Genomic DNA, 144,179 nt, shown 5'->3' with positions numbered 1-144,179 from the left:
ACAAATCTATTCATCATGTGATTCCCCTAATATGTACTTAAATCTGGTTCACAGACCAGAGCAGTGATGGTTGGACAGGACCTACAGATGTCACATTATCCAGCATCCCAAGATGCTGAAAGCAAGAACACCACAAGCACTGGATCAGCTTTGGCCAGCCCAGTATTAGAGGTCACAGAGTCTTTTTAAGTAACATGTTCCAACACTGCACTTACGGCAAAAACTTTTCCCTAATGACCAACCAAAATTTAATCCTCCTAACATCCTCCACATCCAAGGGCCTCCCTTCCAATGAGGGCGTACTGTCAGCTCCTTTGGAAACTCCAGTTTGGCAGCCACCTGGTCCTTTTTTAGCAGAGCTGCCAAGATTACGGGTGTGTGAGTTTATTTTAGGCAGAGTACCACAGATAGAATAAAAACCAAAACAAACGAACAAAAAAACCCAACCCAAAGCAACAAAAACACTGCATAGAAGCTTAAAAGAAACATAATTCATTCCCACTATCCCCTTAGTTTCCCCTTCTCTACTCAGTTTGAATGCTAAGATCTGCCTCATCTTATTAAATTTGGCTGTTGGAACAGCCAGTACAGGAACATCCACAGTTGATTTTAAAATCAGGATTAAAAACATCACTTTCCCAGATGTAATTAGGACAATTGCAATTGGCTTGGTCAATATATATAAATGCTGGATGACAGCATACATGTAGAGCAGAAGAATGAGTTCCTAGGATATTTCACCTGCTATGTTCATGCAAGCAAGAAGTGTGGTCCAACAGAAGTCCATTTGCTGAATGAAATAGTCAGTGCTGAGATCTCAGTATACACTTTATAAGAATTCCAGTGCATTTTGCTTCTAACTCCAGTCTATTCTTACAGAGCTGATCAGAAACAAATAAAGTGCATCAAGTGCAAGCTGGGATCACACCTTTCCATTTACTTTAATCCATTTCAACACTGCTCTACAATGTGAATCCTAGTATTCTAAACCAGAAAGATCAAGATTTGTGCTTCAGCAATACCTCCCAATTTGAAGCAAAATGCTAATGCTAATGCAGAGGTACCTGTAGAGCTACCTTTTCGTGCATTTTCTGACCTTAGATCTTTTCAGCACCATTTAACACACCTTACTCTGAGACCCTAACAACAAACATATCCCCATGATTACGAGCAAAGTTCAGGTGTTCAGTAACATTTCTCTTTGTCTCATGCTTTCTGTTCAAGAACCATTTTTGTTTTCTCCTCTGTCTCATGTCTCTCATTGCCTCCTTTTTATGCCTATGTTCTTTCTGAGGCATTTGAAGGTTGCTCAGTTTATTTACATTTAGTAGCACATTAATATTTTCCACTACAGCACATTAATACTTCCTGGTATGCAAAATGAGCTCTTAGTTATTCCTTGGACATTAATTCAGTTGAATATGATAGTCAGAACTCTCTGACATTGTTAAAGTTAATGATCTGATACTTTACAAGACAAGAGACATTTCAAATCAAATTGATCGTATTAATACTTTTATTGAGCAACATTAACAGAAGTGTGTTGTTCCACAGTGTCCTCAAGCAAAGCCTTTATTGGCACTTTAATGGTGACAGAATGTCCAAATCTAAAGTAAGAGACTCTTTTTATTTCTGTTACATACAATTACAGACAGGCTAAATTTTTAGATTAGAAACTGATAACCATTCATCTCTGAAAGCCCTAACTTCTGCTGAAATGTATGGATTTGCTGCATGCTAATCACTCCATTTTATTGAAAGATTCTCTGTGTTTCCAGCTGCCTGCACCAGGCATGAGGAATATCTAGTAGAAAGGAGATGAATGAATTTGCTCCTGAAGTACAGAAGTATCTGGGAGCCCACTTGATGCTAGAGAGCGAGGAAGATACCAAGCATCTTGGAAAATGAGACAGTTTCTAAGCAGTAAGACATTAGAGTATTTTAGGTCTATGTGGCAGATGCTAAAAAAAATGGGAAGAGAGCTGGGAGGAGCAGTTATACTATATATGAGTCAAAATAAGCCAGTTTTACACTGTACTTACTATCCCAGTTTACTGGACCTAAAAGGACTTATTCAAGCCAAAGGTTTTCTCAGCCAGAGGACTACTGCACTGGCCCTAACACAGATAATCAAGTGAGCATTTTCTCAAACAGATCACAGGCCAGATTCAACAAACTTTTCTTCTCATGATGCACATGGAACTTAAGCCAAGCAAAAGGCCAGGTATCATTACAATATTGCAGAACTTTCGATTTTTTAAACTTTCTCCATGTCATACTGTTCCATGTTGTCTCCACCACAGATATGCAGACACCCCCTCTAAAGCAGCATATTTATATAAATAACCATGATCAATCAACTAATGCCACATACCTTGGAACAGCTGTGACAGGATTATCTGACACACTTGAAGGTGTTTTGATGAAAATAGAGTATCTTCTGCTACATTACTTGGAGCATACAAAGAACAGAAAGCTGAAAAAAGCACAGTTCAACAAAGTCCTCTACCCCCATCCTTCCTGTCATCACTTGTATCTACTTAACATCACACATACAGAGAAGAAAACTGTTATGCTAAATAACAGGGGCCACATAGAATGCAATATAACAGTGAGTTCAGTTGCTAAGTGTTGTGTTCAGACCACCAAGAACAACCCAGCTTGGATGCTCTGGATGCTTCTCTCTGCTGCTGGCACTGGGCACTAAGTAACCTGACTTGTACATTGCTCCCTCAGTGTTAGACACCAGAGGAGCCATTAGGTTTACGTTAGTCAAATATACTAAACAGTCTGATTACCATGTCAAAAGGATGTTTTGGATAAGCTTTGAACCCTGTAGCAGTGCTCAAAAACCATGGGTTGCAAAGGTTTGCAGTTTTCAGCAAGACTCTTCTATAGCATTTTCAATTAAGAGTTCAAGGCAAGCTGTGAGAAGTAGCTAGGAAGCCCATAATCCATTGAAGCAAAAAAGTTGGGAGCACCTGCCTTAGATGAGGAAGATCCCATCAAATCATCTACACAGCTTTTAGTCACATAGAGTTTTGGCACCCTGCTAGATCAACAAATAGAAAAGGCAATAGCACCATCCCAACTAATAGGGTAAAGAAGTCTGCATGGCAAACCCTTCTGCCACTTCTACGCTCTGCTGCTTTCTCCCCAGGTACAAATAATTTCCTGTACCTACAATTTTCAGGAGAGAGCCTTTGAAACTGTGCATGATCCAACAAAGTTTGACAATGATCCGGCAAGGTCTGCAGCTGAAAAAGAAGGCAGTGGCAATCAGAAGAGAACTGCAGTCAATTGTTCCACAGCCGCTGCTGCTGAATTGTAAGCCTGTGCTTGTGAACTAAAAAAATCTATCTCAGATAATTGACATTTATTTGATTGAAACAGCAGGGTGCCCTCCATCAGATAAGGAGGAGACCATATGGAATAACAGTGTGAGTGGAGATAATGTTTGTCTGCTGAGTGTGTCAATGTGCTTAGAGATTATTCATAGGGCTCTAGGGATTCCAGTATGGTAATGTTTCAGCTAAATTAGAATCAGATTAATTGCTCTAATCTAATGGAAAGACAATGTTTATCAAATTATTGCTCCTTCACCACATGATATTGCAGTGTCATTACTCTTTGAGTTAAAAAAAAAAATAAAAATCAAAAAGCTCTCTTGTATCACATCTGCTCAAGAGCGCCGTAACAGTGCTGTTTTCTGCACAGGAGAATCAATGCAGTTTATAACTCAATGAAGGAACTAATGAATTAGAGTGAAAGTTTTGTAGAACATAAATCCTTAGTATTGTGGGTAGGCCTTAAACTGTATTCATTAGAATGACTTTGCCTTGTTTTGGCCTTGGTCGTTTTTTTGGAGGAAGCACTTTATTTGAACTTAAATTTGTATACTTTTTTACTTGTTTTTAATGTTGTTTTAGTGTAAGATGGGCTTTTTCATACCAAGTAGCACTAAAACTGAGCAATAGAGCAACAAATGAATGATTTCCTTGTTTATTCTCACCTTCTTTAATTTTCTTCTCACCTGATATTTGCAATCAAATGACCACAAGCTGAATCAGAGATGAGGTGCCTAAAACCCTTCAGATATACTTTACTTTATTTAATACTTAGGATCATTTTAGATGTCAAATGCCAATGCTGAGGAAACACAGAGCTCTTCATCTCCTTTAAAACGAAGTGCAAATCTGCAGTTCTGGTAGCACTGAGCTGCTGTCAGAGTGGTTCCAAAGAATGTTTATCAATATGGTGATAGGCTATATATATATGTACATATATATGTATATATATTCTGACCTCAGAGAGTCAGAAACTCTTTTAATAGTTCAGGGGCTCGAATGGTGAAAGAATGGGCTCCAAAGATGCCTTTCAAAAGCTGATCCAGGGTTTTTTACCCTTGGTATTAAATAATATTTTCAATATATGCTATTCATAACAAAGCACAACTTTAAAATATCAGACCTTTCAAAACAGATTCTTGTAAGGCCCTCAAAAGGGGGAGAAGCACAATCTGTTTTCAAAAGTGCTGAGAAACCAACCGGGAATACTCTTCCAATCTGGTTTTCCACTGTGTTACACTGACTTGATGCTACTGAAAAGCCCTGGAGTTTACAAGACTTTGTGTATCAAACTGGAACGATCAAAGATAGTCAGGCGCTTTGTCTCTGCTTAATTTATAATGGTGACACTGTGGTTTTGAGGCATTCAGGCTGCATGCTTAAGAGAGCAGCGAACAAATATTTTCTAGGCTTCTATAGTAACTAACAGTGGCTCCTGCCTTAAAAGGGTCATATATCCTCTCAAGACATATTTCACTGAAATTCTGTTTAAGAAAAGTGAATACCTTTGTTAGTGGAGTGTCCATAAAGCATATTAAAACATATACTTTACAAAAGGGAGCCAAGCAACCATGAGAGTGATTCAATGCTGAGCAGAAAGCAGTGCTTACACCTTCTGTCCCCAGTAGCTTTCTCTTCCAGGTGCAAACAGGCACAAAGATGCCAAGTCTTAAAGGATACAGCCCTGTGGTGGCAGGGTATTTGTTGTGCTGGTATTTTAAGATTCACTGTTTCCACAACCCACTGCCCCAACATTTTCCTCAAACACATACAATGGGTTTTCTGGCATTTCTGGAGTGGCAAACCCTCCCTCAATTCTGTTTGGGAGTTTTTTTGAGATGTTAAAAGTTCATGAATAATTCTCCCAACTAAGGCTTTGAGTGTTAAGCCTTTTTGTAATGCATAGACCAAAGTCAAAGTGTTAAACACAATACAAATTGGGCTGCATAAGCCAGATGACCTCTGAAGCCATGGTGACCAAGACCTACCCACTTGCTCTTTTCAGAATTTCATTACAACACTGCTGTTAAAATCTTTCGGGCTACCCAGCTTTTTAGCTTTTTACATATCACTTTGAAACTAACAGGAACGTTTACCCTCTTTCCTGGAGTTTTCCCACTGCTTTTCAAGTAAGGCACCAGAAAGAGCTGTAGTCTATCATGGAGAGACACTTAACTCTGTCATCCTCCATGCTTGGATCTAACCTCATCGCTTTTGTATTGAGAGCTTCAGCAATAGCTTCACAGTTGTTTCCTTTGCCACAGGAGCTGTGAACTGCCAGCCCAGCCACTCCCCACTGGGCTTCTGAGGTCTTTACAGCACAAAAATCCCCAGCCATCTCATGCCAGGGATGGGAAGACACTTCTTGCAGATATATATAACCTGTGGATGATGTGACCTTCTGAGGAATACTGTGATGCACTGAATAACCTACACTATGAAAACACTACTCAGGAAAAATATACTGGCTTAGAATGAATCTATAAGCTTTGAAATACAGATGGCTAATCTAAATGCTTCATTTAAATAAATGACTTATTCATGATCTTTAGGCTATCCACCACCATTATTTGGAAATGATTTAAAGTAGCTGTAGTCCCACACAGAAGAAATGGTAACATGCTGTCAGGGAACCTTTGTAGGTAAAATATACAGCTTTATCTGTTCTGAAGTTAAAAAAAAGTCATGCACATAGGACGCTCCATGTGGCAATGAATTAGAAGATTTGCAAACTAGCAGCAGGAGATAGTGTTTCTGAAGGAAAGTCCTTTACTAGAATCTGCAGGGTACTTCAAAATTGCTATTATTACTATCTATTAAAAATCACAGTGTTAAAAATGCATAGAAAGCTCTACAAAAAGATTAATGTTATGGTTTATTCCTTGCTCCAAAGAATTTAAAACACAGTTCTGCCTCCAGAGATGTTGTTGCTATGCTCCTGTAAGCCTGAAGGACCCAACAAAGTCGACAGAAGTTGTGGTATAGGAAAAAGAGCACAGCTGGGCACTGATTTTATATAGGCAAAGCAAGCAAAGAAATGCAAGAAAAGCAAGATATTCAGGTCTGAGATTTCTGACCCTTACTCCTCTTACAGTTTGGTTTAATTGCACTGCATGAAATCCCAGTCTCATTGGGAGTCGACAGAAGTTTTATTGTCTATTTAAATGCAAATTCAGTTGACCTCAAGAAAGTTTCCCGAGTTTAGTTGTATGTGATACTTCCAACCATCATAACTGGAGCCTGTACACATGTAGCACAGAAAAAAATATATCCCTTCAAATGCTCTACAGGTTATTAACAAGGCAGTAGAGCTCTGAATGCAGCTTTCATTACTTTTGTAAACGTGTGGCATACACACCTATATATATGTATGTGGGTATGAATTCCTGTATTTGAAAGAAAGTATATGAGTAAATTCTGGAAAATAAAACTGTTTACTTTTTTAATTTTGGCCGTACAGTGTTCTGGCACCTGATCATTGTCCACACTGGTATGTGCTAAGCAATAAAAAAAAGGACTTTGGTTTATACCTCTTTGGTTTATATACCCAAGTAATGGGATAAGAGGAAGATTCCCAGGTCATTAATTTTAATTAGAGGTTTGTTCCAATTTCACATTCACACATGTATACAAAATTCATAAATACATGTGGTCTCCTCTATAGAAAGTCAAAGGCAGCTTTAGATCCAGGGACAACTGCAGTGAGAGGAGAATAAAAAGTGTCACCCTACTTACTTTACTGTAGTATTTCTACATTATTTTGGAGCTGTACCAGCAGAGCAGAAGCCTGTGCTGACATGACTTGGTAAATACCTTACTCTTTCAGTACTCAATCGTGACATTTTCAGGGCCATCACAAACTGTTGCATTAATAGGTATGGACAAATTTAGTTACATTTTTAACTACATAGAACCTTTTTGATCTCCATTGTAAATCTGCAATGTACTAAAGGCTCGGGTTATACATATACCATACAAGCAGAAGAGGAGGGTACTGCAGCACAATGGCAGCTTTCCACTGTTCAACAGCTCAATTTTTATCTAATTATCGCAAATTATAACATAATTTCAGAGCCAACAACATTGTTGTAACTGATTTTCTGCTTGAGCTGTACAAACACTAAAAACCACCGGAAACTGGCAAGCTCCTGTGTGTAATTGAAAAAAAACCCAACAGTTTGTGGTAAACAAAACGTGCCAAGGTTTTTCACCTGGAGCAAATTATTACAGCTGTTAATAAAACCTAAATAGCTTTCACAATACATGAGAAACTGTTCAAATAGCTCTGGATGCAGCTCTTTAGCTTTGCCTCTGGGGAGTAGCCCAGTGATTGCAGGAGAAATAAAGTGACCACAGAATTCAGTACTGCAGGACTGGTGGCTCCTGTAAGAGGATAAACATATTGCTGTTTTTCACAGTTGCAGGCTTTTGAAAGACACACGTGTACTTTTTATGTCTTAAAAAAAAAAAAAAAAAAAGGGAAAAAAGAGCCCACAACACTTCTTCAATTGATTTGCCCTTTGTCACTGTCACAGATACGTTTTCCCTATTTTGACAGGTAGTTGTAATTCTATTAGCAGCCCATCGACTTCCTGATGAAATCGATCTGTGTTGGGCTAGCTGAGTCTTCTTAAACCAGCTGATTTATTGCTTCTGCCTGCTAAAAAATAATAATAATAATAATAATAAAATAATAAAAAAAGAAAGGTCTTTTGACTCCATGGTGAACAAAGTGCCTAAACAATGACTGAAAATTAATAATTTTTAGCCTGTCTGCTGGTCGTCAGTGGCAGATAAGCTGTGACCTCTCATTGGCAATTTTGCTGAGATACTTGCTGATGCTGACAGATATAAATGATTGTCAGTTTCCCACATTAATTTACCTGGCTCCCTCATGTATAAACTAGATCTTATTCACCCAAAATGTCCTTAGCATCACTCTATTGTGTTTACTTAATTTTGTGATTGCACGGTGGACTGGATGATGGTCTGAAACAGGAGAACTGCTTGAAACACATTGGATGCCTATTTGCTCATGCAGAAAGAAAATGGGGGCAGATGGGTGAATTTACAGTTGTTGCCCTTCTACTTTAGGTCAGAGAAACAAGTTATCATCATATTGTTCTTATTTAGTGGCATCTGAAGAACTCTGATGATTCACCAGGGTCTAAAATGAAGTCCTGGAATTTTAACTGGTGTCCTGGTATCTGTCTTGCTTACCTTAATTCTTGCATCTTTCCTCTAGGTCAGAAAAATAAATTACTTTTCTACTAGGCAAAAAGCAAGTTTATCTTGTTGCAGGTTGTTGTGTGGAGCTTTTCTATTATCTGTAAATATGAATTTTTGACTGTGAATACAAGAAGAATTTTTGTGTACTTGGCTATCTTAACCAGAAGTTAGCTTCTCACTCTTTTTTCTAAAAGGCTGAGGAATCAAAGTAGAGATTTAAAGAGGAATAACTATCATCTGCAAAATTCTGTACTTCTTTTTATAGAGTGGTGGGGTTAATCCAATTTTTTCATTCAGCATATGCAATTGGTTAGTCAGTCCTGATCTATTCCTCCATGCACTAGGATGATGCTGCACTGCAGGTGGTCATCATGAAGAAAGATGGCTACCCAAAATGTTGCAGTAGTGAGTTATTTTCCTTCCAGTCTCCTTTCCTTCTGACTCCTTTCAAGACACATTAGGGATCTTAAAGAGGGCCTTAATGCTGAATCAAAAAGTCCAAGAGAGAAAAGGAAAACAATCCAGCAGTTTGACTCTAAATAAGGAGGAAGATGTGTAGAAGAAACTACACTCATCTGTTCTGTAGAAAAAGGAAGGAAATTCAATAATGTCCACTTACAAATAGAATTAAATAGTACTGCTTGAGGCGGATATAAAGGCTGATACACTGTGCTTAGTGAAGAGAAAAAAACACCAAATCAAAGCGAGACTGATAGTAGCAGGGGAAAATTAATTATTATGCAATATCTACAGCAGGAAAAGAATACAGAATATCTGGGGCTCAACTTAATTCTCTCAAATATTCAAGCCAAAAAAAAAACCCGTGCCAGACCACAGCTAAAGCCAATAGCTATTAGGAAGAAACTCAAAACAAACTGGAAGAAATTTATCAGGTAGAATTCCAGTAAAACACCTCAAACTACAGTGCTCAGATACACATAAAAAAACAAACATCAGAGAAAAAAGCACAGACTGAAAAAAAGGCAGTAGGCAGAAAGAAGGGATAATTTCAATGCAGCTTGAGGTCAGGATGACAGCACCAGTCTTCATTCCACAAACAGCCCTCTGATGGCCAGGCACCCTCAAAGACCTAAAACTGACTTGTAGAAAAACATCCTGCAGAGACAACAATGGAATCTGGACCTGATGACCTCCCACTTTCTCGTCTGTCTACCTCCATCACATTTTTTTCTCTATGAATGTGATGCAGAATAAGGTTTTCTTAAAAGATAGGAAGAGATTTCCCACCAGGGACTTGGGGTTGGAGTGGGCAGGGTGGAGGAGAGAGTGTTCAAATCCCTGCACATTTTAAAACAAAGCATTCATCTCACTTGACTTTTTTTGGGAGGGGGGTTGTTTTTTGGTTGTTTGGTTGGTTGTTTTTTTTGTTAGATGTGACAGCAGTTTTATTAAAAAGCATAAGGAGTACCAGAGAACAGCCACTGGGATCTTCTGGATAAAAATTAATTGTGTTACTCATTACTGCAAGAGGAGCTGTCCTTTTGAGAATCTTCAAAATCCAACATTGCTTGCAGAGGAAGCATTTGGGAATTCTGATAAATGATGACCGTACATGGCACTCTCCACAGAAAACAAGAACTTGCCAACCCTGGCAGTTGCCAAACTACATCATTTGACACTGACTTCAGCTGAGTATAAATACAGAATGGTTCATAATGGACATTTGGCTTCTAATAGCACAGAGACCTTTTGTTGAATTCAGTTACAGAAAAATAGGTTCCAGGGAGATTTATTGCTGCTGGAAGCTCACAATTGTTCTGCTTTCCCCAAAGCAAAACCTTGGTACTCCTCATCTGGGAGATATGTACATGTAAGACTGGAGAAATATAGCGAAGAAAACGTCAAGATGGCAGCAGGGCTTGCTGGTCCTAGAGATGGAAGGAAACCATAACCCACCAACTTTACAGAATTCTAAAAGGTAGCATGTTCTAACTGAGTAAAAGTGTATGTGATAACATCAGAAAACTCCACCAACACCTGAGACACATCTTTACCACATGAGGTATTCATCAAATACTCCTGAACAAAAGGCTACCTCTTATAAGGGTGAGGTTTAGAGATCAAGTTTACCTAATTTGCTTATCTGTCTTTCATCTACATTTTAGGCACCAAAAGTGTTCATGTTATATTTAGGACTATATTGTACAGATGGCTACATCTGAGTTTAACAGTGAAAGAGTCCTCTTAAAGAAAGTGCCCAAGATGAATACTGTCCTCTTGAGGATTTTAGACTTAATGTAAAAGTCCCAAAGGGGAAAAAAAAAAAACAATAGAAAAAGCCACATACACAAAATAAACCCAAAAAAAACCCACAAAAACAAACAAACACAACCAAATCTGTTAGGACTGGTAAAAAAAAAAGTGATTAATGAGTAGCTATAATCACAGTGTGCTTGATTTGTTTTGCAACACAGAAGAAATCCTCAAGTTAAGGCTGCAGTAACATTCATCCAGCTTTTGAGGGGAATACAGCCTGTTTGCCTTCACTGAACTGAATCCTCAACATGCAACAACTAATTAAAGACTCCAAAGTCTGTAAATACTTTGACAAATATTGATGTATTAGCCTGAGATCCTCACTTGGCTAGTTTGCTAAGTCTTGTCTCATTTACTTCACTGAAGCTGAGAATGACTCTGGTGATTTCGTCATCTTCAGCTCCTAATAGGAGAGCAAGCCCAAGTAAAAGGATTTAAGTAAAAGGATTTATAAAGTAATATATCTAATATATAAACCAAATAAATTATTCCTAACAAAAGAAGGCAAATAGAATCTCTCACTGTACATGTCTACAGTTGCAAGATATCTGGGAAGAATACTTTCCAAAGTAATTTTCATTAAAATGAACAACAAAACCAAGAACCAAATTCAGAGCTCAGAGTAGAGTAATATTGTGAAGGATTTGTTTCTCTTAGAGTCAAACTGTTTACAACCACTTAGACCAAGATGGCCTAAAATATTTAAAACACGGCCAGTCAGATTAGGGTCTCATTCCTCACATTATCATGCAAAATTTACATGCTGAGGAGTATTTTTACTACCTATCTTCCTAATTCATGGTGCCACTGGTAGCAAAGATCTAGATACCAGCAATTTTTCAAATTACAACTAGTCTTCCTGTGGTATCAGCTTTTATTATTTTCCTCTCCACCTGATGCTAAACCTACCCAAAGGTTATAAACATAATACAAGCTGGCAAGCAAAAGTACATAATTAAGATGCATACAAAATACCCAGTGCAGCAAGTAAATATTTTCTTTTTAATTATATTATTACCTGGGTTTATGTCACCAAATTGCTACACAATTTCATATATAATTGATTTTCCAAGAAAAATATTACCAAAGTGATTTTGTAGTTCAAAACAGCTTGAACTTAATAATATACAAACAATTTTTATCTCACAACCCATAGTGCTGCATGGGACTTAATACACAGAAAAAAACATTATTTCATATTAACAGCAATTTTGAATGTAACATATGAAACCCAATGACTTTTTTCTCTGTATTTGTTAAGGAGAATACTAACAGTGCTTCCTGTGAGGATATATTTTGTAGGTGCTTTTGCAGATTATGAAAATAGTTGTGAGGAAACATTTAGATAAAGGAAGACAAAGCTCCAGGTAGCAATAGGTTTCATACTGAGTTGATAAATGCAATTAGGGATCAGAAGGATGAACAATTACTTCAGGGGAGGTTTGATACCGGAATGCAATATCAAATGATTAGAAAACTAGAAAAATATCATCTTTTTCCAATTGCAGAAGCACCCAGCAGCCTCAGCACAAGTGAGAAAACCATTGTGCTGGGGCAATGGATATTACATGCCCTGAAGTGTTCACGGAATCAGTAATCAAATATGAGAAGGGAATACCTCTCTGGACTTGAGAAATTATAAAGCATTAGTTCAGCACAATGCAAGGAGTACCGTGAAGAGTTAAAACAAAGGAGATGTAAGGAAGATCCTTTTTTGGCCCAGAGCATTTCAGATGAGTGGAAACTATTCCCACCTTTCCAGAAGGGGGAGCAACCCAGAACCCACCACGACACTTCTGCTGAAGAGACAGAAGCACGACACAGCCACTTTTCCTGAATGACCTACAAATTTGCCAGTATTAATATCTTGCCAAACCAATTATAACAACATCATAGGGTTTGTGTTACTAATTGCCAGAAGTTCTTGTATAACTGATTCTCAGAGAACAATACTGCCGGCAGTGTTCCAGATGCTGAGCACCTCAGCGCGCTACCGACTGCATGGAGCTCCCACCAACTCCAGGGGCTGGGCAGCCTCCCTCAGGCCCAAGAGCTATGGGATGTCTCTTCCCAGTCCTTCAGAGGTGAAAATTTTCCTGTAGAAAAACTGAACTGAACTTGGTGACTTCTGATTTGGGCTTTTGGAGCTTGCAGGAAAAAGCAACAGAATAATAAAGCTTGCTGATTAGCTGAGCAATTCTAACTCAGTTATTGTTTTCATTATGTGGCTAATAGCCTCTTCTGAACAGGGTTGGGTTTTGTATCTGTTTGTATTAAAGTCAATTTGTGGTATGAGATTGGTATTATTTATTGAATGCTACACCCAGCTGCAAAGTCTAAAGTATGAAAAGCATCTATGAATTTAATTACACTACAGTGAGACATAGGATTGTATAGATGCTATAAATTAAGTTTAATAAATGTGCCTGGTGTGGTGAATGTTCAAATGGAGGTCATCAGCTCTACGAAGATGTTTTAGTGATTTAAAAAGTTTTATGGACTGTTGTTTTGACTTCAGTTGACAAGACTTCTGTGACTTGCTTATTTTGTGCAGGTAAACATTTAAAATCAAGCAAACTTTACCTAAAATGGAAGGCTAACCGAAGTCCAAATAGGCTTAGGATTCAGTAGCTACAATTCAGCATCATTGAGCAATGTGACTGTGCACTAGTGATTCTTTAATATATTTAAAGCTGGAGAATTTTCTTCATTACCAAAAATACTTACTATTCTGAAAGAATAAATCTGATAGCCATAAACATTAGTGCTTTTTTTCTATTTTGTCTAAATCCTTCTGCTGTAAGCACTACAGACACTTTCTCTCTTTTCTTGTTCCAATATGTAATTGACAGCTCTGCCCAATGTCCTTTTCTACCTTTTGATTTTTCCCCTGGCTGCTAATAGCATACACCATTTTATACAGCTCCAGTCTATTAACCAAGTGCCTGACCTTGTGGGATGCTGAACACCTGCTGGAATACACTCAGTGTCTGTAATTCTCATTGATTTCATTAAGAGGAGAGAGAACTTGCTTCGTCCCAAGTTATTTGGGCTGACAAACAAAGCTTCAGTAGTAAAGACAAAGATCTTGGTGGACCCTTTCAGTTCCAGAAAGTTGGGCCAACATCAGAGGTAGCTGCTTTTAGAGCCCCCAGCCTGGGACTGATGCCAGGCAGTATCAAGAAATATAAATTAGGAGCACAGCTACTCTTCATTTCTTACACAGACAGTGGAGGAAAACATTAAGATGTGGCCCACTGGGTCTCACCAGCAATCCATCTAGTCCAGTACAATGCCTCAGCCTTGCACAGGAAGAGAGACCCTACTAAGGACGGCTCATGAGCCAGACTGCTTTCTTCAATCACTTCTTTGTGTACTTCTCAGCACCCATAGATGTTGCTATAGTTTGTTGGAACCTATAGCAACCTACCTGTTAGAAGGATTGTTCCTGCTTCTGATACTATCCTCTAGATCCAACCATGCAGGGTTCAGCAAGCAGCAGCCATTTTGTTTTTTCTCCTCACTTTAAGTGTCCCACATCTGTTGACTCCTCCTCATCAGGCAGCTGCCCCACCCTATTAATTACTCCTCTTGCCCTTCTCTGCATCTGCTCTAGCTCCCCTATATCCTTCTTGACATAAGCTCAGAACTGCTCACAGAGGTCAGAAATGGGGCACGGCAAATGGGTAAAAGCAAAATGGTGTCTTGTGCCTTGTTCTGAGTGATGGATGATCTGAGCCCCAGAGCTTTGTGTTTATACACCAACAACCTTGGGAGCTGATGCACCTTACAACAGCAACGCATGTTCAATTCCATCATTTCAACCTCCTATCAGTGAGAGGCTTCCCTTCACGAATAAATCAGCTGATTTTTTTTTTCACCTATTTTAAGATAAAATAAACAGCACCTTCTAGGTGCCTGCTCCTTCCCATTGCCTGTAAAAGTAGACTACACAGCTGCTGCTGTGCACAGCTGACCAGCAGAATGTCTTCTGGTGCATCCCTGATTTCCAAACCCACCCACTGCCTCGTTATGTTGGGATCTGGGGAGAAGAGGTCTTAGGGGGGGTAGGGGGAGTCCTGAAACATCATGAAGTGAATTAAATCTTGTTTTGACCAAGGAAGTGGTTAGGAAAGGAAGGGAGATGCTTTCAGCATCGGTATATCAAGACTGCAGGTTTTCTGGGAAGGTGTGGTTTGGGATAGGCTTGGTTAAAAGAGAATTCATTTGGAAAAAAACCCAAAAAACCCCAAGCATTTGAAGGATTAAGTTTGCACAGTGATGTGAGTGAGAACAAAAACTAGTGATAAAGGAATATTCAAATATGCTCTAGTGAAGAATGGGAGTAAGAAAGAACAATGAAGGGATGATAGGCAGATAAATACCACTTTCTTTTTCTTTGTCCTTTCCTGGAGAGTACATTTTTCATTTCAGGAATATGACTAGTTTATAATGAAGTGTGGGAAGTGACAGATAGAGAGAAGAAAAGATTGAGTGCTAACTGCTATCCCACCAATTATTTTGTGCCCCAGTCACTACTGCAAGAGTGACTCACTCTGGTTTTGTTTACATGCATAAATTTGGCACTGCTCAAGAAAACCATATTGAGGGTTCACTTCAAAACAAAATAGAAAAAAGGGCAAGTATACGAGGAGATAAAATATGACTGCTACACTCCAGTCCAGCCTTGTTTTGAGTATTCTCAAAGCTTGCACAGTGAATTAAACTCCAGTAAGACATTTCATGTGTGATTTATTAGGCACCTTGCTTTGTTTTCAGTGAACTTTTGTATCAGAAGGTGCTTTATAGTCAAAGCTGAAACACAGATTTAGACACAACCTTTAACTATGGAGACAACAATGATCTCTCCATAATATTTACTTACTGGCTTATTTATTTGCAATTCTCAGGGTAGTAAACTAATAATAAGCTTCCACAAAGTCACTGAAAGTGATAATACCCTTTCACTGACATTACTAAAACATATAATCATGAACCATAAAAGTTTAAAAACCTGAAAACTACAAAGATCAAAGGTGAACGCTAAGAACTATATATTAGAAATAACAACAGATGGCCCCAGAATGAAAACAAATGAACTCATTCCTGGAGCTCTGCTACCATTCACAAGCCATTTACATCGGGAGTTTATAATTTATGACTTAACTGGGACCTTCCAGAGAAATAAAATCTTGTACTCACTCTGGAGCTATAATTTGTATCAAATTCTTTACATAATTTGTATCAAATTCTAAATGTAACAAATATCTGAAGATTTTTATTGAATTTTTTTTTTAAGCTTAAGATGCCTTTACCAGCAGCCACTTGTCCTCATGTTGTTTGTTAAGTGAAAAACTGCAGAGCATCATTCACCTCATTATATGACAGCACATGTACTGACATTCAATCTCAAATACAGTGCTGACACTTCTCATAGGCTCCTCTGCTGTAGAGAGCTCCTGCTTATCAGGTCCAGCCAAGCCTGCTGCACCCTTCCCGGGAGATGTGAAATAAGCAATGAAGAATGAGGAACAGTATGTATTATGCCAACTGCTATCCCTTATGTTCTTTTCTCTCCCCATTTGTAACTGAATAAGTAAAACCAAAGGTCAACATAAGCAGTACAGCTGTCCACATGCACTGTTTAGTTTGCTGTTCCTTTGGTTTGGGGTTTTTTTTGGTTTTTTTGTTTTTTTCTTTTAATTCTACAGAGGGTTAGCTTGGAACATCCAGCCACTTGAGAGCTGAAATACAAAGACCTGTATGAAAATGCATATTACTACAAAAGCCTACAGGATTCACAATGTACATTTTCCATTTATTTTCTACTCTTCATATTCTCTTTCAGACTATTTAGCTAAAGCTGTGGACCTCCTCTCCTCTTCCACCTTCTTGCCATCAAGGGAACAGGAACAAGCAGCACAAATAATGGTCAATGCAAAACTCAGACCTGACAGATTTAGACAGCTGAAATATATTTACTTGGTCCTATCAGTCCTGGACCTTTGTTAGGATGGATGTTTTCCAACTTCCACTGTTGCCACTATCAGTGCATACGGAGTGTTTAATGCCTTGCAGGTGCATACAGTGCCTCATGAGAACAGTGTGACTGTAGCATAAATAAAACCTCCTAAAAAGTAATTTTAAATGAAGCACCACACACTTTGTGGCTCCTTAGGCCAAGTCCATGGTACATATGGGAGACTTCTTGCCCCCTCCTTTCCCTGCCTCTGTCAGGAGGTCCTGTATGCCCTCATCAAAACCACCTTTATTCAAATAAAATAAAATACACCATATACCATATTGGAAGCACAATTATCATCTAGCCCAACTGACTAATTCAGGGCTGATGAAAAATTAAAGCTTGTTGTTAAGGGTGTCTTCCCAGTGCCTCTTGACAGGCTTGGGACATCCACCACCTCCCTATTGAGTCTATAGCAGTGTTAGACCACCCTCTCAGCAGAATATAGAAGGATGATCATCTCTTCTGACCAGACAGTGATGCTGTTTGATGCACCCCAAGATGTAGTTTGCCCCCTTGGCTGGCCAGAGCACACAGCTATCTCACATTGATCATGATGTCCACCAGAAGCCCACCAAATGCCTTTCTCCAGGGCAGCTCTCCAGACAGTCCTCTCCCCATTTACCCAGCACTACTCCATCCCAGGTGCAGAATCTGGTATTTCACCTTACTTAATTTCATCTCATTAATCACTGTGCATTGCTCCAATCTATCTAGATCCCCCTACAAGGTCTATTGTCCCTCAAGAATGTTAACACCTCCTAGTTTCGTATCATCTGCAAACCTGCTAATGGTGCATTCAACTTCTGCATCCAAACTGTTGATAAATATATTGAACACAAATGGCCCTAAAGTTTAACCCTGAGGAACACTGCTGGTGACTGGTCACAAACCAGATGTAGTCCCATTCACTCCACTTTCTGAGCTCTGTCCTTCATCCAGTTCTTCAGCCAGTGCACCAGTCTTTATAAAGATTGAGGCAAAAAAACCCACTGAGTGGCTCTGCTTTTTCTTTGTTACTGATGACCATTCAACAAGCATTAGTCCAATGTTTCCTTTAGACATCCAGCTGCTATTAACATATTTTAAAGGCCATTTACATCACTCTTCTTGTTAACCAAAACGACACTGGCCAGTTTCAACTCTAACCAAGCTTTGGCCTTTCATATCTTCTTCCTTCACAAAGAACCACAGCTCTGTACTATTCACTGACCTTGCTTCCAGAGATCATACAATTTCTTTTTCCTCTTGAGCTCCATAAGGAGTTCCCTCTCAGTCAAGCTGAGTCTTCTGCCTCAGTTGCTTGATTTATGACCCAGTTGAATCACCTCCTTCTGTGCTTTGAAAAGGTGGTCTCTAAAAACCTACCAGCACTTGTGGTCTCTTGAGTCCTCAAAAGCAGATTCCCAGGGTACTCTCCTTGATAGGCACCTGAAGATCTTGAATTTAGCTCTGCTGAAGTCCAGGGTAACAATGCTACTGTCCTTTTTTTCTCATTGCACTGAAAATTTTTAACTCAGCCATTTAGGGATCACTGTGGCCAATTCAACCACCCCATGCACTCCACATGAGTCCTTTCCTGTTCAAAAAACAGCAAGTCTAGGAAGACATCTTCCCTGGTTGGCTCACTGAATAACTGTGAAGTTATATCCTACAAACTTCAAGAATTTCTAGGACCTGATTATCTCAGCAGTATGATATTCACAGCTGATGTCTGGGAAGCTGCAATCTTCTATAAGGACAAGGACTGCAGATCCAGAAATTTCTCCCAGTTGCCTGTATCATTACTCATTAGTGCTGACATCCTGGCTGGGTAATTTGTAGCTACATCATCTCCTTTGTTTTCCACCTTCCTAATCCTCACCACCTCACCTAATCCTCACCACCACATCATCACTAACTAAAATTAGAATTACCAATTGTAACTGCTGAGGAATCAAACCTCTCCCTTACATACAGTGCAACACCTCCTCCTCCTCTGCCCTGACTACCCCTCCTGAACAGCTTGTAGCCCTCCATCCTAGCACTCCAATGATGCCAGGGAGGGAATCCTTCCACCAAGTCTCACTAATACCAACGACATCGTAGCTCTGAGAGCTGACCAAGGGTTCCAGTTCAGTTTCTCAAATGCACTTCTGAAAACTCCTTCCTTGCTACCACAACTGTTTCTTCCTGTCTTTTGGAGGAATAAATGTTCCAGGGAGTCAGCTTTTCAAACAGTTTTGGGAGGATAAGCAAAGCTGACATGGACAGGATAATGATTTTGGAAGAAGTAAGTTATTGCTGTCAACCAGTCCTTCAGTTTATAAACATTTTGAGTAAAGTGAGTGAAGCTGCTGAATCTGCTTACCATATGCCAGGTATTATAATTTTCTCTTGTTTCCTTCCTTTTTTTTCCCTCCAACTGTCACCTGAAATCAATAGGGTTTTTCAACCACCAAGTGAGAATATGCCTTGAAATGCCCTGATCTGCTATGCAAAAATTTATTACAGAGAAAGTAAAGAAATGTCAGGCTGAGTAAAGAAGCTTATTTTGTTGAGACAAGGAAAGAAAGTAAACTTCTTCCTTCCCTAAACAAAGCACTTTTGAGAGCAGAATGGAGGACGCTTAAATCAATAATCACTAAGAAGCACAAAGATGCTAAAAGAATACATCTTTGGAGGAAGAAATTATCATCCTTGATGTAGAAATTACTGGGTGAAATTCTATTTATGGTGGACAGGTCCAGATTAGATAATTCTAATAGGCATTGCAGTCTGAGAAACTGTGAAACCTGAGAACAAATAAAACAAATATTGCTCATCCCTGTCATAGCTTTTACAGAACACTTCCTCAGTGACACAAAACTCCACTCATTCACTTACTGAATTGAATTTACTTTTGTTCTGCATACAGTTTATTAGATTAAGGCTTTCATATTGCCAAAATCATGGGTCTGATGACTTAAATTCCCAAGACCTTCTCTTCATTTCAAAGGGAAATACAGAAGAGAGTAAATACAACAGTTACATCAGCTAACAGCACTGTCAAAGAAAATGTAGGAGCAGGAAGGGTAAGTAACTGTCCAGAAGTGGGAGATGCTCAGTAACCATTCAGGTAATGGTTAGAGCCTGGAAGCTGCCTCACAGGACAGTAAGAGCCAGATTTGATGGGGAGCACTCAAGGAATAGGAGGCACTGACTTGATCCTACAGACACCCATGAGAATTTTGCCATTCCTTGAAGTGAGCTTTATGCAATCAAATACTAAATAACTATTTGAATTGACAAAAGTGTTACAAATGTGGAATTGTATCCTGCTTGGATCAAAACTATAGGATATTTATACAGACAAGAAAATCTCACAGTCTCAAACACCTGGAGACCTCACTCTCCATCCATCAACAACTGGATTTCCAAGATCCTGGGGAAAATCCTATTTCTCTGTAAAAGATGGAGGCACTATCCCTCCACAGCCAGGTAACATTACCTTTCCTGCTTGGCCAGTGTGCTCTAGAGCTGCTCCAAGGAAAATGGGTGTGACACCCTACAGAAGAAAAAGTAGGTAACACATAAAGAAGAAGAAGGTAACACATAAAATGGGCATGTAGAAATGTACACAGCTATCAGTTCATCTTCTCTAGGTAGCTGTACATCTTAGGGATGAGAGCAGTATGGCATATGCCTCACATTTCTTCTTAAATACCATAAATGATATCTAAATATGCGTAATCCCTCTGTAACAGGATGTCACAGGAGATACCACTGTGCTCCAGGTGTAACAAGGTGTTGCTGCTCTTCACTGGTGATATTTCAAAGCATTTAGAATTAGAAGTACCCCCATTTTTATTCCATTTTTCCTTCTCATTTAAGGCAACATATTACTTGCAAGTTAAAAATCACGTATTAGCCATTTGAAAAGGAGGAGTGCAGAGTTTTAGACTGTAGCATTTTCATGCCATAAATTGCATTCTACATCAAAATGATGCTGAGATTTCCACACAAACCAGAGTACTGTGATGTGAATGCATTCATCACAGATGAAGGCTGGTTCAAAATCTTGCAAGCATAATTTTTGTGTGTAAAATTGATTATTGGAATTTCATTAAGCTTAAAATTAACACAATTTATTTCCAAACAGTATAAATCATAATTACTAGTGTTCAGCTTCTGATTACTCTGGGAGTTTACATTCATCACGTATTTGCAGCCTAAATAGAAACTTTACTCACCACAGGTTTTTGCCAATTGACAAAGATATTACTGAAACAAAATAAAAAATAAGAGGCAGCTTGAAGCGACAAAAACAATATTATAATCAATATTTCAACCATGGCTGAAAAACATGAGTGATTACATAAAGGTATATTATCCGAGTGGAAAGTAGAGGCACATGGAGACAAATAGCATCAAATCCCACTGTGGAGTTACTTCAATAAACTCCACTGTAGTTATACCACTGCCAGGATTAGCCTACAAACTTTGAATTAAAGTATGATTCATGCTCTGACAACATGATTGTAATTTTTTCATTATTTTAATCCTCGATGAGAGAAAGAAATTGTGCAGACACAGGAGCAGAGAATTGTTACATTTATGATTCTCCAATTGCAGCTTATGGGAACTATTTCTCAACCATCTCTTCACTCCCATGAAGGTTTTATAACCAGGCCTTTGAATAAAGAAGTGTTTCCAATACCATCAGCAACATAATGGCATACTTCTGCAAAGGAGGTATTTTCACTTTGCTTTGATTCATGTCTCAACTCATGGAAAATCAGCCCTCTATTTGTTCAGATTGCTTAATCCTCACTTATGTTCTTGGTTTAAGTGGATACAAAAAAAAAGCCTTTCTAAGATTGGTCTTTTCTATTTCCACTCCTCCCTTATAGTACTGTTTGAAAGAGGACATACTTTAAAAGGAATAAAGTGTTAAATAGAGAAGAAAAGCAAATCCTCTTGTACATTCTGCTTAGCCTGAACTACTCTCGTAGGGCTCCAGGCTGAGCAAAAATATCTTCTGTGCATCTCTGTGTAGGCTGAGACAGTGGGAACTGAGCCCAGCCACATTACCATATGCCAGCTGATGACTTTGTCAGGTCAGCAGGAAGGGATTACTAAGGGTTCCAAGGTCCATTTGCTTTATGGTTAATGTTCACTGCTTTGGAAAAGCAGAAAAAATAGCAGTTCACAGGTTTTCCCAAATTATGCTGACCCTTTCCCTGATTTTATACACTATCGTGCACAAAGCTTCTATACTCGAACTTAAGTTAGATAAAAACAGGAATCAAAATGTAGAGATGGCCAAGATGACATAATCGGCTTATAAATCACAAGGGTAGATGCTGTGATACATGATCAGTTAGCCTGACCATTCCTTTCCCCACAGAACTTTAGCATGTATCATCTCAGTAAGTTATAGTCTGTCTCTAAGAAAAATATCCACTATTGATTCAAAGACATCAGGTAACTGAAAAGCCATCACATCACAAGTTAAATTATTTTGTTGATTAATATGCTCAAGACTAAAAACACACATTTATTTGTCCATCTTATTTTCTAACTATTAGATCTCATTATGGCTCTTCCACTGCATTAAGGATCTACCTCCACAAATATCTTCCTTATGTAAATGTAAATCATAATCAGTTCACCTCTTAATCTCTTGGGTAATCAAAATATATCAAGTTTCTTCCATCTCTAAATTTATGGTATATTTGTAGACTTGAAACCATCTACATTAAATCTTGGTGAAAATTTTGTGAAAGGGGCAATAACATTTCTCTGGCTTTCAGTGTTCTTCTCAAAGATATTCTGGCCTGATTTATTATTATTTCAATAAATATCTCTCTAGCACTGAACAATGTAGAACACCAGTTTCTCATTCATACTTGATATTCCAAAACACCTGGAGACTGTGTTTCTCCTCTGTCCTTAACACTTTCCACTGAATCCCCTCAGTTGATGGCTTTTGCTTATCATGAACCCTGGCCTCTTCCAGTCACGTTGCATTTTAGGATATTACATTTGATTTTCCTTACCATAATTGGCCCAGTTTTGCTAACTTCACTCATAGAAAGCTGTGCAAATCCACATGAGTTGTTCTGATTCAGTGAATGAATCTCTGCTGCCTAAGGAGACAACTCAAAAAGCTGTGTCTCAACCAGCATCAATGAACAGCGTTCCCCTTGCCAGCTACAGTGTGACATTGGGTGACACCAATTCAAGTTCTGGCCTCATGTGTTCAGCATAAGCACAGCAAGGTATTTTATAGTCATTCATAATGGCCATTTCACCCTGAATCTTTCACATCCTTTTCTACCAGATAGGACAGAAGAGAGACAAAAGTTCAACTCTCTTTCCTCCAAACACAATGGAAAAGCAGGCAGATGATCTGCCTGGCAACATCTCTGATACCTGACCTGTTGACCTGAAGGCTTAGCCAAGTGCTAGGTAGGCAGGATATTGCACAGAGTTGATGCCCTTTAGTGGAGTAAAACTTAAATGCTTCTGCCTAGGGCTTCATCCCATCATAACAGAAAAAATCAGCTAATTTATGGCATACTTCTCTTTATCTCTGTGCAGCCCAGTGCAGCACCACAGCCTTTTCTTTCTTTAGCCTGATGGTTACTTTAAGTTCTAACAAAACCACATTTTTGTAATATGCCCCTTTCAAACGTGATAAGCTTTTCAGGTCTAGAAATCCTGCTGGTTAATAAGGGTCATCAGCAGGGACTAAGGAGGGACAAAGAGTGATTTTAATGTGAAATCAGAGACACCAGTGCAAAGCAAGACACTTGAGAAGTCTGCCAATGTTCATGCCATAGAAAATAATGGACCCACATTCCAAAATTATAGCCCTATTAAAGCACAGAGATATTGCAGTAAAGGTGTTAAAATAACCAATTAAACATGCCGTTTTACTGTTGCAAAAATACAGAGCATTTCTGTGGAAAAAAAATACCATTGACAAGAATTCACCATGACTGCTAGAAATCAAAATAAATAAATAGCTTTAATTGGAAAAGGAATACTTTAGACCACAGTGCACAGTTTTGTGGGCAAAGAGAATCTGTTAACCAGTCTTTTAATAAGCCCACATTGTACTGGATTCAATTTAGTTTTTCTGTGAACATGGACATAACCTGTTAATAATTTAGCACACCTCTGGTAAAGCAGGAATGCTGTAAATAAAATGTAAACAAATAAAACAAAAGCAGTGCTTTGTTTCTGAATCTAGATGGCAAATTAATGGAAAAGATCGATATCACAACACAAAGTCTGAAAATGCTAAACACACAGAAACCACAAGATCCAAAATCTTAGATTCCAAGAGATTAGTTTTATCATTTTGCAGAATACATACAATTTATTTTTCTTCTGGAATGATTTTTATGTTGTGTGCTCTCAGTCCTGCTCAGCAACATTGCTATGGTAATTTCATTTTATGACTTTATGGCAATTCTTTCTGCATTTCTATTTTTTCCATAGACAGAAGCAATGTATACGTGGCATATGTTCTGAACGCATGATCTAGGAACATTAATGCATGATCAAACCAGCTTTTACACAAGCAACTGTAGGTATTGTACCTTGGTGGGGAAAAAATAATGTATTTATTTCAATTAAGAACTAGCAATAGCTAGTTGCACCTGACTTGGAATCAGTTAATCTACTTCAATATGCTGTAGGTTTTACTCACTGAAAGTTTTGCCTTGAGAGAAGGTGATGGAGGCCACAGAGTATCAGCCCATGCAGGCGTGAAGAGCCAGCTGCTGGGATCAGTCACTGCTCTCCTGAATTTCACCATCTAAGTGGGCTCCTAAGGCTGACCCCAGCCATGTCACTGGCAATCCACTCTTATTAAATTTGCTGCATTTGCAAGAGCAGGGTAGCTATGCTAGGAGGGCATCCTGACCACCCAAGGGGTCCTGGCCCTGAGCCAGTCCATCCAGTGTCCACCACTTTTCCTCAAGGCAGAATATCCTCCCGGGGGGCTCCATCTATACACAGCACCAGCACCTAACATGCAGCAAGCCCAGGCACCCTCTTCATCTGAAATTACACCCCCCAAAACTTATTTCCTTTGCCCTTCCATCCCACTCTTCTCCAGCTAGAAGTGGTTCACAAGCCAGAGGAGACTGCAGCTGCCAGCATGTTTCTGGCTGCATTTGCCACAGTCCCACAGAGCTGGGGGATTGCAGAGCCCTTTTGAACAGCTCTGGAGGCTAGTGCTGCCCCGGCTCTGAGGAAGACAGTCTGAGGAGCATGAAGATCCTCCAGGGGAATAGTTCCCCAATTTGTCAAGCTCTCGTTACCTTCCTCCCATAAATCTTTCCCACTTCCTTTCCACACAGATGTGGCTCCCTGCCTCAGCCGTTAAAACTTCCATGGAAGGTAAAACCTCAAGTTTACTTTTATTCTGCCACTTGAAGAAAAGCAAAGATTTGATTACTAAGTAGAGCCCCATAATCCATAACCATGTAATTGTGTGTTACGCCAGCAACTTCTGGTAACAACTGAACTCAGGGAGAGGCGCCAGGCTGGCAGGGAGATGGGAGGCTGCTGCTGCTGCTGCTGCTGCTGCTGCTGCTGCTGCTGGGAAAATGGGGGGTTGAAAGGATGTTGAGGAGAGAAGGGAAGAAAGCAGTGCTGAGAAATATGTGAGTTCTGGAAAAGCAGTAACAGAGAGATGCTGGAAAAATGGGGGTGAAGACTGACTGGTGGAGAAGGCTTTGTGGCAGTGCTGTGACAGGAATCCTGGCAGAACTATGCTTGAGTAGGTGGCTAAATGTCAAGGCACCCAGAGTGACCACAGTAAGGAAATATAAGGGCTGAAGCACTGGTTTGGTAGCTCCCCTGAAAAAGTCTCAACTACTCTCAACTGCACTAGAAGGGAATCTAGGAAATTTTAAGAAGTCACTCAAGAGCATAATGGCCTTTTAGTGTGATGCAGATCTCTAGCAGATGTGGAAGAATTTTAGACAATAAGCAGTGCAGAGACACATAGTAGGAGAAAGGCAGATAAACCCTCTGTTGAGGTACTAGATCAGAGGCCCAAAGGAGCTCCAGAGCTGCTGCCTTCTGGCCTATCTGGTCATGGAGATGCCACACAGGCTTGTGATGGGTTCATCTGTACCAGGACGGAGGTGCTGTAAGAAGATGGAGGGACTAGATGTGAAAACCATGCAGGAAAGGCAATATTTGTCTGCAGTGTTCTGAACCTTTCTAGACATTTGGGCTGACCTTTGTTACAGGGTTAAAGATTTTGTCTTCCCTGCACGGTGATAACTCACAGAAGCAGCAGTGAAGGCACTGGAATATGTCTGCTCTTCCCACTTCCTTTATACTAAATGTCACTTCCCATTAGACATGAGAGGTTCCCATTTCCAGCTTAGGATGCATGAGTGAGAACAAGGACAGAACAATAAGAGAATTGTGCATAGCATCATCCCTCTGATTTTTATTACCCTTGTCATCTATCAAGAGACTGACTGCTTCTCTTGCTTTTGTTTGTTTGTTTTTTTTTTCCTCCCCACCAGCATATTTGTAAATGTTATTTACTTATTGTCACTAGCTCCTTTGGGCTGTCTACTTTAATTTTATATCACAAATTGTGACCGGCAGCATTTTGTTGCTGCTGCTTTCTTTATTAATTTGTATCTCACTGCTCCAGCAACAATAAACGGTCTTCAGCCCTCCCATTATTCGTGCTCTATTTTGGACCAAAATCTCTCAGGAATATTTATATCGTTTCAATCCCAACAGCATTAGAACTGTGGACATCACTAATGGCACACTCACACTTCTGTTTCTCATCTCGGTCCCTTTTACACAGAGGAAAAAATAATGCAAGAATATAATTATCAGCACTTCTACATTTCTTTTTGCACCACTAAACATCACCATCATTCCATTACTAAAAGCTACTTACATTTTCCTACCATTTAGAATCTCCATAGTTCAATATGTTATGTACACTTTAAAATTAAGCACTTTAGACCCCAAATTTTTTGCTGAGTCCTGAGCAGTTCGGTAACTCTTTCTTCACACAATTTTACATACTGAATTTCTGCCATTAGAATTTATATCCTGCTCATAAAAATGGCCTCACCAAGTTTCTCTAGAGTTAACATGTCAGTGTTTTATGTGCCCCTGAATACATTATTTTTTATTTGTGAATAATGTAATGAAACTAGAGGCTTGACTCATTCCCCATCTATTTAATGCTCCCTTTCTGACACTCATTCTCATTCTCTTAATCTGGATCATCACACTATCTCCAACAAGACTGTAAATCTGAATGTGATGGTCTGATTATTAAAAACTATTGAAATCGCCTTCTCTTTCCACACTTACTCTCCTTTAAATAACCATGACTCACCACAAATAAAACTTGTAAAAACAACTCCTACTCCAGTGTTTGTGCAATAATGTTAATAAAAGCAATAAAAAGTATTGTTTGCTGACATGATAAACTTGTTTGTGTGTGCAGAGTAGATACACTTAACTATGTTATGGGATATTTAATCATGTTTCTTATTAAGGATGATGCAGAAGCTATATCCTATGAAGGGAAGTTCTCCAGACACATTTGGCTACGGGGATCCCCAGAAGGCACATGGTATTGCAGTACTTCTGGGTTTCTATTCTTTTTCACCAGCATGAATTGAAACTACTGCCTCTACAGAGCAATATATTACATTAAAATGTAAACCAGATATAACTGAGGGGAATAAGAGGCATGAAGAAAGGCCAGAAATCTCTGATATTAACCAGGATGAATTAACTTGTTTTCAAGTGCATTTAATTCCTACAGGCTTAAGTTACCATTTTTTTAAAGCCCTACTCATTTTCTTAAAGGTATTAGTTGAGGCACAGGAGCTATGAGAGAAAAATAAGGCTGGATAAACCAGTGTCTGTGGCTCAGATCAACATCGGGTAAGCAAGAAGCTGCCTGTCATTGTGTCTGCTTTGTATGCCATCACTGTTGATCCCTGAGTGCAAGGATTCATGGCATTATCACAGCTTCCTTCTCTAGACCTAAATGCTGGCTTCAACACCATTTGTTTTTTTATTATTATATAGTAGAAAAATTGAATGACTCACACTGCCCACGTACGCTGGCTCAGGCATTTGTACACAGCAGTCAGAGCCAAGGGTTGTCTAAACTGTACACAGAGTGATGCTTGGAAAATTCACATTCAAATCAGAACCCCCTCTCATTTCTGAATTACTATTCTTCCCACTTGCAAATGCATGTGAGGCATCCACACCAGGAAATAAGCTTTTTTGCTATATCAGGGCTGATTGTTCAAAAGAGGACTTTTTTTCCTCTTCAAATCATCAGTTTGAAGAGAAATATATCCCTCTCTGTAGGTTTGTTCTTCTAGAAATATATAGTGAAAATTCCATTAAAATTCTATTAATTACTATTGTTCAATTCTTAGGGGTTTCAGAGTAATTTCTGTAAAATGCTATTACATTTTTATTGAACTTGTGCAGGTTTTTTTAATAGATTTTAAGTCTAGAAGGGACTACTGAATCATTGAATCTGACCTCCTCTATTGCTCATAAAACAGCATCCAGTTAGTCCTGACTTGAGCCCATTGCCTTTTGTTTGAGTAACACACATCTTTCAGTTTCAGCTCATTCATTCTAAAGGATCCCTGGGTAGAACAGCTTTTCAAAAAATATGGATGCAATTCACATTTGAATTGGAAAGAAAGGAATCCTGGCTCTCTTATCCTAAGGAGAAAGAAAAAAAAGAAAAAGAAAAAAAAAAAGGAATTGTGAGAAATAAAAAATACCTGTTAACTATGTCAAAATGGAGGAATATTGATTAATGAGATTCCTCTTAATAACAATAAATAAAGCTATAAATAGTCTTCTGTTGTGTCTGAACCTGGCCTGAACCAATTTTTCGTGACCTAATTAAGTCACAAATTTCAAAACTTCCAGGTTTCAACACCTCTTTTATGTTTGAGGGATCTACTTTCATATAAATAAATTCCATACCAGAAGTCCCTAGTTTTATTAATTAATTAATGAAGGTGATTAGCTCAGCTACAGCCAGCTGCATTTGGGAAGATGAGTCTCATTCACAATGAGCTGATATTTATCTGTCTGTCAAAAGCACAAAAATTAGAAGACCACTGTGTAGCATTTCTCTGCTTCACATGAAGCTCACAGGATCTTCAAGAGAGCAAATATGAGATCCTGGGGCAAGCTGCAAACATAACCTGTTAAAGGGTCTTACATGTATTGCTGTCCTGCCTAGAACAGAGTCACCATGAGGAACAGAACTGTGGAATGGATTTTGATGGAAGGGACCATGAAGATCATCGAGTTCCAACTCTCCCGCACAGTCAGGGACACTTCCCACTACACCAGGCTGCTCAAAGTCCCATCCAGCCTGGCTTTCAACACTTCTATGGAGGGAAGCCACAGTTTCTCTGGGCAACCTGTTTCAGTGTCTCACCACCCTCACAGTAAAGATGTTTTTTCCTAATATCTAATCTAAATCTATCCTCTTTCAGCTTGAACTAGTTTCCCTTTGTCCTGGCACTACATGCACCTGTAAAAAGTCCCTCCCCAGCTTTCCAGCAGGCTCCCTTCAGGTATGGGAAAACATCTATAAGCTTTTTCTTCTCCTGGCTGAACAAACCCAACTGTCTCAGACTGTCTTTACAGGAAATGTCCTCCAGCCTTCTGACTATCTTCATGGCCCTCCTCTGGACTTGCTGTAATAGGTCCACATCCAGGCTAAAATAGTTGCTTATTTCAGGGCACCTAATAAGTACCAATAAGAAAAATGCTTCCCTGTCAACAGATTTCTTAAGTAGCTAATATTATAAAATAAATCAAATTACTGGAAAATGTGGAACTTGAGACGCAGAGGTTTTGTTGGTGGCTGTGCATCAAGCTTCAAGAAATGTGTAGTCACTCTACAATATCCTTTTTTTGACACTGCATGCCCAGAGCACTACTTACATTTGGATTTCTCATTCACAGCAAGATCCCAAGGAGCCATATCCATCGATAATGCTTTCTTTTATCTCTGGCTGGTTAAAAGACTGCATTCTAAGCAAGTTCATCTTAGTTATACATGCTATCATTAACTCCCATCTGGATTGTAACTGCATTCTGTTTGAACATGAAGGAATCAGACCTTCAGAGACATCTATTAGCTGATTACAATGAACAAATCATATTACTTCCTCCACTGACTTCAAAAAATATTGACCTAAGCTCAAGATTGTAGTGTTTATATTCGAAGTACTCCCTGGACCACATAAAGTTCTGTCATAATAAAGCCTTAAAGGGTAAGAAGTTATCTGCCTAAGAAAGAACTGCACTGTGATCAAGCCTGAGGCTCTCTCAGTCCCACAGAGCATCCCACCACCTCCTCCAAAGACACTTTATGTCTATGTAAAAATGTAAAGATTCTACAAAAAACAAAGCTCATAAGCACTCACCCATCTTCCATAGAGAAGAACACTGTTCTTTTACTGGAAGAACAAACCCCAAGTGAGAAACGTTACTCATGGCAGTAAATATTTTAAGATTTCGATGGCATTAAAACTGCAACTACAGTGGACACATTCTAGATGTTGCCATCTCTGATCAAATTTGTGACATTCAGATGGATTAATAATCACAGAAAATAAAATCATCCTTCTGCCTTTGCTGCTTATTTTCCAGCTATTCTTTTCCTGACTTTTTGTGCAGTTCTAGCTATGGGATGGACCGGAGAAAGTATACATCAAGTAATCTCTTCTTCCCATAATGAAATAAAAAAGCAATATATACTGTGACTAACTTGCTTCCATCAGAAGTCATAATTCTTCAGGCAGACACACAAAGGGCAGATTTTGCCCAGTTTACCTCTGCTCACTTCTCTCCTTTCCCTGCCAGACGGCTCCTGAGGTTTATTACTAACTGAAAGATTACATCTGTAATAATATCATTTTTCTACAAGGTAGTGCCCACCAGGAATAACAGATTAAATAGTGTTCTAGCTTAGACAATTGTTAACGTGCACCACATGAATTCTTTCCTGCCACTTTCACAAAAGCACTTACTTGTTTTGCAAGCTTTTCACATATAAGAAACTGGAGGGGTGAAGCGAGGGAGAAAATATAATTTTCCTCACACAGAAGACTGAATAAAGACAAAAAATTTACTGTCTCTAAGGAACTGATGCTAATTCTGAAAAGTGACTTTTGGGAGATGTCAAGGATTTGCAGGATCCTCTCCCCCAAAGCAGATTCTATGCCCTCCTCTTGTATTTTGACAGCCTTCAGGAGTGTGCTAGCTCTGCAGGCTGGACACAAGAGTTAGGGAAGAGATGACTCAGTGAATCTTGGATGGGGAGGACTGTAGAAGGTGGACCTGATACCACTCAGAGCACAAGAGCCATTAACAGCACTTCCCAAGGAGCTGTGGCAGGGGAACTGCCAGTGCTGCTCCAGGAATCAAATACATCAATGTCAGTGTCGTCCTTGCTAGCCCAGATGCACAGCTTTCAGCTGGCGTATTTATTATTAATTATTATTAAATTTATTTATTTAAGTGTGCTTTGCATAGATAGACACATTGTCAGTCACCAAGGACTTAATATCTAAATTAGTTAGGACAAACAAACACAAGATGAAACAACACTGTAGCAAAGAGCATGTGAGGGGATTACTAATGAAGAGAGAGAAAAGAATTGTTTGAAATGGTGTATTAGCTAGGTGAACCTTTAAAAAGAACTCATGGGTTTTAAAAGCAGACAATAAAATCATTGTAATAATTTGGAAAACCATTTAGTATGACGCAAAAAGCAAGCTTTAATGTCAAAATGGACACTCACTGAAATATTTCAGTCTTGGTCTTGAACCCCCCTTACAGGCAGGATTCAAATTCAAGTCTTATCGCCCATTTCTCTGATTTTTTTTTATTTCCTGATGAATGGGGAAAAAACCCACCATAAAATTAGGACAAAGAGGTTTTCCTGATACAGGAGAAGAAGAGATGCAGCTAGTGAAGCACAAAAAGGAGAAGGCAAGGGAACAAACAGAGCAAAAAGGGGATGGTGCAAATGGGCCATTCAGAGGGAAATGGAGTGTGTGCACTTGGGTGAGGAGCCTGCAGGTGTTCCTAGGGTATGTGACCTTACAGGATGTGAGCTTACTATTAAAAGGGTGGAGGTAGAAAGCCAGTTACAGAATTAATAATAAATGTTTAGAGTGGCTGAAAATGATAAAATGTGTATCAGCAAGGCACAACTAGATAAAGAGAGGAGGCAAGAGTAGGGCATGAAGGCCAAATGAGATCTAAAATGTTGTTGGCTCTTTAATAAATAAAGGCTTTTATCTGAGGTGTTTTTCATTTCTTTTGTCCAGACAGAACAGACCAACAATTTATATCATTTATTAGATAAACCGGAATCCATCCTTGAGTGGGCGACTAGAATATATGTTTGAATTCTTCCAAAAATTATAAAGCAGGAGAGGAGGAAAGTACACAGACTCCCAACCTTTGAGGGTCAGCTACTTCACCCTGGAGCATCATGTAGACATACCTGGCAAAAACAGCTGACAAAGAAATTATTGGAAAATGAGAGACTTTCCAAAGGTCATTTTCTCAGCTCTGCTACCTCTTAAGTGCATTTTTAAAAGACCTTTTATAATCTTGATCCTGCAGTCCCCTTTGGTTGCCCTCTCATGTTGGTGACCCTCCTTTTTCTTTCAGTGATACCAAAGCTGTGCTTTAGCTGAGGCTCCTTAAAGCCCAAAATGGCTCGTAAAACACTGAGGTTTTTGGTTGCCTTACCAGATCTGAGTCTGCAGATGTTTCAGAGTGCACATGAGCTAAGCCTGGCCTGTGAAGGGCTGTGTCCAGCTTTACAGTTTTCTTAGTTTGCAGAGAAGGAGCATTTAGGAACAGAAACCAAAGCTGGAAGCCACAGGGCAAATATTTTCAGTGACTGCTCCTCTTCTTTGTGCAACATTCCTCTGCTTCCAGAACTATGATTCTTAAAATTGTCTTGAATGGCTTCAATTCAATCTCTGAAGCACATTTTTATAACATTACTGGGATCCAGTCTCAGGGGAAACAAGATACCCAGTTTATAGGGCATATGCACACCTCCCCCTCTTGCTTGTAGCTATGCAGCTCACTTCTCCGGATGGAAAGATGACTCGTGGCACCACCAGCAAATTTTGACATGGAAAAATGATGCTGGAGATGCATTTAATCTCTTTTCACCTGTTTTTTATGAACTTCTAGTCCTAGAAACAAGAACCATACCCATGTTATTATATATCCCTACCAGCAATCCTATCTATGTATTATTGGCAAACCACTTCAGTGTAATTCCTTCAAGCATATTTCTCCCATCCCAAAGTCTCAGAAGTCTTCCTAAGACACATGCTTATTCTTCTTTGTTAGATCTCATTCAAACATATTTGAGACATTGCTCCCAAGTTCAGAACACCTTCCCAGGGCATTGCATAGATTTTTCTCTCATACAGGATTAATGTCCTGAATTATCTCCATCAAGAAAAATCTGACATCTAAAAGAATCCACAGAGAAGTGTTATTTTAAGCATGAACATTTGCAGGACACTCCCAGGATCCAAAGGACTTTGTAATGGGACAAAATAGCAGGAAGAAAGAAGCTTTTATCAACAATAATAGATATTGTCCAAAAGCCAAGCCAAAAGCTGAAGATGCTATTAGGTCATTTTCCATGTAGGGTGTACAGGCATTTAATAGACTACAGCTTTATCCTTTTATAAGATATAGTTACATAGAAATTCTCTGTTTGAGATCTGATATCCAAAGAAGAAGCTTCCATTTTCAGAGTGCACAGAACTCTGAGCAGTAGTGCCTTGTGTAACTCTTCTTATTCTACTCCCATGTTACCTCCAGCATAAGCTGACCATAAAAATGACAACAGACCCCAGTGAGATCTGCTTTGCAGGCATCACTTCCCAGGGGACTAGTGGCCCTTCAGCTCTTCTTTTACCCTCTATCTGCTGTTCCCATGCCTCCCACTTTTTTATCTCCTCACTTCAGTGTTGGGAAGTCACATTTTCCTAAAAAGTGGAGTATCTTCTGTACCATTTTCACCTCAGCAGGACCAGCTTTAAACCTAGAGATGATGAAGGGCAGGCTGTGGACCTTGGCATACAAAACCTGATAGACTGCTTGTGGACTCAAGGCATCCACTCAAAAAAAAGATTGCATGCTGCTACATGGATGCAACCCTCTAATTCAGGACGTACCTGGGGTCTCTACCACTTGTCTGAAGCATGTTTTAGTTCCAGGTCCACAATGAAGCACAAAAACCTGGCCTGGAATGCTATTTGAAAGGACAGTTTGCAAGGTAATAGCCATGCTCAGCACTCAAATATATTTCTTTCACTCATAAAGAGGATATAGAAACCCTACAGAAAACTAAATAACTTCTTTTTGAGAAGGCTATCAGATATCACTAAATAAGGCACAGACCCCTGTTTTCTAATATATTTTTAAATAACATTCAAATGAGAGTCACCAAATACATTAAATAGTTTCATTTTATATAAATGGGCCCTGTTTTGCTATGTCCTCCCCCCTCACATTTTTTGATGCATAGTTTGTACATCACACTTCATACCTTGTATGACCAGCATCTGTAGAGTACCTGCTTTCTCAAGGTATCTATGACGTATCCATGCACATTAGGTGAAGAGAGACCACACACAGGGAAAAAAAATAGTTGCAAAAGCTAGATCATAAAAATATGAGTTCACATTTCTAAAACCAAGCAGCCCCAAACTACTGCATATGCTTAGCTGGAAGCCCAAGCATAACTCAGTGGGTCTTTGTGGCTATATAGATAAAATGGACCATGGCTTGTCGTGTGCTCTTGAGACCAATAATTACTGCATGGCACATATCAGTATAGCTTAACTCTCTTCCACACAAGCACAGACTATGGTCAAACCTGACAATCCCTAAGGAAGTACTGGGAATCCTGCACCAAAGCCCCACCAAGGATGACGCTGACCACACACCACCCTGCAGACCCCCAGACTCTTGCTCAGGCCTCTCCTTATTCTATTTCTTAAAATAAACCATAAACTACAGTAGTGTAATATCAACACAACCATGGGAATTATGCAAGTTCTCAAATGTGATGGTGGGTGTGCAAACACATGGTGCTATTTGCCACAGACCTTACAGACCTCCACCAGCAACAAGGACACCAGGTACTGCCATCAAGGTTGATTTAAACAATTAATTATGTTTTATTTCTGTGCTTCATAGAGGTTAGGTCTGTTTTCGGGGGGAAAATGCATTCTTGGGAATATTTAATGTTTTTAATTTATTTTCATTTCTGTAATTAATTGTAGGTGCTTCTTCACTTATATGTAACTAAGAGGGGGAGGGAAATATATTATTTTCTGAATAAACTTGCAAAAGCTATAGGTTTAGTTTCAAAAACAAGGGATTCTGACATAGGTTGATTAGGTTCAAAGAATACAACAAAAGGTAAAAAAGCCCAGTAAGCAATAATGAAGTTTTTCTGACAATCACAACTTGCAATAAAATCTATTTTTACTGAGAAGAAAAAGTTAGGAAAAGAAAGCACACCAAAAAAGTGTCCTAAGACAATTTGTCTAAGAAATTTGATTCTAATGCCAAAACTGTCTTGTTCACAGACAAAAATCTGTCTTTAAAATATCTACAGAAGTGTTACAGAAATAAATCAACTACAGCCAAAATCTAAAGTCAGTACCACAGTACCACCTTGTGGGGAAATAGAAGCAGCCTCAGTACTGACTTCTTCCACTGCACATTTTCATGAAATACCCAATCCTATAAACAAAATCCTAACGAAGAGAAATTAAAACAGACTCAGACACCAGTAACATATGCACTGCATGATTTCCCCCAGTGTGAAATTACTCTTTTTGAAGAATCCATGCACCAGTCAAAATCTTTCAGAAGTCTAGTATAGAAATTTCCTGGAAGAAAAATGTCTCCTTTTACATTTGCTTGCATTCCTCTCCTGACTTGTATTTGCTGCAAATGTATTTCTTTTGTAACACTGAATGAAGAGAAGAATGGCAGCAGGCATGTCAAATTCTACCCCCACAAAATGCTTCAAAAAGTTAAAGGCTCTGGCATGAACAAACTAATGCCAGGATCTTTGAGATTACTTTTTTTATTCCTTTTCTGCAACTGATGGAGTTATTAGAGGCAGTAATATTCCTGATTCAGACTTAAAAACATAAGGTAATCAAATCCTAAGATGCCCAAAGGGACCTATCACCTGCTTTTCTCCATTTATTTCATATTGTGAAATAAATGTGTATGATTAATTGGCTGTCAGAAGAAACAGTTGCCCAACCATCGTATTTTAAGAGCTCTATTAGATGTAATTTTCACACTTTCAAATATAAGTTCTCAGAGGCATCTCTAATTTAATGTCCTTAATGAAGCAGAGCAACTAGTTCTTTCTTTCCTGTGTGGTTTGAGTGTTGGCCAAACCACAGACAGGCTTCAGTCTGCATTTTAACAACGGGCAGCACTCAACATCAGCTCTTCCTGACATTTCACTTTGGGGTGTTCTTTGCTGGAGATCAACAGTTTGGTCAACTGTCTTTACTATAAATGTCTTTCATATAACATCAGGGGAGAGGGAAGTATTATTTGGGGGATTTTTGTTTAGTTTTAGTTGTTGTTTTAGTTCATTTTAGTTGCTTAGTTAGTTTTTATTATTTTCTGGTATAAAAATAAAGTTTAAACCTGGTTGAATTTATGCTTTGGAAAACCTCTCATTAATAGAAACAGTGCAGGATCCAACCCACAAGAAATAAAATGAAATTGTATTTAGGTTTATGCTTCACACAAAGCTAGGCTGTGAATTTACATACCTAGACTTTGGGGGCTGCTGCACTTGCAGCTACATTCTAATCAGAGATTGACATTGGCTTTAGCTGAGTAGGTGTCACATACCAATGGCAGGATTCCTCTCACCTCACTTTAAGTAACCAGAAATTAAGCAATTGGTCCAATTGCCCATACATACCTCTTTTGTCATTTCAGACTCCTCAGGAAATGCTTCCTGGACCTTCAGCTTGACCTACATCACATTTGTCAGCCCTATGTGGAGGTCTCAGAAATCTTTGGGGGTCCCAAAGTCACTAAATGTCTTTGGGTGAAAAGATGAATTAAGCCCTAACTCTTCTAACTGAAGTTGGTCATACAAGCTCAATCTACAGTCAGTAGAGAGACACATCTAAATAGCAATTCATCACATCCTAACATATATGTTTATGACAGATGGGAAGAAATACCCTTTAAAGATGCCTATCTGTTCTTACTGACTAAAGAAGATACTTGTAAACCAGACATTTATCTTTCAGGTGATCACATTCTGCACATAGTGATAGGAGAAAGAACAGTTTCAAGCTGAAACAGGGTACATTTAGATTAGATATTAGGAAGAAATTCTTTACTGTGAGGGTGGTAAGATGCTGGAACAGGTTGCTCAGAGATGTGGGTGCCCCCTCCATGAGTGTTTAAAGCCAGGTTGTATGGGGCTTTCAGCAACCTGGTTTAGTGGGAGATGTCCCTTCCTATGGCAGGGGGGTTGGAATTAGAGTATCAATAAAGTCTCTTCCAACTCAAACCATTCTCTGATTCCATGCTGAGATGAATCTGAAACGAAATGTACAGCAGACTTCCTTCCTATTTTTGCATCTACATAATACACCCCAGGTTGCAATTAGTTAATGTGATCTGAACCACAATGGATATATATATATATATATATATACATTGTGCCACAAACCTCCCAGGGTAAGGACACTAAACAGTCAGCTCAGGTCTCATCATTAGTGGTGGCAGTGAGCACAGCATTATTCAGGAGCAGTAGCAGCAGCTGCAGTCTGATTTCCAGGTAGAGTTGATAAGCAGCAGCAAAGCCTCTGCACCCACCTGCTCTTTTAGAATGCCATACTTTATAGATCCATTTTCCCTGCTCTCTTCCCAAAGCAGGCAAAGATTCTCTTCTCCAAACACATTTCAGCTAGCAGAAAGACTTTAAATCCAATGCCTGCTATGTGCCTCCCTCTCCCTGAGCTCTCCACTTCCACAAATCAGCACCTGAAATTCACAGCCTCCCCAGATCACACTGGTTCAATCCCCACATCCCCTGTTTCCATCAGGGTGGATGTGTCACATATCTCAGGAGTAGGTAGGTCTCAAGTTACAAAATGGAGAGCTATGGGTGCTGCCACCCCCAGCCAGTAAACACATGTGCCACACAGTCTGAGAAGGTCAAGAGAATCTCAGAGAAAAAAACGAAGTCTCTTCAGTCTGGCTGTGAATCTAGACATTACATATGTTTGGAGTTTTCCCCTGCAACCATAATATCTGGGTATTTAATTTTTTTAACAAAAATGCATATTCCTTCCTCTTCATAAGTAGGGAACAACTGACATAGATTTACATTTCCAAAATGGCATAGGCCTCCACGTCTCATCAAAGGAAATTAATTACATGTAAGGAAGAATTGTTTTATCCTGAAGGTGGTGTAACACCGGGACAGGTTGCCCAGAGAGGTGGTAGATGACCCATCCCTGGAAGCATTCAAGGCCAGGTTGGATGGGGCTTTGAGCAGCCTGTTGTAGTTGAAAATGTCCCTAATCTTGGCAGCAGAGTTGGACTAGAAGTCCTTTAAAGATCCCTTACAATTCAAACACTTCCATGATGATTCTATGACAATTCTATGAATTAGACAATTAAGTGTTGTTGAGAATTCCATCTACCTGAATCCAGACGGAAAAAAGTGTTGTGGGCACTAGTATTACTTTGCATTTCAGTGCAGACTCAAACTAGATGCAAGAGAACAGCTGCAGAGCACCATGTAGTCACAGCAGTGGTAAAGGAGCTTTCCAGCTGTGTCTCCATTTCTCCATCACACAACACGAAACAGTACAAGCTTTGCAATTTGACAAATTAGCCACTGATCTGAAACATTTGCATCCTGTGTTATTTTCAGCTTTTATTAATGTGCCTCTTCAAAATGGTGGTTTAGGACTTTTGCAAAAAAATCAAACCAAATTCTGTGTTGCACTGACCAACAGGAGAGGGGAGGAGCAAGTATCACTGCCACCAACCCTTCCTCTCTAAAAGTTCAGCTGCTGTGAAACAGACCAACATCCAAATACTTCCTCTAGCTGAGGGGGTTCAGACATTCAAAGATTCATTTCCCAAATACGTCCTTAAATACCATTTTTACAGCATTAAGAATTCAGTGTTCTTCATCCCCTCTTCTTTCACTTTGATTAAAAAAATACAAAAATCATTTTACTCAAGGAGGAACAATGCATTCTTTGGGCTGCTTCCCTTGTGCCTGTACACAGAATTACAGACTCACAGAATTTTCATGCTTGGAAAGGAACATCCAAAACCATGGAGTCCAACCTAACTCAACCATATACCTAAGTAGTATGATCATACAGCTCCTAGATACTTCCAGGGATGGTGACTCCACCTCTACCACGGGCAGCCGATTCCAATGCCTGATAACTCTTATTTCCATGAAGAAATTCTTCCTACCATCCAGCCCAAACAAGCCCTGGTGAAATTAGAGGCCATGATCTCTTCTACCATTTGTAACTTCATTGAACAGACCTACATCACCTCTTCAAAAGCTCCTTTACGGTAGTTAAAGCTGCCATCGGTGATGCTCTCCCCCGGGGCCGACATACCAGCCCGCCCTCATATTGCCAGTCGGCATAGCCGCTTTCCCGGCTTCAGAAAACCCTGAAAAGAGCCCTTTTCCCCCAAGATCCCCTTCCCCACTGTGGACTGAGACACGGGAGGTCTTCTCGCGGAAACCCCACGTCCATGTTTACTCTCCACTTGAAGCTGCCGCCAGGGATGCAGGCTCCGACCACGCCTGCACAGCAGCCCGCCCACAAACTTCCAGTCCCAGGGAACACCACAGCCGCTTTCCCGGCCTCAAAATGCCCTGAAAAAAGCCCTTTTTACCCACTCCACCCCTCTCTTCCCCACAGTCTTCTTCCCCCACTGCGGATTTACCGACACAGCTGTTGGTCTCCTCGACGAGTGACCACGGGGCCGTGTTTTATGCTGCTTTATAGCTGGCGCCGGTGACGCTGGCACATGACAGCAGTTTTCCCGGCTTCAAAAAGCCCTAAAAAGGAGGACGAGCCCTTTTCTCGCTCTTTTCCCGTAGATCCCCTTCCCCCACTGCGGATTTACCGACGTGGGAGTTGGCATTGAGAGGGACCACCATTCAGGATGTGTGAAACAACGCCAGGCAGTGGTGTGAGACGCCATTGTGAGGCAACAGGACTGCCAGACAAAGGACTGCCCAGTGCCCATGGAAAAGGCCGGTGCATGGCCTAGGGCCTGCATATGGAGACAAGGATAGGGATAACGATTGAGAAGTGGGCAGGGGTCTGCTCCTGTTGTTCAGTCTTCTGTGTGTTAAACCAGCTGACTCAGCAAAACTGGCCTAGAAGAAAGAGGAGCTGTGCTGGGGGGCTTTGGGAGCTTCACTGACACAAGTCCTTCCCGTCTGGCTGAACCCCCGGTGGGATTCAGGACCGGTGATTTTCTATTATCTACCTCTCTAACTTTTCTTCTCCTGTTCTCCTGCTTTCTCTTTCCTGAAATCATTAAGTAACACAGTGCTTACCACAATTTTTCCCAGGTTGCACAGATTGACCACAGATGTGAAGGGACTCGAGCACAGACCCTATGAGGAGAGGCTGAGGGAGCTGGGGTTGCTCAGCCTGGAGGAGAGGCAGCTCAGGGGAGACCTCATCACTCTCTACAACTCCCTGAAAGGAGGGTGTAGCCAGGTGGGGGTTGGTCTCTTTTGCCAGACGACTTTCAACAAGACAAGAGGGCATGGTCTTAAGTTGTGTCAGGGGAAGTTTAGGTTAGATATTAGAAAGAATTTCTTTACGGAGAGAGTGATCAAGCATTAGAATGGGCTGCCCACTGAAGTAGTGGATTCTCCTTCCCTGGAGATATTTAAAAAGAGACTGGATGTGGCACTCAGTGCCACAGTCTAGCAACTGCAACAGTGGTTCAAGGGTTGGACTCGATGATCTCTGAGGTCCCTTCCAACCCAGCTGATCCTATGATTCTATGTTTTGTGACTTTTGTGATCCAAATAATCAGCCTTTATGGTTGCACAATCAGAGCATATATAAAAAAACAGAGCATAATATATATAAATTGAACTACCAGCTTCAATGAGTTATTAATTCCATCTTAAAGTTTTTTAAATGTTATCTTAAATAAAGGTACGTAACTGCACCCGATATCGTGTTATCTTTACCTTGTGGGATCAAACAAGAACCTCCACATTTCCAACCTTTGGAATGTGACAGGTATCCTCAGCGAGTGACAAGGGACATATTTACACTTCACTGATAGCTGCTGCCTGTGGTTCTCTCTCTGCTCAGATCTGCACAAGGTCCCACACACAAGGTTCTGGTCCCAGGGCATATGACAGCCACTGTCCTGGCTTTAAAAACTCCTGAAAAGAGCTGTTTGCCCACCCTGTCCCTCAAGATCCCCTTTGCCACTGAGGACATTCTGAAACCAGAGTTGAAGATTACACGAAGGGTGTGACTGAGACCATCTCACACTCCAAACATTGTGTCTTTGGGCATGGTTTGTCCACCACTAGGCATCTGCTATAGGTTAAAATTATGTCATATTTTAAAGATCCAGAGCCTTGTTACAGTTAGTAAATTTGTGAATTAGTTGGTATAAAAAAGAAGAATGATTTTACATTCAGAAATCTGACCTATGCTGAGAATAAGTTCTCTGAAGTGTCATTAATTACCAAGCTACTGGTCTGATACCAAGAGTTAGGTATATTTATGCTCACTGAAAAACTTTATGCTTAGATACTAGAACTTGTTGATGTTATGTCAAACATTAGGCCATAGCAAGTTAATTGGGTCAGCACATCTATTACATTCATCTGTCTGATAGAGCTACAGTAATGGCCTGAAGAACATTTATGAAACACTCAGTTACTGAAAGTGGTCAAGTATCACCTGACTGGAAGCTTCTAGGGAGGACAAGAAATTTGCTGGTGATTTGCCACTCCCAGGTTTTTTGTGTCTTTTGCTCCTATCTGATCAAATTTAATTGGAAGCATCATGTATATTGTGCTCCCAGTAAATCAGCAGACAATATCCATATTTCATTACTAAACAAGTGATACAAACACTTGCAAAACTTTGGCTTTCAGCATATTAGTTATATAACATGTGAATTCAGAGATCAATTAGAAATATGACTATTTTCTAGAAATACAGAGCAGCCCAGGTTGGAATGGACCTGAAAAGATCATCTGGTCCAGCTTAGTGTGGGAAAGGGAGGCTATGCAAGATTATCTAGCACCCTGTTCAACTGCATCCTGAAAAGTCCTCCAGTGATGGGGACTCCACCATGCCCTGATGAGGTTGTTCCAGTCAATTAATGTTCTTACTGCAATTTTTTTTTGTCTTCTTTTAATATGAAACCTCTCACAGCACAACTCCATATCCACTGCCTCATATCCATTGCCTTCCCCATATTCCTCTTCATGAAAAGAAAGCCTTTATCCTATTTTTAGCTGCTCTTCAAGTACTGGAATACTGTGATGAGGTCCTCTCCTGAGCATTCTCTTCTCCAGAGAGAAAAAGACCTCATTCCTTCAGACTTTCCTCATAGGGAAGGTTCTCCTTTTGACATACAGCTCCACATTTTCCTTTTTTTTCTGTCAGTTCTGTTATGAAGCCAGAAACTAAGCATACAGAGCATCTACTCCTGTTTCTCATTTAAATATCAGAATAGATCCTCTATATTAGAAAGATTTTAAAGATGACTTCCCTCATCCACAGAATCCTTGGTGTACATCACATGAACTAAATTAGTCTTTATCCGCAGTAGATGATGGATGGTCATGAACTTCATGTCATGTCACCTCCCACTTCCAGGCCATTACTCCAGTGCTTTGTGATACTCCACCCACTTCTGAGTCTTATATAAAACATGCAAGCCTGTCATTTCCCTTTTCCAACATTGCTTAAAAATCCTAGCTGCAAGAATTCCTTCCTTTTGCTCTGATTCATTAGTGTAAAGCTTTAAAAGATGAAAAAGAGATTGATATTTCTTCTCCAAGAAATAAGAAACAAAACCCCCTTCCTTTCAAACTTCATCTAGTACTTCAGAATAAGGCCTTACTCACATACTTATATCAATAACATTTTAACTTCATTTGAGAAAATACTGGTTTATTTTCAATGTATACCATGATAAGACTTGATTATATTGATTGCACTTTCAACAGCATTTGTTTTGCCAACATATTATTGGTAAATAAGTCCTTAGTCAATGAATACAGTACTCTGCTCTCACAGATAGTTATAACAATTAAATGATTTCTGCAATCAGGCAACATCCAGTGAAGCAACTTTTGCCCTGATGACAAGAAACAGCCAATCTGCATGTATTAACAGGATCCTTGTGCCAAAAAAAGTTTCCTTTTGCTTGAACATCACTTTTCCATCTGTACCAATTACCTCCTTAATATCTTTCTCTCCAGTTCTTCAAAAATAAGCAACATACATCCTCTCTATTTTGCAGGACTCAAACATGCCAAGTTGTTTTATTTTCCCTTCTGTATTAAGCCCTCTCTTATCTTGATCAGCTCTTCTCTGCAACCAGTTAGGCCTCGATTTTTCTTGGAAAGCAGATAATCCCCACTGTTGAGTCTTTCAGATGAGGTCTGCATAACCTTGTATAGATTTATTTGGTATACAAGCTTGCACATTTCTCTAGGCACATTATCTACAAGATATATAGTCCTCCTAAAACCAGTTAAAACGTGCAAGCTGTATTCTTATTTCTTTCTTCCCTGCAAGCTCACTATAGGATAATAACATGTTATGAGTTCTCAAATTAATTAATGAACTTACTCTCTAATATTTTAAAAATTAATCACTTTATTTCTCTTGTCCTTGGAGTCATAATTTTCCCCATCTGGTATACTTATCCTCCTTTCCATTAACTATGATGTATAAATTTGTATCATCAGAATCAATGTCCATCTCCTAATTCTCTTAATAAAATCATTACAGAAATTAAGATTAACAACGTTACTTTCAAAATTGCATCTTAAAAAATCTTAGTAACTCCATTCCAACACTTCCCTTTTGATAGTTTCCACTGTCTTCTGACTACTCCCCAACTCTCCTTATCCACTTTCAATTCTTTTAATGATTCTTACAATGTCCAGCTTAATTAATAATTTCACAGAAGGCAATATATCAAATATAATCAAGATAGAATAGTTCTATCCATTCCCTTTGCCTAAAAATATCACAGAATTTATCAAAAATGATTGTGTTAATCTGATATAATCTACCTTTGATTAAAAAGATGTGACATTTCATTCCTTTTACCTCCATGCTCTCTATTATTGTCTTCTTCACATTTAATTTTAAAGCTTACTAAGACCCAACACATACTCATATGCCTGAATCAGGTTTTGCACACTTTTAAAATATCTTTACTACTTTATAGTTACCTGCTAACATTTCCACCTTTCTCTAACACATCTCCTATGAGAGCTTTCATGTACTGTGTCTTTCAGACCTCACAGTTGAAGATCAGATAGTCTATTGCCATCTGCCTCTCCTTCTTGTGCTAAATTTTTAGTGTCTTTTCCCTGATAGCCACTTAGTCAGCCAACCCCAGCTGCAGGGAAACAGGGGAAACATTAGTTCAGTTTCATGAATGCATCTAGATCAGCTCTCACCTTTACTTTGCCCTTGCTAAACAGTGACTGCATTTATACCTCTTTCCTAGCTCTGTTGGTGAGAGATCTAACGTGCCTCAGAGGCAAAATAAGGTTCAGAAACAATTGTGACCATCTGAGTTCCTGTCACACTCACACAAGAGAACTTATTTTTCATTTTACCAAAGTGAATACAATGGCTTGCATACACTTATATCTGTTAGTTAGCAAAGCAGCTCATGTATTTATTTTTGCAATTTTTTTGGGTTTTTTCATATACATATATGCATTTTATACCACAATTAAAGGAATTTATAGCTTTTCAGAAGACTTTACACAGTGTGGGGAAGTTTTTCCAGACAGGGAAAGAAGTTATAAAAAAACCACAAAGCACATTGAGGCTACTATCTCAGTGTATTTGGCAGAAGACACCCCTGTGCTGCTTTGCAAGAAGCTGCAAACTTTGATGCCAGACAGAATTGGTGAAATAATTGATATTTATACCAAGATTCATAGTGAAAAGTGACATACAAGATGCTGCACCCTGCTCTTGGTAAGTCTTAATACAAGAACCAAAGGAGCTACACAAAAAAAAGAATGTATTAGACAACAACTCTGCTATGCTGAACAATAGAAATCTTTCAATATCACCAAGGTAATTTGTCCTTAAAAGATATTTTCACTGTACCTGCACAGGAACAAGAAGTGGGTGCCTCTGGGGTCCCTCTGGGTTGGGACCTGAATTTGTTTGGTATATGTTTCATGGTATGCTCCCCAGTATTGATTACCAGGGACCTAACTCTGGCCTTACAAGGCAATTCACAAGCCAGTTCATCCCCCCAGTGACATTCTTGTCACTTGGTCATCCAGAGTGATTGCTCTCCTTTTAATTTCTGCAGGTTTCTATGACTAGTGTGCACCAGACATGTTACAGCACAGAAGTGAGGTGAGGTTGGTTGTCAAGGTCTTTAATCACACAGGATTGCCACAATGTATTTACAAGACAATATTTAACAGGAGGGGAAAAAAGAAAAAAAGAAAAAAAAAAGGGGAAAAAAAAAAAAAAAAAAAAAAAAAAAAAAAAAAAAAGGAAAAAGAAAAAAAAGTCAGTCCTGTCAGAAGGAACCTGAACTATTCATGTGCTTAAAGCTGCAAGGGAATATTTCTTGTTGTAAGTATGCCAGTTGACCATCTAACACCCACCACCCTAGCCCTAATTCTTCCACTGCTTAAAGTGAGTTATTTTAACCAACTGGGGAAGAAAAAAACCAAAAGTACATTATACTGAAAACACAACACAAGCTTAAACCTTCTGAAAGAAGAAATCACTTGGCTTTTTTATAAATTAAGCTAGAGAAAAATAATGCTGGTCTACTCTTCTTAAAAAACTCCTACAACTGTTCCACAGAGTAATTTTAAGGGAGCCTGACAAGGATTCACCAGGGTAATTTATCTGTGTCTTCATCTGTACTCCTGAAAATGTGCTCAAATTTTGAGTTGTACAATACTGCATATGTTGAATAAATTTTAGCTGAGATATGCAGATGCTAGGGCTAAGCTTCAGGTCACAGTTAAACTGGCCATGTAAACGTACTTTATATTTTGTTCAAGACCTGCTGCCTTCTCTTATGAAAAATTAGTTCTTAAACCTGCTCTATGACAAGGACTGTGAAAAGCTCTGCAGCAATTACCTCAGGTTTGTGTGCTCTCTGACCACAGCATCCTGAGACTTCCAACAGTCTTGAAGTGGTCACTTTCCCAGTACTGTAACCTCTTCCTGATGTTAGGCAGGCAACTGAGACCCAGATCGTGGGCCTCCCAGGTTCTAGTTTTTTCTGATAAACACAAGAGCAAAATTTCTCTGAGATGAACAGAGCCAGTGGTGGATGCAGCTTTTCTTTTCCTTCACCTTTCAGATGTGTTTGTTGAATAAGTATTTAAAATAATCTATTTGGGAGGTGTACAAGTTATAGCCAGTCCCCAGCACAACTAATTAAGACTGTGTCAGTCAGAAATCCAAAAGACGTAACATCAAAATTACCACATCCTTCAAACTCCAACCAATCTTAACAACACTGACATTTTGATAATGATGATGACTTTCTGCACTAAGAGAAAGCCCATAATTTTTGAGATACATATTTCTATATAAATTTTGGAAAGGAAATTAACCTTCCAAGCAACTATAATTGGAATGCTGTCCTCTGTGCTCTTAATTCCCATAAACAAAAGATAAGGTAACAATAAAATCTCACCAGTAAAAAAATCTCGCTCAATAAAATATACAAAATTGCACCTATCATTTGCCTAATATCTTCAAAAGAGGTCTGTGAAACTTTCAATTAAAAGAAAAAAAGCCAAATATTCGGTTACTTTTACTAGAGATCACAGACACCTAAAATATCTCCACCCACCTGACCATCTTTCTAAAAAGCAGTGATGTAGTTCACATAGTAGTTCAATGCATAATGTCTGTGTCCAAAAAAAGTAAAAGGGAAGTTTTAATTTCAGAACACCATTTGGCACCACCCTCAAGATTGAAACTAGGTATCAAGAAGAACACTGATAGATTTTCACACATCCTTTTCTTTCATTCACTCCTGTTTCTTAGCTTCAGTTTATGTAAAGTGTAGGTTGTCTGCAATTCCAGTCTTCTAAGTCTGGACTTAAATTTAAGAGAATTGAAGCAAGTCATCCAGCCCTATGAATTTATCTAAGAGGGGGCTGGGTTTGAGCTGATACACAGCTTGTCGGTAGCGTAGAAATCCATATTGTTCATCTTCCAGAAACCACTAGATAGCACACTCAGCAGCTGACACCAGAGCAGCTGCTTAAACAAAGTGACAGACTTTCTTTTAAAAACTTTCTTTTAAAAAGCCTTCATGTCCAGGTACAAACATATCACAGTATGATCAAGATGTACACTAGTGATGGCTTTCAAACAAAACTCAAACACACATGTAGGTAGAAGTGGGTGATGGATCTGAATCAGTCAGACACTACGCACATGGAGAGCACTGTGGTCAGTAGGAACATCCAAACCTCTGAGAAATCAGGGGCTCTCAATAATCCCGTTGCCCAGTTGAAGCAGGTATTACATTTTGTGGTACGTGGGACCTTCCCCGTGTCTAACAGAATCCTCTCCCGATCTTTGTAGACCAAGTCATATAAAAAAATATAAAAAGCAATAGGAACTCAATGCATTCAGGATACAAGTCTGCGTCCCACGCACACACAGATCACTTGAGCAATGTAATCATACTGATCCAACCTGTCCTGGAGACTAGTTTCATCTCGTATGCAACACGGTCAACAGGTACATGTACCATGACTGCTTGTCTGGGATTTTCTGGATCACTAGACATCTGAAAATCCTGGACAAATTACTAAAGGAAGGCAAAAGGGGAGTAAAAACCCCAAAACAACAGCCTGTCACAAAGCACAGAAGCTCTGACAGGCATTTTCACTTGAGCTTTCCTAACCCCAGCTGAGCCATCATGAGGTCACTGCTCATATTCATGCCTGATCTTCTCTTTCTCAGTAAACAGCTAAGGCCAGGCTAGCCCTGTAAATAGCACTATCTCGGGTTGATGAGACTTCATTGTGAGGTACATTCATAGCACTTTAGCAGAGGAAGATTTCAGAAAGCTTACTAGATCTTACTAGATTTACATACTAGTTTTTGTATTTAGCTCTGAAGGAACATATCAAAACGAATCACAGCTGTCCCAGTGAAACCCAGCAGCTGCATACACTTGTCCCAACACTGATTTCACACCACGGGTCTCGCCCTGAAGCCTCAGCCTGGGAGATTTACCACCAAAACACTGATGGATGGTTCCAGACAGAAGTTGAAGAAGGCACAAGCCTTTGGACGAGTGGGCCAAGATCCCCATTAGCTGGGGAGCAGAGAGAAGCAGTTAAAGCACATTTTTGTTCCCGAGTCCTACTTACTGCTCTGTGTTTACATTTTTTGAGCTCCTCCCCCCCCGCCCCGCTGCTCCCCTAACACACATGCCCCTGAGAGAGAACCGTGAAGAGCACAGGCCACCACTCTTGCCTTGAGAGAAAACACACGCTGCGTGTCCCCATATGTATACTTATATATTAGGGAAAGGTGTATTGAGCACTCGAGGCGTATTGCCCCGCACTCACACGAAGCTAAGGCGCGTCGGGATGCTGCCTCGCCCCCATCCAGCGCCCTCCGCCCCCCAGCCAGCGGCAGAGCGGAGGCACCGTGAGGCTCTGGGGAGAGAGCAAGCAGCAGATGGCAGCTGCCAGCAGCCCGGGGAAGCCCGCCGGCCTTTGCCGCCACAGCAACCTCCTTCCCGCCTCGGGGGCGGCCAGCGACGCTCGCCTGCCAACGCTTCCCCAGTAGCCTCCGACCAGACCCGCAGAAGGCGAAACCGGAACCGCGGCCGGAGCCGCCGCCGCTGCTCCTCCCGGCGGAGGCGGTCACCGAGGCGGGCCGAGGGCGGGGTCTCCCCCTCCAGGCCGGGCCCCGCCGTCGCCGCTTGAGTAGCAGCCGCTGCCGGAGCGCTTTCCCTTCCCGCCCCTTCTCAGCGCTCCCTCCCCCGCCTCCCCGGCCGGGGCAGCAGGAAGCGGCTCTGATGTCAGTGGCCGCGGCGCGGCTCTGAGCGGCTCCCTCCTTCCCCTCTGCGGCCCCCTCGTCCCGTTATTGCTGTTGCCGCCGGGGCTGGTGGAGGCGGTCAGCTTCGGCCCCGGAGGCGGCTCTCTCCTCCGGGGAGGTGCGGCCGAGGCGGCTGCCAGGCTCCGCAGAGGCCGCGGCCTAGGACAGCCGGCGCGGCGCTCCGCGGTGGTGCGGGAGGACGCGGGATGCGGAGCGGAGCCGCCGCCGCAGCTGGCGGGGTCTCCGCCCGTCGCCTCTGAGGCCCGCGGCCGCCGCGGATGCGGCCTCGCCCCGTGCGGCGGCCCAGGCGGCGCCTCGGCCCGGCCCTCCCGAACTTGAGCTCGCACGGGGGGCAGGAGCCGCCGCTGCGCTCCGCGTAGCCCAGGCCCTCGGCTGCCTGGCGCCGAGCCCTCCGCCCCTGGCGTGCCCTGGCCTCTCCTCCCCAAGCTGAAAGAGGAGGGATGTCCGCTGCCGGCTCCGCTGAAATGATTGAAACCCCCCCGGTCCTCAACTTCGAAGAAATCGACTACAAAGAGATCGAGGTGGAAGAGGTGAGTGAGGCCGGGCGGCCTCCCCCCCACCCCCACCAACCCACACACACACCCTGTTCCCCGGGCGCGGCCTGCTGGCGGGCCAGGGGGGGCAGCCTGGCCCCTGCACTGCCTCTGCCTCGGAGGGCCCCCGCGTTGCCCTCCCTGGCGCTGTCCCCCCGCTGGCGGAGAAGGAGAAGGCCGCGGAGGCTTCCTGCGTACGCGGGGCTGCCGGGACCCTCCCCCATGGTCGTCGTCCCCTTCCCCCCCCCAGAGTGAGTTCTTTCTCCTCTGGATGCTGCAGAGGTTGGCACCGTAGGCCAAAGGCGGTATGGCTGGGAACGGAGGTGCCAGCTTGCTTACACCAGCGCTGGTGCTAGGTGCTTTACTGTGGGGTTTTATTTAAGTGGTATAGATTAATTTAGGACTTTAAAGTTTCGCCACCGACTTTCCCAGCTGCTTTGGTATGGGTGGCAAATTTTCATCAAACGCTGTCTCAAGAAGAAACTCAAGCTTGGTGTTTGTTGTGGATCGCTGTATGGCCCAGCTTTATCCTACCACCTATCACTGTATTTGTAATCAACATAGCAATGTTATTTAATTTACAGTTCTCTTAGCTGTAAGGATACAGGGTTTTTAAAGTAGTTTTTCTTAGCATAGGCTGCTGGTGGTGCATTCACGAATCTGTAACATTTTGTTTGTGACCTATGCGTGTTACCCAGGAAGTATTTCTTCTTGCGTGGAAAGTTTCACAGTAAAATTACTGCCTTAAATTTTTTGCGGCTGGAATAGGATGGAAAAAGTACAAAATGTCATGTGTACCTTCATCTGTCTGGATTTCCTGTGAAAGTAGGATGGCTGTGATCTAGGCCAGATAGCTTACATGCTTTACTAAAGGGATCAGTAGTATGTTTACACCACAGTGTTTTTTAACTCTCAACGTTGTACAAAAATATTGCTGCAGTTGGATATTTTTCTTCCTCCCCTGCTAATGTCTCTACAGGAATGAAGTTGCTTCGTGCAGACCCATACTGAAATTGATGAGGCCAGCTTGGACATAACAGCCACCCAAAACTGCTGAAACAATCTTTGTACTTTTATTTGTAGATAAACATCTTTCTCTTTCTGTAATAGTTAGGCCATTTTTCTTAAGAAGTTCATGTAGCAGTGAATTTAGTTTCATGAAGTAGCTTTTGCAGATATAACAGCCGGTGTCTCATGTTTTTAGACTGGCTTGCTGGATACTGATTTGTTCATAATTATTATGCTGGGCTTGTGTGGCCTGGGAGAATTCACAGAACACGCAAAATCTGCAGTGTTTCCATATAGGACCAGGGCACTTTCTGCTGAATTCATGTAGTGTTGTGGTGACTTTGGATTTTACCATTGGAGACATGGGAAATTCTCAGACGAGAGTGCTTTCCAAAAGGTCGCCTTTTCTCCTTTCTGTGTATATGGCAGTTGTAAAGATTTTTGGCTCTGGAGTCCAATTGTTTTTCTTCCCTTTATGTATTTAACTGTTCCCAAGTGAGAAAGTTTTATGTTAAGGATTTGAAGTATTTTTGTAGTTGATAAGACACTGACCTTTTTGCAACACTTGCTAATGGGAAGGGATCAAATCACATGCTTTGGGAGAAATGGCTTTTCTCACCCAAAGGAGAAAAAAAAACAACAACTTGATAGTTATTTATCCATCATAAAAAGGTGTCCCGTGGTGTCTCACAGAAGTGAGGAGCGTATCTAATATGTTACACATAGCACTCTGAATGAATGCTATACAAATCTTTAATCCTTATGATACCCTTGGGAAGGCTGTTAACAAGGATTATACTGCCATTTTACATCTAGGAAATGCAGAGCTGCATCATGTGTAATTGGTGTAACTAGAATTTATCATTCTAAGGTTTAGTGTTCAGAGCTTGTCTGTGTCCTGCATACCTGCCTCACACCTGCTGAGGCAGAACTATATGCATGAAAATGTACACAGAGACAATGCCTAAGTAGTAAATTGTGCTTTATTTAGTGTGATAGTTCTGTTATCCTCAAAGTAGTATCTCTGTTGGAGATTACAAAATTCATTTGATGCAAGCCAGGGGAGTTCTGATCAAGTGTTTGTGGAAGAACTGGTGTAGCATTTTGCATTGTGCTCAGTGTACCTGTCTTACCAAAAATTCTTATAGGCAGTGTGGATACCAAAGTGCTGAAGCAGTCCAGAGGAAGACATAAGATTTGCTTTACAGCAGAGCAGGTGGATTAGAGACCATGCTTAGACCTTGCTGCTCTCAACTGTGGCTGACCTGGTATTCATGATGCATTTTCAGTGCAAATAGTCAACTTTACAGTCATAACAAAACATATATGGTTACAGAGGATTTTCTGTGGGCTCACTTCATGCTTTGGAAGTTTTCGTGGGCTTTTAAATGGCTGTAAGGGCTCAGAATGTTTGTATTTTAATATGCTTGGCAAACTTCAGATGTTTCAAAATGGAGTGTCAAGAGATCTACATTGGGAACTCAAATGAATGCTTGTATAATCATAGCTTTGCTGTTGTATTATCAAGGCTGTCTTGTCAGCAGATAGCAGTCCCGCTCTGCCACTGGTTTATTAATAGATATTGAAGTTCTGGAATAGTTGCAGGCCCTGAGTCCTTGCTAATAAATGTGAGATCTATAAGTGCGCTTTCATCTACATTTGGCTGAACTCTACTATATTTCAAGAATATACCATATTTTATTTTGGCTACCATGTACATGACTTACCATACTGCAGTGTTACTTCCCACTAGTGAAACATGCCTTAAACTTCAGGCTGCCTTTTCATTTTTTGGAGTGCTTAGACTGAAGTAAAAAATAGAGAAATAGTATGAGAGTTGAAATCAAATCAGAATTGAAGTGACACAGTGGGACCATATTCAAAAGTAGAAAGGACAAAAAACTTGGAACTTTGATTCAACAGAAGTTTTCCTGCATTACCATGCAAACTTCTGACTGTGGGAATGTCCTCTCAAGTTTTCAGGTATTACATAGCCAAATCACTAGAAACTAAATAAATAAAACTACAGAATTTATCTGAAAACTTACTGTACATGAAACCAAGTCAACAATGAAAAGCATAACAGCCCTATTTTAAAATCTCTTATTTAAATCTAGTCTAAGTACTGCTGTCTCTTCTTCTCGGAGAAGCTTTCACATCTAAGCAATTGATAGACTTAGGTTTTGAGTTGTTCAGCAGTCTGCTCCCCACCACTCTTTCCTGAAAATCCTACAGCCCTTCCTCCATCATGTAACTTGATAACAGTCTCATACGTGACCAAAACACAGACCTCTCCCTCGTGTGATGTGTGTATGCCTTGGATTGCACAGCCAAAAGATGCATGTCTAGTCATGTATGCTGTGGCCCTGCCCAGTCACTGTCTTATTTGCATCACTGCAAGTTAGTGTTGAACAGTCTGAAAGTGTAAATTATTTGAAAACTGTTTTTTGACACTCTACAATTATAGTGTGGTATATACACTGAAATTTATTTTAAAATCTATTTAGGCAAAAGTAGTCAATTCTAAGGCGATTTTAGGGTAATACTTTTTTTAAGAAGAATGGGTAAGATTTCTAAATACTTATTTTAGAAAACCTACTTAAGATGCCAGCAGCTAAGGACATGCAAATTATGGCATGTTCATCTACCTCTGACATATTTGAAACAGTTGAATACTTTCATTAACAGCCTCAGAAGTATACTGAGAAATGTATTCCTTGCAGTTACGGAGCAGAGCAGTTCAGAGGAAAGAGAAAAACAGTGTAACAACTAGTTTTTCTTCATCTTTATAATAATTAACTTTTAAAGAGTTAATGAGATGCAGTGAATTATAATGTCCATTATATTACAAGGTGAAGCAGATTTGTGTAAGCTGCTGCTGAACATGAAGTTGTTACTGTCTCAGTTGCTTTTAATCCCTGAGGGATTGTGTCCAGTTGTAGAATACCAATCCGCAAAATTGGAAGAAGTTTGGATGAGAATTGCAGGTGTGATTTGAGATCTGCAAAATATTCTTGGATGTCTGACATGAGAACAAAAAGCTTGGCTCTCAAGAGCCAAGGGTGGGAGTTAGGAGTCCATTTGAAGTCAGTCACATCTACAATTTCTTGGCCTTTTTCAAAAACTAAGCCTTTAAAGAGCAAAGTTGGGCATCCAGAAGCGAAGGCAAAAAATGAGTACGTGGTTAATATGTGCTTCAGAATTTTCTGTGGTGTTACTCTAAATATATTTCTGATTTAATCCAAATCACTATTTAAATTTTATTTAGTTATACCGGTGGAAGATTCTCTTCATTTATCTACATAAGTAAGTAACTGAAGTGTCAGATGGAGAGTGATTCCTAGTGGAAGTTACATAGTACTAATGTCATGTGGATGAAATTTAGTGTGCAGTAAGTGTTAGAGTATGGCTAATAAGCTCAAGTATTAATGTAAGACTTTACACTTCTACAGATTCGTATTTATTCAGCTAATCAGTTTGCATCCTGTAAAATAAACTTCTGTTTTACTCTCATTAAGAATGTGTGGGGAAGAAACCCCACAGGCTCTTGTATTCCAGTGATGAAATCAAGATGCATATTTCTGAGATAATACTAAAGTTCCATGTCTAATGCAGCAGCTAAAGTTACAACTGAGTGATACTGTAACTGCTGTGAGAAACTGGGGGGGAGACCTTTCCCTAAGAAGAAAAAAAAACAATCCAAAAAAGCACCCCACACAACTGAAAACTACACAAAATGCTTCATATGTCACTTATTTATCCCACCCAGTGGACTTTTATCAGTATTTTACTGACTGCAGAATGACTGTTTTTCAAAGATCAGTAATTTTAGACTGTGCCAGCCCCGCAAACCCAACTCATGTTTGAGTGCCTCATTACCCAGCAGTTTGTGTCTAAAACTAGAATCTCCTGTCTGCTGCTGTAAGAGAATTTTTAGAACTTCAGACATGTTTTGTTACTGTTTTTTAAATTATTGGAAATTGAAATGAGTTCAGTTCTTGGGACAGCTGTGTAAAAGGCTATCAGTATGTAAAAAGCTGGAATGAAAATATGACCTGATAAAATCTTAGCTTAGTTTGGGATGCACATATTTCTTAGAATTCCTGAGCTGTCAAAATGCAAAGAGTTGGTTGGTGTTTAGAGCAAAGGAAGAATTTCTGAAAACACCCATCATCTTAGGAACATGCACAATGGTACTGTGATTCTTTATAAATACATTCTGAAGAAGCTGTAAAGAGAATAATTTCTTGAATTGAAATTCAGATGACCAAGTCACTAAATAGTAACTGTACAGTGTGATGCAGCTCTAACATATGATGCCCTAAGTATGGTCAAACTGTATTAGTTTGGGGCAAGCAGAAGTTTTGTTTAATTATTAAGAATATAAGTTGATTTTTAATAACTGCTGTGGGGTTTTGTATAACTTTAAAGTTGAAAGTTGCAAACTAAATATAAACTAAGCTACTTAGGTCACATAAAATTAGTGGGATTGTTTATGTTTGGTTTTGTGCTTTGGTTTTTTTTCTAAGTTCAGGGAGCACTTGGGGTTTTCCATTGCTGTCTGAATCTCAGAAAGCAACATTTAGAACTGGATTGAGCACTGGTGCAAATAAACTTAACCAGTCAAAGAACATAGCTGTAAGAATTGGCAGATCTGAACTCCTAAAAGGGTTGCCAGAGTAATGGTCACAGTCATTTGTGGCATGGGGCCGATTTGCTTCAACCTGCTTAATAAAGCATAGTACACACACAGGAACCAAAGTTGTTATTTGGGGCTGGTTGATTGAATGATAGAAAATACATGCATATATTTTTAGGGGCTGTAGACTGTTAAACTGTTGTTCATGGTTTCCTGTGGTGCTTTTTACTTTTTTTTTTTTTTTTAAATCTCTTTGTTTTCTTTATGTAATATAGGCAGATGCGTGAAAAACTTGAAAAATTACCGTGCTCTCTGGGTACTGATGGAACTCTGGTGGGTAGAGTCAAAGCAACTGAATTTAAAAATGTGTTTCTGTTTTTACAGAGCATTGCCTTTTTTTTTTCCCCCCCCTCTATTTTGCATTGTGTCTGAAGCTTGAGCAACCCAAGTTCAGTTTCCATAAACCTTTCATTGGCAAAGAGAACACTAAAGAAAAGGGGCATGGATATTAAAGATAATTTGAAGACTGCTGTCTGTTCAGAAGCGTGTGTTTCGTTGGTTTTATGTTGCATTTTTTTCAACTGCTTGTCTCATTCCCAAATTTAAACAAACGTATCATGGAGATCCTGCAAATTATGAAAAGAATACTACAACTGCTAATCAGGGAGCTACTATATTTTATTACTGTCTTACATATTGAGCAAGGTTGGGATTTTTTTAAAAAGAAAAGCACTAGGTATTCAGCATGCAGAGCTAACTAACATGGAAGCTTCATGGATAGAGGTGAAATTTTTCTATCTTTATTTTTTTGAGGGGGTAGAAAACCGGTGCAGTTAATGCAAAGTTGAAATTCATTCTTGCAAAGTTTTGACATTTGATAGGGGGATAGGGTGCATCTGAATAAACAGAGACACATTTTTCTTGCTTTACTGTGGAGAGGGGGAATTGTTGGTCACATCTCTTAGGACAAAATACATCCTTGAGGGCTTGACATATATGCAATCTCTATTTCCTGCATGATTTCTAGTCTACATACTTAACAGTCAGTATAGTCTACATACTTACAAGTCAGTATCATGTATCTTTGTTTATGTACAGCATTTGATACTATTTGTACACAGAGGCAGTGGTAATGTTTGTTCCAGGGATCTTGAATGCTTCATATTCTTTAAATAAGGCTCTAAATACATTATCTGGGAAACATGCAAAGGGCACTCTCACCATGACATTTTGTTGCACATTAACTTTTTTTTTAATAACTTTTTACTGGTATGAATTTTACAGGGAGAGGAAAAGAATTATATTTATGTCTAAAGCTTTAAAGCTCTTTAAGCATTTCTGCCAGTTTAAAATGTGTCTGTGTCACCTATTAACTGAATGGTTCTTGACAAGCTTAATACTATTCTGTGGAAAAGTAGAAGCACTGGTATTCTATTTCTAAATGTGTCATCTGCCCTATATTTTCCTTGTTTCTCCTAGAAGATATTTAGAGGGATAAAATCTTTACCAAAATAATGTGTTTATTTTTAGATCACTTTCCAAACATACATGGTGCTACAGATCAACTTCTGTTTATTGATTTGTTGTGTCAATAATTCCATTAACTGTGCTTCATATAATTCAGAATATGCACTCCAGCCCAAACATATGGTGTGGCACCAACAGCAGGGGACAAGGAGGAATGAGCATGAAGAAACTAAAGTTCAGCCCGTGCCTCCCTTTTGTGCTATTAAATTACTTTGTTCCAGCATGTGGAAGGAAACTACATAATGTTTAAACTGTTCTGAAAAATTCTAAGACTTATTCCTTCAACAGACTTCCTCTCTTTTAAAAGTTCAGTGGAAACGTAGAGGAAGAAAAATAAATTTAAATGGATCCACCACAAGCTCTATTCTGTCAATTACAGAGGATGTTTTTAGAAAGAATCGGATACTTTTTCTAGATAAAGTAGACAAGGCATACTGGGCTTTCACATATGGTAAACTCCAAGTTTGTATCAGAGCCCTCATTTCTTCTCACAGTCACTCCTTTCACTTGCTGTCCAAGGGACTGAGCTGCTTTAGTGGAGGATCAGCTCTTCTCTGTTTTCCCCGTATCCTAGGTAAATATCCAGTGCATTCGTGTCCTCTTCTCAAGTTCAACCCTCTGCCTAAGCAGGCACCAAGTCACTGATAAATTGTTATGAAACCTTGACTGCATAGTCATTTATCAAACTCTGTTCACCAGATGAAATTTATATGTCTGATGGTCTCTCACAGCTTTCTATTACATAATTAAGATTTAGATTGCCTGGTAAGCCCTTCCTGTTGTTGCCTAACACTGGTTTTATTGTTTTTAATTATTTTTTTTTTTCCAGTCATCAGCAGGACTTCATAAAGTGCATCTTTTTCATGGAATTTATTCCACTTTTCAACTAGAACCCAAGTATTGTGGCAGTCATGGCATAATGTAAAATACCACATAGAGTGGTACATTAATTTATCTTAGTTTCTTCAATGAATAGAAATAGCATTTAAAAATATGGTGAAGCTGAAAACTAATGTTTTCTCTAGTATGTGAACTGGAAATACATCAGCCAGTTTTTGGTATTAAGATTGCAAAGAGTAATTGATTTACCTTCAGGGGAAAAGTATGCAGTTTTATTGGCTCATGGGCTGAAATTGACCATGTGGAATCAAATGCAAAGAGATACATAGGCTTTCTTTTCTGTTAAGCATGTAATTATATTTCTATATGCATGTGAAAATAAATATATTTAATATATAAAAATATATGTAGTATATATTACAGAATTGTGATATTAAATTTATATCTGTAGTACATATAATACATTTGTACATATGGACATATAAAAGTCTTTTCAGCAAGGACAGATATGAGTAGCCAAAAAAGTAGGCATAATCCATCACAGACCATTGTAAAAGATTCAGGCTAAGTTAAAAAGAAAAAAAAAAAGTTACTACAATAAATTTTATTGGATCTGAGACCATTTTTTTAACTGACCTATGTGCACTGTGTTCAAACAGCAATTTTTTGTCCATGTCACAGAATTAAATGTAACAGAAGTAGTCAAAAAACATGAAAAAATGTGTGAGAAAAGGTAGATTGAAAAATAGGAGTCTTTTAAAAGAATCTCTCAGCTGTGTGCCATAAGGCCAATTGAATCCATCTAGGAGAAATCATTATGTTCATACCTCCTCTTCCCTAAGTGGAGGGAAGAGTTCTTCCCAGTTACTTCACTGGTTTGGGTTCCCCCTTATTGTAGGGGAACAGCAGACCCTGAATTGCTGCTGCCAGTGCAGTTTGTCCTTCCTGGGTTGCTCTGTGACATTCTTCTCTCATTAACTTTCTGTCCCTGGTAGTGCTCAGGTGTGAGCAGGCTGCTGTCTGAGTTACTTGTGCTTTTGCAGTGGATGATTTCCATATGTACAGTAAATCAGCATTTCTGTGAAATGCAGACCTAGGGTAAACACACAGCCTGATGAGAGCTTTCTTAAACTGTAGGTCTGGTCTTGGGGCTGCAGGAGGTGGGTAAAGGGGTTGCAATGCACAACTTCTCTTGTGCCACTAGAAGAAGGTGGCATGCCTGCCAACCCCAAGAAATCAGGCAGTTTTATTCAAAATGTGATCCGAGAGAGAAGAGGAAATACCAAGGGAGGCTTCTGGGGACTTTTAAGGTCTTCCAGTGACTCATTGTTTCCAATGAAGTTTATATCTGCTATTTTCACAGGCTGTTTGGCCATCATTCATAGGGTCTGATGGTTACAGTCTCAGTTGTGGACTTCAAGAAAATAGTTGGTGTGTGTTAACATCATGAGAATAGTCAAGACCCTATATTGTAGCTGGGGGAGGAGGTTACAATTAATGGTCACTTTTTATGTGGCATGGTCTGTGGCTGTTCTGTGGGTATCTTGAGCCAGGAGATCTGGGAGGGCTAACTGCGTGCTGTAATGTAAAAGAGAAAAAAATCCTTTTTTGTGTGCATTAAGAAAACCAGAAGAGGAACGTGGAAAATTGTCTCTGTGTGGTTATTCACTTGATGTCCTAGAAATCACACTTCTCTTTTTAAAAAGCTTCTTGTTAAGGAGTGAATTCACTTGTAAACCCAAGAGAATCAGTGTACTGTTTATAATGTGGATGAAATATTATGTTTGAACATTTTATGTGTCCTTTAATTATGTTGCATCCCTATATATTAATTTTGAAAATTCCCCTTCCCTCTACACCACAAATTTTTTTCTTTTTTTTACTGGATAAAGTTGTAAAAAAACACTAATTTCTAGTGAATAGCTTTGTAATTTTGGGAAGTGTTTTTTTCCATCCAATATAATATTCTTGTGTATGCATCACCCGTTTAAAGGAAGACAGTAAGATAGATTTTTACCATAATGGTATGGTAATCACAGTTGCAAATTCTTCCACTCCACCCTCTCCCTACTCCACTTGTTTTCTCATTCACCTCCCCAGAAAGTGTTTATTTAATTAGAAATGTCTGCTTTGATCCTTGAGATACATATATGACACTATTTAAAATCAAGGGCTAGGAAGAAGAGCACAGGATGCTGTTAGAAAAGTGAAGAAAGGCTGCTAGGGCCAAATACAAAATCCAATACCAGCCCACCCAGCCCCTTGTCCATTTATTTTTACATTTTACTTCTCTGTGCCTTTGGCTTCCATTGCCTCCTCCTCACCTCTCCTCCTTCTCTTCTTCACTTTTCTTTCCTCTCCAACCTTTTCCATATTAAAGGATTCTTGAATAATATAGTATGCAGAAGCTGCCACTACTGCTTCCCTGAAGTTACAGTGAAAGCTATGATTCTTGGTTTGTGTATTTTTAGGCAATGCTAATCCCAATTAAACTAAAAGCAGACATCAACAAAAAGAGAGAAAGCATCGTTTTACAAACACTGTCCTTGTTGGGAGGGCTCTCAAGGGAATGTACTATTCATACACTGTTGAAGCATCTGTGAGAAAATTGGTAATTTTGAGCACATTGAACACTTTGTCCAGACTTAAGCATAGTCCTGTGCAATTGTTTGCATATCAATCTAAATTTCAGAATTTTGAATTCCTTTTACTATTAAGCTTAAAAAGATACAACAGATAATTTAACTGGTAAATATCTAAAACTAAATTTGCCATCTTTCCCCTAATTTTCTTCAAAACAGATCTTGTTTCAGTTAAGATAATATTTTTCTGAAATGTGGTTACTGTGTGTTAGTAATAAAATGTTCTTTATGTGTGTTTTTGTATTTCTTCTTTAAATGATTTCTGGAGGAAATTTAGCTGATCTCCAGTTATGTATTCACAGCTTATCATTAAATTGCTGCTGCAAAACACAGTACTGTGTGTCTTGAGTTTTCTAAGGTAAATTTGGGTACTGTTTGTGAAGTCCTGCAATGTAAATGAAACCATTAAAAGTTTTAACTTGGGTGTTTCATGTTATCTGGTTTCAGGTTGTTGGAAGAGGAGCCTTTGGTGTGGTCTGCAAGGCAAAATGGCGAGCTAAAGATGTAGCCATTAAACAAATAGAAAGTGAATCTGAAAGAAAAGCCTTCATTGTGGAGGTACTGTAAGTTTGCTGTAAAATGTGGGTTTTCATTCAGCTTGTTTTGTTTAATACAGGGATGGTTTTAATGTGCTAAAAGCTATGTCTGTGTTACAAGGTAAATGCAGCCTGGTTGTACCCAGCAGAGGCCTGAACCCCATGTCATGCAGAACAGGGCACCTCTCTTTAGTTCACTTCCTACAGAAGCTGGAATGAGGTAGGGGGAGGAGGAGGATGTCAGGCAGGTCAGGGAAACACCAGTTCCTGAATTCTGTCCCAGTGTGGAGTCAGGGTGCAGGTGAAATATCCACCAGAACCCTGGTGTGGCTTAACACTTGCAGGGGCTACAGCATAGGTTCTTCATACAATCAGGTCTAAACTGAACTGGATTCTTGTGTTTTTTTCAGCAGTTCTAATAATTTTGCTATTTTTTATCACATGCAAATTTACTAATACATGTAACTTATTTAAGGCTAATCACTCTTCCCATTCAATGTCTACTTTTCCAGAAAGAACTTGAGTAGTTCAGATATATTGATAAACTTCCCAAGATACATAACATTTTAGAGAATCAAAAGTTAACCATGTAACTTAAATGAGTTATACCATGACATGCTGCTTAGTATTTATATTATGATGCTGCTTTGTATTTAGTCAGTAAAAATCTAGGATGTTCAAGATAGACAAATATGTTAAAAATAAACCTCAATTTTGGAACTAAAAAATGTAGCACACTAGAAGGGTTAAAGGAAACATTTATAATTGTCCTCTCCTTGTAAATATTTATATGTAGTTTCTTACCATAGAATTTTTTTAATATTATTACTCTGAGTGTAATTGAATACTGAGTAGATCTGATGAATTTCTTAGTATTTTTACGTTCAAAAGTAATCCAAGAAGATAAGCCTAGAAAAACTTCAGTAATTACTGACATTCAGGAAAACCAGTACAGTGCAAGCATCACTTGTGATACAGCATAAGATGCCCCAGAAGTCTGTGTAAAAGAGAAAAAATTCCTTTTTCCTTCTCTTCTTACTGGTAAAGAAAAATTCAGTGCAAAATTGTCTGCTCATCAGTTAGTACAAGCAGCAGTGGGTTCCTGGAACTATGTCATGTTAATATTAAACTGGCTGGCTTATTTTACAGGGTTGTGGATTTGGGGAGTTTGGGATTTTTTGTTTGCTTTTTAAAGAACACTTAATTTCTACATTGTGACTAAAGCCAGTATGATTCAAAGTGTTTCTGAAGTCAGACAATAAGGATTCCAAAATTAGGCTTCTGGAAGAGCACTGAACCTATAGAGGTCGTAGTTGCGTAGTGTTTGACTTGAGTGATTTTTCTACACCATGAAAAAAAAAAAAGTATTTTCTTAAAATTTAATTTCTTCTAAACACAGGTCCAGTTTAAACACAAAGCTAATTACATAAATTAAAATGCAGACGGGGATATCAGTTTTGGAATACCTAAAATCACCATCTAGGATTATGCAGATACATAAAATAGAAATTGCTGTAGTGGTATGTGAGTTCTAGATGTCAAAATAGAGCATGAGCCTTTTTTTCCCATGGTTTGAAATGAAGTGTGATTTGTGTTGCAGCTTCGACAACTGTCACGAGTAAACCATCCCAATATTGTCAAGTTGTATGGAGCCTGTCTAAACCCAGTAAGTCATAGCTTTCTCAGTATGTCTTGAGTTGACTTGTTTAACATAAGCAGGAGTCAGTGCACAAAATGTGTATTTTATATAAAAAAGTTTAATTTTATGTATAAATACGTGTATGTTTTAGCCGTAAGATAGCATACAGTTATATATAGGTTGGTGGATATTATCAGGCTTTTGGGGTTTTCTCCCTTGCTATGAGAAAGAAATTATTTCAAGAAAACCCCAAATGCTGTTTCTAAACATGGATTATACTTCAGCATCTGGCATATTATGTATGTAGTGTCATTCATATCTACAGTCCTATTAATTACAAATCAGTGGTACAAAAAGGAAAATACATTAGCAGCACATGACTCATAGCTTGTAAATCAGATCCTATTCTTATATATGCAGTTTTCAGGATTTGTTTTCTTTCTGCCACAGCTGCAAACAGTCCTACAAATTCTTAAAGTAGAAAAGCAAGTACTGTGACAGGACAGATGTATCTCGAGCTAATTCTAATATGGGCTATTTAATTGGTTAAAATAATCATAGAATCATAGAATTGGCTGGGTTGGAAAGGGACCTCAGAGATCATCAAGTCCAACCCTTGAACCACCGTTGTGGTTGCTAGACCATGGCACTGAGTGCCACATCCAGTCTCTTTTTAAATATCTCCAGGGATGGAGAATCCACTACTTCCCTGGGCAGCCCATTCCAATACCTGATCACCCTCTCTGTAAAGAAATTCTTTCTAATATCGAACCTAAACTTCCCCTGGCACAACTTAAGACCATGCCCTCTTGTCTTGCTGAGAGTTGCCTGGGAAAAGAGACTGACCCCCCCCCCGGCTACACCCTCCTTTCAGGGAGTTGTAGAGAGTGATGAGGTCTCCCCTGAGCCGCCTCTCCTCCGGGCTGAACAGCCCCAGCTCCCTCAGCCTCTCCTCATAGGATCTGTGCTCGAGTCCCTTCACCAGCCTGGTTGCCCTCCTTTGGACCTGCTCTAGGACCTCAGTATCCTTCCTGAACTGAGGGGCCCATCCCTTCTTGTTTAGTACTACTGGAATTCTTTTGACATATTTAAATTTTTTAAGTCACTAAAAAAAAATAAAGGCAAATAACTTGAAGTTTTAAGACAATACTTGCTTTGCAAAACAGGGATTGGGAGGGAAAGGTAATCCTTGTCTTTTCTAACTTACAGTGGGAACTAAGTATAAAACTGATGTCTCTTTCATATACATCAATACTCAGACTGACTCTTTACCTCATAGGTAAATTTTCCATAGCTTAACTGTGGAGGCTGTGCAGTTCCTCTCAAGTTTACAAAAGCTGTTTTCCTCCCCTGCATTTAAAACATCCATATTTTTTGTCTTCTTCCCCCCCCAACCCCAAAGGTGTGTCTTGTTATGGAGTATGCTGAAGGAGGTTCTCTGTACAATGGTGAGTATCATTTCAACATAGTGTCTTTCTGGAGCTGAAGTGCTAGTGTTAGGGCAGACATGATCTGAAATACGTATTTGTTTAGTATATCTGTTTCTATCCTTGGAAGCCACCTGACCACAGTCCTAGGAAACTGGCTCTAATTGGCCTGCTTGACCATTCTTAGTGGATCTCCTAAAGTCCCTTCCCACCCCAACCATTCTGTGGTTCTTTGAAATCCTTAAAATTATTTTAAGGATAAAGGAGTGTGTTTTAAAAACCACTTCTCGGTCTACTGGTTTGTTTCTTGGTATTAATCTCCTATTTTATACAAGTCATTTAAGGTTTTTCCACTGAAACATTTGAAAATGTTCTTCATTAACTTGTAAATTCCCTGAGCATTTCTTTAACATACAGCTTACCAGGGTTAGTTGAGAACAAGCAACACCTTTCATATTGAATTTTAACAGCAAAAATTACAAAAAAATATACTAAAAATGGAAAAATATTTTGACACTTATGTTACTTTACAGAACAGAAGATGATTTTCAGTGGCATTGGTACTTACACAGATTCCATAGATTCTGACTCATATGTTGTCAACTCTTGTATCTGTTGTCACATGCAATAAAGTTCTTTTTAGTTTGTGCCTTTGTTTTGCAGTGCTGCATGGTGCTGAACCTCTGCCTCATTATACTGCTGCACATGCCATGAGTTGGTGTTTACAGTGTTCCCAAGGAGTGGCGTATCTCCACAGTATGAAACCAAAAGCTCTAATCCACAGAGATCTGAAACCACCAAAGTAGGTTTATGGCTCACATCTTGTACTTTCTCACAAGTGGAATGTAAGATGATTTATAATAATTTCATTGTATTTGAAAGAAATACCTTGGATTGATGACAACTTTGCTGGATGCACTATATTCTAAATAAAAGCTGTGTGACTTACATTACAGAATAATGGTGCATGGTATATGAAATGAACTGTACTCAGTTACTTTCTGTTAAACTAGAAAACCATCCTGCTCCTGTCTTGCATCATGAAAGATAATTTTGATAGGGATAGGGCTTCTGCTCAGGCATTTACAGTTGCCTGTTTCTACAAAAAGGTTGTGGTGTTCAGTAAGAGAACGTTAAGCAGGGAGGTTGTTTTGTTTCTTGGTCTTAATGGACCTCTTTCCCCAAGTGGCCATCCTCTTCTATTCCCTCCTTCTGCCTCTTTTACTATCCCTTCCAGAATCTTTCATCACTTTTTGTTGAAACAAAAAAGAATGTTTTTCTGCCCAGTAATTTTGTTTTACATCTTCATATCTGACTGATTTCGGCATCAGCAGGATCACCCCCTTTTGGTTGTAGCCTGCAGTTTCACTACCAGATAAAGTCAAAACATGAAGCCACTTTAAATCTTTCTTGTATCACCAATTTTGATTTAGAGAGCTGTTAACTTCAAATAACTCCCTAGTGCTTTCATTTAAGTAAATAGCTGCATTGACTGACATTAATGGGAGTCTTGATGGTTCTTCATTTGGTAAAATTGTTTCAGTGCATGTTGTTTTTCAGCCTCTGGCATCTGAAGAACTAATTTTGTCAATATATGTGTAGTGGTTTACTATGGCTGAAGATACTTCCTTAAAATCCAGCATGTAGAAGTAGTAATAAATTACAATGTATAATTAATTAGTTTAAAATATTTCATATGTTATGATTAGGCATGAGTGACCTTACTTATTTTTCAAATTATAAAACTAAAGCACTGAGAAGCCTTAGATACTCCACTATATAATAGTTGTTGGAACAAAAAAAGCAGTGGTTTATTACCAGGCTATTTTATCCTACAATTTTAACTTGTTATTGTTCTGTGTTTTTTTATTTTTCTTTGACAGTTTGCTCTTGGTAGCTGGGGGGACAGTTCTAAAAATCTGTGATTTTGGTACAGCTTGTGATATTCAAACACACATGACCAACAATAAGGGAAGTGCTGCTTGGATGGCACCTGAAGTTTTTGAAGGTAATGATAATTTATGGTGTCAATATTATGAGTTCTTTCGATGCAGCTGCAAATGGCTTTGGTATAGATAAAAAGAGCATTGTGTAACCTTTATTTCAAACAGTGTACTAAAGTTTGAGGTAAGAGCTGAAGAAGTCTTGGCAGAAGTCTGTTTATTTAAATATTGGTATGATTTTTATATTGCTAAATTATTATGCATAGTTTCAAAGAGCAGCGTTGCATCGATTCTATCATGTTAATATTAGTTACGTGAAGATGTGGAACACTTATTTGTGTCATTGCTGTAATTTACATAAAAAGTACCATTAGACAGCTGCTATTCCTTCTTTTATAAGCAAGTAAAACACAGCCACAGGGATATTTCCCCAAGATTGTACTGTTTCCAAGGTTCTAAAGTAATTTCAAACTCCTCTGACATGTAAATTCACTGTCATTACTTTCACTCCCTATTCTGATCAGCTTTTATCTTTAGAATTTCCCTGTTAGTGTCTCTAAATTGAACATAATTGCCTTCATTTTCAGTCCTACATTTTCTTGTAACTCCATCTTCATATGCTTTTTGTGTAATCTAGACATTTGCTGTACTTCCTCTTTCTTACTTAGGAACTCGCTATTAACTGTTGTTTTAGTTAAGTCAGAAAACAAGGTATTTCTTGGAGTGTAGCTGGGGAAGACTGATGACACTTAATAGTTAGTTAGGTATAATTGCTGTATGATTATCAGAGAAATAATCCAGTCAATATTGGATTGCAAATTAACACCTTTTAGTCAGTCAGTACTTTAAATTATCATTGCAAATACAGTAATCTGGAGAAGTCATCTTCCTGATTTAGGAAACTAGTGTCCTGTCTTTGATATAGTTGGCAAGTGCCAGTGGTTTCCAGATTCTGGATCCAAGTGTTCTGTTTTCTTTTACTGTCTTTATTACAGACAGAAGCAGAAAGTTTTAGCTGTCCATATAAGTTTTTAGGAGGCGTTTCCTCCCAAACACCACCTTTAGAGGTTATTTTTAAAGGTACCTTTTTCTCCTGCCTATTGTAAGGAGAATCACCGAAGAGTGATCATTCAGGTGCCAAAAAGTTTTCCATTATGTCATTTTATGTTGAGATACCTACTCTGTTTCTTTAGCTAGGAATACTGCTTTTCTTAACATTTTTTACTATTAAATGAAATTGTATAAAGAGGGTTTTTTTCTTTTAGAAATAATCAGTTGGACAGTCCCTGTTAAACTAGATTTTTTGAGTGAAAAAATCTTAATCTGTAATGGATTTTATAACAAGTATATTTTTTAATAAATGCTCTAATCTCAGAACCTTTTTTTGGAAGAAAATTCTAAAATTGTTCGGGGATAATTGGATAAATCAAGGAATCGTTGTATCTCTACCCTGGTCTGCTACATAATAAACAAACAAAGAATACTCTCTCACTTCTTTTGTACTCTGTTTTCAGAATTAATAGAGTATTCCTCAGCCACAAAATATATTTTCCTCACTCAAGCATGGGGATGATGCTGGTTCCCTGTCACAGGCTGTGTTTCCCAGAAGTGCTGGGGCTGTGTAGATGAGAGGGACTGCTTTGCTTGGCTTAGCAATCTGCCATTGTTAACAGATACTTTCCCCATCACCTTTGAAAAAAAGCTGACTGATAAAGCTGACTTGCTACTACTTCTCTTCAGAAACTTCTGAACTCATTAGCCACCTTCAGCTACTTTGACACAGGTGTAAAGAGTTTTGAAGATCTCAAATTTTTTCAGAGTTTTATAAAATCAGTAGCTGGGAAAAAAAACAAATAGTGCTTTTAATTGGAGATGACTTCTGGTTCATGCTGTAGTCTGCCTCTCCTCTGTCCTTGCAAACTGACAGGTCTGCAAGAACCGTCCTGACAGATGCTTCTTTCTGTGCCTGGTTTGGCAGAAGAAGATGGCTCATATAGGGGGGGAGCCTGTTCAAATGGATGATATGTGATGAGTTTCCACCTGAATATAGGCTTCTTTCTTTTCACTTTTTATGAAATTATTTGTCTTAGTGATGCTTTCTGATTACATTCTAACAAAAAAATCTCTTGGCCAGTCAATGCCAATTCTTATCCTTGTTGGAAGACAGATGAGCAAATCTCATCATTTCTATTCATGCCTTTGTTACCATGTCATTAGCCATTCACATTTCTTTTCAGTATTTGCATGAGTTATGGTTAAAGAGCATGCATTCTTTCTTTGCAGCCTGTGAAAATTTTTATTCCTTATTTTGTGTCATTTGTGTCTCTTCTGCACCTTTAAAATGAGGTTTAAAATCTCAAACTTGTGCTCAAAGAACTTCAGTTAAGTAATGATGTGACAATAAGGGTAATAACAATAGTGAGTAATACGCTGGTTTGTTCATCCAGTAATACAGTTCTGCTAGACCTGTAATTAATAAAGAGCAGTGGATAAAACAGGTTTTACTGGCTGGCATATTGTGAACAACTTGAAAGTGACTTGAAGAAGAATATTTAGAGGAAGCAAGCATAGTCTGTAAAATCCTGAATCATTGCAACTTAATAAATTGTGGCTTATATGATATAAGAAAACTGCATTTTATCATTTCAGGATGACTCCAAGTGAAAGGGAGAGAGGTATTCTTAATGATCTTAGTGTCAAATGATTTCAGAATTAAGTTAGTGTGAATCAGCTAGCTTTACAAAACTGTTCTTCCCTTAGCAAAACAAATGTGAAGTGAAAGGAAGCATACAGAACTATTTATCAGCTGAAACTGTTCTTTTTAATACATTACATAGAAAAGAGACAAATTCTATTGATGGCTTTCTTCCAGGCAGCAATTACAGTGAAAAATGTGATGTTTTCAGTTGGGGTATTATTCTCTGGGAGGTAATTACCCGTAGGAAACCTTTTGATGAGATTGGTGGTCCAGCTTTCCGCATAATGTGGGCAGTTCACAATGGTGAGTTGAAAATACTTTTGTTGCATTTGAAGTTATGTGTTTGACTTGTAAATTTGTTTAACACTCCTAACTGTGCAGCTTTAAATTACTAATCTTTCTTTTTTGTGCTTCATTGAATATACATTTTTGTCATAAAGACTTAATAGTTAGACAGTGCCACTGTTGTGTTGGTGGAAGTGTCTGCTACATTCCCTGCTACACGTAACTAGCTTATGAACAAGTAAGGGGAAAGAGTCATATTCTTTCTGCTCTCACATTCCATTTTAAAAGTGAACTGTGCTACAAAAAAGCCCCCACAACCTCTGTCTGGACGAATGACAGTTTTATTGTCAGAGTTGTCTGATTATTATTTTTTTTTTTTAATTGGGCATCTACAGTAAATGTGCAAGTTCAAGTGACTTGACCTGTCTTCAGAAATACTAAAAACTGCCAAACTCCTTCAGGACTATTAGGCATTAAAAATGTTTTTTATCTGTTGTTTGTTATTGGTCTACTGTTTGAACTGTTTTAGCTTTATGTCTAGGTACCTGCAGCTATAGAACAGGACTCTACTGTGCTAGGCACTATTTAGAGCAGATTTTCAGGAGCTTAGATTATAAACAGGAGTTGGATTCGAATGAAAGAAAGCAGTGCTAAAACACTGGTCAGAATTAGCAACTGTGGTATCATCATGCTAGTGGTCTAACTTTTTTAACAGTGTGGTTTTAGGTACCACAGCAAAGCAGAGTCTTAAGAATAAAATAACAATAGTGAAGTAGTTCGGTGGAATGCCTGCAAAGAGTTTCTGCCATTTGTAAAAAACAGCATCAAAGAGAGCACAAACTTGTGTGTAATTAACAAATAAGCAATGTAAGCTGATCCTCTTCCCAAGTGTCATTGTGTCAGTACTAAATGGTAGAAGCTTAAGGTGAGCACAGACATCCTATTTGATGGAGAGGAGAAATGGGCAGACAGTGATAGGGTGAGTGAGCATTATAGTAATAATAATGCACAGAGATAAGTGTTGGCAAATGGCGTTTTTTAATGAAGAAATAGATTCTGCATTTCAGTTTTTAAAGGACATGAATAGCTGAGGTTAGGAGAGATGAGTGCCTTGCATAAAAGCATTAACTGTAAAAGTAAGCATAAAAGTAGTAGCCATAAATCAGCCTCAGCAAGGTGCAAGACAAATTCCCTACCTATCTTTACTTTCACTTAAATTTCTTTTTTGTTTGTTTTGTTTGGTTTGTTGGTTTTTTGTGAGGTTTTCTGTTTGGTTGCTTTTTTTCTGTTCTTCCTTAGGAAGGAAGTGTTAGCACTAGTGACTACACTTGAAACAGTTGTGGCAGTTTTACTTTACATTACTTTTTATGGTGAATACGTTTTATAATACTTGCTGCTTTCTGTGCAAAATGTCACTACATCTTCTGTCTTAAACACAACTGGATGTGAATTGTTGAAGTAGTAAAAAGAGACAAAACTTGAACCAAAAACCAGCTGAATGGTTGTACAATAGTTGAAGTAAAATACATAATTAAAATTATGTGTGGGCCATGAAAAAGTCACCCAAAATTGGTACTTTCAGTATGTAATAATTCCTCAGGAAGTACTTAAGAGCGAAAATCAGCCCTCAATAATAGTTCCGTATGTTTGGTTTGGTTTGGCTTTTTTCCCCTTGTTTCTGCAGCATGAGGAACCAAAGGCTGTTACTACTTGGTTCTCAGTTTGGTCTAGAGCTTTATTCTTCTGAAAGTGGTAACATATTAATTAGCCATTGCAGTATGTCATATTTGGTCACTCAGTGAATTTATTCAGACCAGAGTTGAATTTTCTTTCTACATGTTTGTATGTAATTGTGTGTAATGCAAAGGAATTTGTCAGGGTTTTTTTGTGAAAGAAAACTCAATGCTTATTTTCCTGTATTTATCTGGAAAAATACTGGAATGGGATCAGTTGCTGTTGTTCATCTTATAATCTCTTTACCAAATTAAGTCTTTTTTCCTAATTTCAATTATAGGTACTCGGCCGCCACTGATCAAAAACTTACCTAAACCAATTGAGAGCTTAATGACCCGGTGTTGGTCCAAGGATCCCTCACAACGACCATCCATGGAGGAAATTGTTAAAATAATGACACACTTAATGCGGGTAAAAAAAATTATTTTAGTATCTTAATCAGTTCTTAATTTATTAAGTTGGGAAGTTGAATTATGAAAGGTGTCCCTGTGCTCTGCAGACGGGCTTTGATTTTGTTTCTCTTTCTTCTCTTTTTGATAAAAAATATTAAATTACCACAGTAGAAAGTGAGATCATTTCTCTCCTTGTGGGAGAGAGATAGTAACTCATATCATATTTGCAGAAATTAATAAAAATAGATATAGACCTAGTTCAATGTATTACTAAAAATAATTGCATTTATTTATTTCTAAAGAAATTATAAATGTTACACATAATTTGTATTTATAAATTACAATGTACTATTTAAATACTTTTTAAACAATTGCTAATTACTTTCTAATCAAATTTGGCTCTTTTTTCACAGTACTTTCCAGGAGCAGATGAGCCTCTGCAGTATCCTTGTCAGTATTCAGATGAAGGCCAGAGCAACTCTGCCACTAGTACAGGTACATTTGTATAAATTAAAAAATGGCAACATGAAATTATGCAGATGGATTATAAAGCACATTCTCATAATTTGAACTCAAATTGGGAAAGCCAACCTATCAAAACCCTTTAACATCTATTTTTTTCATTAAGACCTCATACCACACATCATGTTTAGTGTTCTCAGCCAAATGGTTTTGCTGAAGTGTACCTTGAATGGGGAACAAGTGTATAAGAAAAGCTGAGTCTGAATGTCCAAGTGTAAGGTCTCCTCCTTTTTCCACATGGATGTTGCTAGCAATTGGCACTCTTTTGCTCACATGTAACATTTAGGAGTTGACATATTTAAAATGTGTGGCTATTCTTAAAGGCTGCTACCTGCGTTCAGTTATGATCTCCACAGTATAAGCCTGTGGTTTTTATCTTAAAATTCAGTAAATACAGAAATTTAAATCAAGTGCAAGGAAATAATTAGAGAAGTAAATGGAATAAAATATGGGCTAGGCTTTCAGGTAGTCTTGCCCTCAGAGAAATACTTTTAGTAACAGAAAATAAGCACCATTCAAGTCTTCTCATTTTTAGAGTACAGTTTTCCCACTTTAATTGTTTTTAATCTCTGGTATCTTCACCTTCCACTGCTTGGTTGCTTTGTTTTCTGTCTCCAAACGAATTGTTACGTTGCATAAAGTTTCTTTAGCTACTGTGCAACTTAGTGACCTGTAAATTCCAAATCTGTTCAGCTGGAGTAGCTGACTTGGCTAGCTATTCTCTACCCTGCAACACATGATTTTAGGATACGATTTATCTCTTTAGACGGTAAATACATACTTGCCTTTTCAGGTATTTGTGTTCCCCTATGGGTTTTTTGTTGCACTTTGTCATTAGTAGTGAATGAGCTTGCTGGTTGTGTTGTTAATATAACATCTACCCCAACAGTTTCAGAGCAAGCTTAAGAAGTTACTTGAAAATGTCACCATTGTACTTGTGTATTTTGTATTTCTCACTTCTTTTACTTTTTACATTAATGGGTCTGCAGTCTTGCAGTTTGCTTTTCATTAAACATTTTCAGAAGCATTTGCTTTAAAGCAAAGTTAGGCTTCTGAGTATTCAAGTGAAGAGATGCACTTAAGTATTTTTAATGGAAATTCTTAAAAGTTTTTCCTTGTTATTGAATTCTAGGTTCGTTCATGGACATCACTTCCACAAACACAAGTAACAAGAGTGATGCTAACATGGAACCAAGTGACTTCCAAGGAGCTTCTACCAATGACACAATTAAACGATTAGAGTCAAAATTGGCACAGCAAATGAAAAATACAGCCAAGCAGCCGGTAAGCCAATGTGTGCAATTTTGAACCATAATAATGAAATGGACAAAGACAAAAGTGCTGTAAGTGCTACAAAACATCAGTGTCTTCTTTCAAACACTGTATGAAATTGAGTCGGTTACAGGAAGAGAACCTGGAAGTTTGAAAAATGTTGAATAATTCCAAAAAGGTAAATTGGAAGGCTCTAATAAGATCTCCTATGAAATATTTTTTTTTTAAAGAGTTGATTTCATTTAAGAGATTCATTAGGTTAAAAAGAATATATATTTTTAAATCACTGCCTTCATTTATAACTAAAATATTAGTATGACATGGAGGGATTAAATATTCATGTGAATTTTGAAAATACTATATTTTATTTCAAGTAGGATGAAAAAATACAAAGATTCTCTAGTGACAGTATCTGTCTAATTCTACTCAATTTTTATCTGCATAAAGTTACATTATTTTGAAAGCAGAATATATATGGTTCTTGTATGCCAGTAATAGCTAAATTATTCCCATTTATTCAATTACAGATTTTAAATGCTGTCATGTTTAAAATGCACGCTACAGAAATACTTTTTAACGTACATGATGTGCATATAGTGGAGGGGGCTTCTTTCTTTTTTAAATGTTGTTTCTTTTTTTTTTTTCAAATGTGGCTGTTGAAACAGGGTGATCCTGGCCGTTTGAGTTTACCCCCATCTCGTGGGAGCAGTGTGGAGAGCTTGTCAGATGTTCGTGCAAGACCACAGTCAGCCCTTGTTTCAGGAGAAGCCAAAAGGATGAGTGCTGACATGTCTGAAATAGAAGCAAGAATAGCTTCCATCACAGGTAAAATTAAAGGATATTTGGGGGTTGACTAAGAAATTGAAAGAAAGGAAAGGAGGAAGGAGGATGTAAAGCACCTTCTTACAGAAGGTTCACACCATTAGCCATATGTGAATACTTAATGCTTAGTACTTAAACTTTTCATCTAGTTTTTGCTCTCTTTTATTAATTGTAGGGAAAAATGGTGTCATTCACAGTTGTACACTCAGCAAGGTTGAGTATTTTAATTGGGTATTTTTAAGCTAGGAGGAGAGATTACTTTCGTCAAAGTAGACTTTTACCTTTTTTAATAATCATAGAGACTTCTAAATGTCAGTCCTGTTCCAAATGCAAAACTTTCTCCTTTTCATCTGAAATAAGAGTTTTTCCATCTGTGCTAGCAAAATTCCTAAATTAACATTTCCTTTAATATTTTCAAAGTAAGAGGTGGGTTTAAAGGTAAGCATGTTCCCAATTAAGTTTTAAAACCCACTTGACAGACTTCAGAAATCGAAACATAGTTAGATATCATTAGTCAGATTAACAAACCATTGGTATCTTTTGTTTAAAAAAAAAAAAAAAAAAAGGAAGCTACAGACATTTTGCCAGGTTTGCTTCAGGTAGCTATAAACTTCTGTGTCTAAACATTGAATCCTTGGATTGGAATCTGTGTGTAAGTATTACAAATACATTATTTTGTGGTGAAAGGTATCTTTATTTTTCCCAGAGGAGTAAATTAATAAAAGTGTGTATACTTGGCAAACACTTTCTTGTCTCTTTTCTTCATCAAAAGTTGTTCATTAATCTATGCAAACTTCAATTTTTAAGTTTCATAAATGAATTTTTTTTTTATGGTATATAATCACATATCTAAACAATGAGACATAATTTCTTTTGTTAGCCCTGGGTTATTTAGCCATTCTAGTATTTTGCTAACAATATGAAAACCAGGGTAATTGAGTAGCTGTGATTATTATGGAGCTATGTGTTACAGTCTGGCTTTTTGTGCACCATGACTTTTTTTTTTTGTTCTTCATTGTATTATGATTACTCCAGGTTTTGTATTACTAAGTACTGAAGTTACCCTAAACACTTGTTACTTTTGTGTTCTTATTTTAAAGCCTTATTCCAAGATTTGTCTTTTGTATTGTCAATGATTGTGTAGCACATCTCACCCTGAATATCTCTAAAGGTTTCCTAACACAGAAGGCAGCTGTGTACTTACATGATAATAACAACATGCTGGTTTTATTTTAAAATATGTCAGGATTCACTTTGGTCTCTGACAGTCTAAAGTCAGTGTAAGTTCTTCAAATGAGTGGAGGTAATCTGGCTCTCCTTTTTATGAGCTTTTAATTTTCCTTGTCTGTCTTCCTCAAGGACATTACTTTGAATAATGATTATTATTTCAGAATATTCTAAAGACATCTCTTCAGGTAGTAGTGGACTACTAGAAACTAGGTCAGAGACCCATCTGACCTTTTTAAAAAGAGATGAAACAGCACTATCTTGGTTTTGCTTTTGTTTGTTTGTTTGTGTTTTTTTGTTGGTTTTTTTTGTTAACTGTGTGACAGAAACAATGTGCTGTGAACCTAAACAAAATTGTGTGGCTGGCTGAGAATTGGGCTGTTTGTAAAGAGTCAAGACTTATTTAATCTTCTTGTTCCATCTATCAGTAGATAAAGTGTTAGAGTAAATCACATAATGTATATCACCATTACATAGTAAGTTTGAGATGGATATGCTGCAACGTTCTACTTCTTGGAGATGTCATCAAGCTTTTCTCTAAATAGGAACTATTTGTCTTAAACTACACAAGCAGTAAAATAGAAAATGTATAGATTGTATTCCAAAGTATATCAGGTTTCTTCAACATAATTCCAAAATTAAACAGTTGGTAGTGATGCCCATTGTGCAAAACAAAAAATCTTCACTAATAGAACAAAAGAATGAAAGGCAGGAATGACTGAAAAATGTAGTAAGAGAAAGCATTTTTTTTCAGAGATAGAATGAGATATTCCTTGAAAGGATGTGATTTAAGGAGACAGAAGTCCCCAGCTATGAATCTTGTTTATAAAATACTTTGTACCCAACACCAAAGAGAAAATGGTATACGAGTTCAGGCAGTCAAGAATTTATTCTGAATATACTCAGGTGATCTGAAATAATTTCATTTGTACTCTGTTCAGATAATTATATTTGGTTTCTCCCTTCCTTGTTGCCATGCTGCTTTCTGTGTTTGACTTTTGTGTTGCTAACTGTAACTAATTACACAGTGTTGTAATGTCAGCTAGTTGTGCATTTTTTTGCTTTTTAACAGTTGCTTTACTATGTGTAAGCATGAGTGGAAGGCAATGCAGTTTACTCTGCATGACACGTTTTTGCATGAACTAGAGTTTAACCAAACTTAAGAGAAATGCAGTGTAAGAAATTTAATAATTTTGCTATTGCCATTTTAGTGTTTTGCATGTGTATTGTATATGTGTATTTTTTCAGCCTATTCCAAGCCTAAACGAGGCCATCGTAAAACTGCTTCATTTGGCAACATTCTGGATGTCCCTGAGATCATCATACCAGGTATCGCATACCAGGTGAACGCTTCCATTGGTTAAGATGCCGGAATAATGATCAGACTGCTAAAAATACTTCTTGCTCCAGCTGCTCTAGGGCAGAACTTATCCCAGTAATTTGTTTCATGATGTCTCTGTAAGGAGAAGCGTATTTCAGTGCAGACTTGCTTTTAGCAGTAAAGGATTTTCATCTTCAAATTTACTTTTATTGACAAAGGAATTTTTTTTCCTTTATTAATTCTTCTCCTTTACAATGTTAGGTGCCTTACAGAGCAAAACTATATATGCAGTCTTTTATTACAATACCTCATTTTCAACTTATGTTGAAAAATTCCTGTCTAGGGAATTTAAATTACCTTGCCCTGATCTTTGTTGTGTTTGAGCAACCATTTTTCATCTAATCGAATATTAGTATAACAAAAAAGCTTAGATACGTTTTGTACAGAACTTCAAATCCGTGTGATACTTATGATTAAGAAAATAATAGCATTTAATCTATGTAATTCTTACATTTGAGTACTCTTTTCTGAAGTGTGTCTGCATGAGGTATTTCTGTTGTGTTTAATGCAAACTAAAATTGTTAGGAGAAGCTTTGGACAGGAAGAAAATCAGTATAATCAGGTGCACCCATAGCTTATAATTTCAGATGGGATTTTAACAAATAATTCTCATTTATCCCAAGTCTGTATTTAGCTAGCACCATATTGGTTTACTTTCCCATTCCCTTTTTGTTTTCCACAGTCAAAGTAGACTTCTTTCTTTCATTTCATATTTGTCAGTGCCTAAAAATAAGTAATCAATTCCAAACTCCGATAAAGTATACCTGTTGCTTCAGATCTATTTTTCAGAGGCAGGAGGTACAAATAATAATACCTACTACTAAGCTAGAGATAAATTTAGAGTAGGGGGTTCATAGCTTTTAATTTATGTCATCTGAGGAAGTTTCCTTGTAAATCTTGTCATTGTTTGGTATTGTGAAGTCGAATGCAAAAGATAATTTTGTACTAAAGTTTATTTCATGTAACTTTATTGAAGTTTATCTATAAAAACAAAAAGAATGTCAGTGTAGATTCCAAAGAGTAATGCAGCTATCCATGGAAAGAAAATCCATTTGACACTAGTGCTAACAAATCAGCAAGAAAGTTTACTAGTGAAGCTTTCCACTGTAGTTTTCAAGGTGTCCTGGTCTGCCACGGTGTAAATGAAATCTTAAGAGATCAAGAAGAGATTAGTGAAGAGATCTGTCAAGTTTTGCAGTGTCAGTATGTGATGAAAGCCTGGTAAATAATCTCCATGAGCTGAGTGCCTCTTGTCTGTGCACACTGCCAGCTTTTAACAGCACCCAGGTTTCCAAGAAACCTTGAAACTCTCAGAGAATACTTAAAAAGTCAGTGAAATAAAATACCATGTCATTTTCACCAAGTAGATTGTACCCATCTATTGGTTTTACTTACTTAGGCAGTGGCAGTCAATTAGGTATTCTTTACCTGAACTATTTCAATTGAACTTGACAGGATGGGTATTCCAAGGTGAATGTGAAATAAATACAAGAGAAACAGCAATCTGTAGAAATTGGGAGGGGGAGAAGTATAGGATTGGAGCAAGCATATTAATGAATTCTCTCGAAATTTAAGGTGTTAAAAGTCTTAAATAAACAATAATGAAGTTCACTCTTAATGGTTTATCAGAAATTACTATTCATAAGGAGGAGGACTAGAGTATCACATAGGCTGAATTTTGGTGTGACTGGGGGAAAAAAATAGGAGTAGGGAAAATCTAGGGTCAAGGACTAGCAGCTATTTATTTTAATAAGATGGCATGGTACCATAGCAGATGCATACAGATTGATCCCAAGTAGTAGTATAAGCCACTGCTGTCATGCAGTTATGAAATCCTGAAATCTTAGTATTAATTTTCAGGAGAGATAAAGAAGCACTAACACTGTTTACTGGCCCTTGTTGAGGTTAAATCAAGAATTCAACATAGTGTTCTGAGCAGCCATATAAAGTAAACATACATGCACTCCAAAATAGTAGTAAGATCAGCTTCTAGGGTGGTACAGAGAATATAAAAAAGAATCTGAAAGCATGGCTTTTTTAGCCCACAAAATGAAAGCTGGTAATTCAGTAAGTACAGGTGAATCTGTAGCTAAAAACTAGGAAGAAGGAACTAAAGCTTAAAGACAATATTTGCACTATGAAGGAAAAAGCAATTACCTGGAGATAGAACTGGAGTGTATATTAGAAGCTGTCTGGTTGTCTGAACAGCTTTGCCACAAGAACCCCAAGGCCAGAAAAAGAGAGAAATCTTTACATGATAGGTGTGCAATCATCTGCCCAGTATACTAGTTATATTTACCTCTGTGCCTTAAGCAGTTACTCAGAAGTACCTTACTCACTTATTCTTTTAAAGACAGTGTAGCATGGTCTGTTTCTCACCTCTTCCCTTAATCTCTCAGCACAAAGCTTTTCAGTCTTAACATGCTTTTCCCCTGCTAACTCTGCTTCCCAGACACCTCTCCATCTCAGTCCCCTGCCGTGGTGTTCCTCAGCTCTGTCGCCACAGTCCCAGCTCCTTCCAGCTTCCCTGGGCACCTCTGACTGCAGGACTCTTTCCCTCATTCCTTGGGGCAGCCTGAGCCCTGACCCACTCTGAAGCTGCTGCCGGAAGTTCTGCTGAGCACATGGTGAAGCAGCTGCTTCCCAGAGAGGGAAGGCACCACTCTGGAATGTTACCATGAATCAGCTGCTTTGAGGCAGGGTTATTTTAGAAGTATGAGCACTACATCTGCTATCATTGGGGTTTTTCGTAATGTGTTGCCTCAGCTGCTTCTCATCCGTGAACTGATTATGCTGCCGAGGTCATAAAATACAAAATTTTATCAGCTGAATGTTCTGTGTTGACAGATGTGGAAGTTTTTAATATATGTTTGCTCTTCTTTCTAAATAGGTTTAAATAAGAGGGTAGAGTGAATGTTCTTTCATTTAAGATATTATTTTGTGTTGTTAACTTAGAAATTGAAAAAATGGATCAAGTAATTCCTTTATTGTGTAACAGCATGGCAAACAAGTTTTCAGCAGTGGTATCCTGCAGCCAGATAGCCAAGTGAAGTATCAATTCTAAAACAAGGACCAACAAATACCATAGGAAGTATGGAAGGCTTAAGAGCTATACGTTTAAAGAGACAAACAAAAAAATAAAATCTAAGTATAACTTGTAATATGATCAAGAAAAATAATCAGAACACTTACTTGATACACACTAGTTGAGTAGCATCTATCAAATATACCTACAAGTACAGTATAGCCTTTTTTTTCACTGGCAAAGTTAGTAATTTCATACATATAGCATGCATGCATTTGGCTTTGCAATTTTGTCATCTGCCACAGCATTAATGCCACAGCATTAAGATTCTTATAGCATTGGCACTGCATAAATAATTACTCAGGATAGAAGCGTTTTGTTAAGTGTCTGTAGAAAAGTGGATAGGAATTATAGGTGCTTTGGGTCTGTAATTTTTCCAGCTACTTTTAAAACCAGTATAAGCCAGAAATCTCACCCATGACTCCCCATATCACTTCATTCTTCTGGAATTCAGATCAGTGTTTTAACTTCTCTAAGATCCTTCCAGCACTGTTACAGACACTGTTGATCCTGTGCTGTGAGAGATGTTAGAGTCTAAAAGGTGTGTAAGGAAGAGAGAGTACTGTGCCAAATAAGAAAGTGTAAAAGGAGATGTGTGTATCTGCTAAAGGGCAAGGAGAAGATTTCATAGCTGGTCTGGATATTTGGTGAGGGAGTGATCAGAAGCCTTAAGTTGTAGAATTTGTTTTTGTTGGACTCTGTGGGGTAGCACATGATAGAAGTTACCTGATCCTTTTTAATTTCATTTTAGAAAGTGAACAACCATATGTGAATGATTTTTTTTTTTTTTGAGGGCATGAAGGCTATTTGTGATGTTTGATGTTTAATCTTAAAATCCTGTGAACCACTGAAATCCTGACGCAGTGCATCAAGCTACTGTATACATACTGTGCACATAGAAATTTAATTTTTATAATGAGAAAAAAATTAATTTTAAATGGATGGAGAGGTAACAGGCAGATCAAAACTGTGAGAGTAAAGCATAGTGAAAGTAGCAGCTATCATTTCAGGAAAAGATTATATATCAAAGTGTATTTTTCAAATGAGATTTGTCTTGAATCTGGAGCAATAAGTATTTGTTTATTTGTAGTCTGTTTCTGCTTTGTCTAACCTATTTATTTGCCAGATGTCCGCAATAGTTACACTAATTAAAATGGCATTGCCTAGTAGAGCTTGCTCTTCTCTCATGCTACTAACTTGAAGGTATTTCATTTAAAGGTGTTCATTTATTACAACACAGTAGTCTTGGCCCCTCTTTCTGCCACCCTCAAGGCAATTTCTTTTCTTTCTTGCACCCCACCCTGATTATTTTAACATTTTGGCAGCCATGTTCTAATATTTCAGCAACACATGTGCCGGGTTCCTTAAATTCACAAATGTTGCTAATCTGAAATGAGAATTTCAGGTATTTTTGCAAGCCTATTTCAGCTGAGCTAACTTTATAACAGTGTTGTTGAATGAAATGTGCACGTAATTTTGTATCAGTTGTGGGCGGATGGCCCATGTCTTGAATATTGAGACGGGCTATGTCAGCCAGATGAAGTATCCTTTTTATTAAGTGTATAGCCTTGTTTGTTAAATGCTTAGCTAATGGAAAAAGTTGACTGCAAGTGAACAAGTTTGGAAATTTTGACGTAGCCATGTCATTCACACAATCTCTGATATTGTCATATTAAACATAGTACAGCCATTATTGCTTAAGTAAGTACATACTTTCCCTGAACTTCAGAAGCAAAATATCAAGACCACAGAGAAGTTACAATTCAAATGCATTTGTAATCAGAGAAAAGAATATATTCCTGTTCTAGACTCCTTGATTTTCTTATATGCTTGTTTTCTCTTAGCATTGTCTATTAATTTGAGACTATAAAGTGTCATAACAGATTTGTAAAGTGACACTGAGAATTTTGTATTGCTGTTTTGTTCCTACATGTAATAGTACTTATATTTAAAAATGTCCAAGTATGATCCCATTAAGTGTATCGATTAATATCATGTAGCTTAACATCAAGGGTTGGACTTGATGATCTCTGAGGTCCCTTCCAACCCAGTCGATTCTATTATTTTTGTATCAACCATTCCAAATCCCAGCACCTGTCAAGGTAGACTGTGGAATCCTAAGGAAATGATGCTGAATAAGAAGTGTCTAAAAGGTTAAAAATGCAATGCCTGTTACAGGGCTGTGAGTGAGCTGGGTTGGCTGTGGTATGCAGGGTCACTGGGCGAGGGGCTGCCACGGCTGCACCACATGTTTCAGATGCTCCCCTTCAGTAGAAAAGTTACGTAAGGCAGAGCGAAGAGCAAGAATTTTGAGCATTGTCAGCTGTTACTCAGGACTTTTTCGTGTTTCCTTTTGGACAGCTGACCTGCTCTCAAGAGATACTGTAAACAATCACTGTAATAAAAATCAAAGTAGCCGGGGAGATTCCGCTGCATAATCGGTTTTTTTAATTGTTATTATTTATTTTCAAGGAGACTTTCTTTCCTGGAAATGCCTTTGATTGCCTGTCAGTGTTAAAATTTAAACTGTTTTATGTAGCTGTCACTGGTGGATAATTGTGAACAGGTGGAAGGAGTGGAGGAAAAGATTACAGCATTGTGTTCAGGAGGTTGATGGGGAGATTTGATTCAGCCGAGCAGTCCCCTTCTCACAGTTCTCCCAGCATGAGGACAGGACACAGTTTCCTTCATCTGAAAGAGATACAGACCAGAAGGAAGCGCTTCTGCTTCATACTTCTTGGTAGGGCACAAGGAGGCAGGCAGGCAGGCGCGAGTCCTTGCTGTGCTCCTTGGGCATGCCAAAGAGCAACAGGTTAAAGCTGGCAGCCTGTTATCTTTGCAGTCTGGCTTTTAGAAATCCCCATAACGTAACGCACTTGAAATAGATGTCGTCATCAGCTCCTGCCCTGTGCACTAAGCCTGACCAAATACATGTGACAGAAGATGGTGGAGTAGAGTGCAGCAGCTATTCATGTGGTAGGAGTGGTTATTGTATTAGGGTATACTTTTTGTTGACAGGCCAGCATATTTTGAGTTAAAATTCTGCAGCTGTCTCTCTCTCCCCCTCTCTCACTTTCTCTCTGTGGATTTGTACAAATTCCAAGCTCCTCTGCAACAGTCGCACCCTTCTTATTTTGTTCTGAATAGATTTCACTGGTTTGTTTTTGTTTTGTTTTTGTTTTGTTTTTTTCCTAGCAGGAAACGGACAGCAGAGGCGCAGATCCATTCAAGATCTTAGTGTTGCTGGAACAGAGTCCAGTCAGGTAACATCTTTCTCATCTCTTCTTTATCTGTCAGTAAAGTCAACACTGAATCTGTACAGGGAAACTGATCTGGAAATCTTCACCTTCGATGCTTTCATAGACATTATGTGGAAGCTTGGCAGACTGTGGTGTCATTTTTCTTGTATTTAAATGAGAGATTTCATGAGAGTAAACTATGCATGAGCTCAAGATGAGAAGTGTTTTCTGTGTAGCTCATGCAGCATGTATCATTTTAATGTACACATAGGATTTTTTTGTACCACTTAATTTGGCTGGGGGCAGGTGTTATGCAGGAAAGCATTTTCACCTCTCTATATGTAGGCAACAATTGTAATTACTACTTATGATTGTCTGAAGCAGTTACCCATAACATTAGGCTCACTTTTTCCATAAAAATTAAAAAAGTGCATCAGTGTTATAAATGCATTTAGTATCAGTCTCTGAGCCCTGAATAGTACCTTACAGTAGTAGTAAGTAAATATTTCCCATTTCTTGTGAAAGGTTTACAGGAGGGTACTGTCACACAATTTTGTTTAAAAGAAGACTCAACTAGATATTTTATAGTAACATAGCTTCTCTTGTATCATGCTTTGAAAGCAGACACAGTGGTATTCTACATAAAATTGAAGTTTAACTGATAAAATAAATTTAAGAACATGTTAAGCAATAAAAGTACAGCTAATGCTTCAGTCAGATGTTTTTATTTTGTGTTTTTAATTAATTTGCTGTCAGTTTCAGTAATTCACAGGGACTCTTTGGCTGTTAGTTTGAATTGACAGTTTTGAGAACCCTGCTGTTACTTGGATGTGGAAATTGAAGCTTAGTGTATTCATAAGGTTATTCAGGTTTCCATATTAAACAATCTTCAGCAATAATTCAAAATGGGTGGTAATTTTGGGGGGGGGTGTGTTATCAGGGACACCAACATTTGATCCTTTAATTCCATGGAGTGTGATAGTCACAGAAATGTCATTAATCCCCAAGGTATAACTAGAATTTACCATGTATATCTATCAGACAGTAACAGATGAGTCTTAAATGCATTTTAGTATCATCAGAGAAGACAGGTTTGTTAGAAAGAAATGAGTCTGCAAAAGGTAGTAAAGAAATATATTAGGTTGTTCAGATAATTGTAAGAATAAAAATATGCAAGACTTAGAGAAATAAAAAAGTAACAGTACAAATTATACCTAAGTGCTGATTAACGTATGAATACATCAAATTACAGCATTTTTTATTTAAAATTTACCATGCTGTTCCTTTAAATAAATGATTTAATATTAAAAAATGTAGAGTTTCAGCATTTACTTCATATCTTAATAACTTTATTGTAATCTTTCTTTGGAAACTATTCTACTACTTAGGTGGTCATTCTAGTTAAATTGTCCTTGTGACCAGGAGGATATAAAAGTTTTTTTATTTACCTCTCCAGTTCCTGGTGATGATCTATAGAAGTGCCAGAATCACATTTTACTTTCTTGCTTCTGATAGTGTACATACTGGAATTCTAGGTGGAAGGATTACAATTATCTGCTTATATCTTGCAGGTTTTGGTAATATTATGAGAAACCAGAAAAAATAGTATTTTAACAGGCATGAAAATGCACTTTGGAAGAAATGGTACTGGCTTAATGATTAATTTTTACCCCCTTTTTGGAGTGAGAAGAGATAGAAAAGTCTGCTGGAACTAATGCTGACTTCTAGCATACATATGTTTGTATTTTTAAAAAACAAAACCAATAGACTGAAAAAGAATAATGAAAGCAAGCACAATTATAACAAGACAAGATTACTCTTTATGGGTCTCTATAGCTCTGGACCTCACCGCCTTGATTTCTTAAGAAAAATCTTGTGCTACTATCCAAATAAGCAATCCAGTAGCCAAAGCAGGAAGAACATTTGTGACTAGCAGAGTTATGGTCAGTTTACTGTATATCTTCATATGCAGCATAATAATCTATGAACAGAAAAGCATTCACCTAAATGAATGCAGCTCAGTAACTGCACTAGACTGTGGGGTATCAATCTGGAGTTTTCTTATGTTAGCTCACAGGTTATTTGATTCATCTTCAGAAAACATTAAAAAAGTGTTTAATCAAACCAGATCAATGAACGAAAGCAAAGCCATTAGAAAATGAGTGCATTCTTTCTCACACACCAAATTAAGAAAAAAAAGATTCTGTAGGAAGTTCCTATGCCTACAGCTTGACTCCTTTAATTCTTTTGCTTACCAAAGTGCAAAGACATAATACACAATTCCTTATTCTAGCGAGGTGCCTTTTCAGATTTATATATATATATATATTTGTATCTCAAATATGCCCCTCACTAAAATGCAATTAACTCAGGAAAGGACTTACGATCATGAACCACAGTATGTTTTGCAGATTAAGAAATGAATAAAAATATAAGTTGCTACTAAACTACAATTATTTTCAATGTGGTATAAAGAAATTATTAATGTCCCTATTTTTCAAAAGAAGCATTCAAATATACGTTACCTGGAAATCATATTTCTTTACGAGTCTAATTTCCAAATATCCTATCTTGATGTAATTTTTGAAAGCCAGGATCTCAGTCAAGGAACAATTAAAAGAGTAACAAGATTAAACACACTGAAATATCCATTATTTCAACTGCATTACATTTCTTGTGTAATTTTTACTGACGATTTAGTGTTTTATGCTAAGTAGCCAGCAACTGAGATATAAACTATTTCAGAAATAATCTGAGGGATAATGGCATGAGACATTTTGTAAAAGCTTTTGGCTATGGATTTTGAGCTTCCTGGTTACTGACAGCGTCCTCATATATGAATGACAAACACATTCAAAAATGAGAAGACAGAGCAAGCACTTTTAACAGTGTGTAAGTCCTTTAAGGAAAAAGAGATTTGTTGAGTGTCTATGGTTGATAGCAAAGGGCACCTGAGAAGTCCTCTGGTTACAGGAACCTCTTAATGCTGTACTAGATTGCTCACTGTACCAGACTGCTTTGATCCATCAACAGAAAAAAAAAAAAAAAAGAACAACCTAAACGTATTTCCTTGATAACATTATTTAGAGAACACTACTAGAGAGTGAGATAGGTGGTAAGGATTTGTATCAGATGCATACCTAAAAAGCACTGCCAAGTCCAAGGCAAGCTCCCCAAACTGAATACCTGCTACATGACAGCATTTGAGCATGAGCTGTGTGAGATGCTTTAAACCTCCTGGACATTAGTGACAGGTAGGCCAATGAGCATTCCTTAGCAATTGGTTTCTTCTATTCCTTCACAAGTATCCTTTTATCCTTGCTTCTTCCAGGTACCTCAGTATTCTCAATAGACTTATTAACAGGTTACTCTCAAGTAATCTTTGCCAAGGTGGCAAAACCCACATGGCATTGTTGGCTTCTTAGCTTCCATTTTTCAAAGACTTGAAGTCTTGTAAAACTGGCATGATCTGAGGAATAACGTTCCCCCCACCCATCAAGGTTTATTTTAATTTGGCAACCCAATGTTACTTTTTAATATTCATGGATTAACCATTGGAAACAAACTTCCTCACTTATGCTATGGAGCTGCTTCATTTCACAGAATGGTGGTGTGAAAATTCCTAGAGCTAGTGTTGTGCCTTATAAAAAGTTCCTGAACACATTGTTCAGCACTACCTTCTATTATACTGAATAGCCAAATTATTGCCATTTCTTTTTTTATGGTAAAGATGGAGGATAAATGGGGATGAAATTATCCCTGCAATGCTTTTAAAGCTGACCAAACTGTAGAGAGCTTTCAAGGTAAAAGCTTGGGGAGAAGGGTATTTGGGATGATGCATAGGTCCAGGTTTCTTCACATTTATTTTTCTTTTTAATATTGTTTTTTTTAAATGATCCTTCAAAGTCTTCTGTTAACTTTTCTTGTAATTTTATTTTGTTTTATCATTTCAGGAGAGCAGAAACAGCAGTAGATCATCTAGTCCTAGTGTGAGAATGATCACTACCTCGGGACCAACCTCTGAAAAGCCAACTCGTAATCCATGGACACCTGATGATGCAGGTAATCCCTTGTTCATGAGTTAAATTTTTGCCTGCGAAAGCCAGAAAATAGTTGTTTGATCACAGCGTGGAGTGTATGCCCAGACCTTAAAAAATTAAGCAGTAAAGGTCACATTCTTGGTTTAGTTCTGCCTAATTAAATCATTACATTATTGCTTTGTTTTACACACTGGTTTAAAGACCTTCTAAATCATATTAAGTGACAGAAACTTGTAAGCATTTTGCTTGTAAGGAAGTACTGTACATACACAGTGATAGTAGGTACTTAATGCAGATCTTTAGCAACAGTTTTTGTCTGTAGTGTGGTTTGGGGAAACTCATGGAACAGACATCTTAGCATTTTAGTCTCGTGCATTTGTATTCTAAATGCACAGCTGAAGCTTTCATTTCTCTGACTTCTGGAATAAAACACTGTAGGTGAGTATCAGGTGGAATACATTAATTATGTTTTTTTATCTGCTTAATTTTACTTTTGCAGAATATACATGTGCACACAGTCTTACAGTTTTTAAGTGACCATAACATAAGTTTGTATGCAGAAGTGTAATATACTTCTACTGTAGCAACACTGTTCTTTTGTTATGAAATAAGATTAAGAATTAACATAATTTATTAGTTGAAGTAAATTTTAGAACTCATAATGCACTCCATAATGAAAAGAAGCAGTACTGGACTGCATGAAAACAGCAGATCCCCATAAATTCCTTTTTAGAATATAAGTAAGAATTACTTTTTTTTCTTTTTTTTTTTTTTCTTTTCTTAGCAAAATATACATGTTGAATCTTAAACTTAGTCCCAAGATGGCAGCTCATAGGGCCTCAAATTCTGAAACCTGTTGTGATGTGTTTTATCTGTGGCCAGATTTGTTCTCTTCCTGTAACCATCTGTGCAAAATGGAAACTCAGAGGTGAACTGACCCTTGCACAAGTATATATAATATATATATGTACACTTGTAGTTTACCAAACATAAGGTGGTTATGTATGCAACTTGTGTACTTTTTAAAATTAGTTTTAGTGGGAGGAGGGCAAAATACTCTTGTATTTTACTTCTGTGCTTCTTTCTGTCCATTGTCACTTAACCTAATAACACTTTGTCTTGTAACTCTTAATTTCCCAAAGCGTTGTCCACTGCCACAGCCCACCCTGAGCCCTCTTCTGTGTAGTATGAATTCTGAGTTGCTTTAGGCAGTGAGCACTCATGGAATTGCTGCCTCACTTGGAAGCAAACTTTTACCCAATGAATAGTTTATTGGGAACTGAAAGTTGCTGATTGTATACCTGTGCAAAGGTAGTTTGTCCCAAGTCTTTGCCCTTAAATGCAGCACAGCACTAAGTCTAAAAGTTAGATCTGTTTTCTGGCTCAACTTAAACTCAGGTAAATACAGAATGTACGATGTGTATATTTTTTTCTTCTTAGGTTTATGCAGTCCATGAACAAAGGATTTCTAAAGAAAGAAATAATCCTAGTTTTCTGTAAAAGAGCCTGATTTTTTTTGAGTTAATGGTGCAAAATCCAAAATTGAGGATGTGGTTGAATCTGGTCAATCACAGAAGCAGTTACAGTTCTGTAGCACAATTCTGAGAAGCTCAGGAATGTAATCTTACGTATTTTGCATGTATTGATGTATTTGAAACATTGCAGCGATTCCTTTGCTGCAGCAGAATTCCATATATGGCAATAGTCTAATGTAGGAGAAGACTTTTTGTATTGTTCTCATTCAAGATACCGTGGTGAATAAGTCTCTGGTTTTAGAGTTGTTTTCTTTTCCTTCTTTTGTTTTGTTTTGGTTTCTTACCACCTTCCAGTTTCCTTATAAGCATGCACTTAACCACTTTTTCTCCATTCCTACCCTCTTATTTCTGTTTCCTTTTGAAGCTGCTCTTGGAGATAGCATAGTCTTTGAGGGCAACACCTTAGTTTCTCTACCACGACTACTCTGTGGCAGGTGCTTTTGGGGTATGGGTAAGCAGCCCCTTTTTTTTCCACACCTACCCTCCTCCATGTAATCCTCCAGTAGCAATAATGCCGCTATCAAATCAGTAGTTTATCCATGTGTCTTTACTCCTGTGTCTCTTAAAGCTTAGCAGTAACCTTGTGATGCCCAGATCATGGGCTATCAGAAGATGGGATCTATAAAATTTCAGAAACGTGTTAAATGTGGAATGCAAGCACTAGAGAAATTTCTAGAGAAGTCCAGAAAAACCGCAGTGTAAGAAGAGAGCAGCCAGGCCCAGGACATAGATTGGTTATCGGGTTCCTTGTTACCCACAAAGTTCCTCTGCAGGGCAGAGAAGATGCCCTAGAGCATGTTGTGAGGAGGATACTTACAGACCTCACTGGGAGTAGGTTTCAAAACCGAGCAGGAGGTTGTGCTTATTTTATTTTGGCAGAGATGGTTTGCACAGCTTCTAATTTTAAAATCATTAGATGCATGGGCTGGCTGGCTGATCTTTCATAAACAAGAATGAAATGGCATTTTTTTTATAAATAGAGAACACGATTGCAAAATGTATAAAAATAGTATTTTTAAAACCTGTATGCTGTTCCATAGCTTTTAGATGCATAGGCTGATAACCTTAATCTTTTCTTGGTGTGATAGGCTGTACTTTTGAAGTTCTTAATTTTGTCAGAAAAACAGAATGATTCGCCTGCCAGTGGGATTGGAACGCTGCTATTTTCATCTGCCTTTCCACATTCAGATTGTGTGTTGTGAAATTATTTAGTATTCTTGTTTGTGTCCTAGAAGGATAGAATTAATTCTGAAAGTCCATGAAAATTTTCTTGGTGTTGTTACAGAGACCAATGGGTCAGATAACTCCATCCCAATGGCATATCTTACATTAGATCATCAGTTACAGGTAATAAATATATGTTTTATTAGATACTTCATCTTTCATTTCGTTCCAATGTGTGAATTTTGGGCTGCAAAATATAGTGCTGCATACTTACCTGTGTTTATATCCCATCTAACTTTCGACAGAGTATATAAAAATATATTATGTAATCTGAGATTGGTTGACTGAGATATGATCAAGCTATTAAAAACCATCTGTGGGAAACATGATCTTTAAAACCAAATATAAGCTGAGTTTGACTGTCAAAACACGACATAATTTGCTTTATTGTTAATGAATTAAGTGGTTGCATCCATTTTGTTATGTGAGGGACTACATACTACTACAGTTTTTGTTCCTTGTACCAAAGACAGCATCAGATTAATGACTGCAGAGTTGAGGTTTGAGTCAACTTTGACATTAGTGCAGTAAAATTTTCCAGGGCATGGTATGACACTTATTTTTAAAACCTTACTGGTTTTTAAAAGACGTTATAAATACACTGCAGAGACATTCTAACACACTATATACTAAGATATCAGTTCATTAGTTTTTAACATGTCTGATTTATTTTCAGCCTCTAGCACCATGCCCAAACTCCAAAGAATCTATGGCTGTGTTTGAACAGCACTGCAAAATGGCACAAGAATATATGAAAGTTCAGACAGAAATTGCATTGCTGCTGCAGAGAAAGTAAGTAAAGCGTGCTGAACCTCTTCTGTTCTTCTACATCTTTCTTTTATCCAAAGTCTGTTATCTGTGGCTATTTTTTCTGGCTTTATGAAGTAGCATTTCTCGGGGCATAATTATTTTCCAGCCTTAATCTCAGAAATAGCGAGCTGGTAGCCGTATGTGAGAGATTCAGAGCAAGTAACCTGGAAGTTTCAATCAATGTCAAGACTCTGCTTCTGGGCAAGTCCTAATTTAAAGTGTGTAGCACATCCATGTATGTAATGTAGTAATGCTTGTTCATATCATCTCAGGAGGAGTTCATCTCATATCATTCTAGGAAGACCTAGAATTTTAAGGAACCTTGTAATTTTATTTTGCAGACTGTCCAGTTAAAAATTTTAAACTGTGATTCGTAGATAATCACTTGGATAATGGATTTTGGAGTAATATGTCAAGGTTACTCATTTTGCAGTTAGTCTGTATCTTATATCTGACATCTGTCAGTCATCAGTTTTCTGTCAGTATTTATCACCACACACCTTGTGTTTTTCTGCCAGGAGTTTAGGACCTGTTATTTAAAAGCCTTTATGTACCTTCTCATCCTTCTGCACTAGAAATAAATTCTTTCCTCTTACTTTGTGTACACATAGAAGTGAAGCAACTGCATCAATTGTTGGACCAGGGCCAAAGTCATATCTAATTCAGAACTTCAGTTTGCAATACGTTCTGTTACCTTCTGCTTCTCATCATTTCTGTTTCCTGACACTGGGGAGCTGTTCTAAGAGGTCATTATATACATATACATACATACATAGATATATATACACTCCTATGCTGGACCAAGTAACCAGCTTGTTACTCACCAGTGTCTGAGCCACCGCAGGCAGGTGGTTAATGAGGAGCTTGCCTTGGTTAGTGGAATAGCTAATGAGAACAATGTGTGTATAAACCTCCTGTACATTAGAAATAGCACACAGAACGAGGAAAAAAAAGCTACTGTAGTATCAGTCTTCTATCATCTTCACTTCTGGTTTAGCAGCATGGGAACAAGTTTTGTTTTTCTGGTGCAACTAGGATTTTTAGACTTCATGAGGAGTTACTGAAGCTAGCACAAAGACCTTAATTTTGGTTGAATTTCTGTGTTTTCCCTGTGAATCAGTAAATCATATAAAAATGTGTTTCCCTTCCCAAATTGTTAGTTCTGTACCTTTAGATTCCACCTTTACCTTTTTTCTCTCACAAATTCTACACACACATTTCTCTCAAAGTGTGTTTTGCTTAGTCAGAACATAATTGTCCATAGGTGTTAAAACAAAAAATTGTGATTGATGAATTGGTGCTGGCTAAGGTAGTTATTAGATCAACCTTTACAGAATGATTAAGGTTTTTTTTAAACTGTAATTATAAACCATATGGCAACAATTAATTAACATGAACTTTCTCCACTACTATTTTGTTACTAAAATATTGCTGGCAGCTTGCCTTCTTGTCACCTCATAAACAAATAGTAAGACAAACTGCTACATCAGTTTTGTAGGATAATTTATAGCAAGTTTATCAGTGTTTTTGTTCATCTAAAATTGTTGCTAAACAACATAATGAACTCTTACAGCATAAATTAAGTGAAATGACAGTTACAGAAATAATTTGCTTGATTCTGCTTTTCCACTGCTTTTAGGAGTCCAGATAGAAAACAGCACTTCACTAAAATACTACCAAAATTATCACAATTTTGCCTTTTAAGTTACCTTTTGGTTTTTTAAATGTACCTATTTTTATGAAAAATTATAGTTAAATGTATTTATGAAATTCTGTGTGGATCCTTAGACGTTTTACTGTGACCTGTAGAACTGTGTCTCGGTCATATACATACATATATTTATATATATATATATATATATATATATATATATATATATATGACAGTTTTAGAGACTGAGAGTATGACTTTCAGCTCTTTGAAAGTTTAAATGTGGATTTGATTTGGAAGACAATTTTTTCCCAGTCTACAGAAAAGAGTAGGATTATTTTTTTGTCAACTTTTTTCATTTTTGTCAGAATACTGCCAGCCAGGAGTTATTGCCAGATAATCAAATACTAAGAAGTCACCTACACACCTGCACAAGTATATGGTAAATTTGATTTTTCTTTTTTTATTTTAGACAAGAACTAATAGCAGAACTGGACCAGGATGAAAAAGACCAGCAGAACACATCCCGTCTGGTACAAGAACATAAAAAGCTGTTAGATGAAAACAAAAGTCTCTCGACTTACTATCAGCAATGCAAAAAACAATTAGAGGTCATCAGAAATCAGCAACAGAAAAGGCCAGGCACATCATGATTTCCTGGGACCTTTCAAATGAGAAAATATGCACAGAAAAGACTGATTATTTTTTTTATTGATATTATTATCCCTTATTATGACAACTCATGAGTGTTAGCTTCTTGGTGTGATCTGTATTTGTCTGCTACACTTAAGATCATTTAATTTTCTTTTTCCTACGGTGGACATCCAGTTCAACGGGTTAATCAGATAAGGTGAGAAAACAGTGACTTGAATTAACCAACAGCCCTCAGTTTAGATCAAGAACAGTGGCTGTGTGCATGCTCCCTGTGTGAAGGCTGGCCTAACAAGTGTTAAACTGGCTGCTAAATTGTAAGATCTTGGTTTTAGTTTCTGCTGTTACCTCGATAAAAGCAAAACAAAAACTCGCCTGTTTCAGAATAGGTTTGTTCCAGTGTCTCATCTCAAACTGTTACTATGACAATTATTTTCAGGACTTAAACATGCACCAAGCTGCAGAGGTGATGCTGGCTGGCGAGGGTAATCGTGAAGCAGTAGTGATGCCTCTTGCCTGTAGATGTAGTGTATTTTTTCCACATGCAAAATGGTAGGCAAACCAATGCCAGCATCCTTGGCTCAGTGCTTGATAGCCCTGCATTTTGACTAATACACTTGTATTCTTGTGCATTCATAAAATAGTCAAAGTAAAAGGCTGTATTTTCTTTACTTTATAGGGGAGGATGGCACGCAGTTTCATATAGTTACTGGGCAAAAGTTACCATGGTGTTTCACTGGGCAAAGTAGGTCCCTTGTATAAAAGAGGGAAAGAATCAAAAATGTGTGAAAGTATGTTTTAAGCCTTTAAAGCCTTTGTCCCTGTAGCATCTTTGAAAGAAAATTAAGAAAACAAACTAATACAGAATTTTAAATACTTAACTCCCTTTATATTACTTCCTGGATTTATTTTTTTTTTCTTACAACTTACTTGCTGAAAAGCATTTACCATAACGTAAATAAGTTTGTTTTGGATAGGCAAAGAAGGGTTTGGGAAATGAATTTATTTTAAATAGCAAATCATGAAATGGAGCGGAGTATGCAAGTAGGGGAAGCTATTTAAAAAATGAGGGAAATGGCAGAGATCTCTATCAGGAATCTCAGTTATTCTACTCATTCGACTGTGGTTGAAAGGAAGTCCATCACAGAATGCCTGCTGCCTTCCCTGGGACTGAAGAATTGCATTTAATGACCTCGAGCAGAACATGTAATGATCAGTGTCATTATTTACCACCATTACTCGTTTACATTGCAGATTGTTTATTTGGATTATGAGTTACCTTCTAAGTGGTAAAAAAAAAATGAGGATCTTCTAAATATAATGCAAAATATTCCTTGACATAAACTCTTGGTTTACTCAGTTGTGGGCAGGGTTTCAGTCCCAATCTTTTGCAAAAGGAAAAAAATGGGGAATTCAAGTTTAGCTGCTGAGCCCTCAAAAATATAAGAGAAGTAATCTGAAATTTGACTTCCACTTATTTCAAATGAATAATTATTCATAAGAGCCAATGAGCAGAGTATGGAAAACCATTAGTGGTAGAAACCTCATATTATTTTCTTCTTCCCCTGCTGGCTTACCTGATAACAAGCATAAGTACTATTGTGCTGATCTGTGAACAACAAAAATGACCAAGAGTTTATTAAACAGTGTCATCCTCTCTTGAAAATAAATCTATTGTTGGCAAGCCTTTGGGAGTCAGGAACCCTTCCCTCATTTTATTTAAATAAAGGAAGGGTTATCATTCCCAAAACTTTAGCAGATAATTTGATTAGTTAGCTGAAACTGATATTGGGGATCAGCTTAAGGGCACGCATATTTATAGCAAAATGTAATTGGCAGAGAAAATAACTGAAGTATTAGGAATAGCACAAGTTGTCCAGAGCATTGCAATTCACATACATCTGTCCATCTACCAAAAAGGGACATACTGGGTGGTCAGCAGCTTGCTTAACAGATGCTGAAGCATGAAGTAGAGCAGCAGAAGTGCTCAACTTCAGTTGCATGGTTGATAATTTGCATACACAAAATCATTTCCCAGGAGATTTTACAGTTTGCCCTTGTCACAAGAGATACACTTGAGGTGAATCAGTATTGCAGATGAAAGGTCACTTTCTGGCAGAGTGTGAATAAAAAAAAGTGATTGAATTCCTAATGTGATGGTACATAATACATAAATCTGTCCTAACAGTTTCTTTTTGGGGTTTGCATTAAAAAGGGTCTAAAATTGTAAAAGCAGTACTGTGCTTTCATGCACTGTGTAACTTTACTCCATTCAACAATTGGGTATATTGCTCTTGTAACTTAAAAAGGGAGCTTGAAGTTTGACCTTTTGCCTTCAGATTGTCCCTTCTTAATTCCACCAGCATTTAGAAAAATATTTGTCCAGATTTCTCAGTGTTCAGTGTGTCAAAATCTGTGTATCATGAAAAAAAACCAAACACAAAAAACAAACCTTTTAAGGGTAGAATATAGCAGTTTGGACTAAGAAATGTTGAACAGCTTAACTTTCAGTGACCTTTATTATTTTCATAAGGCTCTTGTTTTAAAAAGTTGTTTACAAATGTACTTTCATTTTTCTGTTAAACTATCTTGAGTGTTCAGATTTTTTTTTTCACGGACTCTTTTGTCCAGTTAAAGCTGTTTCTCTAATCATGGAGGTGAAACATCTCGTTTCCTCTGGGCACTGCCTTCTCAGAAAATGTAACAGGCTCTGCTTTTTGTTACAGTATGTGTTCTGTAAGATATTGTGTAATTGAAAGAATGCTTCTGTACACTGCACAGTTCTGCCAAAAATGCTTTTTTTAGGCTTTTTGGGGTTTTTTTCTGACGAGAAGTTGAATATTGTAATTCAAAACTTGTACATAAAATGGTGACTGATTTCATATGATTCAGGAATGAGCGGTGTGGCTTTCTGCTACGGGGTTTTATTGCGTTGTCAGGAATCTAATTAATAAAAGCTGAGAGACTTCCACAAACATGTACAAATGCCCCAGCACTTGCCAGGGCATCCTTGATCTCCCATGGAATACCACCCGGGGTGGGGAAACAATCATCATGCAGTTGTTCCCACTGCCAGAAGAAAATTCTTCTGCCCTTAGCTCTTCCCTTCCTGTGTGCAGCAATAGGGCTTAGGATGAACAGTCCTGCTCACAACTGTGGATCCAAGATACTTTAAGAATGCCACATCTTTCCTACAGATGTCCCACAAAAGGATAAGCACTTGCCTTTTCATCCTTCAGCTCGGACAGATTCCATTCCCTGGAACTTCTCTGTGTTGCTCATAATGGTTTTTACTGCTTAAGGGCTTCCATTGCCACACCACAGACACAGGTGACCCCTTAGCTGGCTAATATAATAATAGTGTCACTAGGTTAGTGGCACTCGGTGCCTGTGAGAATCGAGGTCTCTAGAGACATAAATACAGGTCTGTGTACGTGAGAGTGCTTTGGTTACTTTCTGTGCCTATGTAACCCTTATTTTTCACTTCTTGCAGGAACAGTTTAGATTTCCCACCACACTTGGACAGTTTTGCTGCAAATGTTTTGACTTTGAACCTGCATCCTGACTTTGGTCATGGAGCAATATTTAAAAGAACAACACTGAATTTAGATCAAAATATTTAACAGTTGTCATTATAAATAAAATACTGTCTTAGAATACTGCTAATCCTAGGCCTTGAACCTAGACGAGCGTAGATGAAAAAAAAAGAGTTTTATTCATAACTATGTGCTTTTTACTAAGTAGTAGCTGAGATAAAATAGGTTTGTGTTTGCATATTTACACATCTTATTGATACCCCCTTGTAATTTGGATGAAGGCAGCCCAAATACTCTAACACTTGGGGAGCCATTGCCTTTTACAGGCAGAAAGAGAAGAGCTTGTTGTTGTCTTACAAGCCAGAAAAAGCTTATCTAGCCTTGTGAAGCCAAAGGCACTGGGAGAAGCAGCCCTGGAAGCAGGGGGAGTGGATCTCCTGCCTACCTGAAGTGAGAGCAGAGCTCCCTGCCAGGGCTGGGGCAGATGTGGGGTGATACAGTGCACCCCAACTCCACCTCTGTAGCAGTGCAGATACTGCAGATGCTCCCTGCCTCAGTTGATGCTCACATGCAGACTGGTGGAAATGCAAGGGTATTCCCTTTTCCTAGGTATTCCCTTTTCCTGGCCACGCTTTTCTCTCCCACTGGTGTGGAAGGGGAGAGGCTGTGATGCAGCAGCATGTAGACTGCTCTCCTGGGGTATTTAGGCAGGAGACCAAGGAGTAACAGCTTATGGACTTAACATGTGGGATGGGAAACTACTTTAGGTTTTAGCAGAAAATAAGGAAGAAAATCTTTAATCATAGCAGATATGGAGGTCATATGAGGTGGATTTGTCTAAAAGCTTTGTCAGAATCTGTTCATCTTTTTTTTTTTTTTCCTGGGTAGCAGCAAGGTAGACTTCACCCATTGGGCTGCCTTTGGGCAACTTCCAAAGCGAACACATGGTAGCTCTTGCTGTGTGATAGGGGTGGACAAAATCTGCTTCAAAGGAGGAGAGCTGTTTGCACTGGGCCTTTTATGCAGCAGAGCTGGTGTCTGTACAACATAGATTTAAGACTACTTGGACTCCCTTCTGAAAACAGTTACAAAGATTAGGCTTAGAGAGGGCATAGATTGTCCCATTATCTGAAGATGTCCCTATTTGCCAAGCTGCTGCTGCAGAAATGCCCCTGTGAACATTTTTGTTGTCCAAGGCCCCAGAGGACCTTGTGTGTGCCTGTCACCAGAGGACTCCTCGAACAGCTGCCTCCAAAAAGTTAAACCCGGTACGTGCAAATCAGACTCTTATTAAAGTTTCTTACATCATCACTAGCAGCGTGGCTGGAGCATAGCTGGGAATTGTTCGTGAGGTAGGGAGCTGAAGCGAAATTAGCTTGTCCTCTGAAGGCTGCCTGAGGTCTCCAGGGCACACACTGCTTCTGTCAGTAAAGGGCTCTGATAGGACCTGAAAGGCAGAGGTGGTGCAAGGAACCCTTGTGGTGGGTGCATCTGTGCTTTACATCAGAGCCCAGTGCCATGGCTGGGTGGTAGCAGCCTGCTGGTGAGACCTCTCCTGGTTTTCCTTAGAGGGTTTCAGCCACCTCTCCAGGTGTCCCAAAGTGCTGCCAGACACCAGAGCTAGAGTAAAATTTGAGGTATAAGGTGATTTTTTTTACGTTCATCATACCACTGAAGAAGTGAGAGATGGCTGAGTAGGTATTTATTTTATTTGTTTAGGAGGGGGGAAAAAAAGACCTAGAAACCAAGGTCATTGCTCATGCTGTATCCCAACATCTCTGGATGCAGGAAATACAGCAGGAGACATGGCACAAGCCCTGCAGTGAGTGTGCTGCCAAAGGAACCATGCAGTGAAACACGTGTTGTGGTGAAGGATTTCTATTTATTTCATGGTTGCTTTCCAGAGTGCTCTGGAAGTGCAGACCCGAAAGGAGAAGGAGGAAAAAGCTCTGCCAACACAGCTGGGGATGTGAGTGTGGCTGGCTTGTTCAGTACTATGGCATGCTGTCCCCCAAAATAGGTCAAACCGAATTTTCCATCTCAACTACTTTAATTCTGTGGTGTTAGGACCATGTAACCTGCATCTCCTGGACAAACCTCAGCATTCACTGGCTTTGAACAGGTACAGCTGACAGGGCTTTTCCTTTCCAAGAGCAGAAGCAGCCAATGTATTCGTGTGAAAGCTACAAGCACTTGCTGTTCTCCAGGTCAGCAACTTCAGCAAGGTGGAGGAACAGATGAATTTCCCCCTCCATTGAAAAGAGAAAAAAAAAACCCAAACCAAAAAAAAAACCAATCAACAAAAAAACTTTTCTAGCTAACTTATTTCTGAAGCAGGAGCTCAGCCTGAGAACCTCTTCTCTTTCTAAACATAATCCTATTTTGATAAACCATGAAAGGTGCAAAAAGGGATGAACATTAAGAATCTGACTTGGTTTCAATTGTCTGAAAGCTCAGATTTAGGGGATTTTCTTTTATTTTACATCTCTGGTTCCTAGTCTCAGAGCTAGAAGAGGAGCTAGCTGATGTAACAGAGGCGCACAGCTTTCCCATACTCTTTCAGCTCCTACAAATTTTGTCTCTGCCAGTGAGACTGATGTAAAGATTAAGCAGTTGCTAAAGAAAGTCACATAACCTAATTACAAAGGAAATGGCTCTAGAAAAGTTCGGCCTTTACTTGATCTACTTGAGAGCAATTTTTTAACAGTGAAATGAGTAATTTTCAGAATACCATTAGTAGGGAGATCAGAGTCGAATGGCAGATTTTAATGTTACAAGTTTTTAAGCAGCATTCTATCTTCATTTGCCTCAATGGTTACTTCTAGTCTGGGTGTGGAGGGAAAGCAGAGCCTCAGGGGGCGGGTCACAGAAATTGAACCTGCAAAGTCCCTTTCTAAAAGCAAACAGAATGAAATCTCAAACGTTTACAAGAAAACCGAAGGAGAGGAAAAGGAATCTGCAGGCGATTTGGCACCTTAATCCTGATGTCTAAAACTGGCTGTACAGGGAAGCAAATGGTGTATTACCCTCAGACCTGCAAGAGGATGGGATTCCTAAAAATTTGAGTTGTTCCATTTCTGCCAGTTGAACTGAGGGGCTGCTCCTCTTCTAGCTCAGCCCCTTTTGCTGTCACGACTGCAGACAGTATCGTGCCACAGTAGCTGCTCTTTGGTCTTCAGCAAACATCAGGTTCCCAAGACAGAACAATCCTTGATTGGGAACAGCACGTGCAGGGGTAGGAAGAGGATATGTTCTTTCACATTGCCCAGGGAAGTTTCTCTGGTATCATAGCAGCAGCTGCAACAGCTGTGTTTCTTTCAGATGGCTCGTAGTGATGAGCAACTTTCTGCTGAAGGTTTCTACATTTGAATTGGCATCTTGCACCAAAAGACATTTTTGGTGCAATATTTTTCATAATTACTTATTCCACCCCCAAAAAAAGCCATATCAGAATCAATTAAAAAGTAATTTACAAATTAATATTTAAGAAATCTGAGATTCCTATCCCATTTTAAAACAAAAGAGCTGTCTATGCTGGCAGTGTAATATAAAATTATCTGTAGTAGCCCTCTATCTGCCAGTGCTGCCAGGTCCCAAGAGCCCTTTTAGCTTGTAGGATGAATGAGCTGGCTGTTTTAAAACATGCTTGAAAGAAGTTTATAAGTGCTGACTGGTTATGTTCTGGTTCAGCATTCCTCCTGCTGCGTAATGAACAAGTGCACAGTAGCTCTAAAATACGCCTTAAATACAGAAGCATTCGGGCGAGGCATTTATTCATCTGCATTCGAGCCACCACAGCAGCACTCACTCTGTTGTACAGATTTATGCAAGATCATCACAACAGATGTCCCAAATCTCAGTGCTATCAGCTCTGTAGTCTGCCCTGTGGTCCAGCCCAAGAATGTCTAAAGAAGAGGAGCACCTCTACAAGCAAGTCAAAAATTGAATGAAACATCACTGTTACCGCAGTCAGTCACACAAAAATAGTGCTGTGCAGTATGGCAATGAATTGCTGGCTATGCTGTTCTTTTATCAACTTGGCATGAATACAAATCCCTTAAGAATCAGAATGGAACACTTTGAGCTATCCTGAACCTTTATGAACCAGTATCTCGTTTACTTGGACTAATGCTCCTAATTGTAGTGAGTGATGATAATGCACTAATGCTTTCTCGCCGTCCTTTCAGGCAGAGCAGAGTTCAGAATTTTTCAAGCTGATAAGTTAAGCTGTGATTCTTGGGATCTTTTTTCTTTTGTTCTGAAGAGATGAAGAAAACTACAGATTTCTCTTTATTTCAAGAGCTGAATGTGCTTGTCAAGGTTGGAAAGCCTGTCCTGCTATATGAGGACAGCAGCAAATGGAAGAAGTCTCTGTTGCCATAAGCTTGATGATAAGCAGCCTTCTCTGTAACAAGGATCAGGGCTGTACAGGGATAATGAATGGTGAGACACTAGAACAGCTTGCCCAGGGAAGTTATGGATGCTTCATCCCCGGAAGTGTTCAAGGCCAGGCTAGACAGAACTTGGAATAACCTGGTCTAGTGGGAGGTGTGTCCTTCCCCATGCAGGGGGGCTGGTCCCTCCCAGCCCAAACCATGGGCTCAAGTCAGTAGATGGTTATTCTTTCTATGATGACAATTTTCTCAGAGTTTAGCCTAGTAGGACATAACTAGAGGGGTGGTAGAAGTATTCACAAAGATGCTTTTTCCCATCTGCACCACAGGCAAAGGAGAGTTGTGTTTCTCCACAGCAATTCACGCCATGAGCTTGAATTCAAGCTTCTGAAATGGAAGATGCAGAACATCCATCTCTGTTTTGTGAGTCAGCATCCCCATAGACTACACAGATGGATCTGGTAGAGATTCCTCTCAGATGCCTGAGTTTAACATTTGTGAATACCGCAAAAACACCCATTTGTCAGCATCTTCCAGTGAGGAAAACCAGAGATGATACCTGCACCCATTTTGATCCACCTGTTGTGTTTGTGCTGAACATGTTCTGGCCCTTAAAATCATTTAATAGCCAAATATATAACATATATACATATATAATATGTATACATTTTTCACAGTAAGAGTACATATCATACGTTTACCTGTTATTTGGACCAAACCTAGTGTTTGACATACAATAGCCAGGTTTATTATCCCTAGAAGTAGCAGTATCAAGAGCAGCACAGGCCATGGTGTGTCTGCCAGCTGGCTGCAGCAGGACCTGTGATACAAGAAGTCCTATAGCCACCACAGCTTCTCATGTCAAAGAGCAAGAGGAGTGTGAAGCTGTGGCAGTGGTTTTGCAAGACGAATGTCTGTGAGCTGGGCTACAGAGCTGATTCTCTCTGTGTTTGCCACCCCGCAGACAAATTAATGGCATGAGTTGTTGTCAACTCCTACTAAATAAACCAGTGACCTAAAGATGAAAGGCTCTATGTCCAAATTATTTTCATTAATTGCACTGTGGGGCCAGGATAGATTTAATTTCAAGGACAGGAATATTAACCTCAATTCCTTTCCTTAATTGAGTGTGGAGAAACAAGAGGCGTAAGCAAGGGAAGCAGAGAACAAGGACATGGGTCATTAGCACTGTCATCTGGTCTCAATGGCAGCAGCATCTTGTAAAAAATGTCATTGCAACAACCAGGAAGCAAACGTGTGTTTGGCAATGTGCAGAGCACTGGTAATGTGGAAATTTATGGCAGCAATTGGATTTTCACCAGTATTTAAATCCATAAATCTTAGCACAGGTTTATAATGAGAAACAAGTAACTGGAACCCATCTTCAAACAATTCACAAGAAAGAAAAAACAACAGCAAAATGCTGCAGAGCAGTCTCCATGTGTGATGCTGGCACCACGGGAAGCCTTTAAGGGAAAAAGATGTGGCCATTAGAGCTTCTGTTACTGATTTATGACACTTGCAGAGTATTTCTCACATGAAGGCTTCAAATCACTTTTTAAAAAGCACTGTTACAGGGAAACAGAGACCCAAGGGAGTGTAGCTGAACTTCCAGAAGGTCTATACTCAATTTGGGAATAAGATTCAGGTTTCCTGCCTGTCCATCCATAGATATATCTAATGGGCTCCAGTGATTCTGTCCCTGATTAAATATCTGTAAAGCAGCACAATTCAGGAGAGGTTTCCTTTATCTAGCTTGGCTACAGAGTACATCCTTTCCATCACCAAAGATGGGGGATGTTTTGTTTTGTTTTGTTTTGTTTTTTAACTGCTGTTTAAAGCTCATTTGATCAGAGTGACATAAATGCAAGTAAACCATTTACAAACCAGGTCAGCTGTAGTTGCGAAAGTGGGATCGCAATGAATGAGTGAGTGAGTGAGTACATCTTTAGGATAAGTGTAACAGGGTGATGAAATTACATCTTAATATGAGATAATATGTCTCTTACATATAAAAGGCTTTAATAAAAGCCACGGAGTTTGGCCTTGCCACAGACTAGCTGACTCTGCTTAATCTTGCCCAGGATGATCACTACTAATGAAATAAAACAATCCAAGAGAACACTTTTTTGGTAATGCTCTGAAGAACTTCATTCAAGGGGAGGGTAAAATATTCTAAACCAAATGCATTTTTGCTTGTTAAAAATTCTGCAGAAGCATTTAAAGATTATGGTTTCATTTTATGTTGAAACAAGAGGTTGACAGAGGTCTATTTATGTTATTGCTTCAAGATCTTCTTTGCAAGTGACTGTGGTGCTTAATTACATTATAATGTTGCGCAGTTAGGAAAGAATGTGCCTAAAGCTGTGTCTCCACATGAAGTGCTCATAAGAAGAAAGAATTTCTCACCAAGCTCAAATTCTTTTTTTTTTTTTTTTTTTTTTTTACTATTTAAAGGACAGGAAATGCAAGATCATCCTCCTTTTACAAATCCCGCAGTGACTGCAAAGCCATAAATAAAAATGCATTAGTTTCTTGTGACACCAGTGAAAGAGCAAACAAAAATTAAATAAATGCATGTTTCACTTATATCTGGAGAAAAACTCTATAAATGTTGCTAGTCTTTTGACTTAGCTCAGTTTCTCTTGGTTCCCTGGAGTCCCATCATTTTAAGCCTGTGGCCTACTTGGCTTGAGAAACCAGGCCAAACTCTCTTCAAAAAAATTAAAAATTAATGCCAGAGTTCCTTGCAATGATCCAGAAAATACAGCTGAATTCAGGAGGGTACAGCCAAAACCCAGCAAGCTTACAGAATGGCATCTAGTTCTGTGTTTGCCCTCAGTGTATTATTGCTGTGGTGTTGAAGGCATCATTTGTCATCTCTTGCTGGGAGAATCAGCTTTTTCAGTCCTGAAGAAATTTCCATATGTGCACATCTTGGGTGCTGTTACCCCCCCTGGAGACTCTCTCTCCCAGCCCTGCCCAGGAAACAAGCCAAGGGCAACGCCTGTGGAGTGGAATGTGCCTGAGATCTGCACCACCACCAGTACCCTCATTTCTGATTTAAATCATTGGTCGATTTTTTTTTGTTCGATGGTTTCTTCACAGCCAGCTCAGGTTTCTTTTTCTCATATTCTTCATCACTGAAATTTAGGCAAGTACAGAGGTCTTACACAGTCATCCTCTACTTGTTGTCTCTGTTGTAAGACTGGGTATGAGCACAGATGGGTTTTAAGTTACCTAATTATTGACCTTATTTAAGAACCCATAGAAATAGATACGTGATAGACAAAAGACAGCCTCTAAATTCAAGCAAAGGGAAAAAAGAAATGTGCCATTCTTCTGTGCATATGCATAGACAAAACCTATATATTTTCACTCTGTAAGTGGCAATAAATACAGGTAGTTGTTCTGCAAAATTTCTCAGAGTCAGCTTTGCAGTAGCCAAGACAGAGCATTTGTGCTGGATCTGCAAGAAATAGCAATAAATTGGAAAAAAGTTAATTAAGCAAACTGAGACTGCCAGCAGGGGCTAAATAACATCATGCTATAACCTGAGTTTCCTTGAGGTGAGGGAGACTTCTGCTGAAGGAGACCTGAGCAGCAGAAGGGGGATTTGTGAGCTGCTATATTGCTCGCAGAGCTCTTCAAACCGTGATGTTCCTCGCTGTAACTCTGATGAGACTCTCTATAAAGACCTGGAAAAAGAAAAATGGTGCCAAATCTCCATAATCTCTTCTATGCAAGGCAATTTTCCCCTTGTATTAACATGTCAGAGCACCGAGGACTTCGTACTTACTAAGATTTTTTGTTTTGCAATTTCCCACAGAGCAGTGAATTTTGTACCACTGAAAGCTGTGATTATGCAAAAATATGGCTTTTTTTCCTTTTTTTTTCCTTTTTTTTTTTCTTGCCCTTGCCCCTTGGGGAATATCACTGCTTTTGTTGAAGCAGCTCTGCTCTGCAGAGAGAACTCGGCAGGCCAAGTAACTTAAAAAATTGATTGGCAATGAGCAAGTCTTCTGTTGTGTGCACATTTCATTTCGACGCAGTGGCCTGGGAACATTCCTGAGCTGATTAAAATGCACTGAGCAGTCAGCTGGTGGTGCTGGAAGCTGCTTTACAGTTTGGAAATGGGAATTGCAGTGGTTTCCTCCTTCTGGGCCAAACTTACTGGGAAGGAATGTCACGTGGAGCACATTCAATGCACAAAGCCTCTCTAATGGGTCCAAAATGGTTTTGTGCCTGAAATTAAACATTGTTAATAATTGAAGAGCAAAGAAAATGTGCACTTGGGTAGAGAGTGGGTTTTGTAGCTTCTACAAAGAGGTGATCTTGATGGCAGCTGGACAGGCTTGGGGTTTTTTCACAGAAGAAAAAACTTGGATTAAAACAGTTAAGAAGAAGTAATCTTAAATGTATCTTAAATTAGCCCTTATTTCTTTTTAATGAGCACTTTGGGTTTTGCTTTTGCTTTAGGATTTTCTGCATTTGGAAAAAAAAAACAAACAACAAACAACATGATACATAAGCCCCAAAGATTTATTACTAGAGAAACCTTTGAAATCACTCAAGCAGTCAAAGGATGCTTGTAGTATTGGCAAAGAGTAGAAGGACAAGTGAAGAGCTCTCCTGCTCCAGGTGCTGACTGCCATGGGTAAGCCCTGGCATGAGCCTCATACCCATAGTGAGTCCTTATCTTTAAGCCTGAAAGGATTCAAAAAGTGCTTGCTGGGGTCCAGCATCTGCTTCAGCAATGGGCTGGGCTCTTTCTAAGGCTGAATTTTATCCTCTGCACTACTCTTACCCTCCTACCTGGCACAAAAGATGCAGAAAGTCACTCAGAGTTGAGACATTTCTGTGTTTAACTACATGCTCATTCTGACCATGTATTTGTGCAGCAGTGCAGCCTTTCTAAACTTATCAGTGGTTTACCTGAGCATGACAGAGAGGAAAACAAGGTGCATATTTTAATTTCCTTGTGCCAAATGACTGTAGTTTCACAGTCATCTATAGAAAGTGAAAGGCTGGGAAAGAAAATTTTCCCCTCCTCATGGCAATTTGAAGAAAGTGCATGGAAACTATTTTGGTAGATCTGCAGTATGTGTCTCATTTAAAATGAAAATTGTCCATTGAATGCATTTCCACTTAGTCTAGCAGAGTTCTGGTGATTTACATCAGGAAAGAATCTGCTCATCGTTTCCTTTGAAGCTACTTTTATCATTCTGTGGTTGTGAGCACTTTGAAGAGCATTTAAGCTGCATTTTTAAAAAGAAGAAACTCTCCACATGCTTTCTATTGCAAATACAAGTTTGGAGTGATATTTCACAGTGAAATTATGGTTAATTTTCCTCTTTCAGAGATTTTAGTGAGGTTCAGTGCCATTTCAGATAAAATAGTAATCTGTTTAATAAAATGCAAATGTTTCATCCCGTGGGTCTCTGTGTTAATATTTGTACTTTCTATTATGCTTTACAAAAAAATCATTATCACAAGCCATTTTATTGAAGCTCAGCATGTTAAACATGGCTTTCCTGGAGCTCTGATGTACTATCAATTATTTAACAAGCATGAAGTTTACAACTTAGCTAAAGGTTATCATCTATAATACATACATCTGCTTGTGTTTTCCCCAAAGCCATGCATTTTGACCTTTTTCTCTACAAAAGAGTAAACTGTTTCTGTGTCTGTACAAACCACAGACTGTGGTTTTCCTCTTGATTTGGTACTGCTGGCTTTACGTAATCTTGAATTTAAAAAAAAAAACAAACAACAAAACCAAAACCAAACACTGTTGCATTCCCCTGAACACTCTCACTATGCTGTAAAACTTTATTTTAAAACCAATTTTGGGCACAATCAAACTGCAACACACAACACGCACCCGAGGACAATGTTCCTTTTGGGAAAGATTTAACTTTCCTTGAGAATGGGGCCATTTCTAGTGAGATAACATTTTTGTGACAGTGCCAGATGAGCTGCATGCTCAGAAGAGTGTTTGGCACCTTGAAGCCTAGGTTCCCACTGAAAGTAATGGGACTCAGTTTCCTAAAATGATGGAGGTGTCATCCTCAGCCACCCTCAGTGTCCGGGGAGGGATCAGTCTTCCAAGTGCATACATTTATTCTTTTTAAATGGAACAAAGGATCTTAAATCACTGAGTATATGTATAATTTTTAGCCTGATCATACCAGAATTACAAATTCAAAGACACACAGGGGAATTTTGTGTTTGTAGTGAAACCCCAGGCATGCTGCATTGTGGAATTTGGGGATACTTTTGCCCCCCTCCCTCTTCTGCTCTCATTATTTATAACATAAAGAGGAACCTCTGCACTGGGAGTGAATTTTCTGGAGTGATGCTCAGTGCTGTGGTACTGTGGAGTTAGGTTTTAGATGTGGTGGGCTGAGATGTTGTTTCTCTGGTTTCCTCCTAAAAGAAGACAAAGCTGAGGCTTTGTGACATAACCCTGTTCCTTCCATGAACCTGTACTGAGGCAGGTAGAAAACATTAGACAATCCATTATTTTAAAAGAAAGATTGTTTAAACAAGTATGCCTGGAAGCACCTTAACTCTAGACAACTGGAAATCATTTTCTAAAACCTCTTATTCAGTAAGAATCATTTAATTCTTTGAAATGTAGGCCATTTTCAAGTCATTCTCTACAACAAATGGGACTAGCTCAATCTGTTCTTAACATTTTAGTAATTTAAAAGGACATAACTGAATTTTATTTTAATGGTAATTGCAAACTCATGCAGAAAATGTAAATGCACACTTCCCGATTAGCTTGCAGCATAAACCATGGTTTCTAATAATGTATTCCAATTTGTAATTCTTTGCACAGTATGAGATTTGAAAGCTGTGATTAAAATTAATTAGGTTAAGTAAAGTTTATCCCCCCTGAGCACTGCTATTTGAAGAAAGAAATAGTAAAACACTAGCTACATCTGGCACCACAGGAGGCTAGAGCATCACAAGGAGTAGTAGCATTGCTTTTTCAAAAGACTTCCATGCTGCTTTTTTGACATACCTTAAGCACCACGTATTCTTTGCTACAAGCTAATTGGGAGATGTTAAGTTACTCTTTCCCTCTTGTAAATGCTCTGGAGTGACAACATCTGTATGAGCATATGATGAACTGATCTTTGTAATACAGTGGATGATGCTAATTTGCAAGTGGAATCATCACCACCTATGAGTATTAGAGTGCTGCCTCCCCCTCCATGGGAAATGAGTCTCCCAAGGTCAAGAGACAACAGAAATATCATCCTAGGGGAGCTCATGGAGGATTTTGAAAGAGTCCAGCGCAGAGCTACGAAGATGATTAAGGGAGTGGAACATCTCCCTTATGAGGAAAGGCTGAGGGAGCTGGGTCTCTTTAGTTTGGAGAAAAGGAGACTGAGGGGTGACCTCATCAATGTTTTCAAATATGTAAGGAGCGAGTGTCAGGGAGATGGAGTTAGGCTTTTCTCAGTGATTACCAGTGATAGGACAAGGGGTAATGGGTGTAAATTGGAGCATAGGAGGTTCAAGTTGAATATTCGAAAAAATTTTTTTACTGTAAGGGTGACAGAGCCCTGGAACAGGCTGCCCAGGGAGGTTGTGGAGTCTCCTTCACTGGAGACATTCAAAACCCGCTTGGACACGTTCCTGCGCGATGTACTCTAGGTGGCCCTGCTCTGGCAGGGGGGGTTGGACTAGATGATCTTTCGAGGTCCCTTCCAACCCCTAGGATTCTATGATTCTATGATTCTATGATTTTCTTACTGGTTTATTTGGTTCTTGGTGGTTGGGTTTTGGCCAAATACTTTTTAAAGGACTTTTTTTTCCCAAATAGGCACAATTTAAATAAAAAGGAGTATAAATACTGGGAACATTGAGCTTGCTGGGATGGAAAGGCTTTTTTGAAATAAAAGACACCCATGCTCTGACCTCCCCTATCTGATCCAGAACCCAGTGTTTCCTGCCTGGAAACACTGAGTAACTTGCCTGTTGCTGTATTTTATGCTCTGTGATTTTTATCTCTCCAGAGGTAGCAGCCAGTACCTCAGAATGTGGTCTTTTTGCCATTCTCTTTTCCTTCAGAGCAACTAAGGGACTAATTGAGCAGTGCTGTATCAGATTAATCCCTTTGCAATCAGCAGCTACAAATGCCAGACTCCTGTATTAGTTACTGGGTGCTGAATATGCTTGACCCAATAACCAGGTTTGTGCTAGAAGCAGGAAGGTATTTTGGGAGACTGATGCCATTTGGTGAGCCAAGATGAAGCCTTCATGCCTCCCTGATGAAGTCAGGGCAAGGAAAGGGCACTGTGCCAGATGATAGCTCTTGACAATATTTTGCCCTGCCTGTGAGTGCTCCCTTTGCCTTCTCTTCCAGACAGATCTCACTGTAAGCTGCTCCCAGCAGAGCCTTCCCCACTCCCATGAACCATATTCACATGACTGGGGTCCCTTTATACTCATGGGGTTACCAGGAGGCACCTGGTCAGAAATCGAGTCATATGTGAGAATGAAGAATGTTAGGATGTGTAGTCTGAGCAGAGAGAATGAAACATCCTTGCAGAGACCAAAAGATGCTGGACTTTTCCAGATACCCCAGCAGACTGCAGAGGGGCATGTTGAAATTAATTTAAATTTAAATTTACCCTTTGCTCCAGCCCAGTATTATCAAGCACGGCCAATAGATGAGTTGCCATGTCTTTCTCATCCAAAAAGCTGCACTCTCTCACCTCACATTTCATTGCTAGCAATGAGACACTGCATAGAAGCCTCAGTCCTGGTAGAAGCAAGTGGCTGAGATGTGCACATGGCAGAGGATCCACCACAGGTTGGCACCCGAGGCATAACAACTTGGTTCTACTTGTTTAGCATGAAAGTTGAAAAAGAAGAAATGGAAAATCCCATTAAAATGAAAATGCTTAATGCTGCCTCCCTGATGGTAATTTCTGAACAAGAATTTCTTACTGTCTATGGTACTCCTGGATTAGAAGGAAAAATTAGAGAGTATTGTATCCTATGATCCCTTAGCTATGCAGCTGCCAAACCAGTAAAAACACTGACATTGGGGTGGTAAACAAAAGGGACTTGAATAAAACCAGAAGGCTTTGCACAGTACAGCAAAGCCACAGGCATCGTGAGCAGATTCATAGTTTCTCAGGCTCAGGAAGAACATTTCCAGTCCTGGTATCTACCATCCTTTTAACTCAGGCCAGTGAGTTACACCCATTAATTTCTGTTGCAGGCCTGTAATTTACCTGAGCTCTGGCTATGTGCTTCAGCAAAATGTCAGGGAGAACAGTGGGATTATCCTTACACTTGACATGACACTAAGTTCTTACTGAGAAAATGGCACTAGGCTACCAAACCCGGTGGCCACAGTGCCTCAGAGCCAGAGCAATGAGACAACTGGTAAGGTAGGGACAGAAGGGCTGCAGCTGGGTAGGGTTTGCCATGCCTGGTGTGAGGGACACCCACCCTACCACGCACTGAGAGTCTCATTGCACCCTCCTGTCCTTGAGATGGCCATCTCAGGATGCAACAGGAGCAAGGAAGAGACCCTACAGAAGCCAGAAGACACTTACTTTCTAAGTACAAAGATCTCATGTTTTTAAATACCTTTTTTCAATCCCACTCCTTCCATCCGTCTCTTTATCTCCCTTCCCTCTCTCCTCAGCACAGCATTGGCACTGTGAAGTCTCTTCCCAGCCTTGTCTGCTCCTCAAAAGCATGGGTTTGCTTGTTTGTTGAAGGAGTCTGAGAGCAGTGGGAGGAAAAGACAATAATTACAGATGAAGTAGACAGATGGGGGATGCTGGCTGGCAGTACTGGCTGTGGAAGTAGGAGCAGTGTGTGATGAAGGATAGTGATGGGAAAAGGAGAAGCAGCATGTTTATATGGGGCTTCATCAGCTGTGAAACATTCTTAGGAGAGAAAAAAGTGAAGGCCAGCCCTCAGAATTCATTCATCCATTCCTACTTCACTTTAGGGAGCATGAGAACGGGCACTGTGAGCCATTAGAAAAGTCACCCAGCCCTTCCAGTCTGTCTTTGATGGATGCTTAGAGAACCATGACATAAATACCAAGATCTTTCTGCTAACAAAGTGTCCTGGGTTTGGGGTGAGCATCTGGGGTTTCCCTTTATCTGGAAGTTGCAACATAAATCGTGTTTCATGAACCTTCATAGCTGTAGAAGTACAAAATGAAACTGAGAAGCATCTTGAAAGCTGTGAACTTCCTGTACGACACTTACCCTAGAGGGTTCCCTTTTGCCATGGGCCTAAGGAAGGCAGCAGGTGGTCAAGAATTAGGTAGTAAGAAAATAATTTTCCTGTTTTTTTGTAGTGCAATCTTGTTTCAACAATCATATCTTTTCAGAGGTTTGCTCAACCAACTTCAAATAAGCTTCCCCTCCCTCCTTATGGAGGTAATAACAATCTCATGGCCCACTCTGCTATCAGTATCAGTCAAGTTAGGATTTGTTTAGATAAGTCTGGCCCCTTGCGCTCTGAGTCTGGGACAACCAGCCTCCTGTCCCTGTAGCTCATGCAAGGGAGCTTGGCATGAACAGGGTCCCTGGAAGGGCATTTTGCTGAAATGGAGAACAGTGATTGAACCAGCATGAAATCACCAGCAAAAGTGTACAGGACAGATGAGAGGAGTGCTGCGTCACAGATTCTGGTAGATTGTTGTTAGAGAGGTTTCTGTCTAGGAGGGCCCCTTCATGCACTGCCAGTGCAGAGCCAGCATTACAGAGGTAGCTCAGGAGCTGCTGAGACCAGATGACCAATAACCTGCCCCATGCCCTCATATGGGCTTTTGCTGCAAGCACTTTAAAATTAATTTTGGATTATTTTTGGCAGTTTGTGTTTGTTTTGTTTTGGTTTTCTTTATGCCTGAATGGCCTGTTTTGGGGAAAAGGCAATCCTCCAGAAAGTACATCTAATCTACTGCCACAGAGTAGCAGTATAAACTCCCAGTGACCTGCACAGTGGCATGGTCCCAAAGCACTGGATTAGTGGGGTTACTCTGCACGTGGGACTTTGCATAAGGAGAGGCAAATATGTTTCTGCTGGCCTGGCAAATATTCATAAGAAATCTGCCATGCTGCTTCAAAGATCCCCATAAACAGTTCAGTGCTCTCCTTTGCGTCTACACCCTGCAAATGTTTAAACCACAAGAAACCACAAACCACAAGAAACCTGTGAACTGAACAAACAGCTGCTGCTCCAAATTCAAAATCAAATTTACAAGATTCTGTTAATAGACAGTCATTTGCATTGCAAAAAACAGATTTCATATTATCAGTATCTATGTCACAAGTAGACTACAGCTAAGCTTTTGGGTGTTTAAATGAATTCATTATAATATACTCAAGAAAATTATTGCTTCCATTAAAAAAAAAAAAGTTCTAAAATGTCAAAAGATAAAGTGGTACAGGATGTGGATGTATTAAAATCTCAGGCAAATGGGACTCATTAGCTACAATATTTCATACATTACAATATAAGGTATGCACATAAGAAAAGACTCCCTTGGGTTTCTGTAGGGTGTAAGCTCTCAAGGTCTTCCCCCATGTTGTTGCCTGAATTGTTTTAACACAGCAATTCAGTATGTAAATTTAGCAGTTCTCACACTGAACAAAACACCATCCTTAGAGTTCCAGCTCTCAAACTTGTTTTTCTTACAGTATACAGGGCAAGCAGAGAGGACCAGACACCAAGGATACATCCAGCCCATCCCTGAGAGTCACCAGTGGGGGATGATTAGGGAGCCATGTTAGCAGCAGAACAGGTCTGAGGTGATTCTCCTCTCCTAGTTGCTCACCTCACAGTTACCTGGGGCTTGGGGATCTCTGAAGAGAAGATGATGGGTCTGATGGTCCTAAGTGGGGCTTTCTGTCATGAGTTTATCCCAGTGCTTCCTCAAACCTGTTACACCTTCCCAATGGGCACAGCAAGGAAGGGCAGGTCCCACTGGAGGTACATAGTCATGCCAGGACAGCTGCCAGGGATCACATCTCCTGCTCTGTGAGGGAAGGAGCAGAGTGCTATTCAATGAGGACTTCTGGCTGATGGGTCATTCAGCATTACAGTTTTGATCATGCTGATTACAACCACCTTAGTAAATAAAATAGGTCTGGGCTGCTTTTTAGGTCTGACACCCACCTGCTCACATCACTCAGGTAACCTCATCCAGCTGCTGCATCCTGTCAGGAGAAGTCCCAGGCTACCTCTCAGCACTGATGACAGAATGTGCCAGGACCTTGCTAATTAACTGTTTGGACAGTGCTCAGACCCTTCCCCAGGGCCTGTTTTTGCAGTAGAAACATGGCTGTTATGCCTAAATTTCACAGAAGGAGAGGCCATGGTCCCCAGAATAACACCATTAGTCAAAGCTGTGCTTGTGACTAAAGGAAAGAGTGGGTCAAACGGAAGAGAGAATCAGGGCAGAGCTCACTGGTTTCCTTAGCAAAACCTGCTGGGCTCTGCAGAGAGGGGTGGTGGGGAATGTGGTGGAGGAAGAGATAGACAAAGGCCCAAATGATGAAAAGGAGATGAAATTCAGGTGTTGGATTCAATGAAGGCAGAGACACCATATAGCACAATGACAGATTAAAAGAGGGGAGTTGGCACTAGAAAAACTCAGCATTATGCTAAGATTTCTATCTGTAGTGTCCACAGCAAGGGACAGAGAGACACATGACTGGCAGTGGGGATCAAAGAGAGGCAAAAAGCTGTGAGCAGCAAAGAAGTGGGTTGGATGGTCCCACAGGGATCCAGCAGCTAGCTGGGCTGGAGGTCTGAAGAGAGCTGTGGTGATGGGAGCAGGGGTAGCTGTGGTCACTGGTGAAACCATAAGAATTGGCCAGAAAAGCCTGCATGGGAGGCAAGGCCAGCAGAGGGGCTAAGAGGAGCTCACAGGAGTGTTTCCCCTCCATGTGAGGTGGCTGCTGGTGAAAGAAAAGAACTAGACAGGCAGTGGGGCCACAGTTTCTCTGGCACAGCCTTGCAGATGCCACCAGTACTGACCTTCCTCTTTTTTCTTGCTGTCTTGAGGGAAAACACTCTCCTGCCAGCTCAGTCTCTTGAGAGGAGGAGTGCTTACTGGGTCATTTTGTCAGCGACGTGGCTGCCAGTGTTCCCCTTTAGGGTTCTCACTGGCATGGTTTATCTCTCAATAAAACCCCCTGATGCTGTCCCACCAGATGAGCACCAGCCAGCATGAAGGGTGCTTGCCCTTTGCACACTTGTATGTGTGCATTTTACATTTGCTGAAGCATTTCAAGTTCACATGAAATGGGAACTCGGGTCTGAGCTACCTCCAAATTTGTCAACCTGAACCACCCTAAATTTTTGCCTTTTCAAATTCATTTTCTAAAAATCTGAAATGAAATCCTAAGTCCAGAACTTCACCTATTTATGAGGAGATAACCCAGTAATTCACCCTAACATTCACCCTAAAGCCTAGGACTCCCCTAACTTCAGTATTGATCTTGACATTGATCCATTAGAAAATTCTTCAAGAATAAAAAGTATGCATGAAAAAATGCTACTGGAATGCCAGTCTTAGATAAAGAAGGTGAACAATTTGTGTTGCAAATTTCCCTTGGTCCTGCACTTACAGCCTTGTTGGGTAGCAGAGCTCGAGAAACACAACAGCCACTAGATGCCACTGTAAGCATGGCCTTATATTTAGAAATAAGTTTCTTTTTAAAAACAAAGTGAACGGTCAAGGTTTGATAATCTTAAAATGGTCTTTTCACTTACAGTCCCTTTTCTTTCTACAGGCCAATCTTGCTTTAGAATTTCATTTTTGCTGGGCAAACATTCTGTCTTTTCCATTCCTGATGGCCGTCCTCACATACGACATTAAAAAATGTATTTGTGTGTGAAGACAAGTATCTCTTTGTGTTTTGCCTTTACTGGGTCATTCTTAAGAGCTTAAGTAGAAATTATCTTTGGAGATCTCTTGAATGTCTCTCAAAATCACTTCTCTCACATCCATCAGGGAGACATTCACACGTCACACAACACTGACAGAGAAGTGTATTGCAACATCAGCAATGTACCCTGGCTTCGTAGCATCATCAGCAACCTGCTCCTGTGCAAACTGACCCCGTTTCCTACGTGGCAGGAAAGCACCACAGCTTAATCTGCTTTCACCTTATGGCCCAAAGCAGCTCTATCCATTGCAAAATTGGGAATGGGCCAGGATGCTTTAGGTGAAGGAGCCTTTACACCCTGTCAAGCAGCTCAGCTGCAGAGAGGGCAGGAGGAGCAGTGCAGCATGCAGGCACTGTGCCAACTCCCCATTGCATCCCAGACATTCCTCAGTGTCCCCATCACTCTGAAGGGGGTTATTTTACACCCCAGGGTCCTCATGCTACCAAGGCACCATCCTCCACATGCCCTCTCCAGGATTCAGCAGCCTCTCTCCCACGGCAGAGGCTGGATCCCCACCTTCAGCCCCAAAGTGCTGAGCAGTGGCATCCGATGCTGCAAGAAGGAGGACACAGAAGCACAGCTTCATTAACCTCCTTCCTCCCCCATCTCACCCAGGCAGTCAGTGAAAATAACACTGGTTGAGAAGGAGAAAGCCTTACCCCCACCCACACATGACTCAACCCAAAACCCTCTAAGCCTGCAGCGGAGGTCAGTGTGCTAATCTTCATCCTGGCTCAGCCAACCTGGAGCATATACGGGTCATGTAGGCCAAGATACCACTAAAAGTGACTGTAAGGAAAGTAGGTTTTTCTTGCTGGTTGTGTTGTAAACTGGGGTCTGAAAACTAAGCAATAATTTCTGAGCCTTCAACTACCCATGTATTAGATATCTAAGATGAGATGAATTTCATCACAGATATGGAAGCCTCCACCATTACCCACATACAGAAAAATAAATGTAGGTCTTGGATGAAATGTTTAATTTTTGAAATTTCTGCACAGTTTCAGATGCTGAGCATTTAAAACTGAGAAGCCCAATGGAAACTGCTGCTGACAACTCACATCATGTTTTAGACCTGGCTTTGAAAAGTGAAGAGGGGACCTACAGTATTTAGTCAAGAACTGATTGTAAATACTGAAGAGTTTGATGGTTCTCACATTCAATAACAATTCCAGTTGAACACAGTGGAGGTTTTTGGGATCTGGATGGCAATTTTAGTAGATTATTGAAATGTACCAATGTTCCAGGTATTGTACCTCCAGTTTGTTACCAAGTTGGATGACATAAAAAGCATGTTTTTCTCCTTATCAGCTTCCAGTTATCTTTAAAAGGCAAAGCAGAGTCTAAAAAGTGAGACTCTTAAAAAGTTTTCTCCTTTATTTTTACCTGCACAATTGAATATTCTAAATCCAGAGCTCTTTCCCAAAGGAAATTAATAGAAACAGATAAATTCACAAACGGATGTGGAGAACACTGGGGCTGAGTACTTGTTGGGCAGGCATACAAAAAAATGAAAAAAAGTATCAATTCTCATGTGAGTCCTCTCCCTTGGGGTGGTGCAAGCAGAAGCAATCCTCATCTCCTTTGGAGTAGAGTTGCTTGCCTGCTTTACCCTCTAGGGATGTGCTAGCAAGAAGCCCCAAAGCTTCCCAAGCTTTTGCAAACACTTCTAAGTGGAGGAGCTATCTCTATTAAAGCAATGAAAAATAAGTGTCTTTCCCATGCACTCCTAGGATACTCTCTATCTTGGCCCATATTCAGGAAGGCAATTAAATATGTGCTAACTCTATGCTCATGAATAGTCACATTGAAATTTAAGGAATTACACACGCCTAAGTGCTTTCTTGAATGAAGCCCAAAGTTTGTATCCCAAAGAGAGCTAGAAACACTGTGGCTGAAAGCCATGCACCACTCTGAGGGTCATGGCAAGGGACCTACAATTCAGCTCCCAGGAAGGTGTAGCGAACAAGGGAAGGGAGTCTGGATTTATGCATGTTGGAAAAGAAAACCCATCATTTTCCATTCGTTAAGTACTGCCCTAACCCTCTGGTCAAAAGAATATAGTTTCTTCTTTTGTTCCCTGTTCCTGCTTCCCAGACCTCATACTGATGCTCAGTGTTTTGCAAAGTTCACCTGTAGGATCTGTCCAGGTCCAAGACTTTGTGATGTGGGGTCTGTGTGGTGAAGATACAAAGAGACTTGGGGAATCCCTGTAAACAAGAGTCAGGAACTTGGTTGGAGCACTACCTGTCTCCATGGTCCTAGCAAAACCAAGAAACTCCCTGCCTCATTTTTCCCATCTAATGATAATAACTGGCCAGGAGTAGTTATGCTAACAAACATTCTGAACATGGTAAAATTCTTGTAGGGCTATTTACCTGTAGTCCATGGTGACAGTGGAATTGAAAGCACCCTCAGCAAGTCTGCCAACAACATGAAGCTGTGTGGCTGACACACTGGAGGGAAGGAATGCCATGCAGAGGCATTGATAGGCTTGAGAGGTGGGACTGTTCAAACTGCATGAAATTCAACAAGGCAAAGTGCAAGGTCCTGCACCTGGGTCCAGGCAATCCCAAATACAAACACAGATTGAATGGAGAATGGACTGAGAACAGTCCAGAGGAAAAGGACCTGGGGGGTGATAGTTGATGACAAGCTCAATGTGAGCCAGAAATGTGCACTTGCAGCCCAGAAAGCCAACCATACTGTGGGATGCATCAAACAAAACATGGCCAGAAGGTCAAGGGAGGTGATTCTCCCCCTCTGCTCTGCTCTTGTGAGACCCCAGCTGGAGTACTGTGTCCAGTTCTGGAACATCCAGCATAGGATGGAAATGGAGATGCTGGAACAAGTCCAGAGGAGAGTCATGAAGATGATCAGAGGGCTGGAGCACCTTTCCTGTGAAGACAGGCTGAAAGAATTGGGGCTGTTCAGCCTGGAGAAAAGAAGGTTCTGGGGAGACCTAATAGCAGCCTTCCAGTCCCTGGAGGGGCCTACAAGAAAGTTGGGGAGGAACTTTTTACAAGGACATGTGTCAATAGGACAGGAGGGAATAGTTTCAAGCTGAAAGAAGATTTATTTAGATTAGATATAAAGATAGATATTAGATATAAAGAAGAAATTCTTTAGTGTGAGTGTGGTGAGACACTGGAATAGGTTTCCCAGGGAAGTTGTGGATGGGCCCTTCTTGGAAGTGTTCAAGGCCAGATTGGACAGGACTTTGAGCAACCTCATCTAGTGGAAGATGTCACTGCCCATGCAAGGGAAGTGGAATCATTAAGGTTCCTTCCACTACAGACTATTTTATGATTCTATAGTGTCTCCCCTTACTAGCAGAACTGCTTTCAAAAGAGAGAATCCTTCTTAATCTTCTAACATGAGACACAGGGATTGACAATTACCTTCTGGCAAATGGCTACCACCATGAAAACTTAGTTGACTACTGTGTTAAGCACCAATCTTGCACATGCTGAGTTGCTTCAGCAGCTTGTTTGTGCCTGTTTTGGGCTGAATTAGTTGATAATCTGAGAGGAATAGTTATGGCTAGGTATCAAATCTAACCTGATGGTATCACTAGTTGCCTCACTTTTTGCTAGATGTTCTCATACCTCCTGCATTGTGTAAAATACAGAAGAATGTAATTTAGCACAAAATACCATTTTTTTCCCTGCTGAGTAACTTGTGGACACTCTTTACCAGTAGCTGATGAAAGATAATTTCACTGTGAAGGGACACTTTGGTGACAGTTGATAATTCACACCATTCCCTTGGCAGCCAGTCAGGGAAAACACACAGAAAGCAGCTCACACACTCCACAGGTGCCAGCAGCTGGATGACCTGCTTGCCACAATTTTTTTTCTGTGGCCCTGTATAACTCCCCCACTGTCATAGCACCTCACGAACCTTTCCTTTTCTCTATTCCTGGTCCTTTTTGTCCTTTCCATTTCTGGTCTACACTACATCTTGTACAGAAGGAGAGTCCTAGTGCCATCAGGCACTGCTTTTTGGTGGAGGCTCTGCCCAGCAGAAGAGGTCAAACAGAGAAGTAAGAGAATCTTTCTCTTCAGCTCTGGCAATTGCTGCCCTTGATCAGCGAGTCTGATAACTCTGACTGTCAAGTCAAGGTGCAATTCACAGGAAAATAGAGGAAAAAATCTTAACTCTTAAGACTGGTTTGAAACATCCTATTATCAGTACTTTTTGTATTGGGTACTTACCCTTCTTAAATGTGAAGGCTTTTGGTTTCTGTTATGTAGAAAAGTGTTTCATGTAATGACTTTTGGTTTCAATTTAGGAAATGGGTATGAAAAGAAAAGAAAAATTTCTTCACCTGGACCTGTTCATTCACAGTTAAGAAATCAGTTGGGAGTGGAAGAAGCAGCAAAGATTATTTCCTCTTCCAACCTGTGACTAGAAACAGGTGGACAAGGTCAAGGCACACTCATGAAAGGTGTAGGTAGGATTTTCCAAACTTCAGCTCAAGAAGGCAGTGTTTCCACTTCACACAACTGTCACTGATTTGCAGTGAGTTGCTTTGAGAAATGTCATAGACTGCTCATCTGTATCTTTTAGAACTTTTAGATCTTTGAATATTAGCCTATGGTGACCATAACAGCTTGTCTGTTCTTTAACTGCAGTTTTAACTACTTCCTTTGCTTCATGAGTCTGTTAGATATTGTCACGGTTTAACACTGGCCCGGCGATTAAACCGAATAACAGACGCTCTCTATTAATCTCTCTCTCTCCTTGATAGAGAAAGGAGAGAGAATAAGGGAGAGAGACTTATGGGTTGGAAACTAAACTACACAACTTTAATGAAACAGTAATGATAAATAGGTAAAATTACTAAATATATACAAATATACAGGAAAATAGAAACCACATTCCTCCCCCCTCTCCCCCAATAACTCTCACGTCACCACCGAGGCTGCAGGGCAGCCCTGGGAAAGTCCAGGCTGGACTCCTGGAGTCGGCAGCAGTCGGGAACTGGAGGCAGGAACACACAGACATGGGCTGGCACGGATCAGGACCACAGGCAGATGAACAGACAGGATCCTTCCAGGATGCCGAGAAGGAAGGGAAGCAGGAAATCAGGAAAAGATCTGGCTCGGCCCACGTGATGCCTCAAATTTATACTGAGTGTGACGTATATGGGATGGAATACTCTGGTCAATTCTGGCATCTATCTTGTCCGTTCCTCCCTAAAGGAGGGTTCAGGTAGGACCTCTTTATCCTCCTGGACAGTAAAACGTTTTCCTCAGAGCTGAGGAAAGCAGTGTCCTTGGCTCTGCATACCAGTCTCTGGCAGTAACTATAAACATCAAGTGTTATCAATCATAGAAGCACACACTGTCTGAGAAACTTGCTGTTAATTTCAGAGAGACTACTTACAAGGGACTTAGCTAAAAGCAAAAGTACAGAAACAGAAAACCACCTTTATCCTGGCCCAAACCAGGACAGATATAGGTACAAAATTTGTTTTGAGGACTTGTCTATTCGATCTTCCCAACAAAACATCGAGTACATTTGAAGCAGTTGGGGTCTTTTTTTATTAATAACAAATGATGGTAGAAGATCTGACTTTTGTACTTTTAATTGAATTTCCACTGCCACCATCAACTGCTCGACACAAATAATAGAATAATAGTTTTCACAGGGTAAGAAATGTAATTTACCATTTGCTGATATGACACTTGTGTGTCTACACATTCAGCCTTGCTCATGATCAGAGAAAACAGTTGTTTCCCTTGTCCAAGCAACTGGTCCAGTGCCTGAGCATCAGAAAAGGGCTCCTGGTTACCTACCACTTGCTGGAGCAAGCAGACCTTTATACACTTTATGACCTGCCTCTCCAACGTGGATTGCCCACCTTCCAAAGTTGTTTTGCCAGGGCACCTGCAAGAATAAAACTCATTTCCTCAACCTCTCTGCACAAGCAGTCCCCGTGTGGTGTTTCATTACCAAATCAAATGCATCACTAAAAATGTTTTCTAGAGGTTTCTCAGAGCTTTGATTTGTCCTTTGGTGACGTTTCCAAGTGATTACTTGATTTGTGACCTAAGATGAGCTTCCACGAGAAATATTTTCAGTTTGTTTGCTCATCGAGGTCAGAAGATGGTGGTCTGGCACAAATGTCCTGTACATTGTACCAACCTCAGTTTTTATATATAGCAAGGACTCTTGTGAAGTTGATTAATTACAGTTGGCTGACGAGCGTTATTTTTATCAGAGAGTGAGATCACCTTGCTCATGTGAAGACTGTTTTGGAAGAGGCTTCTCTTTTAAGCTTGCTTGAGGTATGCCCACAAGTCTGTTTATTCTCATGTATCTTATGTGGTCAGGGTGGTGGTGTTGGAGTTTTTCATTGCTGAGCAATTTCTTCTAGTCTATTAAATGAATTTAGTTTCAAATAGAGTACTGGGTTTTCGTTTGTGGTGCTGCTTTTCCTGTTACTGTTGTTGTGGTTTACCGTCCACATCAGGGTTTTCAAAAACTGCACTTCAAACTTCAGTAGACTTGTTTTGTGATTTTTGTTTTTACAGTTCTGAGCATTTCTTATTCTTATGTTGCTGTGGGTGGGTTAGGATGCCCTCCAAGATGAATTATGCTGGAGAAGTGCTGGAACTTTTTGACTTCAGCCAGACACATCTCAAGTCTTGGTTGGGCCAGGAGTTGAGAAGATGTAGAGTAGAGATCTGTCCAGGTAGGGTTTATGGTAGCAGTAAGGGCTTCTTTAATGCACAGATACTGTTAAGGAGTTATATTCCTAGATTGCTTTCTTCCCTATATCTACCAGTGCCTTTTAATTTCTAGAGCAACAAAATAAGGGAAAAAAAATAGCATACTTATGTCCAGGCTCAAGCAATAATTTAGAGCATGATGTTGCACAAGTTTTGGTACCGATTTTCCTCTTTTTAAGACAGAGGTATTAAGATTATTCACAGTGGGCTATTCCCTCAAGAATGTCAGGAAGGTTCACTAGAAACTACTCTGAGCTAATGAAAGAAAAGGTGCTACCCACACATACATAGTGGGAGGCCTGGCATTTCTCTACCAGCTAATGTGACAACATTTGAGATCGTGACTCTAGTTCCTAAACATGAGTAATAAGGGATTTTTCTTGGGGTGGTAGGAGTGACACAACTCAAAGAGGTGTACTAGGGCTCTTGGGGAAGGGACAACCAAGGGCACCATCTGCACAGCCCTTCAGTGTCCAGCCACATGCCCCTTTTCACATGGGTGTTTACACCAGTGCACATTTCTTTAGGTTTCAGGCAAATGCAGCTTAAACAGCACAATGAAACAGAAAGATGCCCCCTTGTCCTTTGTCAGTAGTTCTGCACCACTTTTTGCCTGGCAAAGGCAATCCATGTGACAGAGGCTGCTCAGTAGGTATCCATGATCATAAAAAGGCCTGCTTGAGTAGTGTTGCCTTGAGACTCAGCCTGAGCCTCCCACACAGGTGGAGGCTTCTGCTGGGAGTCCCTCCAGTGAGGTGCAGCAGATATGGAGGAGGGGAGAAGAAAAATCCACTGCAACTCAGCAGCAAATGCCTTCTGGTTGTGTCTTCTATCTTACTGTCACCTCATGACCTTCACGGTTAGTTCTCTCTGATCCCAGCCCTGTGTCATCATGCCAGCGACCCCATGAGTCCTTAGTTCCTGTTCATCTCCAGTTATCCCAAAACCCAATTATTTCTTGCTTGCCTTAAGACTGATTCATCGCAGCTCTCTGCAGTGACTCCTCTGCACAGCCTCCCAACCTCTGCTGCCATATCACCTCCTGCACACCCCAGCCATGTCCTAGCCAGTTTTCCAGCACCCTCCTACTCTTAAAGACTGTTATAAAAGGTAGCTAACTCCCAAGCTGACTTTTCATTTAGTTTTAACAGAACTGGTGCATTCCCTCTGCAATGTCTTTTGTGTGTATCATCATCACCACCACCATCATCATTATTTCCAGTATTCAAAGGCCTCTAAGGCTCTTTGTTTTAAAAAAAAACAATTTTGCCTTTTAGCAATGGGAGGCAGAACTCTGCCAGTTTTCTCAAGTTGAGATTTGGTCCAAAATGAAGATTGAAAATCACTGGCCTAACCAGTTCTTAATCCTATGGTAATCTGCAAATATGTTCCAGTGCTCAGTAGTCCTTATCAGTAGAAAATGTTTCTGATGACTAACATAAATCTTTGTTGCTGCAAGTTAAGCTTGTTACTTGTGCTATTGCCAGCAAATATGGACAACACTTTATTTCAGTCTCTGTTGCAGCTATCTTTTATGTATTTGAGGGCTGTTGTCTTGTCTTCCCTTCTCCAGACTAGACACAGTCTCATCTTTTAATTTTCCCCTGAGTTCACATTTACTAGACCTCTGATCACTCTTGTTGCTTTTGTCTGAGCTTTCTTCAGCATGTTAGTAGGGCAGCTAAATATATCTCTGCTCTTCTTTGAGATTCAAATTGGCCTTTATGCTATAAATTATCCGAAGTGCTCCCATAGGCTTGGTTACCAGACTAAATCCTCTGCTAAACCACCACTTTCTAGAATAAAGCCCCCATTCCTGTAGGTAAGCTGCCTTTATTTATCCCTAGCTTCACAGCCTTTCATTTGGCTGTCAAAATGTATGCTGTTTAGCTGACCTTCCTTTAACAAGTAATCCAGATCAATTTCTCTGGCTGATCTATCCCTAATGCTTCTTTACCAGCTTTTTGTTATCTCCAGATCTTCTACCAGGAACAGAAAGAAAACTCACGGGACCCTGCAAGGAACATCCCCCAGCGTGATGAATTCTCCTTTACAGGCAACATTTAATCTGTTCAGCATGGGCTCTTTTGACTCTGCACTTCTGATTTATTTTCACAGTGTCATGCACGCTGAAATCACATGTCTTACAAAACCTTAAATGCATTGTGTCATCACATGTATCCTTTCCAAACCTGAGGTCTGCTCAGGAAGCAATAGCAAATCTCATATCTGGAAGGAACCCCCAGCTTTCACGAGGAGCGATGAAGAATTCAAGAAACAGAAGGTGGTGCATTGCTTGGAAAAGAAAGAAAAAAAATAGAGGCAGGAAATCTGTTAGACATAAGAGGAGTGTATCTGTACTCATTTCATAAAGATATGAATTAAGGACTGGAACCGACTATTACGCTAAATAGATTGCATCTGGTGAGCATTAGCTGAGTACACATTTCTGAACTGTTTGCTGCTTTTTTGATCCCACTGGGTAGTCAGCTTCTGATATTTCCACTGAACCATGTTTAATCACGTTTAGCAATATTTTAGTGATAAGAGTTGGTGGTATTAGAGCTCCACTTCCACTCTTTGATGCATATGATTATATTACCTCCTTCTTCAGTGAACGCAAAGATCCTCTGGTAACTTGTCCTGTTGACGTCTGAGGAAGTCAGGGCTGTTATTGCTTCAGTGTTCAGCATGCTGCGGCTGCACCGCTTTGATCCATAGCCTTACGTGGCTTTTCAAAGTGGAGGAGGGTGGAGGGAGAAGGGTTACTGGGCTTGTAAACATTTCTATTACATCAGATTAGTTTCCCTGCCATGTACAATCTGCTGGTGTGACTCAGACTTTCACATTTTATAAAGTCAGCTATGTCTACCGGGACTACAACCATTCTGAGAAATTCTAGATAAATGTGAATTAGTTTTGTTCTTATCTTGTTACACAATGTACAATTGTACAAAAAATGTCCTTTTGTTGACTTTTTAGTGCAGATGTGCTATCACTAGAAGATAATGAGAACAACGTGTTCCCTGCCTCACCAGCTCCTTTATTCTTTGGTTGTGAGTCTTAATCCAGGTTTAGGACTAATCCGTGCTTATTCACAGTGTTCTCAGCTGCTCTCCACCCACCTCTCAATTTATTTATTTTTTATTGAGGTTGCATGACAGTGATTTGAGATGGCTGCCACTAAATAGTTGAAGTCATGTCCCTTAGAGTATATCATTCAACCATTTTTCCTCTAGGGAAAAGGGCATGCTTTTTCAAAGTTACAAGAGCTAGGCAAAGCAATTTATTTTTGCCCTTGCATCAGTTTAGGGCACTGTCAGTAGCAAAGAAAAAGCAATTGTCATTACCAGCAAAAATGTTAATGTCTCATATGAAGTAATCTGGGACACCACACATAGCATTTTCCCTTCAGGACTTTCTGGGCAGGATTTTCAAACACTCTGCTTCATGGCAGACAAAGTTTGCAATTGCTTTGTTATCTCCCACATGTTTTCTTGCCAAATGTTTCCTCAGTTGTCGGCTGTTCAGATAATGTCTTACTAATGCAGTGGTCATTTTGAATGTGATAGGGAATGAGCAGGGTTCAAAGGCTGTTGGCAGAGATCCTGAGTAACAGCCATAATGTCTTCAGCATCAGGACACACCAAAGAGTGTTTTTCATTTTGGATGCCTTGCCTCACACAGGCACATCACCATTTCTTGTTTCTAGAAATGGTAAATAGGACCCACTCATTAGCCCCAGTCAGAGGAAGCAACTATGCCAGATCCTTGAAGATAACATGGTGGCAATTCTGTGGGAGGCCCCAGACACTTCCCCAGGGCCCTGCAAGTGTAAGGTAGGACTCACAGCCAAATAAAAGCAGTGGGTTAGAAAAAAATATTCAGGAGATTATTTGTCCTGGTTTGGGCCAGGATAGAATTAATTTTCTGTCCTGTAATATTACTTTCAGCTAAGTCTCTTGAAAGTAGCTGTACTTGTTGAAATTACCAGCAGGTTTCTCAGTTAATGTCTGCTTCTGGGACTGGTAACATTCAACGTTTATAGTTAGGGCTAGAGACTGGTGTGCAGAACCAAGGGCACTGCTCAGCTCTGAGGAACATCTTGTGCTCCGTAAGGAGAAAGGAAGTAGAGAGGTCACACCTGCAACCCTCCTTTAGGGAGGGGTGGACAAGACAGGTGACCAAAATGGATCAAAGGGAGCATTGCATCCCATACGTGTCATACTCGGTATAGATTTGACAGATTATGAGGGTCAAGTTCTTTCAGCTCTTCTTTGCCACTTTCTGCTTTCTCTGGCATCCTGGGATGATTCTGTCCATTCTTCTGCTTGTGGTACTGACCTCTGCAATCCTGAATCTGTGTGTTCCTGCCTTCAGCTCCTGACTGCTGCTGACTTCAGGAGTCCAGCCTCAACTTTCCCAGGGCTGCCCTGGAACCTCAGTGGTGATGTGAACATTACTGGGGGGTGGGGAGGAGGAATGTGGTATTTTTTTTTCTGTATATTTGTGCATATTAAATAGTTTTTCCTTTTTTATAATTACTGTTTGATTAAAGCAGTGTAGTTTAATTTCCAACCCATAAATCTCTCTCCCTTATTCTCTCTCCTCTCTTTATCAGGGAGGGGGATTAATAGGGAGCATTTGTCATTCGGGTAATTGCCAGCCCAGCATCAAACTGTGACAATCATGAATGATCCTTACAAGCCCCTCACATAATGGAGTGGGTTTCATTCTGTAATTGCCAGTTCAACTGTGTGTAGACATTCACTGGATCAGCCATCATGGTGGGATGGAGATTTCTGCTGTCATCACACATGGAAAGCTATTGCCAAAGCTATTGCAGCACATGTCAGGGTTGAGGTTGCTCTCATACGGGAATGGGATATGGGACTCGAGTACAAACCAGGCTAAAAACTGCATGGTTCGGGGTCTAGTCTCCTGTCATTGTCTGACCTTCCCGAGTTTCCAGGTCCCCCTTTCTTCACCTGTATTTAATCATGCACTGGGGGCCAGTGGAAGCCTTTGCAGCACAACCCAGTTAACATTCCCCACCTTTCTCCAGGTCAAGGAGGATCATTTGGCCTGAGGTAAGTCAGGTGATGCTCGTTCTTCAGCCAGTGAAGCCCTTTCAGCAAGGTGCAGTGAACTGGTGGGCTGTGGGAGAGGTCAGGAAGCTTTCATCACTCAGAGGACTGCATCAGTGCAGGATGTGAGCCTAAATATGCTCTATTTGTGGAAAAGCCACAATTCTTATTAACCAACCTGTATTTGACAGGGTTTCTACTGAAACAACAGCCTCCCCCAGGGCAGGTAAATGTGACTGTGGCAGCAGTTAGTATTCCCTGGGGCCTTCCTGCATCTAGGATACAATTAGATACATTTGTCTGCAAATGCTTTAAATATTTCAGCTGGTATGCCATTAAGGAGTAAGAAAGGGTTTTATGTTAAGAGAGACTCAGAGCACTGCATGGCTGCCAATATCACAGGCAAGGCATAAGAATGATTTGGGATAGATAATGGCTGTGAGTAATGTTATAAATGATCTCATAGACTTATTTTTTTCCTGTGAAGTAAATGACCTTCCTTCTTCCACTTAAGGAGCCATGTGGTCATTACAGAGTGAAAAATGTCTCTCTCTCAGCCAGGACTGCTCCATACATTTTTACTGAGGTCCACTGGATAATTTTAATGACGTTTGCTCATTTTCAATCAGCTCCTTTCCCGTGGTCTTACCAGATCCCCCTCCCCTCCAAGGCACAGGGAGGACAAGGGCACTCTCACAGGGATGCCTGGAAGCTTCATATACGTAGGTCTTTTCTGAAGTCTTGAAACACCATTTACACAGCCCACCTCTCACCTTTACCTTTTTGACCCCAGATTCAGTGCTAGCACTCTCATAGACAGCAGCAGGAAGATTTAGTCATATTGCAGCGGGGTTTGTAAGCACTAATGAGAAACACAGCATAACATGACGAGACACAACGTTTCTGTAATAGAAATAAAAAAAACATTCCTCTTTCAAAGACCTGATGGGCAACCAGATGTGAATACAATATGCATGTGAGGATGCAGGCAGTGGCAGGAGGTCCTGAGCAAGAATGAGGGACCCAGATCACTGGGATGATGCTACCAAGTGGGTTACCAGTGGGCATTGCACAGCATCAGCAGTGGGGCAGGCTCTCTCCTCATCTCCCGAGGCTAAGCCTTTGCAGGTGTCATTTCTTCCATCCTGGCCACTTTACATACAGCCACCAAGCTGTGATGTGGCAGTTCTAATTTGAGATGTGCCTAGGGGCAGGGCTGCCCCAAGATCCCACCTTTGCTCCCTTTTTCTGTGTTAATGCAGTGACAAATAATCTCCGTTTGGAAAAGAAACCCACTCGGGACCTACTTAAAAGCTTTCTTTTTCTCCTTATTTGGTAAAATTTTCCTCCTTTTCATCTCTGTGGCATGTGCAAGTGATGTGAATTGAAAATAATAGAACCTTCATTATGCCTTTGTTTTCATATGATATTTGCACAGAAGATCTTATGAAAGGAGGCCTTATGCCCTGATCAGCTTTTGCTATTCTGAAAGTCTACTATTGGGTGAATAGCATGAAAAAGTATTACATACTTGTTATAAGTTTAAGCATTTGTCATAGTGTATTCAAATTTGTTAGACATTGTGGCTTAAAGTCCAACTGAGACATCTGTAGGAAGTGCAAAACCCCCAGGAAGATATTTCAGTGATATAAATTATCCAAATCACTATTAATCTCACCCACTCCACTACTCAGTCTGTCTGAAGGATGGGCTAAGATTCAGCACATAAGGCAACAATTTTTGTAAGTTCTTTTGAATTCCAAATGGCTACATTTACCAGAAAAACTTTCTTTCTGTCAGAGTACCATTGCAAGTGTGCTTCAACTTAAAACACCAGTTATAACACTCCATCAAAACATGAAGTCCTGCCTCCTTTTTTGTGAGGGATTTATTCTGGCAAAGCTCTCCTCAAGTCAAGTAGAGACACCACCACTCTGAATAAAAGCTTCACAGCTTGACTCAATAAAGTTGTCATCTGTGCATAAAGAAGTGGATAAAAATGCAAACAAGTCATTGTCCTGACGTGTCACATACCTTATAGGAAGGAACTTTCATTCAGCCTTTAAGTGGGCCACTAGATCAACACTGACTGATGCTGCCAAGTTTAAACCTTTAGTCAGGGTAGTCCTACAGCCATCCTCAGATCTCTCTGCCCTAACAGTCTGTGGTGGCCATGCAGGGAGAGTTGAAAACCCAGCTCAAGTTTGCAAGAACTGATGGATTTCTGGCACGCACACTGCTGATCCAGTCTCTTATCCTGTCCCATCTCATGGTTTGGTGGCAACATACCCAGGTACATCCACCCCGAATGCTGGAAGCCAGCCAGACACAATCCCAAGAGCCTCCACCATTGTTTTCTGTCTTATTGCCAGAACATAACATGCTTCCTCTCCTTTCTATAGATAAGGTCTGACAGCACTAGAAAATGGGCTGTTTACTGATGCACAGTGAGGGTGGCCCTGGTGCCAGACTGTAGGATGTAATTAAGATATGGGCAGGTGACTTCCATATGGCATGGCCTGACCAGTAATGTGAAGAGACCTTCTGCTAGACTAGTAAATTGTCATGCCGTATTTCCAGGAAAGGTAGATAGTACTTTTAGGCCATATCAGTGTCCTCTCTGTGATGCATTTGACAGAATATTATTTAAAGGTTAGCAGCATTTTTTCAGAACCCGTAGACCAAAATACCCAACATAATGAATTTACACTCTTCTCAATATCATCAAATACTGGCCTCTGGAATTCACAGGCATTCTGGGTAAGAGTCTGGATTTGAGGTAGATGTCATTGTGCAATAAAATGCTCATGTTTGGAGTTGAAAAAGACAATGATTTAGTAGAGTATTGATTTATTTTTTTTAAGGAGAGGGAGAATTGCAAGTGGTGATTGGAGATAGTCCAGATAGAGATGAGGCAAAGCAAATGAGAAGATTCATCTACTTACGTTAGGTACTTAGTTTCCCTTACTTAGATAATTACTTTTCTGACATTGTAGAGAACCTTATAGACAACAAATGTAATGTCTCTGTGAGGTATGGGAGCATTTTTATGTTCCATTATGCTCACAGCAGAGGCCCCAGGAGGTTGTTGCGGTGCCCACACAATTTGGTGAGATCACTGCGAGTTCACTGCAGCTGCCATCAAACCAGAGATATTGTTGACCAAACAACCTGATTCAAAGGGTAGTTCTCACACTTGCCCCACACCTGATATGCCCATGCTCCTTGTGTTGTCTGATCCCTACCCCCAGAGGTGCAAACACTCCCAGTGTCGAACTCCCTGTAGCCCTCATCTTCCCACTGCCCATGGTGCTGTGGTATCATAGCTGATATGGGTGAACAGAATGGGATCTTTCAGAAAAGAGCTTGATAGCACTACCCATGTTGCTATCAAGCACAGGGGATCACAGGTAGACTCTCTCCCCTGTACCAGGAGCTCTGAAAACCTCTAGAGAGACCTGTTAAATTGAGGGTACAGATCATGAACCTTACTTGCTTTTGCCACGCGTAAGATGTAAAACAGTGAGTAAGCTAAGAGTTTGCCCATGGTCCCCTAAATCAAAATAACAAGCAGATGTTGTGAAGTGCAAAAATATTTTGCAATTGTCAAATGCAAAAACTTCTGTTCTCAAGTGCAAGGAAGTTATAATGGTTTCCTGCAGAGAGACTACTGGCAAGGGGAAAACCTGAAATCCAGCCCACTTTTCATAGCATAGTCCCATTAATGACTAAAAATAAAACTTTTTCAAAAGTTCCAGAATTCCTCACTGGGGAATACACATATATAGAGGTATTTCCATATCACTTTTTCATTTGAGCCAGCTCAGACTAAGCTGAGACCACACACTGAAGGACTGGTCACTCTCTTATTACAACAGCTGTCTGGAATCCCCTCAGATTAAATGTGTCCACTGGTCTATGGCTGGAGTACATTACTGCAAAAAAACCCAGAAAGCTTATAAATGTAATATGGCCAAAATCTTAAAAAAAGGTAAGAAATACAGTCTGCACTTTTAGCACTGACTTGGGGTCTCCAGGAGTCCAATAAATAAAAAATAAGAGCCAATAACCTCTAATTTACTGTGTCAGGTCTCAAATCCAGATTATGAGCTACCCATCCATCTTCTTGGTAAAGTGGATCTATTACCATCATCTATAAAAGAATAAAGATAAGACAGTTTACCCTACCAGAGGAAAATCAAGTAAGTGGAAAATCCAGAAAACAATGTGATGGCTTCCCCTTGGGCCCTATTATTTTTCATGCTGTCCTTTACCAACTTAGCCCCCTCACTGCCAGCTCAGCTGCCTGGATCTGAGGCCATTGCCCCACATACGGGGTAAGACCAGCCTGTATACCCCCTATCTGATACATTGAGGAGGTGGGGTAGGCCACTGCAGCTATGCCCTCGGGGTTTTGCACAAGATGGTGCAGAACTAAGATCTGGCAGACAAGCTCTTGCTACCCAGTGTCCTCAGAATTTGTTGGGTTGCTACTTCCCAGAGACTTACTGAGCATATTAACAGTCAAGATGTTGGCCTATTGCTTAAGCATTTGACTTTCACGAGATCTCCTACAGATTAAACTCCTTCCAGATCTTCCCAGTAAAAAGCAGGGTGTCATTTACTCTATGAAGTCTGCACAACCTTTGCAAGACAGTCAGAAGTCATCTTGCTCCTGTCAAATGGGCAAGGAAGCCAAGGTGGAGGCTTGGTTCTGGCTGCTGGAGGTCTGTGGTGGTTTGGGCCCAGCTGGCAACAAAGCACCATTCAAGCACTTGATTACTACTCCCCCACTGTGGGATGGGAGGGGGGAGAAAATGCAACAAAAGGCTCCTGAGTTGAGACAAGAACAGGGAGGGTTTGCTCACTCATTCTGGTGACTGGCAAAAGAGACTCGACTTGGGGGGGGGAGAAATAAATCACAGAATCATTCAGGCTGAAAAGGACATCTATCAATTCAATTTATCACCAATCAAATCAGAACAGGACAAAGAGAAACAAAAGCAGATCTTAAAAATACCTCCCCCTCCCTTCTTCCTGGGCCCAAACTAGTTTGCCCCAATTCCTCTCCCTCCTTCTTCACAGCAGTGCAGAGGGAGGAGGAATGGGGGCTGCAGTCAGTCCCTCTCTGACTTCTCTTCCTCCTCCTTCTCCTTCTCACACTCTTCCCTTTCTCCAGGGTGTGGTCCCTCCCACAGGAGGTTCCCTCAGGAACAGACTTCGCCAGGGTTCCCACAGCCAGGGCCTGCTTCAGGCACAGTGGAGGTGTGGGGTCTTCCATGGCCATGGGTCCACATCTGCTTCACCATGGTCCTTCACAGGCTGCAGGTTTACATCTGCTCCACTCTGGTTCTTCACACGCTTCAGATCCACACCTGCTGATCCACATCTGCTCCATGGTGGCCATTCCCAGGCTGTTCCACTCTCTTCCATGGAGTGAAGGGAACTACCGCCATCCCACCTCTGGCTGCAGGACAGCCTCTGCCCTGGCACTTCCTCCCTCACTGACCTTGCAATCACTGCTTTGGTATTGCTCTCACCTCCTTCTCTCCTCTCCCCTGCAGATCCTTTGTCATTTTCCTTTTCCCCTTCTTTTACCCTTCTAAGTTAATTGCAGAGGCCTTATCACCTGATGGGGTGGGCCTTGACCAGAGGCAGGTCCAGCTTTGGAGCTGGGGGAGCTTCCAACAGCTTCTCCCAGGAGCCACCCCAGGGACCTCTCTCCCACTACCAAATCCCCACCACACAGACCCAGCACAAGATCTCTGCTTGGTTGTTGGTGTGGATGTATCAGAAGAAGGGCTACAGCGCTGCAGACATACCAGCTGGGACACTCACCCCTCCCGGGCTGCCTGCAGATTCAGATTTGGGTGACCTGAGGCAGAATCATCTCCCCACACCCTACCACATTCCTGGGGCTGTTCCTATCCCTACCCTGGTAGTAGCATCCTTCAGCACTTCCCATTTCCTGTGGCACTGGTTGTTACAGCAGGATACATCTTCTGTCCATACTTTGCTGGTTTTGTGGATACAAACTGCAAGAAAGTGCATGAGGATGTGACTGATCTTTTCACACAGTTTTCTTGTGGCTATGGCCTCATGGCTCTGTGCAGGAGGACTCAGAGCAAATGCAAAAGAGAGTGTTGTAGGAGCACTATTCCTCTTCCCAAGAGAAAATGCTGTGCAGGGCACCATAAGGCCCTGAGATCCTAGCTGAAGTCCATGCTGCTTTAATAGTTGGATACCAAGGCTACGAAGAAAATTGACCTTGAGTTTCCCAGCGGGGGCACTGCTTTTTCACTGTGTTTTACCTGAAGGCCATGCTAAAGACAGCACAGGAAACAGGCAGCGGAGAAGGGTGTTGGAATTCAGGCCTCCAAACGCAGGCCATCTACCTCCTCAACAGGTCATCTTCATCACTGCTGTATCCCCTTCTGCAGATGCCTATTCACAAAACAATTTAAAGCAAAGCAAAGCAAACTTTTTCTTTCTTTCTTCCTTCCTTTTTTTTTTTTTTTTTTTCTTATCACCTACCGGCCTTTGAAGCACACCATATTATTTCTCTTCCAAGTGTAACAAAACTCCATGGCAGGATTTATTGGTGCACTGATAACACTCTTTATTCAGCTCAGGTGAGAGAACAAAGCGATGCCTCCCTTCTTGCCCTCAAGGACCTTACACAGTGCCTACACAAACATTAGCAGTATGTGTAGCTATTGCACTGTGCACTTACAGAATGGAAGTGTCAATCTGATCTCCTGAAAGGGTATTTTTCATGATGCCTCATGACATAATAGTCTTGTACCATCTTTAATTTAAAACAAAAGCTCCTGCAGAGGATTGCTCTTACAGTCTTGCCGACCTGAAGAAATCAAGCGGGGAGACCGCATACGGGCAGCAATGCCTTAGAGGATGCTGCTCACAGCTCTTTCATTGTTTGTTTGATGGTAATGCAAAAAAAAAAAAAAAAAAAAAAAAAAAAAAAAAAAAAAAAAAAAAAGAAAAGAAACAAACAAACAAGAAAACCGCAATCAAAATCAGCATCAGTTGTGTTATATGTCCCTCAAATACAGAGAGATACAGTTGCTTGTCTGAAAACTGGTAGGCATATTTAACTAGCTGTTTTTGATCTTTATAGCATCTTAAGGTAACAGCAGCTCTCACTTGGCAGATAGAGCAGAGGCTAAAGAAGCCACAGGCCAGGTCTGCACAGTGTTATCTGCACACATGTGCACTACTAACACAATTAAAACAAGGTGTTGTCAAAGCAAAACTTGATCTGATGCATCAAATCTTATCTCTCTCCATGCACTGCACCCATTCTGGGAGTATTTCTAGCTGAATTTTGGCTCTTTTTCTGAGCTGATTCTCAAAATCCTTAGTCCACTCTTTGCACATATGTATATGTAACGAGTCAGCACATGGTGATCACAATTGTTTCTGCTGTGGAGGCATCTGAGCCATGAGCCAGTTACTGAGGAAAATTCAGCAAAACTGCACATCTTGAAGCCTCTTTTCCCCAACTCTGAGTCCTCTAATCCTATCATGCAGAAATGGGCTGAGACTACGGTGTAGCTGGAACAAGGCAACCCTACCCTATCTCACACCACAACAAACCCTCTCCTCTGTATCAGTGCAACTGTGGACTGTGTCTGCTTCCATACCTATGAACCTCCCCAAAATAGACATTTTTGTCTTTCTTTCAAACAGAAGAGATGCCAGAAATGATTTACAGCGTGGATCCACAATCTGTTCTGTCAGGGGAAAAGAGTGGAGGAAGGTGGGGTGGAAGATCCTGAAGCTGACAGTGACATCAGCACTGGGATTTTGGCAGAGCTCCTCCTCTATAGCATTAGGTATGGGCATCTCCTGCTGCTGTCAGGTAACGTATGCACATTCACAGCTCTGCCTGTGAGAGGAACAGGGTGGAAAGCAGAAGAAACAGAGCATATAAAAAAGGGAAAAAGACCATTAGCTGCACAAGAACCTTGTTTTTAGGTGCTGACTGCCATTGCTTTTCCTCTCTTTATTCTATTACTCTGACATGAATAATTTAGAAAATAATAGATTAAAAATTAATATAGCCAATTGAATCTTTTTCTCCTTTCATATTGCAAGCCCAAAGCTGACCCTACCCGATTCAGAATCATAGAATCATAGAATTTTAATGGTTCTTCCAACCATTTTCTTTAAGTTCATCTAGTTCAAACCTCCCTGCCATGGGCAGGGACACCTCCCACTAGATCAGGCTGCTCAGAGACCTGTCCAGCCTCGCCCTAAAAACTTCCAGTGAAATACTTAATTTTCCAAGATAAATCAAGTGAATAGTCTATTTTTACACACTTAGGATTTGCATCACTGTATTTTCCAAACCACCTGTGTGTGTGAACTTCTATAGGAAATTCCATGTTATCTTCCTGATATGAACACAGAATGTTTGGGTCAGGGTGAGGCTAAAGTCTTATACAGTGCACTCAAAATTTTCCACAGTACAGGATGGATATTTTTCGACTCTGGGTTGATCATTTCATTGTTTCAGACCTAATGTAAATTGCTTGTAAACTCTTTATGTTGGGGTCAAACTCTGCTTTTCTCCTCTCCTGTTCCTCTCTTATTCTCATTCCTTACCCCTGCCTCCCACTTACCCTTTATTTGCACTTGGACTGTGACTTCCTACAAAAGAACAACCTCAAGACCCCAAACTGAAACACAAATCACACAAGATGCATGCAATTAGTGTCATATCTGCTGTGGTCACATTATTTGCTGTGCCAGAACATTACATCCTATTCTGCCTGGGTCCAGAGCTAGATGAAGACATTTTGGCAATCTACACCATACTACTCTCTCTTTTTTGATAAAATTGCTTTGTGTCCCACCATCTCCCCTGCCATGAACACTTAGCATCCAGGCTGGAGAGACACAGGGAGATAGAGCACTTTGTGGGCTGGGGGACAGGTCTTCTCATCTCCATGGCTCTCAGGCATCCCCACAGCCCAAGTGTGCTTCTGTGCTTCTGATACAGAAATGAAGCAGCAGCATCAGCAGCTAAATTCTGAAAAATTCTGGTAATTCTGAAAAAGTGGGATGATGGCAGGAACATGGCCTTGCAATCAGGGTTCATCCCAGGATGTTTCATCCTCTCTTCCTCAACTCCAAGGAGACTACAGTCCCACAGGAGCATTCAGTAGCTACCACCCCCAGTTCTTGGGCAGCAGCAGGAGCCAAAAGGGCTCCTGCAGCATATTCATCTCCTCCTGGTGTAGTGAAATGAGGCAACCAGGTGCCACTAATTGCCAGGTAGTGGGCGTGAGCTTGTGTTAAGCCCACCTGTGCCTGGTTAGGGTGGGCCCCCACTGCACAGGAGCAGGATTAGGGGGCCAATAAAAAGTGAGGCTCAAACTCACAGGCTCAGATCAGTCCTGAGCAAGCCAGTGGAGAGACTGGCTGCTTTTGGAGCAACAGCGCTGATCCAGGCTGGTCAACCCTGAGGGCAATAGACTCAGAGCACTATTCATGAGTTTCTGCTGGAACACCTGGTTGGACCTTGGAGCGCCATGCCCTAAAAGAGGTTTGTCTTGCAACATCCTGATATCCCTCTTCTTAGTGCATCAAGGGCAAGGTCTCCAGCCTACTCCTTACTAAAGCCTTGCTTGTTCTGTCTGTTTGTCCATCAGGAAGTAGCTGACTGTTTTCCAGTGTCCATGACACTTTGGTTCCCATTCTGCTGGCCCTTTAATAGCTGTTTGTTTTAACAAATAATTTTATATATAATTTTTATGGTTGACTAATATTGTCCCATCCCACAGTGCACAAGTTGGCCTTGCAGAGCAGTCATTTGCAAGCCTTGTCCCCTGACACAGCTGCACTTTCCATGGTGTGCCTGATCTGCAACTAATTCATGGCTCAGCTGGGATTTCTGTGGCGTAAATAGCATTACAGCATTATGATATGACAATAGATGCCAGAGTTGTTATCCATCGAAGTGGAGACTGAGGGTGCAACTTCTACCAGACTCACAACAATGAGGTTTGCAAGTGTAACCAGATCCTATTGTTAATCTCAGCTCTGTTTGGGCATCTGTAACAACTGGTTATGTTGCAAGACCATGATGGCTTCCAAGTAAGAAATCACAGAGTTCTCATTATGTGCTGAGTGTTCATCACATCAGATCCATTTCTCAGCATTTAATGTTAATTACTAGCTTGGTTTTATATTAGCTGAGAGCTAAATGATGTAGTACTGCAGAAAACTATTAAGATCTGCGTCACATAGGCAAACATAACCATCCACTTCCAGAATGCGAAATGGATAATGAGTGGGTACAAAGGAGTTCTCAGAAACCCCAGCTGAATGCATTCAAGAGCAGTGCTTCCTCTTTAATGGGCTCTCTGCCAGAATGACACATCACTCTGCCTCACTGAAGTCATTTATAAACTGTCCTTCACAACACTCTTTTTCTCTCCTGCTTGTGTTGCCTCCCCTCTCAGGGACAGTTGCAGAGGGATGATGCACCTGATGGTAAAACACTGCACTGTTCAGAAGAGCCAAACTCTTGGACAAAGGAAGAACCTAACTCTCCTCAGGACTAAGCCTGGAGGAAAAGGGAGGGCAGGGCAATATGAAAAGCAGAGCTACACAGAAGGAGCTGGCTATCAACCAAATTCCCAATTCTTTGAGGCTGACTGGGGTTTTCCACTCAAAAGCACTGCCTTGGTTTCAGACTGTAATGCAATATCTGAAAGCATCCTGTGTAGTTCCCTGCATTCCTGGAGAAAGCCAGGCCGGAGATGGAGGTTGAAGTAAAGGTCTGCAAGGTTTACATAGCACTCTCTTGGAGGGATGGTGCTGAGGTGTATCAAAGAGAGTGTTTAAAGGGAGGGAAAGGAGCTTCTTAAAACCTCTGTGTACCTTCCCCTCCCTTCCTCTCCTTCTGCCCAAGCACGCTCCCATGCAATGACTCAATGGTGGTTGTCACAGACTTGGGATCCCCACTGTACTTCTCCACACACAAGAACAATACAGACATGAATAACATGCTTACAACACAGACAAAAAAAAAGCTAGGCACAGAGACAGAGACACAAGAGAGCATCGGACAATTTTAGCCATCCCCTTAGTCCAGCAAACTACTGACAAGATTTTGGCCTGCAGTGTTCAAACAGGAGACTTTCTGAAAACAGGATCTGGAAGAAAGGAAGAAAACTTTCCACATTTTTAATGAGGAGTTCCTCCCAAGCCCGAGGAGAAAATAGCAGAGGTGCTTACTTGTGGTTGATGAAGGTGGAAGTCAGTCTCCTGACCATGAATGAAGGTTTATTAGCAGGGTGGGGATAGGCTCTAATAGAACTTGCAAGTGAAGAGAAATTATTTCTGCCTGATATCACAAAGAGACAGGAGCCAACACAGGGATGTGCTCACCACAAAGAGAAAGAAGCCAGCACAGGAAAAGTGGGGATGGAGTAGTCCAAGGGGTGGGCTAAGGAAATTACTAGTGCAGCAAAGCTCCTGCTGCAATAAAAACAAAGATGATACTGGATGCTAAGAAACTCTAAATACAACCAAGCAAAGTTATATGTAGTCGGAGTATGAACAAGAAATCGACAAGGCATAAACTTGGCAAGTTTATTTAAAGAGAAAATACTAATACTTAGGTCATCATGAAAAGTGTTTCCACTAATATCTGAAAACCCTTATACCAGAAGGACTGTTATGCCTTTCTCAGGAAAGAGGAGTCAGCTTTTCTTTTGGATAACTTGCCCAGCAATTACCTGATTCACCAAAGCAATTGCTTTGTCCACTGTCAGCTGTTTGTGTAGCTATTTATATATGGCTCTACAAATGTTCTATACTTACAGGCTAGATATAAAACTACGGACTCACGTCAAAAGCACTGACAAGGCTAAGCAGACGATTTCTAGGCAAAATCCCTTAGCAGAATTTTAAAAGTCTGCCCTGCCTTTGACCAGTTCTTCGTTATGAGATGCAGCACCAGATTTTGAATTTAAGACACAGCAGATCTGGCAGCAGAGTTTAAAGTGCTGGTAGTTACAAGGGAAGCATAGCTGCTCAGTAGCCAGCTTAATAAAGAGAAACCTTCTGTGAATCCTTCCTACCTCTAGTTTCTTGGGCTTTAGAGGGCCTTTCCTTTTGTCCCTTTGAACATCCAGTAATCCTGCCTGAATGTGCTAGAGCCCCTGTTACTTCAAAACCATTGTTGGGAATTTCCACAATGGGAGCTTTCTCTTACAGTTGGAGGAAAGGGTGGTTTCTGACAATGAACTTCACATACGTGTGGACAAAAAATGCATTGTGTGGCTTGCCACTTGCCTTTGTTTCCCTGTTTTGCAGAATTTGCTTCTCTCATCAACCTGCCTAGGGCTGCCAGAGATTAATATTGCCCACATGGTTTAGAATTAGTTGTTAAATGCTGAGCTTAGAACAGAGAACATCTTCCTTCACAATTAAAATGAGTTTCTAACTGGGGAAGAATAAGGCAGTAAATCTCCAAGGAAATTTAACTTGTCTGGCAATCTCCTCCCTGTTTCAAGACTTTGTGACCTCTGAGAAAAAAATGCACTACAAATTTTGTTACTATAGCTCTTTCAGTAATTCAGCTAAATCCTATTGAATGACTCAAGTTACTTTGTTTTCATCTTTAACAGTAGACGTAGACCTGAACACTCCTGTAAATTGAAAGCAAATGTAGGTTAAATATTCAGCTGGGATTTCTCTACCTACCCCAAAAACTATTTAACACTTTCTCTCCTCCTAGAAGCACCAACAAACTCCTCCTTATTAGAAAAAAAATACTAGGACCACAGATGAGATTGTTCTACTACAGGGTAAAACAAAAATGCATCAGCATTGAAAGATAAAGAAGAAAGCATATAGAAAAATAAAACTTAAGTCACAGCACCAGAAAAATACCTCAGGTTTTTCAGGCATGCTATTTTCTCCACAAGTTTGTGCTAAGAGTTCTCACACAAGCACATAGTTGCAGCAACCTATAGGACCAACCAAATTTGCTAGAAGCAAAAGAAAAATTGTTTGGAACAACTGTCCTGAGTTGGAATGATGGAGGCAACCACTGCAGATGTTTTGTGTTGCTCTTGCCTACCACCAAGCTTGAAGGGAGCAGGGATTTTTGCCACCCTCCATCACTATTGAAAACCTCTACCTCCTTTTCTCAGTGCAACAGTTTTGCAGGCATTGCTTTGCCCACAGACAAGCATATTTTGTATTTCAGATTGGAAATTACAGGTCACGAAGCCATTTGACTCAATCATTGAAGTGCCATGGTTAAGAGGAAGAAAATAATTTTCTGTTATTTTTTCTTTTTAAAATCCATTATATACACATTCTACCTATGTGTCAAAAATACATTTGAGTCACCATTTGGGGCAGGTGGACATACTCTGGCTGCTAGGCATTCTCTTCCAGGACATGGCAACATGGGTGAGCCCATTTCAGGTTACCTGCATCCTCCCTCTGGCTTAACTCTGGAAAATTCATAGCTTTGAAGACTTCTTCCATCCATCTCCAGGATCAAATGAACTCATTTTGGGCTGTTCCAGTGGTGCATCACTTGCAACAGGAGTTTTAGAAAGAGCCAGGAAAGCATCGATTTGGAGCACACAGGTCATAGAATCATAGAATCATAGAATTGGCTGGGTTGGAAGGGACCTCAGAGATCATCAAGTCCAACCCTTGATCCACTACCGCTGCAGTTACCAGACCATGGCACTGAGTGCCACATCCAGTCTCTTTTTAAATATCTCCAGGGATGGAGAATCCACTACTTCTCTGGGCAGCCCATTCCAATGCTGATCACTCCCTCCGTAAAGAAATTCTTTCTAATATCCTAACCTAAACCTTCCCCTGGCACAACTTGAGACCGTGCCCTCTTGTCTTGTTGAAAGTCATCTGGCAAAAGAGACCAACCCCACCCTGGCTACACCCTCCTTTCAGGGAGTTGTAGAGAGTGATGAAGTCTCCCCTGAGCCTCCTCTTCTTCAGGCTGAACAGCCCCAGCTCCCTCAGCCTCTCCTCATAGGTCCTTATGGCATGGGGCATCCCTTTCAGGCCATCATGGTACCTCCATGTGCCCTGTGTCAGGGGCTGTCAGGGCTGCAAGAAGCTTGCTGGCCAGGGCAGAGCAGAACTATCTGCCTGATGAAACAGTCTGTACTGCTGAGCTGCTGCATGTCCTCCTCATTTCTTTCATAGCTTGATGCTTGTTAAGAAGAAAAATTAATTAAGAATCACAGAATCATTCTGACTTCAAAAGACCTGTGACCTGTCCCACTATTAACCCAACTCAAAGCCCAGTGCTGAACCATGTCCTTAATCACCACATATCTTTTGAATACTTCCAGGAATAGTGATTCAACTACAAGCATGGGCAGCCTGTCCCAGTGTTTGATAACCCTTTCAATGAAGAAGTAACTTCAAATATCTAATCTAAACCTCCCCTGGTGCAACTTGAGACCTTTTCTTCTTGTCTTGCTGCTTGTCGCTACTTGGGAGAAAAGATCAACACCCACCTCACTACAACCTCCTTTCAGGTACTTGGAGGGCAATAGGTAGAGACCTTATTAGCTAGGTCTCCCCTCAGGTTTCCCCTCAGCCTCCTGTTCTCCAGGCTAAACATTCCCAGTTCCCTCAGATGCTCCTCATAAGGTTTGTTCCCCAGATCCTCCACCAGCTTCATTGCCCTTCTCTGGACTTGCTCCAGCACCTCAGTGTCCTTCTTGTAATGAGGGAGCTAAAACTGCACACAGAACTTCAGGGACAGCCTCCCCAGTGCTAAGTACAGGGGGATGCTCACTGCCCTGCTCCTGCTGGCCACCCTGCTTCTGATTCAAGCCAGGATACTGTTTTCCTTCTTGGACACCTGGGCACATTTCTGGCTCGTGTTTAGCCAGATGTCAATAAACACCCCAAGTTTTTTTCCTTTAGGAATCTTTCCATTCACTTCTTCCCCGAGTCTTTAGTGTGCACAGGGTCTTTGTAACCCAAGTGCAGAAAGTGAAGTAAACTTAAAGAAACCAAATTTTCTGATGGGTTTACTGATGGGAGCATTGTGTGCTCATCATGGTGCAGGGCTATCCTGAAAAGACATTACCCATCCTTTATTTGCAAGAGGCCATTATTTTCATTATTGCTGTATCAACTGCTACGGTTGTTACCATTAGTGTCTATTAGTAATAATGTCTGTTATGAACTTCTGGTTTTAGAAGGTTATAACTTGCATTTTTGTAGTATTTGCAAGGCTGTTAAGGTTGACTTATAAAAATCTCACCCAGGAAACAATACTTCCTAAGTTGTGTGCTTTAGCATTACCACCACTGTACTTTGAAAAATAGTTCCACAATGTGGCTTTATTTAAGCTAAGATGGTTTTTACCTTTGAAGATTTCTGCTTCATCACCATGGATAGCTTCAAGGTTTCAAGAGAACTGGATGAGATGGGAAGGGCAAGGCATAGAGGTAGTAACAAATGTTGAATTTTGTCTCCTCTCTCAGCTTCCAAGGAGCCTGTCTGGAGTCAGTGGAGAAAGAGAGGCAACATCACAAGGCAATTTGAGGGACCTGAAGACACTTCAGATCTTAACTGTCTTCTGAAGCCTTTTCTCTTCAACACAGTAGGAGCCAAGTGACAGTGGCCTGAGGTACATTTTAATGTTATCCCCCTCCCTCTTGTTATGGTAAAGCCTGAGAGAGAAGCAGGGGAAGAAAATGGACTTCTCCCTGCAAAGATTAGGGAAAGATTAGCTGTGGGAAAGATTACTTGAGGGAAAGATTAGCTCTGCCCACTGCTTTGGATGATTTGTTTCTATGGGCTGTAACCCTCATGGTACCTCCTGTGACAACATAACCAAACACAAACTTCAGCCTGGAGGGAACAGGCTCCTGAGGAACATCATTTTTTCTCATGAAAAAGTGATGATTTCTCCCACAGAAGTGAGGTCTTCAGATTTCCTGGCATGGGATAGCATCATACAAGAGCAGCTCTGCTCTCCACTGCATGATGCTCCCAGACAGCTGGTGGGAGAGCAAGGAGTGGCTCAGCTAACAGGATCAAATCTTTCAGGCACCCTGAAAGACCTGGGTCAGCTCAGCTTGCTAGGCTGTAAGAGAAAAGAAGCCTAGCCCTAGCCTCAGAGGCAGAGTCTGCACTGCAAAATGATAGAGAAAGGAAGACCAAGGAAAAGCCACTTCATCAGAGAGAAAGTTGATAATAGAGTTAATAATTAGGAGAAATTATGTCAAACATTTCAAGGCTCTTTGACTGTAAGTCACCAACCTGGAACACCTTAAAGAAGAGTGAGTGTGGGTGTGCAGCAGAGACAGATGCCCCCAATTACAAATTATCCAGGCTTAAAAGAAAAGTCTTTCAAGTTTGCTGTCTTATAGATTTCACTGGTAGGGTTACTTGTCAAAGGAAGTACATGTGCATAGTACTAATGTTAGCAATGAGTGGGATTTACAAATGACATTTATCTTCAACATTGAAAGAATAATAGCTGAAGGGCTAAGGAGTGCTTGTTTGGCTATTTCATTACTCTGGTATTGTAAAAAGCTGGTGTACTGTATCTATGCCTTTTTTGCATTCTGAACTGTGACAAATTTGTCAAAAGACAAAAAATAGAGATGCACAGAGGGAGCTAGAAAGCACTATATATAAATATGTGAGTGTATGTATTCTAAGATAAATTGAAAGCATTTTCCAATATTTCCCCTGAATTATTACAATTATCTCTTGTAGTGTGGCTAAAACAGTGAACATGGTGTCATCAAATATGACTAAGAGGTTGCGGTATCAAAGGTGCTGCATTCTCACAAGCAACCATTAAAAAAAAAACAAACCCAGTAAACCAAACCAAACTAACCAAAAAAAAAGCAAAAACAAAAAAAAAACCTCAAACCTTGATTATAAGTGCAATTACACTGCAAGAAATGCTGGATGGTAAGCTGAGTTATTAGCAGATTGCTAAGAATATTCCTGGGCTTGTCTGGCCCCCAGAGGAGCTCCTTCTGGGGTTCACACTTTATTAGAGAGCAGAAACTTCCAGCCCCTGGTCACTGTGCCACAGAGGAGCCATCTCCCTCAGTTCTGCTCCTCTGACCTACTTAGTTGGTTTGGTGGTGCTATTTTCATGTGAAGGATTCAAAATCAGCCTCATCATTTAGAGCAAAGAGCATTATCTCATGCTGTTTTCCATCTAGCCCCAAGAATAACTCTGATGTCATCAGGGAGCCCTCTCTCTGGCAGCCATCTCCTCACTGCTGGCTTGTCAGATAACAGGTCAGCTGGCTCTGCCAGCTCCTCAGATGGACCTAACATATGTGGTCCTCTGCTCACACCCAACCTCCCCCAGTAAAGCAGCCCTGAGAGAAGCCAGATCCCACTTTCCTCTTCCAATCAGCTGAGAACCTGCCCTCAAAAACACATTGCAGCTGGGATGGTGCTGGTGTTTGCAGTCCAGCCATTCCTCCTCCACAGCAAACATCCCAGGAGGAAGCCACAGGAAGGGGGAGTACATCCCCATCCTCATCTCAGGGCTTTCCCAGCAAGCAGCTTCTGGGTGGCTTCCACATCTGTCCTGCTGCAGGACTGACATGAAGGGAGGGGAATCAGGCAAAAAGCTGGGACCCAAAGTGCTGGCTGGTCTGGTGCATGTGGATGGAGTACAGGCTCATATTTGCCTCACCAGTAAAAGCCAGGATATTTTGTCAGTCTTGAGCAATTTGTCTTCCAGCTGCAATAGGGTTCCTTACATCAAATTACTCTTCTAGTTAAAAAAAAAAAAAAAAAAGTAAGAAATTGCAGGGTG

At 40.0% G+C, this 144,179-nt stretch overlaps 1 protein-coding gene across 4 annotated transcripts; it reads left to right on the top strand.

The window, feature by feature from the left end:
* Positions 1–49,605: 49,605 nt before the first annotated feature.
* Positions 49,606–95,520, top strand: MAP3K7 (mitogen-activated protein kinase kinase kinase 7). Of its 4 annotated transcripts, none has more exons than XM_008495405.2 (17): positions 49,606–49,861; positions 60,968–61,078; positions 62,657–62,722; positions 64,098–64,143; positions 64,786–64,924; positions 66,006–66,130; positions 68,938–69,066; positions 71,063–71,193; positions 71,588–71,669; positions 72,829–72,980; positions 73,634–73,793; positions 76,266–76,346; positions 82,682–82,746; positions 86,676–86,784; positions 89,583–89,644; positions 90,198–90,313; positions 92,455–95,520. In XM_008495405.2, the coding sequence occupies exons 1-17, from the start codon at positions 49,772–49,774 to the stop codon at positions 92,633–92,635; spliced, it is 1,845 nt and encodes a 614-aa protein (XP_008493627.1). In that variant the 5' UTR covers positions 49,606–49,771; the 3' UTR covers positions 92,636–95,520. The 4 variants fall into 4 exon arrangements, with proteins under 4 accessions (XP_008493627.1, XP_008493626.1, XP_030302855.1 ...); XM_008495404.2 differs by having other exon boundaries at positions 82,679–82,746; XM_030446996.1 differs by having other exon boundaries at positions 49,769–49,861; positions 64,766–64,924; positions 82,679–82,746.
* Positions 95,521–144,179: the final 48,659 nt, after the last annotated feature.

This window comes from Calypte anna, chromosome 3 (assembly GCF_003957555.1).
Source record: "Calypte anna isolate BGI_N300 chromosome 3, bCalAnn1_v1.p, whole genome shotgun sequence".
Classification (NCBI taxonomy): domain Eukaryota; kingdom Metazoa; phylum Chordata; class Aves; order Apodiformes; family Trochilidae; genus Calypte; species Calypte anna.
The sequence above is the reverse complement of the archived record's forward strand: the minus strand, read 5'-3'. Positions and strand labels throughout refer to the sequence as shown.

What these genes read in the sequence shown, in the direction of transcription:
- MAP3K7 (XM_008495404.2), top strand. Translation starts at nt 49,772, where the DNA reads ATGTCCGCTGCCGGCTCCGCTGAAATGATTGAAACCCCCCCGGTCCTC. An exon ending in AGAGATCTGAAACCACCAAA is followed by an intron (nt 64,925 to 66,005) that starts GTAGGTTTATGG and finishes TTTCTTTGACAG; the next exon opens with TTTGCTCTTGGTAGCTGGGG. An exon ending in GCATTGCTGCTGCAGAGAAA is followed by an intron (nt 90,314 to 92,454) that starts GTAAGTAAAGCG and finishes TTTTTATTTTAG; the next exon opens with ACAAGAACTAATAGCAGAAC.